The sequence below is a fragment of the Crocodylus siamensis genome, chromosome 1 (genome assembly GCF_052110815.1).
Source record: "Crocodylus siamensis isolate JL-2025a chromosome 1, ASM5211081v1, whole genome shotgun sequence".
Taxonomy (NCBI): domain Eukaryota; kingdom Metazoa; phylum Chordata; order Crocodylia; family Crocodylidae; genus Crocodylus; species Crocodylus siamensis.
In genome coordinates, this window is record NC_143395.1 from 90,075,775 (window position 1) to 90,197,585 (window position 121,811).

At 44.9% G+C, this 121,811-nt stretch overlaps 1 protein-coding gene across 3 annotated transcripts; it reads right to left on the reverse strand.

Annotated features, from left to right (window-relative positions):
* Window positions 1-3,099: 3,099 nt before the first annotated feature.
* Window positions 3,100-113,420, reverse strand: SLC22A16 (solute carrier family 22 member 16). Of its 3 annotated transcripts, XM_090037920.1 has the most exons (9): window positions 113,129-113,420; window positions 78,286-78,329; window positions 29,311-29,787; window positions 26,385-26,502; window positions 24,153-24,702; window positions 22,914-23,041; window positions 22,402-22,511; window positions 20,024-20,123; window positions 3,100-9,535 (listed from the first exon to the last, which is right to left on the reverse strand). In XM_090037920.1, the coding sequence occupies exons 3-9, from the start codon at window positions 29,709-29,711 to the stop codon at window positions 9,323-9,325; spliced, it is 1,620 nt and encodes a 539-aa protein (XP_089894046.1). In that variant the 5' UTR covers window positions 29,712-29,787; window positions 78,286-78,329; window positions 113,129-113,420; the 3' UTR covers window positions 3,100-9,322. The 3 variants fall into 3 exon arrangements, with proteins under 3 accessions (XP_089894046.1, XP_089894055.1, XP_089894037.1); XM_090037929.1 differs by lacking the exon at window positions 113,129-113,420 and having other exon boundaries at window positions 78,286-79,005; XM_090037911.1 differs by lacking the exons at window positions 78,286-78,329; window positions 113,129-113,420 and adding an exon at window positions 67,037-67,153.
* Window positions 113,421-121,811: the final 8,391 nt, after the last annotated feature.

Genomic DNA, 121,811 nt, shown 5'->3' on the forward strand with positions numbered 1-121,811 from the left:
GAGTGCTGAAGAAAGACTGCCTAGGCAAGGGCTGAGCAGCCACTCGGATGTCATGGCCACCCCCTGGGGCAAGGCCTTGCTACACTGTTAGAGCACTACAGTGACCATTAACACAGCTGGGTCACTGCTGTGGCTAATTTTAACCATTTTAACTATTAAGGACTCCTTGCTTTCTGTCTCTCTCTTTTGTTTATGTGTGTATTCATTTTTACTGGAGATTACTTAAGCATGTGGTTCCCAAATATTTGGGACCAATGGACCATTGCCAACCCTCCAAATTTCACCTGGGCCACTTTTTACGTTTAGCATCAAACTTTGATTGAAAAGGCAGAGAGTGTGGCTCTGGACCACTTACCATGGCTTTGAGGACCATTTGTGATTTGCAGAGCACAACTGAAAAACTACACTTACATGAATGGCAGCTCATTTCTAATCACTGAGGAGGAGGTGGAGTCCTTCTGTATAGTTTCTTTTTTTCATTTGGCTACAAGATCATAGAATGTAGAATCAGTGGCAAATTATTTGTTGGAGACTTGTTTCCACTTAAATTATTACTATGTTCATCTTGCTGTTCCACGTGGCATGAATAAATGCCTTCAGTACAGGATGAGATGTGTAATATTGCTTTACATATTAAAAAGACTTATGGTTTCACTTTGCACAGAGATTTTTTTCTTTATCCTTGGCTCTATTAGTATAATGGTCGATTTAATTAAAATGGCTTTCTTTCTAATCAGCAGCAGTGCTGTCCTGGATATACTCTTCATTTTTCCTTGAAAGCTCTGATAGTTTTGTCCTGTGAAAGTCAGTTCATCTGCCATGAGAACTATAAAAGGGTAACGTTAACAGCCAGAATCCCAGGAGTTTCCCTGCTAGCAACAAACATCTGAACACTTCCCAAGAGCTTATGGGAGATGGTCATGCAGATAGATAATATGTTAATTTGTGCCCAGATGAGATACTCCCTGTTACTTCTGACAAATCATAATAAATGCACTTCTTTAAAGGTAAATGCATTGATTTAAAAAAAAATTTTGAACAAGGTATATGTATGCAGACCCCTCATAATTACATAACATTTCTATATTAAGGAATGGATGTGTAATTTGTTCGCTTTAATATAAAGATTGTTTTAACAGCTGCTGTTCATAAAAGGCTTCAGCAATATTTTTCACAAAACAGCAATCCTAGTTTTGCAGATCCTGTGTGTTGCTTTGCTATACTTATGTCTTCTATATTCACTGCACAATGCACCTTTTGACAGCCATGTACCTGGTAAAGCTATCTGGGTTACCATGTTTACTCAAAACTAAGACTACCCTAAATTCAAGATGACCCCCGCCCCAATAACGTGATTCTATCATTGGGAAACGTATAAATTTGTTATAATCTTTCTAGGCATAGAATCTAATTATTGATTTCTATTCTATAAATTTACCTCTCCTTCACCCGTGCCTTCTCCCCGCAACAGTAGGAAAAGCAGTGGAGGGGTCTGGTGGCTGATGGGGCAGCCCCGTTGCCCTCTGCCTCCCCTTTTTCCCTCCTGCAGCCTTCCTGCCCCCCCCACCTGAACCTTTCACCCCCAGCTCCCCACAGGCTTTGCCCATTCTCCCCTTACTCCCCAGAGCCTTTGCCCTTTGTGTCACCCCCCGGCTTACTGCCAGATGCTGCTTGGCGCTGTTCCATCCCAGGTCACAGAACACAGTATCTAGAAACCCAGACCTTGCCAGACCATGCAGCAACATTGGCATTGTTGATTGGCTGGGCTGGGGATGGAGGTTCTGTGTGCTTCGTACCCAGGAGGCAATCCAGCCTGAGCTGAGCCAAGCTGCACCTAACAATAAGGGGGAGAGGGGGAAAAGAGGGCAGAAACTGGAGAGGGCAAGCAGAGAGGGGTTTAGGCAGCTGCTACGGGTCTAAGTCTCTGACCCTAAACCAGGGCCAGAGCCATAGTAGCTGCCTGCCACCAGCCCCGCCCTCCACTTTGTATGTGAATTTAAGACGAGGGGCTTTCCCCCATGTTGATTAGAGTGAAAACCCTCATCATAGATTCAAGTAAATATGGTACATTCTCTTATTCTGTATTTGTCAGGATCCTGGTGTCTTTCAGGTGGCATTTTTCTGATTGAGTCTTGATTCTCCTCTTTCTTAAAATGATGTAAATGATCAGTAATGTGGTTGAAGCTAGTGGAGTTACAGGTGTAAGATAAGCGTGACTGGAAAATCAAGTCTTATTTAGTAAATACGCCTGTGAATAGGCTATGGGATAGTTGCTTTACTTAACATATTTATATCTAGTAGACAATTTTTTTCTCTACCACTACAGTTTAGGTCAGAGTTGCAGTGAACTCCCACTAAATTATATTTTGAAGGCAGGGAAAACTGTTAACAACTAAATTTAGCTAACATCACTTAAAATATTAGCTACATGACTTTTGTGACATGATCAGAATATATGAATAATTAAAAGCATGTATCCCTGGAAAACAACATAATTTGTACCAATTTGACATACAGAAAGTGAAAAATAAGCATAACTTCCTGTGGGAGACTAACAAAGGATTCCATGAAAAACAGGTAAACCATTTGCGTTTTCTTATCCCATCCCATTAGGTACTATTCCTGATTCCTACCTCTCCATGGAGAAGTTACAGATGTTATCCATACCCTCTGAATGCCAAATTCATATAAATCACACACGTCTATAACCACTTACACTGTTTTCTGGCAAATTCACAGTCATCCTATAACACACAGAGGCATTTTTCTCACTGTTGCCTTTGGTCTACGATGTCAAATTCTTGGCAGGCAGAGGACAGTATAAAAAAAAAAAAGTCCCACAGCTGGAGTGCAAAAAAGTCACCACTTAATATTCAATTAGAAAAGCTTGTGTAGCCACCAGCTGACACTGTAATAACATCTTGACTTGTATCTGTAACCATAAATGGCAAAGAGAGATTTAAATGATAGCTTTCAACCCGAACTATGGCAAGTCACCCCAGGAAACCTGAAGGTGATAGTGAGCAAGTTTATAACACCCATGCATGTGAATACAATGAAGACAGCAGAAAAACAGAATCAAACAACTGCCTCAGAAGCTATTTAAAGATCAAATAATGGATTTTCCACTTTATTGGTGTACATACTTTGAGATGAGAAATACATAAGAGGTCAACAAAATTCCTTTACCTTTATAATACATTTCTGATTAAATCTATGTGTGCTCTGTGGGCAAAACTAGTTAGAATAGTATATGCCATATTTACTTACATAGCATATGCAACTTTCTGCAAAAATCAGCTCCCCAAAATTAGGATGCACATTAAACGTGGAAGTTGATTTTCTGCCCAGAGTAAAAGCACTGCACTTTGATTCCTCCTCAGGAGTGTAGCAGCAGTGGCATTACTATTTAGGCAGTTGAGGGGGTCACTTTACTTCAGTGGCTCATTGTTCTTCACAAGTATTAATGATCACTTCTCCTTGTTTAACAGTCTTGATGTTCCACAAATCAAGATAACCTTTCTCAGGCCAATTTTGCTGTCTGCTAGCTGCTCCTGATCTCTCTCCTATTTTGCAGGTCTGAAGCTCTTTTCAAAATTAGAGGTCTACGCAGGGAGACCAATCTCCAAGCAACATCTAAGGTTTTGGCTTTTGGAAAAATCTTTTTTTCTTCACTATGCCTTTCAAAAACGAAGCATCAGTTTTATTCTGGGGCATGCTGTATCCAAGAAAATATGGTATACCACTCAGATGTTACCAAAGCATGTGTATTTCCTGGTGTAGACATTGTTAGAACAAACCTACCAGTGCTTGGATTTACTCTAACCTCATCTTGTGAGAGATTCAACAATAGAGAGCTTGTGCAGACTCAACAGGAATTTACCTTGAAAGCAGAGAAAAACTTGCTAATGTTTGAATTCATAATTATTCTTCTGAGCTTTCATTTAGTTTCTGTCTTTACTGCTGGTTAGGGGATTCAGGCAACTATCACAGGGGTACATTTGGCACATTCATTTAGGCCAAATCTAGACCCCCTATCTCAGCAACCAGAGTAGTGGATCTTGTGCAAGGTGACTCCGAATTTGGAAGGCCATAAAAAAAAAAAGCTGTACAGCCCTGGTCTGTTGCAAAGCCAATCTCCATGAAGGGTCCCTGGCATGACAGTACGGCCTGAGCTGTTGAGGTGGAGAGGGGGAGGAGCAGAAAATCTTTCAGTCCTCTCACTGCAAGCCTACAAATATGGGGCCTTCTCCAGTTTCTAGGAAGCTGCCACACAGCACTTCTCTTGCCTTAGGGAGGATTCTTTTACTTGTTGGACTCAGCGCATTGACATTGAGCACACATAGTTTGCCCTGCTCGTCCCCCACAGAGTTAATTGAAACTGCAAGATCATAGACAAATAAATTAAAAACCTTCAATTAGAAAATACATCTTGAAGCTTAGTTTAAAAAATATTCAATTTAAAAGACCAGATATGTTCACTTGTATTAACAAGTCTTGTTAGAATTGAACAAATGTCAATTATTGCCGGCCATTCATCTGTTGAACCTTACAAGTACTACCCTGATAAACCACAGTGTTTATGATACAATATTATATCAATTTTAAGATATAATTATTTTATATTGCAGCTACTATGACCAACCATCAAAGAATTATCTTATGAAACCTCAGAGATATTCAGAACGATTAATTAGAACTATACATTTGCAATAAGATAATTGACTCAAATGCAGATACTAGTAAGTTTATGGAAAAAAAATAAGAGGGTTTTTTTAACAGAAAGCTTTCATGATTGCTAGGAGGAAAATATGTCACAAAGGAACAGAAACAATCATTCTCAAGACTAGAAGACTTATATTGCTTGAAAAAAAACCCTTAAAAATACTTTCTCTGCATTTCTTTTGTGTCATCTTTCTAATGTACTTTAAGTGTTAAACAAATTTTGGTCAGCAAATCATTTCACGCAAACACTTTTCCGAAATGCTGTAAAGAGATATGTAACACAGTTGTGGTTTCCCTACTTTAGTAAAATATTTCTTTACCTCTTCAGTTGAAAGAATGCAATGCTCAGAATTCAGATGTGCCCAAAGCAATACACATATGTATTCATAAGAAGCTAATTCTTTTCCGCCATTAAACAACTAATCCTCTGGTTTTCAGCTCAACACACTGCCTGAGCTAGATGACCATGTATTTCCAGTGAAAAATGTGATTACTTTACTGGGTGCATCTATACATGCAATTAATGTGCCTGAATTTTCTTCTCAGAAGATTAAGGCTCACTAAAGTGCTCTGGGGTGCATGCCTACATGTGTGCCCCCATCAAGAGCAAATTGTGTCTGACAGGAGCAGCCCTGCTATTGCTCCCTGCAGCCACCAGGGGGAGCTCCAGGCTCCCTTGGGTGGCAGCCTTGGGGCTGGCACAAGGCACAGGGGCCAATCCTGATCCCATGGCTGGGAGAGCTGTCCATGCTCCATGAGCAGAATGCTTTCCCGGTCACGTGGGGATCATGTCCTGACCTGATCTCCACGTGACTGGGACACAGCAGTCCCATCGTCCAAAACGACTGGCACAGCTCCCTCCCACATCAGGGCTTATCCAGGCAATAGTGAGCTCCCTGCTGCCTGGACTGACTTGGAGCAAATTGCTTCTGGTCAGTATCTACACATGCACTACTGTGCAGTAGCTAATGTGCCATTAATGTAGTACCTGTATTTCCTGATACTAGCAAATGGTGCATTAGCCTAATTTACAGTGCAGTGAGTCCCATGCACAGGGAGATGCTGATGCTCCATTGCACATTAATTTAATGTGCAGTAAGAAGTCTGTGTAGACATGCCCACTGTGGAGCAAATCCTGGTCCCATTAGAATCAAATATTAAATTCCCATTGACTTCAGTGGCACTAGGATTAGCTGTAAAGGCTATATGAAAAAGGAATACGGGTGTTACAATATACAGTGTTCAAGTGCCTAACATTTGGACACTGTACTACCTACTGAAATCCATAACCTTTCATTAGGCCGTGGCTCTCAAGATTCCCCCAGTATCACTGGGAGAGGTAGGCACTGAAGAATTTCATTCACAGAAGCCAGTGAACAATTTGTCTTTGTGTATGGGGATGTTTCTTAAGCACCAATATGAAGTGCTGAGGAAAGGGACAAAGACTAAGCCCCTCCTCTCTCAGGGAATTAGGTACCTTAACTAAATCTGCTCACAGAAAGAGAGAGGTAGAGACACCCACCCACCTGTACCCAACACCCAATAGCTCAGTTTTTAAAACACCCACCCGCCAGGTGGAAATTTGGGCTCAAATCTGTGATCCAAATTGTGAAGGAACTGGGTATCCCACTGTCCATAACTCTTGGATCTAAATCCGCCTCCTCTTTGCTTTTTGTGCACTGTCTGATCCAGTTGGATTGGATCACCAAGGTATGATAAATGGAGACATGCCTTAGGCTTAGGTGCTGAGCTGCTCAGGCCCTCAGGTGGTGTGCATGCCCACAGGCAGAAATATTGGTGCTTAAGGATTTCTATCAGTGGTGACTTGGGTGCCCTGGGACTTTGGGCACCTTGAAGGTTAAGGAGCAGCTACCTCAGGGTTTAGAGAATCCCAGTGGTACCTCCATTGTGGGACTTAATTATGTAAATCCCCATGAATATTTAACAACTTGTTACCAATACAGTAATTGCTTCGTTAAAATTCCCTAGCCTCCTTATGTAAAATGCATGTATGTCGATCCAGATTCAGCATCAAACTTTTGAAGCATTTTTAAGACAAAATTTAGCATCCAAGCATCACTTCAGTAAAAGTTATGCATGCTCAGTTTCTGGGGATCTTCCTATTTATATCCATAACATACTTACCTTTCTTACTTCAAAATACTTGGAGATACAACTTTCTGTTGCTTGTGCTCCTTCCTGCCTCGACACTTGCACCTACCACCACACTGCATGTTCTGTTAGAGTTAGCATTCGAGTGGCAGTCCCTAAGAATTACTGAAGCATTTCGAAGTTATAGCTTTTGTCTCTTTCCTTATTTTACATAATTTGATTAAGGGCTTGGTCCTGAAGTCATGGGAATTTATGCCTTGTTGTGACTTCAGTAAGAGCAGGATCAGCCCTAAGTGGTTTTTTCCTGTACTCACATATATGGCAGAATTGAAATTCATATTTGTTTGTTACAAATACACTGCAATGTCCCACAAATACTCAGTGTTTTTGGGTTAGTTTCTGTACTTTTAATCTTCAAGTTATTATTTTACAGTATCCTGTGGACTCCAAAGAAAGGGCACTGGTCCTGTAAAAGGACCCAGCCACGGTACTGGTTTCTATAAAATCAGAAAAAAATCAATTTATTTCCTCTTACTGCTGTCCCCCCTCCTGCACTGTAAAACAGCTTTGCATGGGGGAGAAAGAGATTAGAAGCAGCTATTCTGCCATGGAAAATGGAAGGGGACCAAGTATCAGTGCCAGAGCATTTGGTTCTCAATTCAGCAAATTGTGTTACCCCAAGCAGGCAAGTATCCCCACCTAGCAAAACATACCTTTATCTGCATAGAGGTGAGATTGCTCAAGGTTTTACTGTTAAGCATGTGCTCAAGTGCTTTGCAAATTAATATCAGACTTTGTCTGTAGATAGAAACACAGTTCATCATGCATGCCCTGAATACTGTGTTTTTTCCTGGGTGTAGCAAGGGAAGCAAAACCTCACTTTCTGCTTTATGCAAGATTATTCCATAGATACTGCCTATACTTTGATTTGCTGATTGTCTTGGCTATTAAACATGTGTTTTGTCCACCTAGGACTTGAGTTAGTCCTTAGCCTGGACCCAGAACATTACTCAGAAGTCCAGGACAGAACTTCAATTGAAATGAGATACTTTGTTTTCACTAGGATGGCATGGAGATATTGAGATGTTTTATGCTTTCAGATGTCATCAAGCCAATGAGATTGTGCAGACATAACTGAGGGCAAAATATCAGCCATGGCCTATGTAAAATATTTCTTCCCAATAACTTCAAATGCACAGAAGGGAGAAACAGTAAGCTCTAAAGGTAAACTAAAAAGAGGGACTAGAACAGAAAGCCATGAAAACAGCAGATAGACTGAACTGACATGTTCTATGGCCCCTCTACCTAAGAACCACTCAGCTGTACAGGTTCAACACTGAGAGCTGATATGCAAATGGTACAGTTACCGAGGGATGTTTACAGGCATCTGCAGAACGCTGTGACATTTCCATCCATTTCTAATGACTAATCATTTTTTCCCAAACGATGATTAAATGTTTTGCTACTCTGTTCAGAATAACAAAAAGAGGAGATTACAGATAGATGACTTATAAGAAAGATAATATTTTGCTATCAAGTCTAACAGGTATACATTAAATAAACCCTAAGGGCTAGATACATCTGTGTGTAAAAGGGCCTGTGTGTGACTTAAGTTCTACTATTTTGAAAACTTAAGGAATGAATAGTCCCTGTGCAGGCATTTTGCAAAAGTGTTGGTACTATCCTACAGGCTTTTAAAAAAACTTACAATAAATGTGGAGGTATCATATAATAAAATAGTCTGGAATGAATAAAATTGTTAAAGATGTCAGGTTTTAACTGTACTACATAGACCAAAAAAAACTACAATGGAGTCAGTAAGCAGCATTTCTCTAATGTACTAATAAAAATATCATTGCAATTCAACAGAACAAGCAGTTTGCTTATTATTTGCTTTTGGAAATGTAGACTTTTTTCAGTTGCAAACATCATAATTTCTTTATCGTCAATGGCATTTTTCTCAAAGCAAATGTGAAAAACATAATTGTATAGATATGTTTAACCTTTCATGTTATTGCCATGCTTTGATGCAACCATAAACTGAATTATGACACTGTGCTGGAGTTACCTTACAAAGTCACACAACTTCTTTCCCCCCCAGTTGTAATATGACAGAAACCAAAAGGGAATTCTATCATGAGATTAAAAACATGACTAAGGAAAATCTAAAGCACAGAATGAAAATGTTTTGGGAATCCATAAAAAAAACCTTCCACAATCAATGCTAGTCACTGCAAGCAGTTAAGATAAAATAACCCAATTTTTAAAGATTAAGTTTCATAGTAGCTCTGAAAAGTGCCCTAAAAAATTTCCTAGTTCCTTAAAGTCTCCTGTCATCATAAGGCATTTTTATTCTTATATTGAAAAGGCAAGTTTCCATACACATGAAAAGGCACATGTATTAGTAACATGGTCAGAGACTGTAATAAAATGGCCTTAAAAATTAATGGTAACTTAAACCACTGATATCAATTTTGATGTTGCTTTATTTCTCGATCCCTTGTGTCTCTTGGCCAAGAATCTCTATCTTTTGTAACATCACACCGCTCTCTGCTGGAGGGGACTTTTCTGAACTGATGTCCTGCTTTCTTCCCATTTCTGCAGCTTCCATCAAAGTATTAGTCAATGGTTTTCCAAGAGTTTCTGGAAGCATTAATGTTAACAATCCGCTCAGGAATGCCATGATACCAACAAGCAACTAGAAGAAATAAACAATTTAAGAAAGGATAAATAACATTTGGATTCATATAAAATTTTGAACTTGTTTAAAGAGATGTGTTTAAAAACAGCAGAGTAAGCTTTAATGAAAACAAAAGATCAATCATATTTAACATTTCTTGTTGTAATTAAATCAAAGTCCTGAAAAATTAACACAGGAAAAAATGTCTTACAGACACAATGATCTAAATACAGATCTGCTGTGATCAGGCAAAATAATTCTGGCGTGAATAGAATCATTACAATCTCATTAAATAGCTGCTCTCATTATTTAAAAAGTATCACTATATTTAAGAAGCTAATGAAGAATTACTTACATTAATTTTTACATTTATTTTTGGGGGTAGGTGCAATTTCCCTGCTGCCATATACTGGAGGGAAAGCAGAGTATAAACTCTGCTCTTTGTCTAGGTCACTGATTCTCAACCTTTTTAAACTCAACACACCGCTTGTTAGACTCAAGGCTGGCAAGGTTCTTTGGGTAGATGTGATATCTTTTATTAGACTAATTGAGTAGTTTGAAAAAAAAATTTTGCAAGCTTATGGGAGCAATCACCCATCTTCAGACATAGGAAGTCTCTGCTGTTCTGAGACTCCAAGGAATATAAGAAGCTATGTATGAGAATGTAAATAGGTGGAAATTAGGAAAATAAAGGGTGGAGCAGAGGAGGGAGGGGGGAAAAATGAGGGAAGAAAAAAAGCCAAAGGTGAGTAAGGGAGACTCTACAGAGTAGATTTTCAAGGTAGAAAAGAGGCTGTCTGTGAAAAAGTAAATAGCTGGAAATTAGAAATACAAAGGGCAGAAAAGCAGGGGAGAAAAGGGGAGGAAGGGGGAAAAGAGGAAAGGGGGGAAAGAAAAGTATAAGAGGTCAGGTCTGGCAGGTACCTGGCGTATCGGATACCAGGCAGGTTGTAATGTGTTATAAATCCAATGTTTATATTGAGTCCATGGTTTTTTGTATCCAGTAGATTTATGAATTGAAGTTTGTAGGCTCATTTACGAAAGGTGTTTTATAAGTTCCCTTTGAGGATCAGAACTCAAGATATCCCTTGGACAAAGCCATCTCTTAATATTCACTCATTTTTACTACAGAAAAATACTAGAGTAATTCTTCTGTTGCAAAGAACTCAAAAAGACCACAACAGGTCAGAATCTTTATAACACTATGAATTCCTACTTGAAAATTTTAAATTTATCGTGTAAATCATGTTTGCACACCTACAGTTCTAATCTTGTTTGGCACCCTTGAAAGGATCTCAAGGTACCCCAGGGTGCCACAGAACCATGGCTGAGAATTGCTGCTATAGGTACTGCACCTGTTTATGTAGTATGAGTGCCTCTTTCACTTAGGAAAGAGGGCATCCCTGCATAGTGGTCCGAAATCAAATAAGCATGTAAGCACATTTTAAGTCTATCCTTATACTCTTAAAACCAAATGCCAAGTAGGTTGGCATTTAAACAGAAACACAAATACTGCTCTGAGTAAGAATACTTTCCTGAATGAGAGCCAGGAAGCTGATAGGGGCCCAGCCTCCTACTTACCCATATACTATGTTAATGTTTTGAACTAGAACACTCTAGTGAACAGCAGATTTCAGCATGAAGATGATGATGTTTTTTATTATGACAGTAGTCAGAAATCACAAGCAAGATCAGGGATCTCAAGTAGGTATACAAGCACACAGAAAGTCTCTCTCCCACGGGACCACAGAAAATTTCCTTCGCTTTTATTGCTGTAGATAGTCAATAGTCATGTTTGTTATTCTTCCTCCTTTCCTCTTTTACTTACTTTTTTATGCCTTCTGAAGCACTTTATATCTGCAAAGCATTTTACAGGCATTAACAGCAATTATCTATTGTATCTGTTAGACTGTTTGTGATCCAAATCTAATTTGTCATATTTTTAATTCATCATTTCTGGGCAAATGTCTCTTTCTGTTTTACGACTGTTAATTCATGCTCTTGGACCCTGTAATATCCTTTTCTTGCCCCGTACTGATGCTCAGCTCTGATCCATTTTGTTTAATACTCTCTCTCCAGTTGTGAGACAGCACATTCAAAATCATTGTGCTTGTATTTTTCATAACACAGCACTTCAGAGAGAAATGGATATGAGGGCACTGGGCAACCACCACCTGCTTCTGACTGAAATAGCTCTTTCAAGTCAGGAAGACGTCTTCAAATGTTAACTCTCAGCAGTAACTTGAATGAGCTGTCTTCAGTTTGAGGCACTGAGCAGTCGGGATTCCCCTAGAGCAAGAATAACCACTTGTCAAGGAATCCCCTGTGAGAAGCAGATTTACCTCTGTGTCAGGTCTCTTTCCTCTTACAGTCAAACTGAGTGTAGAAGCTGAAAGAACAAAGTACTAAGCAAAATACTGTTGGATACTACAAAATACAATGAATATAAACTGGTGACTTTTCTCCCAGGAAGGAATACAGGAGAGGGCTTGTATTCGTACTCCTGTAGAAGTGGATGCCAAACTAGCAAAGGCCACCACAGGCAAATACACAGTAAGCAAGGGATATTAATTAAGGGGAACTGATGGTATTCACAACTCTCCATTAAGTGGCTCTGCTGTTTTCCAGTACTAAACAAATATATTTTTAAAGGGTTGTCAGTTCTCCCTTTTTCTGCCCTGATCATGTTCTCATCATGCCACAAATTAAGCCAAAAACTAACATGGAGGCCCAGATCCTCCTCTGTATCTCTCTTAACTTTATAAAAGATGTCACCAAAAAGCCTTGCTTCTCACATTTCCTGGACCATCACAGCTACAACCACATTCAAACCCAGTGGTACTCAACCATTTCAGGGTTAGGGCACAGCTCCACCACTTTTTTGAATGAGGCAGCCTCCCTGGTTGAGGACCACTGTTGCTGCTGTTTCACTTTACCGCAAAGCTTCTCACCTGGGTCATGCTGCCTTCAGATAAAATTGCCCCACAATTGCTGCACAGCCAGCCTGGGAAGGGCTTTGGCATGTGTGTATGCTTCTCCTGCATTAGAGCCCTGATCAGCCTAAAGCAGGCAGGAGCTGCCTCAGGCTATGCAGCCCTTCCCTGCCCCATGCACTTCTGTTCCCAGGAGGAGCATGAGAGGAGCTAGACCAATGCTTCCCAAACTTTTCCTCAGCATGACCCCATTTATGGCCCCATTTCCTCTGCATGATCCCATTTCCTCAGCATGGCCCCTCACTCCCAACCCACAGCTCCCCACCCGTGTGGCCCCATCTGCTGATATTGCAACCCCATTTGGGGTTGCAACCCAGAGTTTGGGAACTGCTGAGCTAGACCAAAAAAGCCCAACAGCTTGGCCAGCTCCTGCTTGATCAGGCTGATCAGAACCATAATGCAGAGGAGTGAGCAAGGCAGGGCTCATGGGAGGCTTGTGGCACCCTGTTTGAGAACCACTGCTCTAACTCTAACACCACCTAGGTGGCCTTTATTCAGCTTTTAGACATTTATGTCCCTAAGTTTGAACCTGTTCTATTCCACACAGCAGCCCTAAAATTACTAGGACATTCCTTATGTGGCTCTATTTTGATCTGAAAGAATCTCAAGGTAAATGGAGCTGGGATACTTCACATGCTCAGAAGTTATCCAGAACAGCCACCTAGGCATCCAACTTCACCTAAGCTCGGTGGCAGTCCATTTTCCAGTTAACTCAGAAGTGCATAAACTCTGCATAAGTCCCCAGTTCCTTCAGCAGAGAAAAACCATGGCAAGTGACCATCTGAAGCTGAGACCATGAATGCAGCTGAGCAGGAGAGCAGAGCCAACAGACCAGTGGTGAGGATACTTGTCCAGGAAGTTTGCAACCTGTTTTATAGGCCACACCTCCTTAGCCTGTATGGGTTTGAATCCACACCTGTCATTTCCCAGTACTTTATAGTAACGACCAGGCTATGGGCTAGGCAGGGCTGAGGGCATCTCTCCTGTTGAAGCTGTGCTGCTGCGCAGAAAGTAATGTAAGAGTCCTGATAAGACGGGCTGTGAGGTGGGCACTGGCCTGGGAGGGCACCCTGGATTCTGTTCTGTTTATTCATTTTGCATTTAATAGCCATTGGATTAAATGGCCCTTAATTTGTAAAGGCACTCAGGGACTGCTTTTCCACGTCTGTTCATCTTGTACTCAACTTATACAGTGAAGAGTTGTCATAACCCATGCTGCCACACTGACTGTCTGGAAATCACCCCACTGGGAACTGAATAAGCACTTCTTCTGTTTACATTTGCCTTTAAATTCTTAGATGGCATTTCTGAAAACCCCCAGCACTGGCCAGACCTCGGCCACTCTGAAGTCAACAGTAAAAATCCTAAACCAGGAAAAAGGAGGGCTTGGGATTTCACACTGGTGCAATGTCCAGGACATATTATATTCAGCGTACAACCTGAAGGTCAGCTTTGGCATCAAACAAGTGTTGTCACTACAAATTCATGCTTTCTGCTCACAAGAGAACAAGAAATTCTGTTTCTGATGATTCTCAATATATGTATATCTAGCTTGGCTAGCTCAGAATGAACCTAAAAATCCTGTTAATCTTTATTTATAGAAATCTTAATTTAGAAATGCTTTAATTCTTTCTTGAAAATTCAGTAGTCATCTTTTGATTTAAGTTATACAAGATCTACATTTCTGTAACTTCACTGACTTAACTGGAGTTATTCTGATGTGTGCTGTGTCAGAAAGACAACTGACTGCCTGTAACCAAGGCAACCCAATTTTATAAGCTGAGAGATACAAACAGAGTGTACCAAGGGAATTATTTATTTTAACATATACATTTTCTCAAATCTGTAGCCTAAGATGGCCGGAGGTATCATATTAAGGATGGTTTGCTTTATTCATGGCTGGAAAGGCCATAAATGAGTTATACAGTCATCCAAATGGTAATAGAAACTTTCAGAATATGTGCTAATGTGTGGTACATAGTCTATCAACATAATATATGCTAGTCTTTTTTTTTTAAACCAATCTATGCTGTCTGAATTTCACCCCAAAATGTGTCTGCTAACTGAGGTGTGCATGTTAAACTTCATCCCAAGAAAAAAAATATTTAGTAAACTTATAAATGCCTAAGAACAGGAGTTCATTATGAAAACATACATTTGCAGTCACTACTGTAGCAACAGTTACAGTCCTGAGTGTGTTTTTTTGTGCACTGGAGATAGTTCATATTTTAAGTATATCTTTTCAGTTGCAATACCACTTGCACTGCTCTCCAAAATGTTTCAACTTTCCCCTGCTGTGTTTTAATTGCAGGAGTTCAGAACAGATAAACCTTATCACTGCCAGTGAAAAGAAAACTTTAAGGGTGGAAAAAAAGAGAAGAATGTTCTCCCAGGATTACTATGTTCTGCACATCTTGTCTTTGCAACTTTTCTGTGTTCCTATCTTTGGTGTGTATGGAGTTGCTGTGATAAAAGTTATGAAGAAAGAAAACAGTTGTTAGAAACCTAGGAAGGCTTATGAAAACCTGTTTTGCTCCCTACCCTCAGACATCCTTCCAAAATAACTGGCTCAAATATCCAAAAAATGCAGAGTTTATAGTTGAAGAATCAAAAAGACATAACTCTACTTTTGCAGGAAAACTCAATTGTTTGTACAAAAATAGAAATATGGGAAAAGAAGCTGGTTGCAAACTTTTTAGGATTTATACTGTTTCCTTCTTGGCATTTGTAAATCATATACAGAATGTGATATTAAAGGCCATGGAAAGTGAGTTTTACTGACTTTTCAAAGATCTAAAAGTTAATATTGTTTTTTAAATAAAAAGGATAAAATTGGTTCACTCGTTTAAAATCTTCTGTTCAAAGTCTGAAACTGTTTATGTATTTGCACATGTCAACCTAAAGTTACCCTTTAGGAAAAAAAGCCATGACTAAACAGGTGTGGAATTCCTGAGCATAGATATCATATCTAATAAAGAAGACAAATGGCTAACCTGTAAACACACAGCAAAAATCTTTTGTACAAACTAGATGCAAATATAGGTGCTGAAGAAATGCCCATTTTTTACAAAGAAGATTAATCAGAGCTGTAAATTACTATGTTGGAACAAATAGTGGCATGAATTGGAAACACCCACAAGAACACCAAGCCACCAAATTCAAATTTCTTTGAAGTGCCACAGACTCAGTGGGTGTATTGACACATAGCCATATGGCATCTTTGTTACTGCACTGTCATTTAGCACTTCCTTTTGGAAGTGCTAAAAGATGGCACAGTAACAGCCCATGTTGTGCTGTGCTGGTTGTGCATGGTTATTTTTGGCTGCTACGCTGCTGTAGCAATATGCTATAATGAGGGAGTGTGTTGCTAAGGCAATGTAGTGGCAGTGTCACGGTTTTTGCCAATGGACACTATGGTGCCATAACACATCACTACAGCACCGTAGCATCTTGTGTAGACATGCCCGCTATGTGCCATTTGTTTCTTTTGCTACCTGCTTACTTGTTTTTCATCTGGTTATATTGTTAATATCTTTTCTCTCACCCTCTTTTCCCAACATTTTTACTGGCCCCTTATTTGGCTGCATTTTTTTTAACATATCAGAAGCTGCTGTGATCATGAGATCTTGGATATGATAGGCTTGTTCTCCATTCAAGGGCCTCTGAATCACCTCATTATGTGACCTAACACACACACACACACACACACACACTCACTCACTCACTCACTCACTCACTCTACATGAATAATGAAAATAGACCACCTTCAACAGCAGGATTTAATCTTTGCTTGCTTCTTCATTATCTCTATTAAGCCAGCCATATTGCTTCTTATCCCTAAAGGATAATGGCAGTAAGTGAAAAAATGTTCTCAGGATTCTAAGACTTAAGGTGCACATTACACTTAAACCATATTAAAAATCTGACATGTTAGGTGGTGTTATAGGCCGTGTATAGATGAACCGCTTTAATGGTGTCAGTGTTTGCATACCTCGGTGGTGTATTGTGTATTAATTCCAGCTGCTGTAAAAAATTCGGCAGCGTAATGCGCCTTAAATGACTTGGGGCAAACTCCTCAGAGGAGTTTTAGTTTGCTGCCCCTAGAGCCGCAGAGTGAAGCACCAGACTCCGTGCAACTCTGCAGCAAGCCCTGCAGACAGCTTGGCAGCAGCCTAGGAAGGCAGGCTCTGCCCAAGAAAAGTGGCGAGCCTGATTTTTTTCCGCCCCCGGAGCCTGCCTGCCTGCAGGAACTGGGCAGAGGCCCGATGCTTCCTTCCATGGCTGCAGTGCTCCCCGGGACCACCTGAGCCGGGTGCCTGTGGGCAGGTGCCACCTGGGGAAGGCTGCCACTGCCGCACAGTGAAGCACCAGCTCCCCCGCCCCCACAGCCCAGGGACCGCTTCACCCGCCGGCACTCACCCTCCCCACTACCAGAGAGGCAGGTAAGTGTAAGGCACAACATGGGTGTTTACTTCACCCTAAATTTAAGCGGCGGGTTTAAAAACCCACCACTTCAATTATGGCCCCCATTTTGTCTACACATTTCGTCTAACCCATAGTTAGAACTTGCTATGAGCAGTCGCATATTAAGGGTTAATACCATTTCTTGCCTGCACAGCTCTGACTTGCCACTAGAGGGCTGGTGAGCAGGGACATGGCTAGGAGTCCAGATGCCTGGGCTCTATCCCTGCTCTGGGTGGGAGTGGGGGCTGGAAATGGTGCATCCTGGGATGCTGGAGGGTTGCAAATTGCCCATTTTATCCCTGTGGAACAGCCTGAAGTTACCCTAACACAAGCTAGGTAGCAAGTCCCAGAGTTAATCCTCACCTGAAGTAACATAACTGAGATCTTCAGAGGACACTTAGTATGAATTAACAAGCTTTAACGTGTGGATACTCATGGTTTTTATGTGCCTTTGGTATAGTCTAAGAATAATGTATAACTTTAGCCTAATTAAGTAAAACATGCTCTTTTTAGGCATAAGACACCTAATGAGATTTTAAAAAAACATGTAATTGTATAGCACAAGAATGCCATTGGAACCAAATGAAAGAATCTGGAATACCTGATAAAAGTATTAAAAATGTAGTGTGTTTGCAATTCAAAAAGTATAATATTTGCCCCAAATGACATCCAGAGAGAATTAAGGCAGGGAGTGGTATTTTTGGTACTCTCAAGCATGGTTGTGGAAAAAATGTAAATTCATTGTAAATTTCTCAATATGAGGTGAATTTAACTGTTTTTTTGGATATGCCAATTTGGCTGCTGCAAGGAGAGAAGAAAAGGCTGGTGACATGAAGGATGAGACAAGAAAGAGAGACTTAAGATCAAAGCAGATAGAACCGAATACTTGATTGTAAGCCAATGTAAAGATTTTGAACAAAGTTGCCTAATGGCCTGTTGCCAGTACCAAGGGGTATTGATTGCTAGCAACAATTTGATGAGGTAAGAAATTATGTGACAGGAATACCTGTCACTTCTTTCCACAGAGAATTTTGAGTTCCAATCAACTGCTGAGAAAGACCACAATACAAACTCCTCATAAGGCCTAATTCGATATATGGAAGTAATATCTGGACAAGTGCCAAGAAGGAAGAAAGACAACTAAATATATTTGAAAATAAAGTATTTGCACAATTTTTTAACTAATAATTGTGAATGAAATGCAGAGAAGGAGATATAATAAGGAATTGTGGGAGATGTATCAAGAACCAAGTATAGTAAATGTAGAAAATGACAAGGTGTAGCAGGACATGCCCTGAGGTAGTCTTGGTTTCCCTCAGAGCCACCCTAATCCTGCACTCTCAGTTCTCTATATAACACCCGTGTTTATCTCACGTTGATGTTCCTTTATGTGAATAGGGAGGCAGCCCCTGAATCCCAGCGTGCCCTCACTGGTGCTTTGACTCATTTCTTGTGATCACTGGGCCCTTTGCCCACTAGCCAAAACCATACCGTTCTTCATGGATGTCTCTCACACCCTAGTGGACCTATTAGTTCCTGTCTGGCACTGTGAGCCAGTGGTCACTACCTATGGCCCAATTGCCCCTTAAGTTTTAGGGCTTTTAACTGTGGCCTCCTCTTCCCCTACAGCCATGTCCAGGCCTCGCACATGTTACTCTGTCCACAGTTCAGTTCTTGTCTAGAGGCCTCAGCCCTCTTGGCTTTGGCTGTCCTTTTCTCTGGCTGCAGGCTTCCAGCCCTGGCCCAGTGATTTGGGCCTCACCCTTCTTGGTGTCTGGGCCCTTTGGCCCTGTCTTATGCCTTGTCTCAGTCCCGCTGACATCCCTGACCCAGGGCAAGGCTGATCTTGGTTTGGTTCAATCCCCTGGCATCCCTGACGCAGGACGAGGCTGCTCCTGGTTCAGCTCAGCCCCACTGACAACCTGACCCAGGGCAAGGCTGCTCTTGGTTCAGAGCCCTGCAGCACCTCTGTGGCCTCCAATCTTCCCCTATTAGCCACACCCAGTCCTCTGGTTTAAAACTAGAATGAAAAAACACAAGCAGCCACTATACACTCAAAATCTCCTCCTCCAGGTTGTCATACTGCTGCCAGGCCACCTTCTCATTCTCTGGCTCCCTCTGCCCTGGGAGTAGCTGCCATGGCCTGCAGTGCCCTCTCTTCACCAGTCTGAGCTGGCAGGAGCTTCCCTCCCAGCAGGGCTCCAGGCTGCATAGCCCTCATGCTGCAGGAACCCAGGTTCATGTGCCCCAGGCTCCCCTTCCTGGTCAGGTGTTCTTTTGACCAGATGTAGGTGTGTCCCTTCACCTTAATCAGCATCTTACTGTGTCTTCCCTCCTGTGGCTAACCCCTGTTCAACTACCTGTGGCTCTTTCTGCTGCAATCTCTCCCTTAACATAACAGGAGCCCTTGGCTCCCTGCCACACAGGGTCTGTGCTTGTGATGTCAAAAGACAGATAGACACAGAAGACAGTATCTCTTGAAGAGTTATTCCAATAGTGTTAATCCCCATGGCTGAGCAAGGAGAAGGTGAAGGCTAAAAGGCTTAAGAGCTCTTAATGTGAATTTCTGGAAGTGGGAAAAGAGGTGGAGAAAGAGCTGTTTCTTTTGACAGAAAGAGGTGGAGCCAAAGAGAGAAAGTGACTAAGGACCTCAGTAGTCTGAGGAGCCATGGAGCATGTAGGTAAGCAATTAAAAAGTTCCTCGGAGTTACATGAATGATACAGTACTTATTTTTATCTAATAGTTCTTCCAATTTTATAGTGAGATCTATGCATACAAAACTTGCTTGTCTTATTTAAGGTTTCTGATACAGTTCAGGAACTGTTTGGAAGATTTCAGTACTTTAGTCACACTTTTGAGTTTAGATTAATATTCTTAACAAACATATAGCTACTAAACTCTGATATTCCGAATTAAGAATGTGAGCAATTGACTCACTTTCCTTTTTTTAAAAATAGCTATACTTCAACGTTAAATTCCTAGTACAATTAATAAATCTTCCCTCCCCACCCCCAAAAAATATTTGACTGCCAGAATAAAAACACTTGCCAGTGGCATGAAGATCCAGACACTTGTCAGGTAAACACAAAAAGGAGCAACCACACTCCCAACACGGCACATCATGCTCCCACTTCCAACTGCAAGTGACCTGTACATAAGACAAAAGGACATAGCTCTAATTAGAGTAATAAATATTTAGAGGACTAACAAATACATTAAATAACTAAAGGTAAAGAGATGCTTATCATTTCAACTGAGTGAAGCTGCATCTTACAATTAACTCTGCTTGCTTTTTTAAATACAATTGAAAGTATGCTAAGCATTCAATATTAATTATAAGATGAATAACTAGGAACTTTCAGGCAGGAGTTAGGGCAAGGTGACACCTTATTATAGGAATCATAGGAAGGTAGGACTGGAAGGGACCTCATGAGGTCATCCACTCCACCCACCCGCTCAAGCAGGACCTTAGAGCAGTGATTGTCAGCCAAAGTGCTGTGGACCCCAGAACACCACCAGATCCTCTGAAGAGTGCCCCAAGGTGTGAGGAGATAAGTAAGTAAGTGCAGGTATAGGCTTGTCCCTGCCTGGCTGATCCTTATGGACAGAGGGGTGCCTTGAGTCTAGTGAAGGGTACTGTGGTGGAGCACCGGCAGGGTGCTTGTCACTTAAGGACTCTTGCAGGCTCGGAGCGAGCCTGCCTTAGGAGCAGCAGGGAAAAGCCACAAGAACCAGTTTAAGGGGAAAGGTGGGTAGAAAAGCATCTCCGGTGTCTGCCACTTTAAGGAGGAGAGCAGGCAGCAGACAGGTGCAGGCCAGCCCTGATGAGGCGGCCATTTTAAGATCCTGGCTCTCAGGCTCGGGGCAACAGATTGCTGCAAACAACCAAAGGAATAACAACACCCAGCTGAGCTGCTGCTAAGGTAACATCTTGGAGTTATGGGGATGGCAGGAGGCTCCTGGTCCTGGGCATGGCCTGAAACTGCACCCTGCCAGGGAAGGGTGGCCTGGTGGGACTCTCTGTGGGAAGGGAGTCTCCAAGAAATGCCAAGCCAGTTACCTCCCTGGTAAAAGGCAAGTATGGGCACCTGAAAACCCCAGCCCCCACCATGAGGTGGGTTATATTAAGATTGGAGGGGAGTAGGGCCAGGCAAGCCCAATGAGGGGCACCTGAGCCTAGTGTGGACAGTGGGGCCAGGCTCACCCATGGGAGGCACCTGAGCCCATTGGGGGTATAAGACCTTGAGCTCCAAGATAGGGGGTGAGAGTTGAGGCCCTTGCTGGGGGGTGAGAGTTGAGGCTCTTGCTGAGGGGTGAGTGTTGAGGCGTTGGGAGAAAGGGACAGTGAGGTCCACGTAAGACTTCGGGTGCCTGAGGCGGCAAGTGTGCCAGAGGCCATGTGAGGCAGCATAGAGATAGAGCCACAAGTGAAAGGAGTGAGTCACCAGCTCCAAAATTGTGAACTAGTGGATGGTGTTGTTTGGTGAGGAGCCAGGGGCAGAGTTAGCCTAGTGTTTTGCTAATTGCCCAGCCACTGTTCAGATGAAGGTCGCAGGAGAGGCCCAAAAGGCTGTGCCAGGGCTGGCCGAGCAGTGCAGAGTCAAGCCTGATGGCCCACATGGTCACTCAAGAGAGCAGGGCAGGGTGAGTTGGCCCAGTAAGGGGCAGGAGTGAAAGAGGCCCAGTGAGAGAGGGCAGAGTGGTAGAGGCCACAGTGAGAGGGGGATGGTACGTGTGAGGCCCTTGAACAGAGCAGTATGAGAGAGGCCTAACATTGAGCTGAGTTGGGCCCAGCCTCAAGCCGGAGCATAGCACAACTCACAGAAACATCTGTGAGGCATGGGACATGATAAGGGAAGGTCGGACTCTTGTGTTTACCGCCCTTTGTCATCAGGGCACTCGAAGGGCAGCCTTCTGCCTAATTAACATCTTAATTACTTGAAAACAAGTCATGGCAGGATAGTAAGGCAGGCGGCTTGCCCAAAGACAGGCGAGCAGGCCAGTACTGTGACTGGGCCTAGGAAGATTGCCCTGTCACAGGCACCTTAAATTCAAAAAGGTTCAGAACCACTGCCTCAGAGACTAGCTGGTTGAGAGAGGCATGAGCTTTTGTTGCCAACAACTTACTTCATCAGATGCTAGGAAATGACTGGCTATCTCCATCAACCGTCAGAGAGTACTGAGCATTTTTCTATTACTTTAATTAAATCAGCATATATAAACAAGAATGGGAAACACTTTACTGCAGTGTCAAATATAAGAAATTCCATAAACAGAAAAGGAACTAATTCTGTCCAGCTGGAAGTTACTTGAAGCATTGCCATTGACTTCAGTGGGTGCTGGATCTGGCTTCTAGACCAGAACAAATTAAAGAAATGAAAAAAAAATATTTAGAATTGCATGACAAACTATTTTAAATTGCTTACCGTACAATCGTTGGATAGAGTTCTGCTGTGTACAGGTAAATAAGGCCAAATGCAACACCTATGGTGAACTTTCCAGCCATATTTGCTAAGATAATTAATACATTAAAATCCTGTTAAAAGAGAACATAGATATTTAAGGCACCTAAAATCTCAACTGTTCCAAACATGACTCTATTGTCTTCTTTTCCATCGTTAAGCACTGAGCAACATTCATTGTTTAATTTCCTTATAAGTTACCAGAAGTCAACATCTGTGATTTTGCTTACGAAGCAGCTTATTTTCACCCGTCTAATCAAGTGTTGAGAACACTTTGCACATAACTACAGAATGCTAGTATGATCCTTTAACAGAAACAAAGAATATAATAAGAACAAACAAGACTTCCTTAAAGACTGAAGTTTCATTTCTAAATTGTATTTAATTATCTACACACTTCAGATCCAGACATTGCATTAACAAGCCTGAGATTACATACAATAATACAGGAACATTTGAAATGACATATGACTAACCTGAGGAATCAACATAATCAAAACACAGATCAATGCGCTGGATATAAGGGATGGAATCAAGGTGTTTCTTCTTCCTAATTTGTCCATCCCAATACAGGCAATGACATATGAAGGAAGTTCCACAACACCTGTCAGAATAAAACGTATTTAATTTCAAGCCATGAAAGCATGACTACATATTATTTTACTAAACCTGTTTTGCTTGTTATGGGCATTCCTTTAATCTAAAGGTTGAACTCATTTTAAATATAGTTAAGCTGCACGTGCTAAGTCAGTGAAAGGGTTTATACTGACTTAAACCATGCTAATGAAAGGAAAGGAAGTGCACCAAGGAGTCGGGCTTCTGTAGTTCCACCTGCTTGTAAGTGGTCAGGAAAATTATAGGAAGCAGCCAGCTGAGGCTTCTGCTTTCATCAGAGAGATATTTGTGATTGAAAATCTATCACAACAGATATGTCAACCATATTAGTATTCTGCTTTCAACAGAATAGTCAAACTACTAATGTGCAACAATATTTGGCAATATAAAATTAATTCACTAGAGCAGCAACAGGCTTAAGCACACAAATTAACTTTGAGCCCATATTGACTTTACTAGGACTACAGAGGTGCATTAAATTTAGGCATGTGCTTAAATTATTTACTGGACTGGGGTATATGGACCAGATGCAAGGTACACTGAAGTCAATGGGAATCTTGTATTGCTTTTAATAGGGCCCTAAATGTACTGACCAATTTTTTCTCACATAATTGGCTTATCATAGTACACTGCAGATGCATGGACTAAGTTAAAAAAACACTGCCCATTACATTTCAAATGTGCACTTCTGATAAACTTACAAACTATGCATCTTTTCAGAAAATTATATACATAATAAAGTCACCAGTATGATTTAGTTTTACCATGACTGTGATTTTGGAAAAAGCAGTTTGTTCACTTTATAACTGATAGCATAACTGACAGCATGTCATGACTTGCATAGTTTTCCCTCTTTTGGACAGTCTTCCCTACTATTAGCATGGGTGTTTCACAAAATATAAGGGGAGAAATAAGCAATTAAAAATGGGAAAATACAGTTGTACAGTACAAATACTGGCAGAAGAGGTAAGGGATCTGAACATACTTTAATTTTTTTTTAAATAAATAGAGTCAGAAAAATGGCCCTCAGATTGCTAGACATTTAAAAATTATATGTTCTAATTCTGTCATAAGCAGGATAAAATACAGCAAATATTTACCTATGAGAAATAGATTTAAATATTCATTGCCTCCCAGATTGACGGAACTCAGGGAGAATACATAGTATCCTAAACTCCCAGTGAACCAAATCAGCCAGACTGTAATGGTCCTTCTTGCAATGTACCTATTACAAAACAGATCTAAGATGTTGTGCTTCTTCATTGTAGAAACGTCATTATCACCCGTCCTGATACTGACTAGAGCATCTTGTTGGATTGAACACAGTTCAGAAATTTTACAAGGAGTGCTTACTTTATTCCATCTCGCCATTATATTAATTACTTTTTGTGCTTCTTCGTATCTCCCCACTGATAGTAGCCAGAAGGGCGTCTCTGGAAGCATCCAGCAGCACAAGACAAAGGGAAGAGTTGTTATGGAAAGATATATCTGATAAACCCACCATGTCCGCACTAAAAATCCCACCAGTGCCACTACCATAACGCCCAAAGCAAAAAAAGCATGGACATGCATAGATGCCCATGTTCGAACTTTAATGCCAACATATTCTGTCACATAAACAAAAACCACGACCAGATAGCCGCTTGAAACCTGAAAGAAAAAAGAGAGAGAAAAAGCCTAAGTCTACTGTCTTTAACATCAGCAAAAACAGATGGTCAACAGTGCCACATGCATGTACTTTGGAAGTCTTGAGAGCCGTGCTAACCTGTGATGAAGTATGGCAAGTGTGGGCAATTACTTGAGCTGGAAGACCGCTTAAGGAGCTTTGGTGAGCTGTTGAGGGCTGGAGGCGGATGGTACATGACGGCCTCAGTCCCCCGTTAAAGCTGTTTATGCAGCTCGGTGTAGCAAGGAGCTGGGGTGGGGTAGCAAGGAGCTGTTCTGCACCCAGCACTGGAGGCATCAGATGGAGTGGGCAGGCAGGGTCTCCATGGAGACTGACCTGGGACCCCTGAGCGCAGGGTGTATTTGGCTAAGTGGATGGGATAAGGCCACAGGAGGGTGGAAAGCGGTATCCAGGAGCAAGACAGGCCAGCAAGACCAGAGCCAGGACCAGGATCAGAGGGCAGTCACAGTGTGGGGCTGGGGCCAGGGCAGAGCTGTGATCTGCAACCTATATGTCCCCAAACTGTTGCAGGCCACATAGAATCACTTGGCAGGCCAGATTTGGCCCACAGCCTGGATTTTGCCCACCATGCTTTGGGGTCTGATCCACTCACTAATTGATGAGGAAGCTCCTATTGATTTCAATAGGATGAGATTTGAACCTTAGGCCCTTTCCTACAAGTCAGCCCTTGCAGCTAGATAGATATTTTGGGCTCTGGGTATGTTTGTGTTTGTTTGATCAATGCTTTAACCTTCTGGCCCTTACACTTCTAAACCACCCATGCTCCCAAAAGCCTGATTCAGTTCCCAGAGAAGTCAGTGGAGGATTTTCATTGATTCAGTGGGTACTGCCTCAAATCCTACACATTATGCCCAACTATTAATAAATCTGGGCTCTGGCAGACTAAGGGAAGTAAGTGAATTTCAGTCAATGGCTACCGACTGTCTTTCAGTCTACTAGTGGCAAGTAAAGTGAATGATTTCTGATACTTTGTACTTAGGAAGTTTTTTTTTTTTCTTTTTCTCTTTTCTAAACATTTTTCTTGCAACGATTGTCTAACCAGTCAATGCATGAAATGAAGAGCCATAAGTAGTATAACTCTGAATTCAGGATCATCATTTGGCTTTGGTTAATAAGCCCTACCCCCCCCTAAATATAAAGAAATACATGTGTAGTATAGTATAAGCATTTAGGATCATTAGCCTATTCATCTGGTATTTCAAATGTAGTCTAAAACACTAAAAAGGATATACATAAAGTAAAAAGGGCTTGAACACAGTAGAGATAAAGTCATTATTATTATGGGAGTCCTTATTTTGAGAAAAATAAAAGTCAATATTGGTAATACACCATAAGCAGCAGTGCACAGACAGAATGTACTACTTCCCTCACTGCCAGTCTGGCAGGAGCTGGGAACAATGACCCTGAGGGAGGCAACACCAAATACTGCTTTATATGAGCCCTTTCTGGGTAACCCTAAAAAAGAAGAGGTTGTCTGGGTCAAGAGGAAATGGCCTTCAAACCCTCTTTGCTCTACTGGAGGAAGTGCTGGGCAACAGATGAAAAATGGAGAGAGGGAGGAATAAAGAGAAAATACAGAGGGCTTCCAATACTACAGCACTGGACATTTTCTGTTATATGAATTATGGAAAGCATCTATTCTTACCATTGCAAGGAGAAAACGTGCAACCACAAAGCTGTAGTAGTCAAATGTGAACGCCACCACAATGCCAAATAAAAACTGGCCAATGCTTGTGAACCACATTATATGCCGTCTTCCCATTCTGCAAGTCACAATAAAAACACAGTAAATATTGTTGTTAACAATAACAACCATCACAACAATAGTAATAATGTTTTGTAAGCACTGTATTGATATGTAACTGCAACTTGGGATATCTCATCATGAATAAGAATTAAAGTAAACCGAGAAAGTATTACCAGTGCTACATATAGTGCTCTGAACTGCCACAGTAGTCCCAGGGTTGATTCTCAACTTTGATTTATTATTTGCTGGATAATGGAAATCTTTTATCTTTCCATAGTTCCCTTTGATCAAATTAACAGTAACATTAATAGAAAGAAGACATGTTTAGAAGTTTCTGACTGGAAAATAGGTCTCCATAGGAGAGAGTATTGTGTACACTCTTACTGAGCATTCAGTTTAACTTCTGCATAGGTAAATTACCAAATTACTTTGTCCTCTTTATAAGGATAGTTAGTATGACCCCCTCTTTTTTGGACATTTTATACCCAGTCATATTTTGGTTTGGGATGAAATAACTTGGGTGATTTCTTGCCAGCTCAAAAAATCATAGAATGAAACGGCTGCAAGGACTTCAAGGTTCATCTACTACACCCCCATCTACAAGTGCAGGATTCACTATTCCTAATCCATCCCAGACAAAGTTATTTTCTAACCTTTTCTTGAAAACCACAATGAAGGTTTTTTCATCGTCCTAGTCCAAGGAAGTTTTTCTTGATATTTGATCTAATGTGCTCTGCTGTAATTTAGTTTAAACTGCTATCCTTCTTGTTCTCTGTGACACAGGAGAACAATTTTTCTTCTTCTTTGTGGCAATCTTTCAGATGTTTGAAAACTGTTATCAAGTCACTCCTCAGATTCCTTTCTCCAGACTAACATACCTCCCTCAGCTTTTTTCTCAGCTGACTTGCAGTCTGACTTCCTTTATCATCTTTCCTGCTCACGTGCATAACAAGAGCTACTAAACATTTTCTATACCACATTTCTTACCAGACAGTTCATTCATCACACATTCACATGTATATAGACAGAATACTACTTGGGAAATAAAATAATTGAAAGTTTCAGCTTCTTGTTAAAGATATAGTAAGACAGATCTTAGATAGTATGTTATTCCACCTTTTTAAAAGAAGATCTTTTGTACAATGAAATCTGAAGTTTGTTTATCTCCATGTTATCCCAGCAAAAAAATATGTAGACCAACCAGAAGATGCTGTGCATAAACAAGTGAGAACAGGCTAATACCAAGAAGGCTGACTAAAAAGAAATCAAAGAAAATCTGTAACAAAAAGATAACAATTTACTGTTGGATTCATTCTACTCTGTTTTGTCCAGCAATACAGAGTGGGCGCTTCTACACATCCATTAATGTGCAGTGGTTACTGAGCATTTAATTTAGTATTTGTATAATCAAGTACTAATAAATGCATAGAAACAGGAGTTACTGCACAGTAGTGCCAGAGATGCCTTTTAGTGATGCTACTATACAGTAGCCTAATAATACTGCACCGTAGCATATTAGCACTGTTTGTGCTGTGATGCACTACTGTGCAGTATTAGTAGGCTACTGCGCTGTTAGTGCTTGTGTAGACACACCCACAATGTCTATAATACAGAATATGTTGCAAGTACTGATTAGACAAGAGATGTCACCTACTTCACTTTATTCTCTGACTATATAGTCATGAAAATACATTATTTCCAGGTTTATCATGAACAGTTTTTGGAGATTTAGGCATTGTGGTCTGGTGTTGTGTTTTGTTTTAGGATATGGGTTTGGTTTGGTTAGGACTAGGTTGTTTTGTTCTACTTTATTTTTGGTTGGTTTTGGACATGAATTCAGTACCATATGAAAAGAAAATTAGAACACGATCCAGTACATAATTTGTATAAGCAGACAGCTGGGCTGCAAATTTCCCTATGAGGACCTGCAAATGTGTTTCAGCCCTGACCTATACAAACTAAAGAGACAACAGTCTTCATGCCCATTAAATTTCTGGAAGAATCTCTGCACCCAGCAGGGATTCTCATTAATGCCAGCTGTGGTGGTCCTTTTATTGGGAACATGTGTTCATTGAAAACTGGACTAAAACCACCAATTTAATTCCCACCAGCCAAAATGTGACAGACAGTACTAATGTTCTGCTGAAAAATTTTTGGATTGTATCTTAAAAAGATATGTATGGCTTGAGCTAATACAGCTGAGAATTGTGTGACTATAACCTCATAATCTGCATGGGAATATTAACTAATATTATAATGACTAATTCAAAATGGATTCAGTACCAATTTTAAACTCTAAATCCACAAAATACAGGGCTTAATACATACCCAAAGTCTTTCAGTTGGGCCCATTAAACTGTATTAATTACAGAAGTTAGGAAATTTGTCTTTAAAAAAATGTTGTTTAATCTGACAGTAACCCTTTAATTATTAATCATATCTGAAAATTTTCATTTCTCTGTCAAGAAAAATGAGGGGAAAACCCAATATGATTCTGATCCTGCAAAAAGGCTTCATCCATATAGAGTATCTTGGAGATCAGGGCCTAAATGGATATGTGATATAGAGCAGAATATATGTTCCAAATAATATTCCTATTAATTTATAACAACAACAATAACAACAACAATGCTTTAAATTGATATTTGTTATGGAAAAACAAAAATCCTCTGTACCGGATAAAATAAATAAAGGAATTGTTGAAGAATACATTTGTTAATAACACTATATTAAGTGAATAATGTCAATTTAAAATAGGATAAAAGCAGGTAGATACAGAGCTTTTGCACTCAGGGGGTACAATATAAAGAATATAGCACTGTACCTGTCAGCAATATCACCAAAAATCACTGCTCCAATTAGGACTCCAAGCATGAAGGTGGGTTGAGTTAATTTTGCAAGCCATTCTCGTTCACAGACCAAATCCCACTCTGTAACAATGGTGCTCTTCCATTTAGTGTGATCATATACATATCCATGAGAACAGGAAAACACAGACTTGTTGCCATTATATTCATATGCTAGATTCAAACTGCCCTCTCGTCTGGACCTGCTGCACTGATTAAGTTCCCAGATTTCTCCATTTTCCAGCTGGGCCACAATATAATTATCAGTTGATGTCCACAGTGTCCAAACATCCTCTATACTTGAAGCAGAGGAGTTGTAGTACAGAACACTACTCACATTTCCAGGGATACTGCATACAAATTTGGGAGTAACAGCCATGAATACAGAAGCCAAGTAATGGATGCCACATGATACAGCTTGAAAGACAGATGCAAAATAGACACATGCTTGGAATCTGTAAAGGGAAGAGAAAGTTTATGGGGAAAAATATCTAATCTAAGAGACCACTACAAACAAAAGACAAGGAACATCAAAATCATTCAGTCGCAAGTATCAGTTCTGTCTATTTGTTTGTTATGTAGTGGTTCATCTAAATTAATTAAACACTGTCAGAGACCAAAAGCAGATGATAGCCATAAAGGAAATGGTCTCAGTACCTAGGAAGTATCAGAGTACAATCTCTCCTATCAAAAACCAACTATATGCTGGTTACTGTTGTGCCAGAATGGATGCTCACGGGGTGATTTAAAAAGAAAACTGCTGCACTCCAGCAATTAATTAAATGAAAAATGCAGCCCTGTCTGGACCAAACCTTAAAAATAACCATCCCTTTGGTTACTAAAATAGCTAGAAAAAGAAGTCAAGGGGAAATCCACATTGTAATAGCAGGATCTGAAGCATGGAGATATGTACCTCAGATAAAATACATTGAGATAAATTTTATCTTCATTCGCTTCCACGTAACTTCCATGGAGTGGCATGCATGTAACTCAAGATAAGATTTAGGGCATGGACACAAATAACACTTACACTGGTTTAAATGTGGTTTAAACATGAAGTGGACAGACATACATGGTTTAAAACCTTCTGGAACAGTTTAAAAGTGTATCTGAAAATTAGTTATTCCTGAATCAGTTCACAGTGTACTAGTTCAGTGTTACAGGTTCCATGTGGACACCAACAAGTATCCCATGATACAGGTCTGGTCAGTTCTCCAGGCATTCAATGCTACATTGCTTTTTATCCACCTACTGCTGCAAATGGCTGCTCTGGTACCCAGCCACTTTACTGCCTCCCATTTTTTCCTTTTGTTGGCACTCTATCAATGAGCTCCCTTGCACTTGTTCAATAGAAGCTATCTTTCTAATAACCATCTGTGTCCTTGCTCCCTACTGCACCGTAGCCTCTCATCATGCCAACCCAGCACCTGGAAACCCAAAACTGTGAGTCCAAGCACACTCCTCCCCTGCCTTGCCACTCCTAGTCAGGCAAGCACACTTTGATCAACTGCAGATTATGGAACTTCATTGGACTCATGTTTAGGAGAGAAAAGAAAGCAAGAAAGCAAAACCATCCCAAGCCACAGGTTACCCACCCACTGGGACCATCAAAGCATGGGTGCAAACACTTCCCCACATTTGCTCAATGCACAGCATATTGGCTTGGGTGTTTACTGCTACCCTCTGGTGTCAGAGCCACAGCACTTCAACACCTAGAAGGTGACCATTCAACCTGGAATGCAAAGACAGTGTATGTCCGGACACCTCTGATCCATGACACCTGGGAACTGGTTCAATTGTTATATGTGTCCACTCAGAAACATACTGTTCTCTACACCAGACGACTGTAACTTTGAATTAGGTCTGGTTTTAAATAAAAAGAAAAAATATGTGATCATGTAATTAAAGACTGGGTTAAATCCATAGTGGCACTTTAGGCACTTAAAATGGTATTAGGCAGATGTTATGCTACTGAACTGTGACAACACTAAGTTCAGTACAAAGAGAAGCAATCACAATCACTTTCACTCAAAAACTCTGTCTGCCAAGGAGGAAGACAGCATGTCTCTCAGAAGCCACTCAGCCTTGAACCCATATCTAGATAGTCCTCTTGATCTTTCAGAGGAGGCCTAGAGGAAGCTGAAAGCTGGATGGCCGAGAGAAGGAAGCCAGCTAGCCCACTCTGTCCCCACCAACGGTGGATGGTGAGGGCCACATTGCCCAGAGGGCCACCACAGAAAAGTTGGATATAAGCCTAATCACCATTATGCCAAGATCTAGAAATGAGTTGGAGTCACAGACCAAGCAGAACTGAGTTGAAAATGGATGAAGACTCCAGTAAGCCAACCTCAGTAGCTGGTTCGGTGTTGGCCAAATCCATGGTCAAACCCAATGTCAGTGCTAGGAAAGAAATCAGACTGCTGCCAGAAGTTGACCAAAAGGGATATCAGTATGGGTTCAGAAGCTACTCCATGCTGCAGTCAAATATGGGCCGGCTGAGCAAACTTTAGCACTGAATGTTGCATTGGGGACAGCGTCCAATACTGTGCCTCACTTTGCCTGGAGGAAGGTAGCAGTGTCATGTGGTACAGATAAAAAAAATACTTGGAGGACTGGGAGGAGGGGGCAAAGCCCCAAACAATGGAAGAAAGCAAATCAAAAGATTTGGGGCTAAAAGAAAAAAGGTGTTTTGAAATAATAAAAAAGAACAATAATCAGTAGTGAATTAGGCTTAATAAGGCTGCAACTTCAAATAGGCTGTAATTAAAAAGAGGGCACTGTGCCTCCAGCCAATGGCTGTTAAGAACTGAAGAGCATGAAGCGCATGCCACCTTGTACCCAGTCAATGTGGAACATGTGAAGAAGCAGGCTGTGGTCCACATTATGGCGTCTTCTAAGTCAGAGATGTCAAACTTAGCTTGATCCCCTGAGTAGGATCCTATATTAAACAGAACACTTGCAATACCCCTTTCATAAACTCATATAACATTTCTTTCATTTTCTGTAATAAAGATAATCATTAACTTGTTGATAGAGTATCTACTTTAGGCTTCTGAAGGAACCTATCACTGTAATACCTAACATATTCCTAAAGTATCCATAATCAGAGCATTTAAATCCTCAACAAATTACTTCATTGTCCAATTATTCTTTTAGGAAAAAAAGTATTTTCATCATAATCAACTGATATTTCATACTTTTCATAGACATTAGGGCTGGAAGGGACCTTGGAAGATCTTTGAGTCCAGCCCGCTGCCCCAGGGGCAGGAAGTCAGCAGGGGTCATAGGATCCCAGCAAGATAAACTTCCAAATTTCTCTTCAACGTGTTCAAAGTAGATGCTTGAACCATCTCCGGCAGCAGTCTATTCCAGACCTTGGGGGCAGTAAAGAAGTTCTTCCTTATGTCCAACCTGAAATGGTCCTGGAGGAGTTTGTAACTGTTTGACCTTGTCATCCCTTGGGGTGCTCTGGTGAACAAATGTTCCCTCAGATCCTGGTGAGCACCCCTTATAAACTTATAGGCAGCCATCAAATCACCCCTGAGCTGAGCTCTCAGCCTATCATCATAAGGTCTGTTTTCCTGACCTCTGATCATGTGCGTGGCTCTCCTCTGCACCCACTCAAGCTTCTCCACATCCTTTTTGAATTGTGGAGCCCAAAACTGGACACAGTACTCCAGCTGCGGCCTCACCAAGGCCGAGTGAGAACAATGTGAGAATGACGTCCTGGGATTTGCTTGAGTAGCATCTATGGATGCAAGCCAGCATTTTGCTCGCTTTACTAGCTGCAGCATCACACTGATGGCTCATGTTCATCTTGTGGTCAATCATGACCCCCAAGTCCCTTTCATCTGTAGTGCTAGCCAGCATAGCACTGCCAAGCCTTTAAGCAAGCTGCTTGTTTTTCTTCCCAAGGTGGGGAACCTTGTATTTTTTTGGTGTTAAACACCATCAGGTTCTTGTCCACCCATTTCATGAGCTTTTCAAGCTCAGCCTGGATCTCTCTCCTGCCCTCAGGTGTGGATGCTTTACCCCAAAGTTTGGTGTCATTGGCAAACTTGGCCAGTCTGTTTCTGACTTCAAAGTCCATATCATTAATGAAGATGTTGAATAATATAGGCCTGAGGACAGAGCCTTGAGGGACCCCACTGGTCACAGTGCACCACGACGATTGACTTCCATCAACCACCACCCTCTGGGTCCGACCATGGAGCCAGTTCTCCAGCTACCGGATCGTGGTGAAGCTGAGGCTGCAGTAGGCCAGTTTTGTTAAGAGGTGATCATGGGATACCAGATCGAAGACTTTTTTAAAGTCAAGATATATGACATCAAACTCCCCTCCCTCATCCAGGTGATAGGTCACCTGGTCATAAAAGGAAATAAGATTGGTCAAGCAAGACCTACCCACAACAAACCTGTCCTGGCTATCCCTCAGGATGTTGCCATTGGCCGGTCTGTTAAGAATGGTCTCTTTGATAATCTTTTCTAAGACCTTCCTCGGGATAGAAGTCAGGCTGATGGGCCTGTAGTTTGCCGGATCCACCTTCCTCCCTTTCCTGAAGATAGGTACCACATTGGCCTTCTTCCAATCTTTGGACACTTCACCAGACTGCCAGGAGTTCTCGAAGATCCGTGCCAGGGGCTGGGCTGTGATGCTCGCCAGCTCTTGGGGTGTAAACTGTCAGGGCCGGCTGACAGTTTACACCAAACTGGGGAGTACCCTTGGGTATAAACTGTCAGGGCCGGCTGACTTGAAAGTATCCAGCCTCTCAAGGTGTTCCTTCAAAAGGTGAGCCTTGATGGAGGGTAAGGAATCTCCCTCACCCAGACCTTCCCATCCCATAATGGGCAGGGGCGTCCCTTGGGACTGGTGAAAGACTGATGCAAAGTACCCATTTAGCCAGTTGGCTTTTTCCTGGGCATCAGTTGTCAGTTGTCCCATCTGATTTAGCAGGGGTCCAATGTTACCCTTGCTTTTCCTATGGCTCCCCACATATCTAAAAAAAGAGTTTTTATTGTCCTTGATACTTGTAGCTAGATGGAGTTCTGTTGCAGCCTTGGCTTTCCTGGTTTGCTCCTTGTAGGTCCAGACCACTGCAGAATATTCCTCCTCGAAGGTGGATCCTCCATCCTTTGTAGGCCTTTGTTTTTAGATGCAGGAGGTCCACTAGTTCCCTGCAGAGCCCTTTTGCTTCCTTTCCTCCAAGATGGAATAGACTTAGCTTGTGCATCTAGGATTGCTCCCTTGAGGAGCAACCACTCATCCTGAACTCCCCTCCCCTTTGGGTTGTGGTCCCTTAGGGCCTCATTGAGCTTGTCAAAGTCAGCTTTCCTGAAGTCAAGGACTTCTGTACTGCTGACTGACTTGCCAGTTTTATGGAGGATGGTGAAAGTGATAATTTGTCATTTATCTTGCCACTCCATTTTTTCATTATTTTAAATGTGAGTATTATTGCCTCCTACTATTATCTGCCATTTATATTGCTGGCATTCAGATCATTACACAATGGTTTGGTTTCATCCCCTTAACAAAACTTTTCTAAGTTGTACAAACAAGTCAGTTTAACTTCTACACATCATCGGTCATGGGGCTGGTTTCCATAAGCCATTCTGGCAACACAGATGACTTCAAAAAGTGGCTCAAGAGGCCATTTGAGAACTTTTTTTCTGCAGAAGTATCCCCATGTGCCTACCATAGCAGCAACTATACCAAACGTCTCCTGGATTACATGGCTGAGGAAAATGGGGTATGATTAAGACATCCCTAAACCAAGAATGTCCACCTGATGTAATGGCCCCTTGTGGACATAGGCAGATAGTCATAAATTAGACAGACTTTAATCTTCCCTGGTTTATGCTAGAAGTCACATTCGCCTTTGGCCTTATGCAGCTCAGTGGTGAGCAAAAGCATGTTAAAGCCACCTTTGCACCTCAGCTCCTGAATTCTGTCCTTTTTTAAAGCCTCCCTATCCCCACAAGGCATTTCAAAGAGCTAAAGACAAAGATGGATGACATGATATTCTGGAATTCAGTAAAACATGGTTAGTCACTGGGATAACTAGGGTTAGTCTGCTTGGTCTGTGACTTTCTATTAGTTTGTGCACTGAATCCATCTGGTACAAAACTCCAATTAATTTGTATATTTAAAAAAATCATTAAAGAATTTGGCTAATTCATTATCCATTGAAGTGTAATTCATCTTTTTCAAATGTGCAGACACACTAAATCACAACAGAAAATATACTGACACATGTGCTCCATAGCACCTGTCAAGTTAACTGATGCTCACAAAGTATTGGATACTCTACAGCTTTTCTTGACTCAACAAGACACAGACAATAAGCCATTCCATTCTGCACAAAAATATTCTATTTTAGTGATGAGTGCATGTAAACAAAGCAAAAAACATTATTACTTCACCATAATTATATGATTCTTGTATAGAAAGCACTCTGATTTTCTATAGAAAGAAACAGTACATTAAGCATTTACAGTATTGGTATAATCCTGTCATTCTCACATACAGAACCAAAGTATATACAATGTAAGTTTTATATATATATATATAAATTATTAATTAATATTTATTAATATGTTTGATAAAATTATATACATAATTCCAATTAAAATTATATATATGCTCTTCATTATACATGTCAAAATTATGCTTTGCTGTGTCTTGATATAGCACACACAATATATCTCGTGAAAACTTCAAAATGGCTGACTACTGATAAGTTACTCATGGATAATTATCTGTCATTACCAAGTCACTCAGAACGATGACTTGACCAGATTTCACTGCATTTCATTTTATGATTGTTGCCATCTAGACATGGCAACTCAAATTATAAAAACTCTTGGACTATTATTTAAGTGTTATTGTAGCCAGAATGATCCAGTAAATATGAGAGAGACAAAAGGTGCTCCAGGTGTTCTTCCTAGGCTCAAAAAGTAAGAGTCAATGACAGAAGCACCCCAACTGGGATTCAGCTACATGGATCTGCTAGTGAAGGACATACCAGGTCCAAAGTTATTTTCTCCCTACTGAGAATAATCAAGAAACTGTAGCAAAGCTGAGGTGGGGACAACTGGGTCAGCAGCCCTGAGCACCACTTTTATGGGGGGTGCAAAACCAGCTGCCACTGCAGTGACAACTGACCGCATTGCCACAAGAGTATGAAAGAAGCTGGCACTGGCCTGTGCCTTGGTGGCTGGCCCGAGAACAGATCTGCTCTGCTATACCTTTGCCAAGAAAATAGGTTCCTACTCTTTTTTTATATATATAAATAGGGTGATAGATTTAAAAAAACCAGATTTTGGGGATTTTGTAAAATCTGCTTTCCCAGACCACCCCTGCGTACTAAAGAACTTCTCTTAAGAGCATTACCTAATCCCTTTCTCAGGGTACCTATACAGGTGATGGACCTCTGCTCCGACGTGTGCCAATTAGCATGCATCGGAGCAGACTCAGTTAGTCAAGTCTGCTATGAATCTGCTGGAGCACGCTAAGTAGCACACCAGCAACCTCTGCAATATGAGTATTCAGTGTCCTCACATTTCAAAATGGTAGTGGGGGTCTTTAACTAAAATTCATTGAATGAACTTTAGTTAAAATGCCCCTGCTGCCATTTTGAATCATGGGACGCTGAATACACATGGTCTTGTAGGCACTTTAATTAAAAGAGCCACTCTAATTGAAACAGCTCCCCCTCCAGCCTGGAGCATGTGTATACATGTCCTGAATACTTCCAGTTATGATGTTTCAATGACCTTTCTTAACAGAACATTCCAATGTCAACTTGCTTTGCTGGAAAGGTTTCTATTATATCCAATAAATGTCCCCTTAACTTGAGGCTATTAATTTCTCATAATATAGCTCTGGGCAACACATTGAATACATTTTCCTTCTCTTATCATTTCTTTGTATGAAATTATCAAATCATCTCCTCTGATTATTCTTTTAAACTGTATAAATGACAGTCCTTTACTTTTTCCTATACATTTCCCTTTTTACCTTGTAGAACAATAGCTGTCTCTGTAATAAGCAATAAAGGATTTATTTTAAAGAGAAATCTGTGTTGTTACTTCCCCTCAATCTTTCAAGAGTCTAAAATAGAACTGATTACCACAGATTCATGTAAAAATCTTTTCACTTACATTGTATTATCCAAGCCTTATCAGTATCAATAAAGAAAATTCTACTATTGCATCATTATTTTGTTACTATTTTGCAGCATCAAAAAGTGGAGTCTGCATCATGAGAGAACAGGACGGCTCAATAAGATTGGTAAGGTTGGGATAAAGAAACATTTTCACTGGTTAGCCTAAATTGACAATTACCAATATTTAAGAGGTTTCTACAATAAAAAATGTGATGGTGCAGTCGGTTGTCCCAGGGAACCTGGTTTTCTGTGATTAAAAAAAAAATCCCCAATTTTGGGTTTAAAAAAGTAACCCAAAATTCACATTTTAATGTGGTTAAAATGAAACACTACTAAAACAGAGATATATATTTAGTGGTGTTTCATTTTAATCATGGGAAAATGTGGATTTAGGGTTACGTTTTTAAAGCAAAAATTGGAGATTTTTTTAAATCAGAGAAAACCAGGATTCCTGGTTGTCACTTAGTTCTCTTCCTGGGGCAAACTCACTCCCACACAAAAACAAATGTACATAACAAAGCCAGAACTTAATAAACAACCATATGCTCAACAAAGGGTTAACACACAGCTACAGTCCTGCCTTGGACCTGGAGAGAGGATACCATGGTTGGGCTTAGTGCTCCCTGCTTGGCACCCTCTCTCCCCTAGCTCCGCCCCCTGGGAGCTTTCAACTTCCTTCAGGCCAGACACTCATTGCTTTCAGCTGTCCCCTCACCCCACCCCTCTTCTGAGCAGGAAGGTTATCACTTTTCACTGTCTGCAGCTGTGTTCCTGATGCTGAGCCATGCACCCCATTACACATTTCCCCTCCCAAGAAGTCATCCTCATTTGCATGTGCCTACCAAGGGTAGTGCTGTATCATAAAATCAAAAGGTTGTAGAGAGAGATAGTATCTTGTCAACTGGAGGTTGGTTTCCTGCATGGAATTAAGCCATGTTAAAGGGGCATGGTCTGTGACCAAACAGAACTGGGTTCCTATGAGGCAGTATTAGAGGGCCCCAACTGCTCACTTAGCTGCTAAGCACTTCTTCTCTTTAATGGTGTATTTCTGCTTCTGGGGAAGGAGTTTCCTACTAAAGTACAGAATGGGGTGTTCTCCATCTTCAAATTCCTGGGAAAGCACAAGCGTTCTGAGACACTTGTCTGTAATATAAATTCTTTTGTCAAGTCCAGGCTGCACAGGACCAGCACATTGCATAGCAGCTGTTTTATCTCCCCAAACACCGTCTCACATTTGAATAACCACTGAATCCTTTGTGGTGCTCTCTTCCTCAGCAGGTCAGTCAGTGGGGCTGTGATGGCTGCAAATTGTGAGGTGAGGTGTTGGTAGTAGCTGGCCAGGCCCAGAAATGATTTCAGCTGTTTTTCAGTTGTTGGCACTGGTACTTGCATTAGGGCCCTTCTCTTGTCGACTAGGGGGCTGATCTTCCTGTTGCCTAGTATATACCCCAAGTATTTGTTTTTTGTATACCTTGGGTGACACTTAGCCAGGTTTGCCATTAGACCAGCTGCTCATATTGATGGCAACACTTCTTTTACCCACTAGAGGTGGTCTGTCCATGTATTGGTAAATCTTACTACATCATCTAAATAGGTTCTCACATATACCTGGTGTGGGCAGAGTATTTTGTCTATTAACCTTTGAAAGGTTGCTGGGGCTCTGTGTAGCCTGAGCCTGAAAGACAATGCCTTGAAGTGGTAAAGCTTCCAGGGTGTCACAAAGGCTGTAATTTCCTGAGGCACTGGATCCAAAGGTATTTGCCAGTATCTCTTGGTCAAGTCCAAGGTGGTTTTATATTTGGCATTGCCTATTTACTCTACCATCTCATCTATTTGGGGCATAAGATATGTGTTACATTTGGAAATTATGCCGACTTTGTGGAAGTCAATGCAAGACTGGATGGTGTGGTTGGGATTTGGCACCAGCACAATCAGGATACTCCACCTGCTTTCCAATTCTTTGATCACCCCTAGGTTGAACATCTTCTTAACTTCCTGTCTTACCATTTTCCTCAGTTGGGTGGGGATTCTTGAGAGTCTCTTGAATTGTACAGCCCATCTTGAGGATAATCTAGGGTTCCATTAATATAGTTCAGTCCAGACTCCCAGTAAACATCTCTTTAAACTCCTCCAGGAGGCTCTTTATTTCTGCCAATTGATTCAGGGTCAACATCTCCCCTAGCTTGAGGCCTGCTTTCAAATCTAGGGGGGGATCTGGAACCTTTAAATCTATCTCTAGTAGACATGTAGAGATCAGACAGGCCTTTTGTGCCTTCCAAGTGATGGTATATCTGTGACCCTTTCCTTTTCCCCACCAGGCTAACTTCATAATTTACCTGGCCTACCCACCACAGGACCTCAGAATGTCCTTGCCACTTCACCAGTAACTTACTCTCAAAGGAAGGGAGCAACAGTAGGACTCTATCTCCTGGCTGGTAGACATAGAGCCAAGCAGTTCAATTATTGTTCCTGCTTCTGTTGGGCCACTTCGAGATTTTTCCTGGCAAGGGCCCCCACCAGATCTAACTTCTACCACAGATTCAAAACATACTGAACATTTTGTGGCACAGTTCCCTGGTCTTGCCAGGACTCTTGCAGGAGATCTAACACACCCCAAGGCTGCCTCCCATATAATAATTCTAAAGTTGAAAAGCCCATGGAAGACTGTGGAACCTCTCATATGTCATACAAGAGATAGGGCACCAACTGACCCGTTTTGTGGCTCCTCTATTACAAACTTGCTCACCATTTCCTTCAGTGTTCCTTTAAATCTTTCAACTAGGCCCTCCATTTGGGGACAGTATGCTGAAGTTCTTACTGAATAGATCTTCAGTAAGTGCCAGACCTCCCATAGTAACTGGGACAAGAAAGCTGTATCCTGGTCCATTAAAACCTCTTTAGGAATGCCCACCTGGGACAAAATCTGTGGTAGCTCCATGGCCACTATCTGAACTGACAGGGAGCAGATTGTCACCGCTTCAGGGTAGCAGATGGCGTAGGCCACCAGGACCAAAATGAACCTGGATTCTTTTGAACTGGGCTCCAATTGTCCACCAAGTCCACCCTGGCCTGCTCAAATGGCATGACGACCAGTACGATGGGCATCAGTGGGGCCTTATTAGCAGGCTGGGGGGCAACCAGCTGGCACTTGGGGCAAGATGCACAATAGTCTTTGACTTCCTGGTATACCCCAGGCCAAAAAACTTTGCCAGAACTCTATCCAGGGTCTTTTCCACACTCAAATCCCCCCCACCCCCCCAGTGCACATTATGTGCCAGTTTCAGCACTTGGCAATGGTATTGCTTTGGGAATGACAGTTGGAACTGCTAGGCCCCAGTGACCTTTCCTTTGGTCACCCTCATCAGGAAGTCCCCCTGCAGCTCAAAATGGGGGTCCTGGGTCACTAAACATGCATCTACTGTGGCCCCATTCAGAGATGACCTGAGCAGGGTGTGGGGCCCAGGGAAAATCAGCCTGTGAGGGGCCCTGCCCCTGGATGTAAGGAAGCCAGCGGCGGATTCAGCAGCAGGGGGAGTGGTGAGTAGCTGGATGTGCCAGATTTGACAGCGAAGTCGGCGGTGGGGGGGGCAGTGCCGAGCGGACAGACTTGAAGCCAGCAGCAGCACGGACTCACCACACCACTCCTCCTGGTTCCACAGGGCCCCCCAAAGCGTGAGGCCTGGGGCAGTCGCCCCAATTCACGCCCCCAGGGATGACCCTGGCCCCACTGCCCTATCACAACTGGCCATACAGAGGAGCACATACCCAATCTTCCCTTTGATCCCTGATGAAATCTCGGTCTTCCCCTACCTTATCCAATCTGCCTTCCTGATTTGCACCAGAGGTCTCTTGACCCTCTGCTTCCTTGTGGGGGGAGGGATTCAAATCACACTGCCCCCTGCCCCCTTTTCTGGATCATGTCCTCTGGCTGGTAAAGGCCTCCCACCTGATCTGTTGCTGCTCTAGGCATGACTGGGGTTGCGGTCCAAAAAGGAAATTATTTCCCCTAGGTCTGGTTCTGTGAGATTCAGGTCCACTGTGGTTTTATTCATTCACCAGGCCAACCAAATCAGCTTAGCCATCAAGCCCCAACTAGTCCCACTACCATGGGGTAGGCTGGATGACAGGCCACTGCTGCTCTCACTTACCCCTCCTGTTCTCCAATGGTCATATTCAGGTATGCTATGGGGTATGACCAGATATGCCCATGAATGCACATGATGTACATATATTTGCCTACCCAGACATCTCTTAGACTCACAAACTGCTCATGTACAAATGTTTTCCCAGAGCCTTAGTCTATGAGTCTGATCAGATGGATATCGCTGAGCCTTACAGGGACCACATATCCTCTCAGGTCTGAGCTCCCCTATCTTGCCTCTGAGACCAAGGCATGGGAGTATCCACAGTCCATCTGGGTGTACTCTCAATATCTATATCCTTTCTCTCCACATTGGAAGCACATCAGCTGCACCTCCCTTCCTCCACTTGGGCTGCAGGATGTCCCAAGTGGCCTTCTTCTCCTGATGCCCCATTCAAAGGCTCCTGTCTGAGGCCTTGGGGGAGATGGAGGTAATGCCTCCCTAGACCCTCGGCTGGTTTGCTATAGAGCTCTGGCTTTCTTGGCCCCATAGGCTGCTGGCTTCTCCAGTGTTCCTGGCAGTCTAACTCTGTCCCTATGAAGGCTTCTACCCTCCATGTGGCTTCTTCCAGGTTGGCCACCCAGTGGCAATATGGCCACCTCCAGGCTTTTACTGGGAAGATGGTGCAGAATTGTTCCAATGCCACTAATTCCACAACCTCTGAAGCTAAGCAAGAGCCTGGCGTGAGCCTTTAAACTTCTGAACCATAGCCTGGGGCTGCACTTTTAGACCCCAAGCCTCAGAACTGAACCATTGGTGATAAGCCTCCTCCATAAGTCCCAATCAATACCTCTAACCTTGGGGAATCTGGTGACTCACCCACAAGGGTAGGGGCCCATCTAGTTTCAGGAACTCCGGCTGCTGGTCTTACTGAAACTGCTGCAATTGTTGCTACTGTCTTCTCTGGACCTGCTGTTGCTGGGTTTGGACCTGTTGAAACAGCTGCTGTTGTTGTTCCTGCAGCCTCTCTTGCCTTGTAACAGGGTTATGGCCTCCATGGCTGGCACTGGGGTTAAGAATGCCTGCATTCTCCACCATGTGTAGTGGATTGTTGCTCGGTTCTTTATTTTTCCTGCAACAAAGTTGTCTCCACCAGGAAAACAACTTCCATAACAAAACAATCACTTAAATAACCATGCAATCAACAAAGGGTTAACTCACAGCTATGGTTCTTCCTCAGACCCAGAGAGAGGGCACCATGGCTTGGCTCCATGCTTCCTGCTTGGCACTACCCTCTTCCCTCTCTCCCCCAGCTCTGTTCCCTGGGAGCTTTTAACTTCCTTCAGGCCAGATGCTCATTGCTCTCAGCTGGTCCCCCCTGAGCAGGCAGGTTATCACTTTTACAAAATGTTAGCAGAAATCAAATACAATGTGGAATATATGGAAGTATGTGTAGAATGTATTGGATAGGTATTCACTGCAAAACAATATACTTTTACAATAAGATCGTTTTTTCGATGTAGGAAGATAGTGGAGGTACTACAGTTTCTAACCTTGATCCAGTTCAGTGGCTCTCAGTGGTGGTGCTGCAAAACCACCTCAGGGGTGTTGTGATGCAAGTGCTGCTACTGTCATGGCAGTAAACAGATAAATCTGTCCTGCACACAGGGCTGTGGTATGCATGTGCCCTTCTCCTGCCTTAGGGTTCTCTGATCAGTCTAAAGCAGGAAGAAGAGCTAACTTGTGCTGCAGCCCTTCCTGGTGCCTTGCTCCCTCCCCTCCACATTCCTCCTAGAAACAAAGGTGCGTGGGACAGTTCCACCTGCCCCAGGTTTGACCAGAAAGGTTCTCCTGCCTGCTTTAGGCTGATCAGAGGAGACTAATGAGGCAAAAAAGCAAGCATGTGCCACAACCTTTCTTGTTCTGGCTATGCTACAGGCACGCAGGAAAGCTTTACCCGTTGACAGCAATATCTGGTTGAGAATCATTGAGGTACCCTGAGCATAACACTGGTTCTTACCCATGGGTATCACCACATTTAAAAGAGTTGTGGAGGGGTGCCTGAAAAGTTTGAGAACCACTGGTCTAACTAGTTGAGATAAGCACCTCCTGAATAAGTTTGTAAGGAGCTGAGGAAAGTCAGCAAGCTTGCAGGATTATTCCCAATAAAAGTCAAGGTAAAGAAGAAGGGTTTTTTCAAGTGATTTCATTTACCGGACTAATTGTATAGTTGGGGAAAATGTTAGACAAGCTTTCCAGCACAAAGTAAAAGCTTATCTAACATCTGCTCCAACTATAGAGTTGGTCCAATAAAAGGTATCACCAAGAAACCTCACTTCTTGCATATTTCTTGGACCATCGTGGCTACTACACGTCAACACTACTCCCTAAAAATATGTTATTTGGGTATGCAAATAGAATAGTATGGAAGAAGAGAGTAAGAAAGATGTATTGAATTTCTTCTGGCTGGAAGTGCTATTCTAAAGACTGGGTGAATTCAGACACGGAACTACCCTATCACTTCTAGATCAAGGGGAAGGCACTCCACTGGGTCTAGACAAGGAAGACTGCACAAGTAATTAGGGAATTAAGTCAATGCACTGTCAGTGCCTAGGAAATACTTGTTCTGTACTACTTTGGCTTCTGGCCAAGGGATCTGCTTAGACTTAGGCCTATTGATTTGGTCATCATTCCCTCCTAAAATCCTAAAACTCCCTTGTGCTTCTGCAGCTAGAGCTACCACAAATGTAATGGAGCTTCTTTCCTCTCTGTTGCCTCCTCTCAAGCCATGGTAGCTCCACTGGCAGAAGGTCTATTATTTATGTATTTAGCACATTCTGAACTCACAAGAGAAGAAGTGGGATTTATCTTTAAAAATATAAGTCAATGAAGAACCAACCTGGTGGCCTTCTATGACCAGGTCACAAAACCCTTAGACGCAGGTGTAGCAGGGATGTAATCTTTCTGGACTTTAGGAAGGCCTTCAACACTGTCTCTCACCCCATTCTCATTAAAAATCTAGGAGACTGTGGCGTCAACACCTACACAGTCAAATGGGTCACTAGTTGGCTGGAGGGCCGCACCCAGGGAGTGGTGGTGGACGGGTCTTATTCGACCTGGAGGAATGTGGGCAGTGGGGTTCTGCAGGGCTTGGTCCTTGGGCCCGCACTGTTCAACATCTTCATCAGCCACTTGGACAGGGATGTAAAAAACACGCTGTTCAAATTCGCAGATAACACTAAGATGTGTGGGGAAGTGGGTGCGCTAGAAAGGAGGAATAGGCTGCAATCAGACCTAGACAGTTTACACGGGTGGGTGGATGAGAACAGGATGGGTTTCAACTGACAAGGTACTGCACTTGGGGAGGAAGAACCACCAGCATACCTACAGGCTGGGGAACTCCTTTCTCTTCAGTGCAGAGGCAGAAAAGGATCCTGGAGTCATTATTGATTCCAAAATAAACATGGGCTGACAGTGTGAGGACGCGGTCAGGAAGGCTAACTGCACCTTGTCATGCATCCACAGATGCATCTCAAACAGGTCCAAGGAGGTGATCTTCCCCCTCTATGTGACACTGGTCAGGCCGCAGTTGGAGTACTGCGTCCAGTTCTGGGCGCTGCACTTCAGGAGGGATGTAGACAACATAGAGAGGGTCCAGATGAGGGCCACCCACATGATCAGGGGTCAGCAGGGCAGGCCCTACGAGGAGAGGCTACAGGACCTGAACCTGTTCAGCCTCCACAAGACAAAGCTGAGGAGGGAGCTAGTGGCCATTTACAAACTGGTCAGGGGGAACCAGCAAGCATTGGGAGAGTCCCTGTTCCCCCAAGCACTACCAGAAATGACAAGACATAATGGTCACAAGCTGGCAGATGGTAGATTCAGGCTAGATATCAGGAGGTGCTACTTCACTGTCAGGGCGGCTAGGATCTGGAAGCAACTTCCAAGAGAAGTGGTGCTGTCTCCTACCCTGGGGGTCTTTAAGGGGAGGCTGGCTGAACACCTTGCCATAAAAAGTCTGAGACATAGGCAGAGGTAAGAGTCTATGCTGTGCTTGCCATGATTTGTAAATAATTGATTTAATTCTCTAACTCTACCAATCTTTCCCTGAGGTACACCAAGTACGTGCACTTTACTGAAGAGCTGACTAAGCTCCTCAGTAAAGCGTCACTGTCTACACATGCGCTGATATTGGGTTACAGTAAAGTAATTAACTCTGTTGTAAGCACTGTCGGGGACAGTGCTATCTTACAGCACAGTTACTCTGCCAAAATGCACATGTAGATGGTGGCAGAAGCTGGCTGGGGCACAAGCGTGCTAAAATACAGGGGCTGCCTGCCGCACGGCTCCACACTTTAGCACTCTCATGCCCCAACCAACCCCAACACCACCTGACACCACTACCCAGAGCTTGGGGCTGATCCCCCCAAGCCTGTTGCCAGCCCACGGCTACTCCACCCTAGCTCAAACTGCTGCTGTACAAACACTGTACCCAGGAACAGTTGACTCCAGCACAAACTTGTCCAGAGTTTATCATGTCACACTAATTGCACAGGTAGATTCACCCAGTTAGTTTAGAAACATAGGACAGGAAAGTATCTCCTAGGTCAAGCCTAGCCTCCAATTATTGCAAGCAACCATGTTATATAATGTCTTTCACAAAATAATCAAGTTCCATCCCAAAAGAAGCTGAGTTTTGTTGTGAGCTAAGAAAGATTATTATTCACAATAACTAAGGAAAACGATACTATAGTAGCAGATTATTTACTACAGTAAATAATGTGTTTCGCAAAAAATGGCCAAAGTCTGCCATTTAGTTATTAATAGCTGATTGCACAAACCTCAAAACAAAGTTTAATGTTTGGTTGGGTATTATATGAAAAAAGGATGAGTTGATTCATTGTTCGCTGCACAGGCATACATGTTGCTTCAATTATTAACTTTCAAATATTTCAAATAGTAAACTTAACAGTAAATTCTCACACTTCTTTCTAAATTGTTTTGGGATTGTTTAACTTATTAAAACCATATTTTTCTGGCTGTTTTATAACTGTTTTATAACTTACCAAACTATTAGACAAATACATGGACAATGTATTATCTAGTATTCCGCATTTTCAGTTTTTACTGATCTTCACCAATAAATTACCTGATTTTTTAAATTGAAGTTATTTGGTTTTTACACCCATTTTTCAGTTCACTCAGTTTTACTAGGTACAGTAAAATCCCTGTTAACCAGCATGAGTGGGGAATGGCAGTGGCTATCAGTAAGCTAAAAGTGCCAGTTACCTGAGGCATAGGTTCCGGCTGGACGTGGGGGGGTGGCAGCTGCCACATGTGGGGTGAGGGGAGGGTAGTAGTGGCCACACACAGGCCATGGAAGGATGGCTGGAGCCACTGCCTGGGGCACGGGGCTCCTGGCTCTTACACCACAGGAATCACACCCAGGGCGGGCAGGTCCCAGCTGCACCCCGGTGGCTCCGGCTGCAGCCCTGCCCTGGGCACTGGGAGCTGTGAGCCCCACTAGGGGAGAAGGCAGGAGAACCTGGCCCCACTCCCTGCGGCGGGCACTGCACCTGGCCACTCGGCACAGGCCTGCAGGACTGGAGCCGCTGCCTGGGGGTGCAGGGCTCCCAGCTCAGGCAGGGTGGGAGGTGCCGGTGTTGGTGCCAGGGTCAGGTTCCCCCCTCCCCTGTGTCTGGCCATGCACCACTCTCCCCTCTCCCCAAACACCAGGGCAGCCTGGCAGCAGGCTGCTGCAGCAGAGGGGGAGAGGCGCAGCACAGCCCATTGGCCACTCCTGGGGTTACAGCAGGGAGCAAAGCGGGGGGAACTGTCCGTGGATGTGGGGTGGGGGGCCACTGCTCTTGCTGCTATGTGTACCCCAGGATTGCCGCGAGCTTGGGGGGGGTGCTGCGTTGGGCTCTTCCCGGGGGGCGTGTGCCTCCAGATCTGCGTGCGGGATGAGAGCAGGCTGTGCCCCCAAGCACTGGAAAGAGCCAGCAGCAGCTTGATCTCAGCCCACATGCAAATCAGGGGCATGTGCCCCCTGGGAAGAGTCTCACACAGGCCCCCAGCCCACAGCCCTCCCGGGGTGCACACAGCAGCAAAATCCATGTCCCCACACTCCACACCCACAGACTGTTCCCCCTGCTTTGCTCCCTGCTGCAGCCCCTGGAGTGGCTGATGGGCTGCCCCACACCCCTCCCTCCTGCTCCTTTCCTAGTCACAGCCTTACTCCCTCCCTCCCCCTCGCAGGAACATATTCTTTTCCCCAATTAAAACTAATTTTTTTCTTTTCTTCCTTTTATCTTGATTTCAACCCAGTTCTGTTTGGAAGATAAATCCTAAAAAATTCCCAGAATTTTTTTTATTTCTTTTAAATAGAGATTTTTTAGAATACATATTAACTGCAAAGACGAGAAGAGAAAAAAATATGGTCCATTATAGATTTCATAGACACTAGGGCTGGAAGGGACCCTGGATGATCATCGAGTCCAGCCCCCTGTCCCAGAGACAGGAAGTCAGCAGGGATCATAGGATCCCAGGAAGATAAAATTTTCTCTGAGTTTATTGATGCATATTTTTAGAAGCTTTTAATATTTTCACAGGGCTTTTGCATAATATGTTGTGGACTGGCAAGCAAGCCTAATCTATTACATAGCAAAATATTGTTTTCAGCATGTAGTGCTATTTACAATTTTTTTCATAATATGTATTTTGTAGTAATATTTATTTTTGAAAACAAATTTTTTTTGCAGCTCATAATGTAGGCTGTAGTTCTGAAGCAGTCCCAAATCACTATAATTTCTGTCTTTTCAGTACTTTTCTACCTCAGGGATCTGCAGTAGGGGATAATTACTTGGGAAGTAGGTTTTATTGCTGCTCTCAAAGTGTCAAATGTAAAAGGCAGGGGCTGAGTTTTTAGGACATGTTCCAGAATGTAGATCTTTAATGAATGCCAGAAGTGAAATGAGCACAAAACGTCATCGTGAAAGCTTAAGCAAGATATAGCATGAAAATATTATTGTCCATCTTTTCTAAAAGTATTCTGTTACATTTCTCCCAAACCAGCTTTCTTTAGCATTAAATGGACTTTTGGTTCTTGTAGTATTTCTGACTTTCTAACGTGACTATATTGTATGAAATCCTTTTTAAGAAAAACAAATAAACCTTGTAATTTCTGCAGCTGGAAGGAAGAAATACGTCCAGTATAAAGACAAAAGATCAGATTCTAAACTGTTGTGCTTTCCTGTATTTCCAGTGAAGTCAAAGTCAGATATGTTTTACGTTAAATCTGGGGTGTGTTATTAATTTTAAAATGATCTTCCACCAGAAAACACCTCTGCTGCTCACATCTGAATGTCTAAAAATACATTTTAAAAACCTTTCAGCTCCATAGCAGAAAGTTGCAAGGCTGTCCCTTTAATTAGCAAGAGACTCATGCTGTTTTACAGGTCTGAGAACTAAAATTACTTTTCCTGTTTTTCTTTCCATTGACCTTACTAGCAAACAAAACTGTTGATCTTTACTCAGAAGACTGTCAGGTTTGGGGTTTTTTTGCTGGGTACTGTCAACTGGGTGACACCACAGTAGGGAAAAAGCTATCTTTACTACGTTCCTTATAAATGGTTTCTAGTGACTGCTTTTGGAGGATGTGCATCATCCTCCAAACCAATAAAGTTGCAATTGTCTGAGATTTGTGAGGTGAGACAATTTCTTGTATTGCAGGTGTGGTCAGCTCACTGTATACCTGCCACAAGTGGCATAGGCAGCCTGTGTGTTTGGCAAATGGAAGATCAGGGAGGGAACACATTGACATGTAGGACAGGAAGCAAAGAGCAGATCAATAGATCAGGTAAGGAGCATACGGCAGGGAGCAGAAAGCAGAGCAACAGATTGGGCAGGGGAACAGGATCAGCATGGCACTCAGGAAGGGTGTGGAGCTTATTTTGTCACATGGCTGCCAAAAAGATTGGCTCCCACTGTTTTACTGGATCAACGTTAGAGTTGAGAGAGATGCTAAACAAGCTTTTGGTTTTATGGCTCATTATAGCCCACCTGCTCCCTCTGCTAACTCTTCTTTGTGCCACAGGTGATAGCAGTCCCCTTTCCTTTTGCATGGTTTTATTCATTTGCATAGTTAGGTTTACCTAGAGCAACTGTTCTGTACTTTGTAGCTATTTCTGACAACTTCTCTTTGCTTTACAGGTTTACTACTCACTTTGCATTGTAAGTGACCACATCCATTAACATAATGATGTTAAAGTAGTTCTAACTAGTATTTTGCTTAAGTTGTATCTATTTCTTTCCAAGACCTGAGGAAGGTAATTTTGTGCCCAAAAGCTGGTCTAACATTTCTCCCAATTATATACTTCATCCAACAGTAGATATTACCTCACCTCACAAATCTTGCTTCTTGCATACTCCTTGAACCACAAGCTACAACCCTGCCGTAGCTTCTTTTTTCATGAAGGAAAGAATCAGTCTAATGAACAACATATTTGTTGTGGTACAGAAAAACAGATTTGGGAGTAGACTCAAGCCCACAGTAGACAATGCTTTGTTTAATGCAGTGTCACAAATAGCAGGCTTCTCTCCCTCCTAAGTGTGGTTTTAAACTGTGCAAAACCCCATGTGTAAACTTGGCTGGCACTATCCATGTCAGTGGGGCAATTCTGTTCAACATTTGTTTGCAGAGGAAAAGTTCAGGTATGTTTAATGGCCAATCTAAACATACTAGTGCCTGTAGAGCAGATGCAGCCTGAGGCTTATAGAAAGGTTATGGACATCAAGAAGGCATGCAGTGAAGGAAAGTGACAATATGTACAGAGTTGCATTTTCCCAAAAGCAGAATGCTAATTTATACAATATGTATAACCTCATCCTCCAGGTGGAAGAGAACTGTAATCCAACTTCTTCTTCATGATCTATACCTGGGATTACTCAAGCTCTGGCCTGCAGGCCAAATTCAGCTCATGATGCCTTGGAATCCAGGCCACAGGGCTCCCCATAGGTTGAGAAAATGGCAGCAGGGGACCAGTGGCATTTAATACCATAACTCACCCCACTGCCAAAATCCCAAGCCCCACGTGGTGGGTTGGAGCCAGGGCACACCCTCTCCTGCCCCTGCATAGAACCAAATCTGGGCTAGGCCACACTCTCTCCCCCTGTGCAGCTGGTTCAGGGTTGGCCTATACCTCCTCCCTTTCCCCTGCCCCCATAATGGCCACGCCCACTTCCCTCCACCTGGGCAAGTTGGAGTGAGTTGGGGCCAGCTCACACCCCCTTCCTCCTGCAGGGTTGGCCATGCCCCCTCCCCTGAGCAGCTGGTCTGGAGCTAGGCCACACCCCCATCCCCCATCAGGGCTGGGACACACCTCCATTCCTCCCACCCAGCCAGGTTAGGACTAGGCTACACCCCTTTTTCTCCATGGGCTTGGTTGAGGCTGGATCATGAACTCAGCCCATGCAACCAGGCCAAGCTCCCTTCCTTGCGCATCTGGTCCACTGAAATAAAAGACTGTGCACCAATGACCTACAGTGCCCACCCCACTAGGCACCCCACTGACCACACATGCTGAGATCAGTGTGGGCAACAGAATTTGGCCTTTAATTCCCAGCAATCAGGAACAGTAATAAAAAATGAAAACACCATCAACAGAACTGTGTACTTCGTGTTCTGCCAAATAAAACTTGCAACGTTCTTTCATGTCCTAAAAATAAGACAATGCTAAACAGAATGACACAATATAGCAAATAGCTCCTTTAACTGTTCGAATGAAATCTTCACAGAAGATAGGGAAATAAACTCAGTACTTTTACCATATCCATATTTGTTTAGTGTTTTGACAAAGTTAACTGTTTTCTGAGACTGAGTTTTTCACCTTTCTTGGAACCTAAAGCTGATTTTACTTTCAGGGCACTTGTGTACATGGTAATGGTGTCACATTTACGTGATGAAAATGTCACTTTGTGTGGCTTAATGCCATCACACTGTACATGTGCAGGAGTTTGGGGTTTTTTTAATGAGTTTGCATCATTGCAAACTAAACTACATCCTGATGTAATTTAGTTTGCCACAATATGTTGCAGCTATTAGTCAGCTCACCCCTCATCTGTGGGAGAGCAGGAGTTGCATTCTATGCCCCCTAAATTAAAATGGTGGGTTTTTAATTGAAACCCACCATTTCAGTTTTGGGGTTTCTATCACTGTTATGGCAAGGGGTAGCACCTGGCCCGCTACCAGCCTACCCAGGTGGCTCTGTGGGGTACTACCACCAGGAGTTACTCAGCCTGCCAGCAGCTCACCTCTGGCTGCAGACAGGCTCCTCCAACAGAAGGCAGACAGCAGTTTCCACCATGCCAGAAGGACAGCAGTGTCAGCTGTGGATGCTAGTGGCAGGTTCTGCATCCAGGCTTCTGAGCCTGCCAGCGGCATCCACAGCTGGTGGTGCCACGCAGCTGCTATGGCAGAAGCCCCACCTGGGTCCACAGCTGATGATGCTGGGTCCACATCAAGAGCTGATGATGCTGGGTGGAAGCAATCCCACCGACTGCCCAGTACCTCATGATGCCAGCTGCCAGTCGCCCACAGGCCAGATCCAATGAGTTGGTGGCCATCCACCTGCAGGCCAGATCAAATCTGTTGGTGGGCTGGATCCGACACGTGGGCCATATTTTGCCCATCCCTGCTGTAATGGCTTTGCACAAATGAACATCCTGTAAACAGAAGCTACATTCCTAAGAAACTGGGCAAAAATGAAGGACTCAAACACACTGCTTTTTACATTGCTTCAATGAAAACTACACAACACAAGCACCAACACAGCATGTTTTCCAATACCTAGCCACCTACAAGGACATTTAAACAGGAATTCCAGTCCCTACCAAATGTACTGGAGTTAGTCAGAACTGAGTAAGGCCTGCCAGATTTGATCCTCAGTGCCTTTCTCTTTCTCAGACTGCTAATATTATTCTTTGTATTTTATCTAATAATTTATTTTTAGTATTGTCCGATTATTGGCTGATCATTTTATTGTTTGTTTATATCTTTAAACCATGTTTTTTTATGGTAGCTTTTTATCTTAAAACTGCTTGCTTCTTCAGTCCATGCACTGCTTTTGTACTGCTCTTCCAGTAAAAATGGGAATATTTTACTGCAAAATTCCCAACTTGAGAATATTCCAATGGAACAGGTCTATATTGTCCTTTACTGATGCCCCTGGTTTAAGGAAGTGGTCACTGATAAAAAGGTGCAGTCTCACCAGAACTCAACTGTTCTTTAGCCATACCTCATTGCCTGAATGCCTCTTGGGGCCAGGGAGTAAATTTCAGTATTTCTAATTATGCCAAGGACTGATCTTGCTCTTACCCAAAACCAAGCTGCTGCAGAGGATAGGCTCCTCCTTCTCCTATTTTGGGATCAGGCCTAGCTAGGCTAGGGCAGGGGTTCCCAACCTATTTAGATCGCAGAGCAGCAAACCACAGATGGGAAGTGACTGTGGACCACCAAACTGAGAACCGGAAATGACCAGCATACTGTGAAGGTCAACCAACCCTTTTTATACTTGGTAAAAAAAAGTTTGACTGCTGGACTGCAGTATGCTGGTCACCATGAGTGACTGGTGCCTCCTGAACCTGGGTGGGGCACCCGCAGAAGCCACCAACCCTGTCGGGGGTGGCACCAGCCCTACCAACAGCATCAGTGTTGGCCATCAGCGGGGTACCAGTCCCATTGGAGGGGGGCAAGTGCACACCCATGCACCCCCTGCCAGTCACCTATCCTGGTCACTTCTGGACTTCCAATCTAGCAGCCAACCCTCCTGTGGACTGGCAGCCAACCCTTCGCAGTCAGGTACTGTGCTGTGGCCCAGGGGTTGGGAACCTCTGGGTTAGGGAACCAGAATATTTTCTTATCATGTTCACCCATATATTCCCTCATCACCTCCTCTGCCTGTTTATAAAGCACTTCTGACACCAATAAAGATACTGCTCTAAAAGGAACTATATAGATTAGCCTCTCATGCTACCTTATGTTCCTGAATGATCAATCCTGCTTCCATTGTAAGGCCACTTCATAGCTTCTTTCCTCATGAATTTTGGGGCTGCTTCATAATTTCTTTCCTCGTGAATATAGGCAATGTTTTTCTCTTGAATTTTCAGGCAGCTGACATACTACCTTCCTCTTTAGTATTATTAATGCATTATTGTAAGTTGTTGCATGATGTTTTAAGTCTTAAATTCAAACTGTCCTCCCAAAGACTTCCTGCCTTGCAAGGGAAGTCCACTGGAAAATGATGAATTCCTATTTTTAAAAAGCCCTTTCCCTACAGGCTGAAAACTGTGGCATTTTGATGAGATGTGATACAGAACTTTGACCATAAACTTGCCATGACTGTATAAAGAGTCAGATATTGAAGTTGCATTCATAACTCATGAAACTTCTTGCCTCAATACTGCTATAACTAGTACTGCCAGAAATCAGTCAGTCTTTGATCATCAGTTCACTATCAGAATTCACAGGAAATGGCTGAAGTTTCCATGGATAAGGCTCCATCATACTGTTGATATTGAAACAAGATGACATCTTTGGTGCAGACAGACCAGTCTTCATTAAAAAATGGTTAAGTCAGTGGGAGTTTTGCCTGAGTAAGGATTTCAGGATTTGACCCATGTGATGGGCTGCATTAAGAAATGGTTGGTATTTATGAGACAGCTCTAAATTGGTTCTGCTCTTTCTGAGCAGGGAGCTCTCAGAAAGTGGTGATGGACAAGTGCTCATCATTCCCTCAGGACCTTTCCTGTGGAGCCCCCAGTGGCTCCGCCTAGTTGCTTCTACTGTTCAATGTGTATATGAGGCCAATAAGCAAGACTGTGCAGAGATTTAGAGCACGGCGCCATCAGTATACTGATGACATCCAGCTCCATCTCTCCTCTTCTGACCCTTGCCTCCCTCCCTCGCCCAGTTCCAGTCTTTTCCCAGTGCCTGGCTAGAATTCAGAACTAGATGTGGGTGGATCCATCATTTGAAACTGAATCCAGACAAGAGAGCACTGAGGGTGATGGGCAGACACCTTGAATTGGGAGGTGGGGCATTGGGACACCTGTCATTGATAGAGTTCGGCATCCCCTTATCACTCAGGTTCACAGCCTTGCTGGGGGGGGGGGGCGAGGGAGGGGGTCATGGATCTTTTGCTGCACTTGGCTCTCTAGGTGACAGTGGTAGGTAAGAACTAAATGCATCTGATAAGAAGGCTGTCACCCTTATTTTCAGATTCAGATCTGGCCATCATCATCCATGCCTCTGTAATCTCAAGGCTAAACTATTGCAATGCATTCTACACAGGATTGCCCTTGAAAACTGCCTGGAACTTGCAGCTGATGCAGTCTTCTGACAGGCATGGGTTGACAAGAGCACATAACTCCAGTGTCCTAGAGTCCGCACTGGCTTACAATAGATTTTTCAAGTGCAGTTCAAAGGTCTGGTTCTGACCTATAAGACCCTGCAGAATCTGAACCCTACACACCTAAGGGGCACAGTGCCTTCTCTCATGCGTTCTGTTGTGATCCTTACGGACAGCCGAGAGCAACCTCTTGCCAGTACCATCATTATGCCAACGCCATTTGGCAAAATGGCATGGAAGGTTGTTCTCAGAAATTAATCCTCAGCTCTAGAACTCACCCCTCCCCTCTTAAACATCTACCAGAACCTGAGCCTGGAAATCTTTTGGAGGCACTAGAAGACCTTTCTATCTGTGCATGCATTTAGCAAGAAAAGCTAGGCTGCAAAAATGTTTGGGGGGTAAGTTTTATGTGGATATTCTAGTTCCCTTTTAAGTTGTTTTGTTCTATTGTTGCATTCCTGTTTTTAAGTAACCAATCTTGTAGTCTAGCATCTCCCCATTTTTTTATATAAAGGAGGAAATTGTAGAATGAGTCTATTGAATTGACTATTTATAAATATTTTATTTTTGTAGTCCTCTGACAGCTGTCATGAAATTTTGGGGCTACTTCATAGTGTCTTTCCTCATGAATATAGGCAATGTTTTTCTCTTGAATTTTCATCTTATAACCTAATATGAAACTAAAATGATCTAATTCCTATATACATATAGCTATCAAAGATATGAACTATAAAAGGTACTAAGATGCATCACCTGCATAGGGGACATTTTATCCTTTCTAGTTTCATCCTTCTTTTAAGGAGTGTTTCTTTAAACAATAAGTCTTGTAACAAAGTATTACATTTTGGTGGGTTGGCATACAATATTAATTTGTTCTGTAAATCTACTATCAAAGCAATATGTAATTCATAACAGCCCATCAGGAAAGGCAACTCAAGCTGACCAAAGACCTTCTCCACAGAAAAAAGAACCCAGTGTCGGAGCAAGGCCTGTTTGTTCACATAGGAGATGATGCAATTTTGTATGTCGTGCAGATGTTCTGAGTACTATCATCTATTAAAGCTACGTGGCACTTACGTAACAATTGTTTAAGTACAAACTCTAATCTTGCTGCCAACATATAGGCAAAAATTGTTAATGTGTACTTATGGAACAGAAATCAGCCCCTAGCCTGTTTTCGTTCATTACGTACAAATATAGTGATTGCAGGCTGCACAGTCTCTATCTTTCCCTTGTATTTCTCTGCAAACCATTCATGATTAATTCCTCCTGCAAAGTGTTTGTTTGTTCTTTCTTCTCTGGTCCTGAACTTTTGCCCAATTTAGCCTGTTTTTAGTATCAGCATCTCAGAATGCTTCACCTAACCCTATCTTTTTCTGACAAAATAAGTATTTTTGTTTTCTTGCTTGCTAAGGAATTTACACACACTGCACACATGTACACGAGACATTTGCTGTGCAGTAGACTAATTAGCTGCACAGTAAATGTCTTGGCATCCACATCTGCATCCCTATTAGGCTGAAGTAAACAAATTTACTCTGCAGCAGTGCATGTGTAGATGCTGGAGGGGTTGGCTGGGGCATGAGGGTGCCTCAGTGTGGGGATCTCCTGCTGTCTAGCCCTACACTGAAGCTTCCCTCCTTTGGTTTAATTGGGCAAATAACTTAACTATGAGTTCTCCTAACAAGATAAACCCCAAATGTTCTCAGTTTCATTTACCTTTCCACAGAAAGATCTTTTGATTAGGCTTACTGAAACGTTGTCTCTTGAATTAGAAACAAATCAAGTTATCGTATTTCATTTATAATTATTTTGTATTGATTTTCACTTTTTGTAGCCTCTTCTTGACCTACAATTATTTAATGTTTTAACTATTAGAAATACAAAGCATTCTCTATAAACTGCTGTCTTCCAAGTTAAGACTGCACTGCAACTTTTAATTTTACCAATAATGTCATGTTACTCAATGACACAACCTTTGTGTTCTACAGTAGGATACTGTTTAATATTAAGTTCTTTGCATTTTCTCTTGTGTGGTAGTTTGTAGAGTAAGGCCCTATAAAGACAGATCTTATCTGTCCCAATATATGTCTCTTAACTATTCACAAATATGTCAGATCAGATTCTCAAGCAGGTGGTACAACGGAACTGGGTACTGGTCATCTCTGAAAAATGAGCATCCTGGGCTGATCCAGCGTCTACATCAAGTATCCCTCAGAATTCCACCACGGAGTGTAAAGATGGAAATGGTGTGTGTCAGCTGAAGACACAAGACAGTTCTTCTGTGCTAATATTCCATGATGTGTGGTCCTTCAGGGAGACTATGTTACTGGTGTAAATCATAGGACTGCTTCTTACACTGGATTCAGTGGGCATATCCAGATGAGCCTGCACATGCCTCTTGCAGCATCTCATACTACTTTGGGATTCTGCAAAAGGCACATGCAGGAACAAGAAAATGTTCCCCGCACTGCAAATTTGCAGCATGGGGGCAAAATTAGCCCCCTGGATATCCAGAGGTCAAAAAAACTCACAGAGAAAAAAAGCAGGGCAGGCATGGTCCTGGACCATATCCTGAGGCAGCCAGAGATTGGGTCCTCCACAGAGACGCTCTGGTAGGAGCCAGAGTGTCTCTATGGTTGGCCCTTGTCCTGGTGCTGAAGCACACTGCTTGCCTGTGCAGGGCAGCTTGTCAGCTGCAGGGAGCTGGACCCAGGCTCTAGTACTGTTAAGTAGGATGTGGGTGGCTAGGGGAGGGGGGAGGGGACCAGGGGGGACCCCAACACCCCTGCCCACTTCCCAAGCCCCCCGAACCCTGCCTCACCTGGCCCCACCCCCCACTTTCTCTCAAGTCCCCCCCCAATCCCTGTCCCACCTAGCCCCACCCCCTGCCTGGCCCCTGAGCCCCCTCATCACTGCCCCACCTGGCTCCAGCCCCCCACCACTACCCCCCCACCCCAGCATCCCAGCAATTTAAAAACAAAAACCCCAGCACTCACTGGCAGTTCCAGCTGCAGTCAGGGTCACTGGGGCCCCTCTGCACAGCGTGGGGCCAGGTGACAGCCTGAGTAGTCCCAGCCTGGGCCCCGCTGCCCCCTGCTTCCCTGTGCTGCCCAGGGTGGGGTCTGCCAGGAGGCCCTGGAGCCCCTACAACCCCTGTTCCTGATGTGAGTAGAGGCTTTTTTTTCTTTTTCTTTTTTTTAAGTGCCAGAGGCTGGGGGGGGGCAGCCATCAGGGGGCCAGGATGCAAGCAGGTGCTGGGCAGGGTAGCCATGGGGGGGGCTGCAGGAGCTGGTGGGAGATGGGGCCAGGCAAGGCAGCAATCCAGGGGGCTGGAGGAGCAAGCAGGGGTGAGGCATGTGTGCCCTGCAGGGGGGTGGCCCCTGCGGGGGCCATTTACCCCTGTTGGGGGCAGCAAAACAGGTATTTAGAATTCACTTTATTATGATGATAGAGACACTGGTAGGCTTCCAAATTGCTTCAACACTGTAGATATATCAATAAAACATTGCCCAACTGATTACTGTCTCTCACTCTTTCTCTCTCTATATATATAGTGGTCTTTTGTTTTAATTGTGGTGGAACATGGATTTCAGGGTATTTTACAGAGTTACTTTGGGATTTTTTATCAGGAATTTTTCAGTTTTCAAATAGGGAACACCAGAATTCCTGCTAGGGAGGCCAGTGGGAGGACCAATTGGGACCAGGAGGACAAGCTTTGACAGTTCAAAGCAGGTCACCACACATGTTCCAGGCAATAGCTTCCCAGATGGCTGGGCAGGGTGCGCACGTGGCAACAGTGCCACACAAAAACCAACTTTGCAGCCACAGTCCACTGGCAGCTGACCCAGAGGGGCAGATACCTCTACTGGCTGTGCAGTCTGCATCCGGGTCTGGCAGGTGTACAGCAGGTCACAGCCAGGCAGAAGCCTCCACTGCCAGACTGCTGCAGTGGGTAGAGTGTGCAGGGAACTCTCAGGGCTGCTCCAGCAGTCTAGCTGGCACAAGGGGTAGTGTCCCCAGGTACCAACTGGCTGGGCCCCAAAAGCTCCTAAGAGTGAGTAGTGGTGTAAATCATAGGACTGCTTGACAGGGCATATTTTTGTCTTGACAGGGCCAGGACAGGGCAGCTTTTTGGACCTGTGCTCCAGTTCCCCCTGGCTACAGATCTAAAAGGAGCCAGGCAGGGTTATTTTGCCCCAAGTGGCACAATTTGTCCCACACCAAAGAGCATGTCTGGGCACATGCGCTGAGGCAAAAAGCCCTGGCTCAAATTTGCACCGCTTCTATTTGAGCTACTGCAAGTGCTTGCATGTGTGGACATGCCCAGTGATGGCATATATGAGCCATCAGAATGAGGGGGTTACCACTGGTCTTTGACAACTCCCAATTGTGCTGCCCCAAACAGAATACACCTTCCAGGTTTTTGCAAAAATCTTGTTGGTCTAATAAAAGATATAACCTCTGCCACTGTAAACATTTGCCCAGTGAACTATTCTGAAATATGAGGCACCCACACCAGCTATTTCAATAACATTTGGACTCTCTCATGAATGTAATTTGCTTCAGAGATCCAGTGGCTGCCTTTCAGGGCTTATACAAACAACCCGTTTACAGCTCTGTAATCAACCTTTGCACCAGTGTAAAAAAGGAGTAGACACTCAACATACAGCCCTACACCATTGTAACATACTTGAATCCAGTGTAAAATTACCCTGAGAAAAATCAGAGGCAAGTGTTGTGGTGTTTAAAGCTACCCAATACAACTATTCCATTTGGTGTGAAGGCTATGATCTTTGTTTTCATATTTGGATCTGGCCACAGTCATCCATGCTTTTGTAACCCCAATACTAGACTACCACAATGCACTCAACATGGGGCTGCCTTTGATGACTTCCTGGAATTGGCAGCTGGTGGAAGATGTAGTGGCTTGCCTTCTGACAGGGATGGGTTGCCAGAAGTACATAATTCCAGTGCTCCAGATTCCGCACTGGCTCTCAATAGCTTCTGGGCACAATTCAAGGTGCAGGTTTTGACCTATAAGGCCCTAAATAATCTAGGCCCTATATACCTAAGGGACTGACTTATACCTTATGCCCCATCATGATCCCACAACTTGCTTATATCTTTCATCATAAGTGCACATATTCTAGCTCATCATGTATATAACTTAATGCTATTTATTTATTCATTTTTAACAAATAACTAACTCTGAATTTGTTCACAATGAAGATATTTTCCTCTAATTTTGGTAGGGTTGTTTACATACCTGAGTATTATACAAAATCTTATGTACACTTTGCATGCTTTTAAATGTTGGAGGAAGTGCAAGTCATTCTTCTGACAACAGGGAACTCTTTTCCACTTGATTCTTCTCGCTGCATTTTGGGATTCTGTTAAGATATCTATCAGTCACTTGTCATCCTGTGTTTCTTCCATGCTCTGCTGATCAAACCTCTGTGGAGTGCATATCTCACCAGCCTCCAAATCTATGTTCACGCCTTATGCCAACAGTTGGTAAATGTGCTTGAAGTTTCAGTGAAATATATGTCCATCCACTAGCACATGATATAAATAAGAATTTCTCTCTTAAAAAATGCTTCTTGTTTCCATAATTTGTCCTGAGAAACTAATCTTATCTTGGAAAGGTCTCTGGACTGTAGCTCTAGAAAATCTTCAGCTTCTAAGTCATAGTACACTTTAGCCTTTTTGTGCCTCTTTCTTTTTTGCGTATTCCTTTCACAACTCTCAGCAGTAGTAATAATGGGACTATAGAAAACAAGGTACACACTCATCCTGACATCTAGTATCGCACCATGCTGCATGCTTTTGCTGGAGTGTTTCTCTAGGTAAAAATGTGTTAGCATAAATTTACTTTTTCTAACTTTCTTTTGACTGGCTCTGGTATAATGCTATGACTAAAGTCCCATTCCAAGAGAAACTGCATAAATTCACTGCAAGTCAGCTGGGATTTGTTACCTAAAACTACAGAGTTTAGGACACTCTATCCTGTGCAAATGCTCCATAGCTTTGTGGTGGTTCATCTAGTTTCCAGATGTCTAAATAGTAGCCTACAATAATGAGATAGTAAGGGTCATTTTCATTGAGAAGGTTTGTTCCTACTTTGCTCCAAAGTCTGAAGCCAATAGGTATTTTATTGTATCCTTTGTTTCTGCTTGGCCCACATTTCCTCACATGCATTACATCTGCTCACCAGGTCCCTGCTATTTTAGGTCATGTTTGCCCAGCATTCAGCACCTGTGGTTTTCCTAGAACGTGTATTCCAGAACAGGTGTTTTATTATTGAGAGAATTCCTGTTCTCAATGACCTAAACATTCTGGTATGACTGCCCTTAGACACAGAAGCAGATTAAGATTTACTGAGACCCTGGGCAAACACAAAATTGGAGGCTCCCTACCCCACCACCCCCACAGGAGCTGGACCAGTGTGGGGAGGGGACCCTTCCCCTCCTGCTGCTGCCACTGCCAAGGGTGAGGTGGGCTTCTGTGCCCAGTGGGGGAGGCGTGGTGGACCCAGCTGGGCTGGGAATGTGGTAGCACAGGCCCACCTCTCCTTCCTCCACCATGGCCAAAGCAGAGCCCAGCGAGACAAGGGCGGATGCAGGCTGCCCACTGTGGGCTTGGGGCTCACCCTCCCCTGTCCCACCACACCCCCTGGATGAGCTGTCTGTAACTCCATCCCACTCCCCACCCCAGCCCCAGGTCCCATGCACCACTCCAAGCCCCTGTCCCTGCCCCATTCCCTCCCTCACCATGGGGGCCTTGATCTGTCCCCCCCATACCCCTTCCCTCCCCCATGCCCCTTCTCCCCGCATTAGAGTTACCTGCAAGGAGCTGTGTTCCTGGCCACGTGCAGCTGTGCACGTGTACACAGGCAGTGCTGGGGAAGTTTGCAGGAGTTATAACCATCCCAAAATTCACCTCAGCCCCACCCCCACAGCTAACTCTCCCAGCACCACCACACACCTGCCCTGCTCCTGCCCCTGCCTGCAGCCTACAGAGGCACAGTACTCCCAGCCCAGCCCCATCCCAGCCCACCCACCAGGAAGAGGCTGGCACCACCTCTGTGTCTGCCAGCAGCCTCAAGCAGGACCTTTTGCAGGCTGGAATACTGCACGCCTGCAAGGCATCCCCCAAATTGGGCCCTGATTCATGGTGGTCCCTGGTCCCAGGCCCACTGGTCCATGCACTATTCTGCCTATGCTTAGACAGGATGCTAGTTTTTACATTTAGCTCATCTTTCTTGAGAGGCATGGGAAGAGTCTCCTTTAGTGTCTAGCCAACCTGCAAGAATGACAGACATGAGCACCTGTGAAACCTCCACCTGGTATAGTTAGCTTTCAGATTCTTTCCAGCCTTTGCCTTGAAACTGGCTTGTTTGATGCTTTCTATGTATCTTCCTGTGTTTTCTGTATTTCTGTCCTGGAGGGTTCTCATAATTAGGGACCTGCCTAACTCACGGTAAAAGAAAGCAATTTTCACAGCTTGATCACAACCCAAAGAGCTGATTTAGCAGTCATTTTGTGGTAGCCCCACCCCTTGGCACTGTTTGGAGGAGAGTCCCTGTCCCTTGGGGCTGACTGTTAGAGAGGTCCCGGGGGGGGGAGGAGGGACAAGGGGGAGGCTGCCATCTTGACTGCTGGCTGCCCTTCATGTGATCCCACCCAACAGTTCCGATTGGCAGAGAGGCACAAGGGGGCAGCTACTATCTTGGCTGCTGCCCTTTGTGATGCCCAGCTAGCCTGTGCCTTCCCCTCCCAGGCAGGCTGCAAGGCCAGGCAGCAGCAAGGACTGCTGGTTCCCCCTGAGGAGTCAGCATTTTATTTTTATTACGGCTTTTTTTAGTTGATTTCCTGGGAAACTGCAGCCGATGCCATTTTTTGTGGTGATCACGGAGCTCACCATTTTTCATGATTTCCACAAGAATCGCAAAACTGCCATTTGAATAGGTCCCTACTCATAATCAGTTCAGTTACCATATTTTTATGCTGCGTGCCTGTCCTACATATATACTGACTTTCAAGACCTCAGTTTCTTTCTTGGTATGTAGTTCTTAAGTTATAGCATAAAAGTTTCAAACATGTACAGAAGGTATGCTGAGCCAGGAACAGTGGGTTTTTTTCCCCCCCAAAAGTGCTCTTAAAGTGTTTATAATCACTTTCTAGTTGAATGGTTTCCCATCCATGAATAAATGGGTCAAACTTTTCATAAACAAGATACTATTCCTTTGCAAGAATTGTAAGATATTTCTTTCCAGCTAGGGTATACTTTTGTTTGAGTGGCTATTGTAATTATAATGTGAAAGGCTGTCTTTTTTTATAGAACTGATGTCCCATGTCACTTGGCAGCACACTGTAAGGTTTCCACTTCATTCATGTTGTAATACTTCAGAACACAAGAGCTGATCAACAGCTCTTTGATACATGTGATGATTGCATCATGCCAAGATAAGCTCCTCCATGTGCATCTTTGTACAACAGTAACCTTAGGAGTTTTGCACATACTTTAGAGGCTAGGAAGAAATATTGGCAGCTATTTTACAAATCATAAGAGTCATTACATTGATTTAATATCTCTAGGTGTAGCTATAAGCTCTAGTGCTTTTACTTTACTTTTCTTCTTAATGCAATAGCTACTCTGTAACGCAGGTGCTATACTTGTTGAACTGCTTTATCTGTTTCCAAATTGAATACACCTGGAAAATATCTAATATTTTAAACAGTATCTAATATTTTAAACAGAATTTTTTTCTATTGAAGCTTTGACATTATGATTTCTCTTGCCACAATTATAGCATACAAACCTGTAAGCATGGTACTTTCCATTACCACATTTTTTTACCAAAGCATCTACAGGTTTTCTTTTGTATTCGATCCTCTCCTTTTCTTTGCACTTGCACATTCATTTTTCATGAATTGTTGTGTATTGTTCCCTTTAGTTTTAAGCTTTTCCTGTGCAACTACTCTGCTGGTGAAACAGTATTGTTCTCAACCTAAAATGCAGTACCAAACATAATCCACAATGTTAATAAAATATCTGCCCCATGCTCCTTGTTGCAGTGCAGCTCTTTATGATAGTCAGGTAAGGTGGATTATTTCTAATAACCGCTGGACGTAACCAAATATCTGCCAACTCTGACTGACTTTTGAATTTACTATAAAACAACACATTCTTAATAAGCTACAAAAAATATTCCAGAGCCAAAACATCAGGCAAAGACAAACAAAAGTTCTTCCAGATTTCCTTGCTTTTGCAGGAGATGACAGCATTTCAGGATTTGCTGAGAGCTGCAAAAAGTTTTATTGGGGAAGCATGGATTGTTTACAATGAGGTCACAGAAAAGCAGGAGTGGATCCAGAGTGGGTGCAGTGATACGACCGAACCCCACTTTCTCATGACACTGCAGGAGCAGCAGCCGGGGACTTTTTTAAGTCCTGCAAGCAGGTAAGAATTCTCCTCTCCCTTCCCCTGCATGTCCTCTCCCTTCCCCTCCCCTGCCTGCTGCTGCTACTCTCCCTGCTGACCCCTGGGTGGCAGAGGCTCCAGAGTTCCTCCTACCTACTCCAGCTGGGCTGCACAAGGGCCCAGGACAACGGTGGCTGCAGACACCCTTGCCTGGTCCCCCTGGTGTTCACTGCCAGTCTGGTAGGAGGCAAGGGGTGGGGGAAACCCATTACACCACCATGCTGTCCCAGGCTGAGCCCAGCCCTTGCACAGCTCAGAAACAGTGGCAAAAGCAGATCTAGAGCTCCCCTTGCTCCTGGTCGCCACACATTCCCTCAAACGCACTCCAAAAAACACAAGCAGCTTTCCACCAATATAATTTGAAAAGAGAGTGGCAGATTTAATGTTATGAACTTGCCCAAGTATTATTGAGTTTGGGATGTGTTTAATGACCATTAGAATACTGTAGAACAGTTGTAGTCTCTTCATTGCTACAAGTTAGGTCTAGAAGCAGGCTATGATCACCTGATTCTCCACCTGATCTTGGACAAAGCAAAACCAATCTCCCTTAAATGTTTCACTCATGTATTTCCCGATGGAAAAATATGAAGTTTGTGGATAGTTGTGGGATAGGGCAACTAGAAGAGGTATGCTTTATAAAGTATCCTTCTTTTCTCTTAGCCAAGGAACAGCGTTCAACAACTTTTGAAATGTTTTCGGTTTGTTACTTGATGCCACTTTTGTGGATCTCAGGGAGTGTTTGAGATTTTATGTATGCAACAATTTACTAGGTGAAGTATAACATGACCCCAACAAAAGGGAAGAGGATGCAGGAGTTTTGACAAGTGAAGAGAGACAGACTGGCATAGACCAGAGCTGGTGGATACAGATAGGAACCCAAAAAGGAGAAACTGGCAGAGTCTTCAAATATTGACACTAAATCACTATGCAGAGTATAAAAGCTTAGACAAAACAGTATAGAATGTTATAGGAGATCTGAATGTAACATAATCTCCACCATGTAAAGTGCAATCCACACTCACCAGAGAGTCAATTCTTGACCCTCACCTACATGCAGGATGTGAGGTATCTCATACATTGCTCTCTATATTTACTCCAGGCAACTAATACAGGTTAGAATAGGGAACGGACATTATTTGGACTGCTGTACTTTCCAGAAAGCCCCAATTGAGATCACAGCCCCTGTGCGGTGGACAGTATTCAAACACCCCTGAGGACACAGTCTTTTCCCAGACAACATTTAGCAACACTCTACATTGAGCTAACTGATGTAGGTGATGAACACAGCACTGTTTAGCATTAGCACCACATTTCCTTTCAGGCATTTATTTCTGAAGACTTTATCGAAACAGCTGGGAAGTGTTTTTAATGGGGAGCTGCCACATCCAAGAGGGCACTCTGACAGTTGGCACCTGAGCTGGATGTCAAGCCCAGGGATTTCAACAGCAACCAAGCCCAAAACAGAGCAGCCACGGCAACAACAAAATTAGCAGATGGCTTCTTAATTTAAGCCAACGGTTCTCAGCCTTTCTAGACTCAAGACACTCCACGTGAGGCTAGAGGCACCCCTTGGAAAATGCCAGCTCATATTTTCTTGACCAGGGAAATATAGAGCTGTCCTTCTGAGGCAAAGAGCTCAGCCAGCCCACGGCAGGGCAAAACACTTTTAACACAGTGACTCCAATGGGAAATCTCTATGTTTCTCTTGTGAAATGCATTTGCGCACCTGACAGCACTGACGCTGCCTGGTGGTTCCCCTGCAAGGATCTCACAACACCCAGCTGAGAAGCACGGTTTCAACATAACAAGAGCAGAAAACATCATTGCTGCCCCGTAACTGATACTGGATGATATAGTCCCATTCTGCACACACAGACATACCAGTAATGCCGAGCGATCTGCAGCTGTAGCCACACACACATGCTGATGCATGCACTCTCACACACCGTCACACACAGATGTGCACAGACACATGCACATAAACTCACACACACACAGATGCACTCTCACACACGCCCACAGGTTCATATGCATGCACTCACACACCTATAGGCGATTGGTAAAGGGGACGGGGGTGCCCCTCCTGACAGGGCCATCCCCACCGCTGGCGGCTTCTGTGGGTGCCTCTCCAGACTCAGGAGGCACCAGTCACCCCTGCACACACCCACGCCTGCACAAGCACGCACTCACACATTGATGCATGCACTCTCACACACTGTCACACACAGACACACAGATGCCCTCTCACACACACGCCCGCATGCTGACATGCACACGCTCACGCCCGTGCCCGCACACGCACGCACCCTCACAGATGCACATGCACACGGATGTGCACTTGCATGCCCCACATGCAGATGCCCCCAGAGGCACAACACGCAGGCACCCGGAGGCACATGCAGACACATGCACACACTCTCCCGCATGCACACACAGCCACGGGCAGGCACACGCGTGCACTCCCACACAGCCCCTCTCCCTCCCGCACACGCACCCCCCGCGCGGCTCTGCCTCCTCCGGCCGCTGCCCGGGCAGGACCCCGCGAGCGCCCGGCGCCGCCGGTACCTGCCGAAGTGACCCAGGGTGTCGAAGAGGCGCTCGGAGCCGGAAGCCATGGCGGCGGCGGCGGCGGCACCGGGCAGCGCCGTGTCCCGGCCGCCGCGGAGCCCCCGCCCCGCCCCGGCCCGCCCCGCCCCGCCCCGGCCGAGGTGTCAACCCGCGTTGCTGCCGCCCTGCCCGCGCCGGCCGCCGGGGGCGCCCTGGCGTGGGGCCGGCCGTGCCCGCGCTGTGAGGGGCTCCGGCGGCGCCGCCTGCCCCTGCCCTACTCAAAGCATTGCATGCTGCACTGGGGGGCCGGAGTCTAGCAAGGGGCGCCGTGAGCCTACTGAGGGGTGCCTCGAGTCTGCTATGGGGTGCTTCAGTCTAACAAGGGGTCCCTTGAGTCTACTGAGGGTGCTTGAGCCTTGACCCCAGGGAGATGCCTGGAGTCTCAAAGGGTTGAGTACTACGGCTGTATCCGACACAGGGGCAGTTGTTAAAGAAGGCACTGCCTTTATAATGCTCTAATGGGGGAGAAGAAAAGAGATTTTTTTCCGTTTGTTTTATGCCCCTCACAATCATCCTACACCAAAGATTCAAGGTTCAAGGCAAGCTCCTCTTCCTGCCAAAATCCCTTAGTGTCCATGTAAACAGATAAGACTTTGGTGTTCAAGGTCTGAAGTCAAAGGCTTACAAATAAGACAGCTCAAAACCAGAAAAGACAGCTTCAGAAATTAAAAAGTAGCCAACTTTGCCCTGATGTGGTTATGATTGACAGGGTTGCTTTACTATCCTGTGATTTATTTACATACTTAAATATATTTTAATCAAGTCTGGTGCACTGGTTCTTTCATTTTCAATGATTAAAAAGACCTATTTCAAGAATAATGTGTTTACTGAAAACAATAATCATATAATCATTATAAATTTCCACATTCTGAAAACCAAAAGTTCTTTTTTTTATTTTTTCATTTTGTTTTGCTCTCTTTCTTTCCCCCTTTTTCCCTCGGTTGCCGGAAGGGGGAAAAGAGAAAGAAATCAAGTTTTTAGTTGGAAAAAAAATAACATAGTATTTTATCTAAAACAAGTTTTAAGGCAGTTTATTCGAAGAATGGCTGGGCTGCCAGGAGATAGCATAATGGTAAAAAATTGCTGAAGGACAAAGAGAAAAGGTATTATCCTATCATGTTCTCTACCAAGTAAAACACAAAACCAGCATTTTGTGGAGAGAGCTTTAAAAGACCTTGAGGTAATTAGCAAGTATAAAAAATCCATTTAGCCTTTAACGCAACAGCATCGTAGGCTGTAATGCACAAACTTTGCAGTAAAAAGAGAAATAAACAGGCTAAATATAGCCAAAATCAAAGGGTGGGGAAATCTCTCTCCTGTCAGTTACACAGCAGAAAACTATTTACATTACTTTAAGAGGACAGTGATATCTCTTCCTGAACATGAAGAACTTTCCACAAAACAGTCTCTGTCAATTTACCATACCGGTAATTGAGCTGTCAAGAACTGCATAATGTCACCGTAGTCAAAACAGATAAACCCTTGCCATTAAAAAAAAAGCCACAGTCTAGAAGAACATAAAGTTGTTGTATCTATGTTACACTTATAGAATTTTCTTTTAGGAGTGGAGATATTCATCTCCAAGCATGATTCCCCTGTGCAATGCATGGGACATAAAGATCTGTTTTCTCTGAAAGAATACTGGCTTCTTTTTTAGCTTGCAAGTATAACGCATTCTTTTCTTACCATCTGAACTAAAGAGAACAATGCAATGCTTAAAAAACCCTTCTGGTATTAATCAATAACTTAAATGTTCTGTCATTAATATATTTAATAAGGATACCAACCAACGTGTTCCCATTTAAAGGACCAACAATGTATTGCACTGGATATTTTCCATTATTAAAAGGATTATATTTTTAGTAGCTTTCTCACCATCTGCTCTATTGTTTAGTACTCTGAAATTCTTACCTCAGCATCGTTTTGTTTTGCAAAGTTTCAACTTTGCAGCATGCTAAAGCATTATCTTTAAACTAATAGTTTCCATATATGCACAAGAATTTTTAGGACTTTAATTTATAGTGCTGCTTCAATTGCCTTTGAACCTATGCTCTGCATTTTCAAGCAACATAGGCCAAAACAGTCCATTTTGAATGCTCTAAAAGTCTGAAGAGCTCCTTTTAGGGAGATTTCTAAAATTAACTTCTGATCCAGGGTTTGCTAATCATATCTGTAAGTTGAGCAGCCTAGTTGATCAAGCATATGTGGGATAATACAGACACAAAAAGTAATTCTCCTGCCAGACTCAAGCAAACCTTCCAGGTCCAGTGTTTCTCTTCCCTTTATCTGCATTGAATTATACTTGCTTCTGAGCAAGATAGGAACTTTTCCAGCAGACACAATGGCTGCGTCCAGATGAGCGCAGATGTTTGGTTCCTTGGGGACAAGTAGCAGTGCTGCACCTTGTGCTGCAGCTGCATGTCCCCAGGGAACGCCCATGCCATGGACTTCGGCGTGCGGCAAGTTACCCCGGGCTGCGTAGGGAAGGATGGGGCCAGCACTGTGCAGCCTTACCTTACCCCAGCAGCCTTACCTGGGGTTCTGGAGGCCTGGTGGGTAGGGCCTGCTGGGCAGAGCTTGACCTCACTTTTCAGGGGTCAAAAAAACCCCACGGGGAAAAAAACTGGAGCAGCACACACATGGGCAGTGCACCCTTGTGACAAGGAGGACACAGGTGACTGCAGTATGTGGCACTGCAGATGTGTTTGTGGGGGCACATACCACACAGCCACGCTTGTCTGGATGCACCCAGTGAGTTTTCTTTAATTTACCTTTTGGAAGCCGTAAGACACAGAGAGGAAACCTAGTGAAAGGTAACTTGATACTTTTAAAATGTTTCCATTCAACTATTGGACTCCCAGGCTCCCTCTGCATCCACAAGTAGAAAGTTTGGCTCCCTCCACACCCCCCCCCCCCCACTCCAAGGCTGGATCTCACTGCTGAGGGAAGCTCCCAGCTGATGGGGGCTCCCAGCTGAGGAAGCATGCCATGGTCTCCTGGGGCTGGGAGCCTGGGTTAGCTGGGTGGGGTTCCCAGCCACAGGAGCACAGGGGAGCTTTTGACTCTGATGCGCTCCCCTGGCTGCCAGGATCCCAGTGTGCTCCAGAGGGTGGGAGACTGAATGTATGGCCAGGTCACTACTAAAACAACTTAATCACATCTTAAGTGTAGTAACCAGAAAGAACTTCTTCACAGTAAAATTTGCCAGAATCTGGAATGGGCTTCCAAGGGCAGTGGTGCTGTCCCCTACTTTGGGGGTCTTCAAGAGGAGACTGGACAAGCATCTAGCTGGGGTCATCTGACCCCTGCACTCTTTCCTGCCCAGGGCAGGGGGTCAGACTCAATGACCTACTGAGGTCCTGTCTAACCCTAACATCTATGAATCTATGAACCTGTGTCAGGGGCCACAGCCATCACTGCTATCACACAGCAGCTTCTTTAAGAAGCTCTGGCCCAGGCCAGCTAGAACCAGTTATGTTGTACAGAGGCTGGTATTACACAACGCTGGTTAGTTAGAATTCAGGTAATGAATGAAGCAAGCAGATGCCTCAGCTCTGAGCGAATTCTTAATAACACAGCCACTAACAAACATGACATTAAACAGCAGGGAGTATAACAACATAAGCTCACTAGCAGGTTTCATCTCTTGACTACCACAGTAAGCTGCCTCTTCCCCCTGCCCCCTTCACCTTTACTGTCATTTCATCCTCAAGTGGCACTTTTAAAGGTGGAGTTAACCTTGCCAAAGCCTGCTATCTTTTAAGCATCATTTTGTTAGGTCATTGCATTACCAGAAGTCTTAGCAGTCAATTTACTCCTTTCCTTGGACTCTAGCTAGGATCTGCAAAAAATCACTTTGGCTTGCCGCTCATGTCTAAGTGTAAGCTATTTTGCCAAATTCAGTTGTCTGGGATCAGGCTTACAAGACTCTTGCTGCTAAGGATTGGGCAAGTGTAAGAAATCACAACAACCCCCTTTTCCTCCATCTTCATTTTGTTGTTTCTGAGACATTTCACAGTGGAGGGCAGCAGGGATCCCCACCCAGCAGCACCCAGTGAGTCAGGGCTTTTTTTTAAAGGGCTGAGAGCTGGGGTGGGCAGGGCAGCCATGTGGGAGCTGGGGGTGCGGGTGGGCGTTGGGGGGGCTGGGGAAGCAGGCTGGGGCTGGGGGCTGCCCCATGGCCCCCCCATGATCCCCCAGCCCCCCCTTCCCTGCCCCATGCTGCATGGGGGGGGCTCCACTAGGAGCCCCCTCCCCCTCCCCCTTGCTCCCCCAGCCCCCTCACTAGCAGCTCTGGCCCTTTAAGAAAAAAAAAAAACTGAGAAAATCCTCGGGACACCAGTCCTGCAGAGCCCCCCATGCAGCATGGGGCAGCGACAGGCAGCAGGGATCACCCACCCACCCACCCAGCAGCACCCAGTGGGAGGCAGCAGCTGAATGCCCAAATCAGATTTGGCCGAATCGATTCGGGACAGTTATTCAAATTACCGAATTGAATCACTGTCCCACAAATCAGCCAAGCAAATATTACCCGCTGCACACAGGCCTATTTGATACCTTGATAGCTATGTCTATGGGCAAAGCCAGAGGTTCCTGGCTCTAGAGTATTGTCCCTTCTCTTATGGTCAGACCAGTCACCATATTTGGGTTCAGAAAATAATTTTAGCCCTGGTCACATTAGTACAGACCATAGTGGGGTTTGCCTTCCTATGTAGCAGGGGGCATGGCCCTCTCTCTGGGATCTCTTGAGCATGTATTGACAACATTTCATAGAAACAGCACATTCGCTGCCATGGTTCCCTTGCTTCACCTGCAACAAGTTAAGGTGTTAAGTCTCTGTTGTGTCAGGGTTGATGGTAGTCTTATGTAGAGTTTAGATTATGCATTGTATAGAATGGTTTAGATAGGGATGATCCTGCCTCAGGCAGGAGGTTGGACTAGATGACCTCTGGACATCCCCTCCAGCCCTACTTTTCTATGATTCTAAAACCTCTGGGTTTATCTTGTGAATCATGTGGAGGTTGATAGGCCAGGGTATGACCATTGACTGTATCTGACTGGAGGGTCCTGCAGCAACACGGTGGGACTATTGATGGTGGGACAGCTCCTATAAAATATCACAATGGTGCAACCTCCAGAGTAAGGTGAATATAAGACACCTCAATACCCTAGCTTCCACTGTCTTGTGGGTACTTCTTAGTGGGAGAAAAGTTAAAGGACATCACCCTAACAGAAACACGCCCTTGCTGAGGTATTAGGCAGTCAGCAGTTCTATGTGTTGCTGTTTAGCAGAAACTAAAACCCCTGAGGCACTGAATATCTGGACTTGGTCTGGTCTTTGGACGCTGCCTCAATGGTCTAAAGAGAAGATGTTATGTCTTGGGCAGCCTCCATACTCTTGCCTAGGCATTTGTATCAAAAGTCTTGGTGTGATGTTGATAGGACGCTGTACAAGCAGATTTGTCAGGCACCAGACCGGACCTTTTACACATACACCATGATACAGAGGATCAATGGCTGCCTACACATGTGCAGGTGTTTGCACAGCAGGTTGAGAATCGCTGAGCTAGAGGGTAATGTGGAGGAGAAACTTGAGTAGAAACCATAGAGCACAAAGAATAGGCTTTGTTGTGTAAAAGCATGAATCAATTATCTGCAAATTCTTCATAAGGGAAGAGGAGTAGCCAGGGGTCATAATGATAGTTCAAAGGAAAAAAAAAAGGCTGAAGGGACCCTTATTTACTGAAGAGGGAGAGAGACAGTTGAACCCCAAATTTTCTTGCAATTATTCAGTTTTGGTTTGAAAAGAAGCAGACTTGCATATCCAAAAATAATTTTGTCTTTTGGCTCTAGGTTGATAGGCCAGTCACAACAATAGTAGAGCAGCACTGCATCAGTTTTCTTTTCTTTTGGCAATTTCAGTAAGGGCAGAGCAATAGGCTTGGGGAGAACTGCTGGAGGTAGCACTGTAGGGATGAAAGCGTGTGCCTACAAGATCTCTACTTGATTTTGTAGACTCCATAGTGCATCCATCAAGAACATTACAGGAGAGCTTATTCCACAACACTTCATGCCTAAGCAGTTAAAACAGCCCCCCATACCTCCCTTCTTTGTTTAGAGGTTGCTTAAGCTATAATGTGAATTAGACATAGGTGTTTCAGCCCAGTGACTAGGGTTGTGGCCAGAACTGTGATTCCAAGACAAGAGCCTGAAGTCTGTAACAAACAAGGGTCTGAAGCCAGGAATCAGGTGTCAGGAACCAGAGGAACAAGGCAGCAGCTACGCCAAGGCATGAGAGAGGCAGGTAAGTGGTCAGGTCCTCCCGCCGCTGACAGCTGTGTCCAACAGCAGACTTCACCTTCAAATTCCCTAGTCTGCCAGGAGCCATATTAGCCTGATGGCATTGCTTCACAGGCCAGATCCAGACTGCCAGTTGTAAGTTTTACACCCCTTTTCTAATGTATCCATAATAATATCTTGAACCACCCCTGCTAGAATGAGAAAACTTCTACAAGAATCTCCGCTTCGTTTAAACAGACAAGCAAGCTACTAGCCTTCCTACCTATGGAAAAATGCCTGAAAACAGGAAGTGAACTCTGAAGGCTGAGAAACCAGAATGTCTACACATTGCCCTATGGTGATTTAGCAGTGCACTATGTCACAGTGTGCTATGGCAATGTAGCAATCACGTGGGTCTACACATGATCACTAGCTATGTCGCCACAGCGGCATACTCCCCATTTATAGTGTGCCACTACAGCAAATCTAAGTGTGCATCACCCATAAGGTGAAGTACGGACAGTTACTGCCCTACGGCAATATATAGATGCACCCAACATGTATTAATCTTTTAAATTGCAAAAATATTAAAACAATTATTTCTTTTTATTTTTGTGACCAGACTTGTTTTTTAATCCTTGAGGTTGGCAGTACCAAGAGATTCAGAAAACACATGAGAGATCGAGAGCTACAGATGAATAGCAGAAGAGAGAGAAGCAAAATATAATGAGATATTAATAGTGTGATATAGGAAGAGGCAAACTGCAACTTCTTACTCCTTTTAGTTGCTTGTGTTGCTGAACAGTCTACTCTGAGAAGCTTCAAACATCCTATAAACCACACACAGTTAATTTAGTCTACCAGATGCCCTGGTATTTATGTCGGCATTCAACATGCCTTGCCCAGCTCATATTTCTTTGCAACGCGATCTTCAAGAGTGTCAGTTCATTAGAAGATCTTATCAGTCTGAGCAGCCAATACACCCTCACACCTTACTGCTCGTACTCTCTTCCCTGTCAGAGGAGAATGCTGTATGATTTGCACTGTGCTGGCAGCACTGACTTACAACAAATGAGAAACTGGACCAGGCAGGCAGCATGATCACAGTGTCTTTAAAATAAGTCAATAGGAAAATTCACTTCTAATATATGCGCTGGCTTGAATTCAGGTATTTGTCTTAGGGCATGCAGTACACTGGTTGTAAAACTGTATAAAACATCTCCCCACCCAGCCTACACACAGGAATTACATTACAGCTGAGGGTTCATGAGTGCCATATACATACAGCTCCACAGGCGTGACAATATAAAGCTAGCCCTTTCCCTAAGGAAGCTGAAAGAAGCACTCTGCTTCAGGCAGTGTAACAGAGCTCCCTGTAAATATGGAAAGAAGTCTTCTGATAAATCTTTATCTGCCCAGCCTTGCCTCATGTAGAGACAGCTATGGCCCACCTGCTTCTCACCCTTTTTGGGATGCCTTGTTACCCACAGGAGAGGAGCACAGAGGAATTCACCCCTGCAGTACAGGGGAGTACAAAGATTGCAGTTTATCCAGCGTGAAACATAGAAGACCGAGGCTCTCCATACTGTCCCCTACGACTTAGGGGCAAGGGACCAGCTAAGCAAAACCTAGCCCACAGTTTTTTAATAATTTGACTTTCAAGTTCACTAATGCAAAATTGGTGAAGTATCAGCCAAGAGGAAATTGGAGCCTAACATTCCTTCCTCCTGATTCAAACTGACCCTGTTTTTCTTCACCTTTGGATTTCTATAAGTGAGTAAGTACTTTACAAGATCCTCCCACTTATTAAAATCTTCAGTGAAGTAAAAACCACTGGTTAAGAACAAAATTCTTACACGGGTATAGTTGAATTAGTAGGACTGGAACATAGCAAATGTAGCACCTATTTATAAAGAGGAAGAAGAAGGACTCCAGAAATTACCTGACTTCAATAGTATGTAACATCCTAAAATCAACACTGAAGGTAAGAATACCCAAAGATATGGACCTGAGCAGAAAATGGGACAAAACACAACACAGGTTCATCTGAGGAAGAGTGTCAGACCAGTTTAATATCCTTCTGTGACAGGATAACTGACTTCTTGGATAGTTGCAATGCAGTAGACTTAATCTATATAGACTTAACCAGATTTTTTAGTACTGTTCCTCATCGCAAATTATTGGCCAAACTGGAGAGGGTGGGGATCAATACTACATTCAGAGGTGGATAAGGAGTTGGCTAAACGGGGTAACATATTGAAAGGTGAAGTTTAACCAGGGCTGCAGCACAAGCCACCTCTTTTGTCTGCTTGAGAGTTATCAGAGAACCCTGAAGAGGCAAGAGTGTATCCACATGCTACAGCCCTTCCTTCGGAGTCTGACTGTGAATGAGACACACAGGACACTTATACCCAGAGGCAGCAGCACTCCTTTGAGAAGCACTGAGGTAAACTGAGCACAAAATTGTCGCTTTTAATCAGGGGTACCACCACATTCAAAAACATTATGGAGGGTGCTTGACTCTGAAAGGGTCAAGAACCACTGCTCTAGGTGGTGCAGGTCATGGATACACACACAGCTGGTGCTCTCTTATGGAGGCTTTATGGACTGTTTTGTTCTGCTTTGATTTCTTGTCCTAAAAGCAAACTCATCCCCATCCCTCAGCTGTAAAATATGTGTGCACAGGGAAGATCTGTTTTGACTCCACAGGCTTTGGAGTAAGGGAGACCTTGTAGTCCCATTAACATAGAATTGTGTATAATGTAGAGATGCCTGGAAGAATAGTATTGTTTTGGTTTTTGTCTTCAGAAAGTCCAGAGTCTGCATTAGGGAAAGTATTATCTGCAGCAAAGAGTGGAAACTTTAATCCCTAACTTAGAGGTCTCCAGGACTGCCTTATATTAATAATGAGTTATTTTTGTCCTCCTCAGAAATTGAAGAGAAATATGATAGACTTCTTAGAAAGATCACAGTAAGTTGACATTTAATCCCAATAGAAATCAACAGGTGCCCTAAATATTTTTAAAGACACAGAAACAAGCAAACATACTACGGTACATTAAAAAAATAAAATCAGCATTTAATATTCTATTGCTACAACGGCTCTTTTAATATATTTATTACCTGCCTCTGGCTGTTGTTCTCTGCATGTAATGCAAGCACTCATGTATCACCCAGTACCCTCTGGAGACAGAGTATCATAAACCTTTTCAGGGGATGTTGAAATATGTGGAAGTATTTATATTCTTCTTGGTCTTCTGGCTGAGATCAAGGGTAGTCTTGTACCCTTTCTACCCAGGGAGTTTTAGCATAAATTTCTTCCCACTATTATATTTAGCCTGGTGAGAAGGCTAGTGCAGAACATTTATATCAAACAGGAGTGCCCCATGTCAATACATATTTAAACTGTAGTTCAAGAGGTGCTGAAAAATGCACAACATATTCCCTGAGTCTTGTTGGACTGACAAATCCTTCTGTACACTCTGGGTGTATCTACATGAGGTGCCTTAATGTGCAGTGGACTGTTCTACCATGTATTAGCACATCATGGCAAAAACCATGCTAATGCGCAGTACAATTAGTCTATTGCACATTAAGCATCACAAAAAAAGTTTGTCTTTGCTACTGTGCATTAGTGCAGCTACTGTGCCTTTATCTAGTACCTCATATTAGAGGTAGTAAACTTAGTGTAGAGTAGCAAAGGTGTATTAATGAACATGTAGACATGCCACCCTCTGTGCAGCCCTTATATCCACTCTTAAGATGGTGCCAAAGTAAAAATGATTTGGGAAAAATGCTTTAGAGTGAGAGACTTTAAAAGACCAATACAATAAACTCCTAAAAGAAAATGGAGGTGGAAAGATAAGGCACAGAAGTTAACAGTAAGTGTGATTAACCATTAAAACAAGCTACTAAGGGAAATTTTCTAATGTAGACTGTGTGTTTTTATAGAAGCTTTGCAATAGTCAAAATCAAGCTATTAGTCTTAGTATTAGAGTAAGCAGTTGAAATTCTATAGCCCGTTTTATACCTGGGTCAGAAGATCTAATGGTGCCTTCCAGGCTTAAAGTCCATTCATCTATAATAGTAATTTTTCTCTTTTAGGTCTTTGGAGTAGCTGATCAGAGACAAGTCACTTTGGCAATGATTGTGTCCAAGAAGCCACTCCCTGTTATGATGCAAATCCATGCAGAGGTTTCTTAAAACCAAAGATTCTTCCGGGCATCATGGGCCAACTTTGAGTGTGTTTATAATGCAAAATGAGGATTCAAAGTCGTGTTCATCCAAACCAGCATGGGCACAAGCTATACCTTATGCTAGTAGCAACCACTTGAGAAGCCCTCCAGGAATCTGAGTACACACTCTGACTGCTAGCTAGCATGTACCAACAAACATGAAATGGCATGAAATAACTGACAGAGTGTAAGCAAAGAAAGGGGTTGAAGTGCTTCAAAGGAAGTATTGGAGTGAAACACCTGAATTCAGCAACAGGAGAGGAATGTTTCCTTATTTAGCAATATGTATGCATGGGAGAAGAAGAAATGCAAAATATAAATAGTCTGAGTTTAGAAAAATACCTTGTGCCCACAAGAAAAGTAAAACATGAGAGGTATGTCTTCATTACATTTGATTGAAATAAAATAGAAGCTGCAGGCTAATATGCAGTCAGGCCATGCCTGACATCTTTGTCAGACGGGTGCAGCACACTTTTGGGCAAATTTACTAAATTACAGATTTACTGCTTAAGGCATCAAAATTGAAGCCAGAGTGAGCATGTTTCACCAGAACTGGAGTGTAATTGTGATGCCCATGTTTGTCACAGCAGCAAATTAGTGAAGAACAGTTACAGAAATTGAAAGCATTAGAAGGAATAGACCACAAAACAAAGGGAAACGCATAAAAAAATAGAGGGGGATGAAAAATTATACCTCCTGAAATGAGTTTGCCTTCATCTTCACTCGCTGCATTTGGGCTGTAAAGAAAAAAGAAAAGAAGGGAATGTTTTACATAACTAATGATTCAAATACTACAAAGACACGCTGAAGTGTCAACAGCATGGACTTTCAAATGACAGTAGATCTACCCAGAATATCTGGAGCTTTAGGAAATACTGTAAATTGTATTGCTGCAAAGAAAATCCAGGTTGAAATTCTACAATGGCACACGTATGAGCCCCGTCAACATTGCCTCTTGACAAACCCATAAAGAACAATTCTGTTGCATCTATCCTTTCCTAAGAGCAATCAAGAAACAGCTCTCCTCAGAGAATGACTCAGGCAAGCTCTTTCCACATGGATGCAGCGGGCAGGGCAAAGTGGAACCGACTGTAAAAGGAGATCATCCATTGAAGACTCTTAAGAGTTGGCAGAGGTGATACCAGAAAGCCCAGCAACACAGAAATATCCTGAGGGCAAAAAGCAACGTAAGGATACAATTCAGAATAAAATCAATAGTTTTTTTTTTAAGTCATATCAATGATTGTTCAGTTTCCTTTATAGTTAAAGGGATTAATCTAGCTGCATATATGAATAGATGGCTATTGAAAAGTAAATAAAGCTCAAAAATATATAAAACAGTCCTGAAAAAAATCACTGTCCATGGCCTATTTTTTCCAAGGTCTTTGTATCATCTTATAACACCTGCCAGCAATGTTTTAACACAACATCACGAAGTCTGCATCCTCACAGTGCTTTTGCCGCCTTCATGGTAGTACAAGTTTACTTTGCAGTCCACCTCACACACTTGGCTCTGTGCTGCTGTAATGAAAATGACTTTGCTTACAAAGGTATTTTGCTGTTTGGGGTTTCATTTGACCTTGTTTAACTGTTACTAGATGTGCTAATGCCTGCCTGTGCTTAAAGACCGCAGTAAATTAGGTATGTTCAGGATGTTCTTGCCAAATTTTTAGGATTAACAGATTATTAAATGTTCCTTCTATGCTCTGTTACACTTCTACCTGAGTGGAAATTGGTAATGAGTTGGGATGCTGTGCTCCTCATTTTGAATTTGTTTGGCTGACTTTGCAGAGACCAAAGATAAATGTGGTCATGCTCACACATCGCCACCCATCTCAAGATGAGTTTAAGCAATAAACATTGTTTCAATTTGTAATATCATGAAGGATACTGATCAGAAAGCTAAATTCTAAGGACACCTTTAAAACCTCAGAAATAAAGGAAAATTAGGCAAAAATAAATAACACTGGGGGGAAGGTGATATTAACACAAACTGCAAAAGGAAGAAGTGATTCTGTACACGCACCACTGAGATTCCCCAACTTAACTGCACTTCAGTGGTGTTGCTGCTGCTTCTGAAATAATGCCTGTGAGAGAAATGAGGTCTAAAGTAACCAAGCAACTGAACTTTGTAATAGCAAGCACAGGGTAGGGGGAGTGTTGTATAATGGAGGCAGCAAAACTATTGGGTAGTTATGGACTTTCTTCCACCTCTTTGATAAATATCAGAGAATGTTATAGTTGATTGGTTCTGACATGCAGCATAGAGCTGCCATCCACCCAGGTATCCCCCATTTTGTATTTGTTTTTGATTATTCCTCCTGAGGTGTAGCACCTTTCATTTGTCTGCATTGAATTTCATTCTGTTAGCTGTAGTCCAGCTTTCCAATTCTCAAGATCCTACTGAATTGTGCTTGCATCCTCCAATGTGTTTACAACCTTCCTAGTTTTGGGTCATCTGCAAACTTGCTCAAGAAACTTTCTATGCCAGCATCTAAATCATTAATAAACATGTTGAACAGCATCAGGCCAAGGACAGAGATCCTGTGGGACTCCACTCAAAACCTGCTGCCATTCTGACATGGACCCATTAATAATTACCCTTTGCTTGCAGCTATTGATCCACTTATCTATCCAATTTGTAGTAGTTTTATCTAGCTTACAATTCTCCAATTTGTTTACAAGAAGTTCATGTGGGACCTTGTCAAAAGCCTTGCTGAAGTCCAGATATGCTATATTCACAGCATTCCCTTCATCCACTAAAGTAGTTACTTTGTCAAAGAGAGAGATCAGATTTGTTTGACCATTTATTTTTTATAAATCCATGCTGGCTGCTTGCAAACAGCCTTTCCTCCTCCAGAAGCTTGCAAATGGCCTTCCTTATGATATGCTCCAGTAACTTCCCAAGTATTGAGGTGTGGCTAACTGATCTATACTGTCCCAGGTCTTCCTTCTTGCCTTTTATGAGGGCACTATATTGGCCCTTTTCCAGTCCTTTGGTACCTGGCCCATCTCCCACAACTACATGAAGATCATTGCCAAGGGCTCTGAGATCTCCTCTGTCAGTTCCTTCAGGATCCTGGGATGAAGCTCACCCAGTGCCTCTGACTTGGATTCATTCAGATCCAACAAAACCTCTCTGATCATCTCGTTCGTTATCTTTTCCCTCAGCTTGCCCTTTTCCTTACCCAGATAATCCCTATGAGGTGCTTGGCTGCAGCTTAATTTTTTTGTGTGAAAACTGAGGCAAAGGAGCTCTGCCTTCTTTCTGTCTTTGGTTAGGAGTTCCCTCTGGCTTGTTAACAGAGGACTCACAACTTACTTGGTCCTTCTTTTCTGGCCAACATACTTATAGAACCTCTTCTTGTTGTCCTTAACCTCCTTTGCTCATTCTTTATCTTTGTCTTCCTTATTTTGTCCCTGGAAGTCCTTCCCATTTCCTGGTACACTTCCTTGGTGACCTGCCCATTCTTCCATTGCCTAGATACTTTCCTTTTGTATTTGAAGCATTTTAGAAGTTCCTTGTGCAGCCATATTGGCCTCTTGTCATTCTCCTTGTTCTTCCATTGTGTTTGGACAATTTTTTCTTGGGTTTCCAATACTGTGCCTCTTGGAAGCTCCCAGCCCTCCTGGGTGCCTTCAATCTATCCTCCCATGACAGCATGCCTGTTAGCTCCTCGAGTCAGATGAAATCTACCTTCATGAAATCTAGCATCCTGATTTTGCTGACCACATTCTTTCCCCATCTCAGAATCTGGAATTCTATCATATTGTGATCAAGTTACCCATCACCTTCACATCCTCCACCAGTTTTTTCCTGACCAGCATGGAAGGATCCAAGAAAAATGATCCTCTAGTTGTAATCTAGTTCTTTCATGGAGCTCCAGATCCTCTCAAATTGATTAGAAGAGAGTAGGTTTCTGGTAAGTATTGGATAAGGTTGAGCTTAACAGGTTAATGCAAAGTTGTCATTCCTGTGCTGCACTACCATCTTCACAGTTACGCTTCCTATGCTACTAGGTGGTGTTGAACAATTTCCCCTCTGTTCCTTCCAAACACATTTACATTGAACCAGCTTGATCAATCAACCTCCACAAAGTTCAGCACCCAGGTCTAAAAGAAGGGGAAACATGTTGAAGTGTAACTCTGGCTCCTCTGTCAGAAGAGGCATCTGTGGCAGTTGTGCCAAAAGGGGTGGCTGTGATGCCCTCTGGTGTCTCTGTGAACATAACTGCTGTGCCCCTAGGGTGCCTCCCTGTCTCACTTGCCAGGCCCTGATGGTACAATAATAAATAGGGAGGCTGCCCACGGGCCTTTGCCATCCCCAATTCTGCTGACCCCTTGTTAGGGTTCCCTAGCATCCCCCTAGTCCTCACTAGTCTTCAGGCCCCTTGCTGAGCCTCGCTAATCCTCAGGCCCCCTTGCTGGGCCTCACTTCATACCCGTACTGCTCAGTGCAACTCAAGCCTTAGAGCTAATTGTGTGGCAAATCCTTCCCTACACCATGCCTCATGCCTTATGGGTGTTACATTAATGTTATTCCCTCTGTTCAGGCCTCATCCTCCTTGGCCTCTGCCATGGGTGACTGGTGCCTCCTGAGTCTGGGGGGGCACCCAAAGGAGCCAGCATTGGCATCAGTGGTGGGGACGGAGCTGGTGAGCACCTGCAGATGCAACCGGCAGCATCGGTGGTGGGGATGGCTCTGTCAGAGGGGGGGCACATGCCCCTCCCCTATGCCTCCCCTATCAGTTGCCTATGGTTTGCCCCTTTAATCTCGCTAGGCCTTCTAGCCTGAGCTCACTGTGTTGGACCTGGCTTTGAAGCACTAGTTTTGATCTATCAGCTTCAGACACCAGGCCCCTGGCCCTTGTCTGCTGGGCCCCTTGGCCCCCGTGGGGCTGCGCCCTCTAGCACCAGGTCTCTTGGCCCCATCTTGTTGTGTTCCTGCACTCCACCTCTGTCTGGGCCCAATAACAACTCAGGCCCTGAGCCTGCCCCTAGCACAGCTCAAGTCAGTCATGTGCTTCCCAGGCACTAATGGGACCTCTGTAACTGCCCCTTATAGTCCCAACCCAAACCACCAGTTTAAACAGTAACATACACTTAAGCCCCTGGGCTATAACACATATAGCAGATGCAGCCTTCTGTCCCTTTGAGAAACTAAACTTTACTTATCTCCCAGCTGGTATATCTTCCAGTCCAGGGCTATACCCTAGCCCAGTGGTTCCTAAACTCTGACAGATTGTACACCACCAATTTAAAATGATACAACCTTTTTTAAATACATAGGGGGTAAAAAGAAGGTCCCGGGTAATGTGGGGCCCTTGCAGGACGTGATGGGAAACTTGGTCGTCACACCAGATGGCAAAGCTAACATGTTTAACAATTTCTTTGCCTCCGTCTTCCTAAGTAGGGACCAGAACAGCCACCTCCCTGCTGGGCCCCCCTCGGACCCTGGGGGAGGCACACCTGGGCCACGGGTTAACGAGGATTTAGTTAGGGAGCTTCTGGAGGGGTTGGACATATTCAAGTCAGCCGGTCCAGATGATCTCCACCCTGGAGTTCTAAAGGAACTGGCCGAGGTCATTGCAAGTCCCCTGGCATGACTTTACAAGCACTCGTGGTGCTCTGGAGAGGTACCGGAGGAGGGCCAACGTGGTCCCCATCTTCAAAAAAGGCAGGAAGGAGGACCTGGGAAACTACAGGCCAGTTAGTCTTACCTCGATCCGAGGCAAGCTGTTTGAGAAAATTATGCTGGCACACATCCAGGAGGGGCCAGCAGGAGACTGCATGCTTAGGGGCAACTAACATGGGTTCATCAGTGCCAGGTCCTGTCAGACCAACCTGGTGGCCTTTTACGATCAGATCACCAGATCATTAGATGCAGGGGTAGCAGTGGATACAGTCTTCCTGGACTTCCAGAAGGCTTTTGACACAGTCCCTCACCCCGTTCTCATTAAGAAACTGGGGGGCTGTGGTGTAGACACCCACACAGTCAAATGGGTAGCCAACTGGCTGGTGGCCCGCACCCAGAGGCTGGTAGTGGATGGGTCCTTCTCAACCTGGAAGGACATGGGCAGTGGGGTTCCGCAGGGCTCGGTCCTCGGGCCCACACTGTTCAACATCTTCATCAGTGATTTGGACAAGGGGGTAAAAAGCACCCTGTTCAAATTTGCTGATGACACTAAGATATGGGGGGATGTGGGCACACTGGAAGGACGCAACAGGCTACAATCAGACCTAGACAGGTTACAAGGGTGGGCGGACGAGAATAGGATGGGTTTCAACACAGACAAGTGCAAGGTGATGCACCTGGGAAGGAACAACCGGCACCATACATACAGGTTAGGGAACTCCCTTCTTGTCAGCACATAGGCGGAAAAGGATCTGGGGGTCATCATTGACTCCAAGATGAACATGGGCCGGCAGTGTGGAGAGGCAGTCAGGAAAGCCAACCGCACCTTGTCATGCATCCACAGATGCATCTCCAGCACGTCCAAAGAGGTGATCCTCCCCCTCTATGTGGCACTGGTCAGGCCGCAGCTGGAGTATTGCATCCAGTTCTGGGCACCACACTTCAAGAGGGATGTCAACAGCATGGAGAGGGTCCAGAGGAGGGCCACTCGCATGATTAGGGGACAACAGGGCAGGCCCTATGAGGACAGGCTGCGGGACCTGAACCTGTTCAGCCTCCAAAAGAGAAGGCTGAGGGGGGATCATGTGGCCTGTTATAAACTAGTCAGGGGGGACCAGCAGGCACTGGGGGAGTCACTGTTCCCCCAAGCACCGCCAGGAGTGACCAGGAATAACGGTCACAAGCTGGCAGAGGGTAGGTTTAGGTTAGATATCAGGAGGCACTACTTCATGGTCAGGGCAGCTAGGGTCTGGAACCAACTTCCAAGAGAAGTGGTGGAGGCTTCTACCCTGGGGGTTTTTAAGAGGAGGTTAGATGAACATCTTGCTGGGGTCGTTTGACCCCAGTACTCTTTGCTGCCATGGCAGGGGGTCAGACTTGATCTGCTCAGGTCTCTTCCGACCCTATAAACTATGAAACTATGAAACCTTAAGTACCACCAGCAAATTTTTGTCATATAAAGTAATTATAATGAATCTGTTAATGCATACCACTGACAGGTTGTCTGCATACCACTGGTGGTACACATACCAGAGATTGGGAACTGCTGCCCTAGCCCATACATTCAGTCCCTTGGGCTCTCAGCCCCTCTGGTCCTGCACACAGCCCCTCCTCTGGGCTCTTAGCCCCACTGGTCCCAGCTCAGCCCTTCCCTAGGCACACGGACCCACTGGAGGGCACCTCAAACCCTTTGGGGGCTAACTAACATAAAACAAAGGCAACTAGCCTGAAAACCAGTCTTTTTCTGCCCAGGGAACTTGGCTCTGTTCCCAGGCCTGCAGAGCTGTTTTGCTCAATTCAGATTCCTTCAGGACCCCTGCAGCCAGGAGCTCTTCAGTTGTAGTTACCTGACCAGTACAGTCTCTGGGCATATAAAGCTCAAGCCTGAGCCTTCTTCCAGTCAGGTGAGTCCCTCATTAGCTCCTCCTGACACCTGAAAGTCTGCTTGCTCTCTTATAGGAGCAGGCACTTCCCAGTGACCTGTAACAGCATCCCTTGCAGCAACTTCTCTTCATCTGGTATAGTGAAAACTCCCCTCAATTTTTTTTTTCAACTTTTCCATTTGAATAAAAAATTGGGGGACAAAAAAATCATTTTGTATTGACCTACAATGAAAATGAAATGAAAAAGAAAGGGAATGAAAAAATATTCTTTTTCAGTTTTTGTACTGCAAACAAGCTAACAATGTATTTATTTATTTACTTATGTATGACACACTCCTGCTCCTAGGCATCTTGCCTTACTCCTCAGCTGTGAGTTAGGCACCCAGGCTCCTCTTATGCAAGGATATTTAAGCATCTAAAGAAAGGATTCTCAGAAAACAGCTTAGTGGGAAGCTGTCTAGAGCACTGGTTATCCATCTTTTTTAGACTCAAGGCACCTCTCAATACTTCTGTTGCAGAGAGCTCAGAAAGACCACCCTCAGGTGCCTTGAGATCCTTTCAAGGGTGCCATGCAAGTAGTGCTGCTAGGTGTACAATCATGATACACAAGTTAAAGCCAGAAATTTCAAACAATTCAACAGTGTCAAAAATCTTATAACCTTCTGTTGTCTTTTTGAGTTCTTTGCAACAGAGAAATGGCTCTATTAGTTTTCTGTAATGAAAAATATGTAAACTAACAGATGTGATTTTCTGAGTTGTGCCTTGAGTTCAATGAGGGGTACTGTGAGTCTAATAAGGAGTAACCTGTGCTCCCACACGCATGTGAAAATGTGCCTGTCAGAAGCAAATTTGCTCCTGATGGGTACAGCAGCCAGGCTCCCCCAGGTGTCAGCCCAGCCTGGAGCTGGCAGGTGCCAAAGGAGCTGGTCCTGATCTCCACAGGGCAGGGGGAAATTGTTTTGGCAGCCAGAACTGCTACGTTCCAGCCATGTAGAGACTGGGTCAGGACCTGATCTCCACGTGGCTGGGATACAGCAATCCTGGTGGCCAGGACAACTCTCCTGGCCACATGGGGATTGGGATGGGTCCCAGTCCCCAAGTGGTGGGGAGACAGCTGCCTCTGCAGCCGACACAACTCCCCCTTACACTGGGACTTAGCCAGGCTCACAAATTGCTCCTGGTCACTGTCTACATGTACACTACTGCACAGCAGCTAATGTGCCATTAATCTAATACCTGGTACTAGCAAATGTCACATTAGATTAATTTACTGCACAGTACGGCCTGTGGACATGTAGCCAGTGATGCTTTACTGCACATTAGACTAATCTAATGCACAATAAAGCATCTCATGTAGACAGACCCAGAGTCACTTAAGTGTTGTACTTAAGTGCCTACCTGCCTCTCCCTAGGTTCCTAAATACCTTTGGGGACCTGGGCCTCTGTGCTCAGGTAACTGTCTTCTTGCTTATGTAAGAAATACTTAGCCTTTTATACATAGCTTAGAAAGGATATCATGCTATTTCTGTTTTCATCCTCTATAAGGACTCCATTTTTTATATACAAGAATATAAGTGAATGATGTAATTTAACTGGCACATTGACTGAAGCTGTCTCCAGACTTAAAATAGGTCGAGAGAATCCAGGGCATATGCTTCACTCCCAATGGAAGGGAGTCGTCAGTGAAACTACTTAGAAGTGCCCTTTCAGCGTTGGAGGAAGTCATCTAAGCAATGTGTTAACTGGCCTTGCTACAAACTAGCCAGGAGCGCTTCTGAGTCTGACTTTCTCTTATCAGGTCAAGGGAAATGATTACAGTAAAAGACAGACTTCTCTCATTCATTTCTCTTTATATAATGCAACACAGGAGATTTATTTTGTAGCAGGGTTGAAAGAGAAAATGAAAGAAATTGAGCTCATGAGAAATATTTGAATCAATGGTAAGTAAGTAAAACAAGGTGCCATCAATATTATTGTTGCTATGCATTATTTGTGTGGTGCCATAAATGAGCACAGTGATATTTAGTCAAATAAGAGACGACAATCCTGAAAATTATTTGAATGAAAAATGTTGTTCCGCATTTGAAGATCCCGTGTAAAAAGACCAGAGGCTATATTTGATTTTAGTAATGAGACTGACACACCTAGTAAATGCCTTATGAGGAAAGGGTTAATGCACAAAAATATGAGCATCTTTTTGTCACCTACACCCACTTCTTAGGAAGTTTTCAGAATGAAGTCTTTTCAAAGGAAGCTCTGGAAACATCTGATATGAACAATATTAGGCTGGTTACAGTGAAGATAATAAAAAAGTAACAACAAAGACTTTTGGCACTAAGTTTTGGCAAGCTCATCATGTATTCCAGTTTCTTACTAAATGTGTACAGCATCCATTTTATTCTCTCCAAATGAAAGATGGATGACTCCTTTTTCCCCTCTGACTTCTTGAGTTAACGACAGTAGGAAAATTAAAATGAACTCTATTTTTAATAAAGAGCAAGAGCATCTTACCCTTACCCTTCTAAATTACAATATCTGGATATTGACCAGAACTTCAGAACCATGGTGTGATGCTCAGATGTTCAATGCCATTAAAGCAAAAATGATGCTGGCATTTTAGGATATGCAGACTTGTAAAAAAAAAATCAATGACATTATGATATATTAAGAATTAAGTATTAAGGAGTGGATTTTAATGCCAGTTACCCAATGTAACAATACCTATCAAAGGTACTTAAATGGCTGCCTGTGTCCATTCCATAGTATTTGAGATCCTCAGAAACATTTATTTTTAATTTCATTAAATCAGCAGAATTACTTGGATTTACAGCAATGCAGCTGAGAACAAAATCTAACCTTCATGTTTCCCGAGTTTATTCATGCTTAACTCTGGCCCATATTACCTGGGTTAGTCACTTAGGGCATTTTTAGACATGCTTTGGGATGCAGCACTCGGTGATTTAATTAACAAGCCATGCTAATTAAAAGTACCCGTGTGTCATGTGTATCAGCATCCCCGTACTGAAAAAATGGCAGTGGGGTGCTTTGAACTAAAGCTCATTGAACGTGTTTTATTTCAAAAGGCCCTGCCACCATTTTTTCAGTGCAGAAACGCTGATACACATGACATGGAAGGCTGCCTGAGTACATAAATTCCCATGCTCTAGTAGACTCGATTAATTGAGTCTGCTCCGACACACTGGATTTCCAGAGCGTTGGAACAGGCTCCACGCACATCTATAGGAGCCGTTGCTCTTTTACCTTTACTTTTCATATTAACTAGTTGGACTACTGCTGAGGAAGCTCTCAAATGTAAGTCATGATGTTTCTATTCAGAGTGCAACAACTGTTTTAGCTTTCGTGTCAAAATTAGATAGATTGTGTTTAGCAGGTAAATCTAATCACAATTAGATTTTAATTGTGATGAGCAGGTAAAATGTCCAGAGGCTTTTTTTGATATGGCACCAATGGGTACCATTTTTACACATCAGAGCAAATTTGTATATTCTGAAATTCTTTTTCCCCATAAGATCACTTGTTATCAGTCTTGACTTTAGTGACCCTGGGTGTATCTACATGTATGCTTTACTTTTTGAGTATGGGACTGAAGAGTTTTTGAAAATTCTTCCCCTCCTCTTAGTCTTGTCTACCATATCTCTAAGAGTCTGATTTCATATCTCAACAACACAAAAGGTTTGGAAGCCCTTTTGAGGTTTGCAAAATATCCTTACCTTCAAAACACTACACTGTAAATGATGATAATTTAGCATTTCTGTCAGGGTCAACTGTGAAATTTTGTTAATAGGGTAGACTATTAAACATAGAGTAAGCAAGACTAAGAGTAGGGTAAGAAGTTTAAAAAACTCTCAAGTCCCATACTCAAAAGTGACTTCGACGCTTGGGAGCTTAAGTCTCATTAAAAATTAATGGAACTTTTTCCTAAATCATTCTTGTGCTTTTGAAAAATCTACCATTGGTCTAATTTGTGTAAATATATATGTTTGAGTGCATGCATAAGTGTGTGTAGTTTATACATATGTGTATGTATTGTGTATTTTTATAATGTGTGTGTATTCATGCACATTATATACACACACATGCACATATGTATAAACTATACGACCCTAACCTACAGTATCATCTTCTTTTCAAGATGTTTCTTAATTTTCCTTAAGCTTCTTTTCTCTCTCTCTGTTTGTATACTCTGAGATCTGTAGAGACTTATAGAAATAAGTCAGGACTACACACACACACATATCTATATCTAAAAATAGTGAGAGAGAGAAGAAACCCTAAGCAAAGTCTTGAAAGGAAGATGGTACTGTAGGTTGTGGTAGCTAATATGTTAAGCCTTGGATAAAAACAGTGGACCTAATTTTCAACAGATGTTGATGACGAGTCATTGAGCACAACTACTATATCCTTTGGGTACACAAACCATGAAATTCTAATTCTAGCCTGATGGTAGTAGTGCTATTCTACAAATTGTACTTTAAAGTTATTTAAAACTTTAGATACAAATAGCCCTTATTAAATCTGTCCTATTTCTCTTCCCTCCTGAAAAGTGAGCTTTTCAAAAAAGTTTTATAAAATAACAAGTCATCATTTCTGAACTCTCCACAAGTGACACAATGACACTGTTCCTGAATCACAAAATGTTACATGCTTTTCCTTCATTCAAAGAGTCCAAAAATAATTATTTCTAAAATGTCATATTTCCTGGACCTTCAACTTGCTCAGAGCTGGGAGTTTGAAAACTGTGTACTGCGCATACAGGTGAAATGCAGCCCCTTGCAGAGGACCTATACAATTATGCACCCCCTAGATCCCATTAAAGTCTATCTGGAAAAAGCAAATGGTGCATAGGTTTTGTGCTGGCAAGAAATGAGTTTCACTCCAGGTGATTTGCTACTAGTGCTTTAATAGAACACCAAGGGGTGGAGCTCTGAGTCTAAACTTGTGGATGAGCTCTGTAAACCTGACAGAGAAGTCACTGGGTCTATGTGATCATGCATTGGAATAAATGCATCTTTAACTGACTTTTTAAAAACATAATCAGAAATAAAGATGCTCAGGTCTTTACCACACAACCAAGATTCAGCTGACGTGCTCCTGGGCAGTAAGTCTTGCCCTTCAAACAGTATAATAATATGCTTGTCTGTGCTTCATCCCTTCTGCAATCATCATATAGTACAGACACAGGCAATATTTAGAGAGAAAAAAAGAACTTTCAGTATAATATTCACTGGATGCATCTACATGTTCATTAATATGCACTAGTTACTGCACATTTAGTTTAGGACTTGCTTAGTAAAGTACTAACTAATATAAATGCGCAGTAACTATAGTTACTGCGCAGTAGTGCCAGTGCATGTTTTTTTGTGATGCTTACTGTGCAGTAGCCTAATAACACTGCACAGTAATATATTAGCAAGCTTTTGGACCAGCACGCTACTGTGTAGTATTATATTAGGCTACTGCACAGTAAGCATCTCATGTAGACATGCCTACTGTGTTTATGAAATACATACAACAGAATGATAAACCATCATAGAAAACTAGAGTTGGAAGGGACCTCAGGAGGTCATCAAGTCCAACCCCCTGCTCAAAGCAGGACCACCCTCAACTAGATCATCCCAGATCATCATCTTACCTTGCATTGGTAAGTCTGGCATAACTACCAAACAAAGCCCAAGTAGGCTGTGGCCTGTGAAAATTCACCCCCAGAGGCCTAGTGAGCTCCTTTAGCAACCTGGGCAAAATCTTACCTGCCATGGCTGGGCTCCCTGCACTCCAGTACTGGTATCGGCTTGGGCTGCTGTAGCGGGGCATGGGCTCCCCATACACCGGCTGTGGCAGCCCCATAGCATGGGCTCTCCAAGGGCCACCAGGCTAGTGGTGCCTCTAAACTGGCACTTGAGGCTGGTGTCAGACACCCCCCCTCTATGTTCAGGCCTCTCTAAACCAGTTAGTCTCCAAGGTGCCACCCTACCCTAACTTCTACCAAGCAAATCCCAATATTCCTATCCAGAATCAAACACTGAGAGGCACGAGTGACTGGTGCCTCCAGAACCCAGGGGAGCACCCGCAGAAGCTGCCGACTATCAGGGAGATGTGAACAAGTCGATCGTTCGTCTTTCTTGACCGGATCAAATGTCCAAGTTTTTTTATTACCAGTCTCCTTCTCAGTCCGCACGCACTGAGCTCACCTGCCACGACTTTGATGTTTCAACGGTTCAGTTGGAATTTTGTCCGGCGTGTGCCACAGTCCATAAGTGAGACCGGGGGGTCCGTGAGCTATTGAGGGCTCCTCCACCCCTACACCCTTGCCTGTGCCTCCAAGTGGAAACGGCCCTACAGCTCTTTCAACCAATCTCTGTCCAAACCTCACCAGAAGTGTTGGGGAATAATGTTCCAGACGCTTCTGGCGTCCATAGGGGAAGTCCCGCCTGTCTCCTGCGCCAGGTCTGCTCCTATCGCTGGAGTCTTCTTTGGTGAAGGGTCCTGCACCCCTCCTCCGCTCCCGCCTAGCAGGGCCGTCGCCAGCAGTCCCTGTGCCTCTGTAGACACTAAGGCTCTCCTCTGCCCATCTCCCGCCGGAGTCTGCTGCTCCAGTGCGCCACAGTCCCTCGAGTCACCGCTGGATCCCAGCCTCCTTGTCGTGCATCCCGGTGGCGTCCTACTGCTGTTCCAAAACGTGTGAACTCCACGCCGGGCGGCGTGCATCCTCCCCTCCGCTTCCTTGCAGTCAACTGGTGTTCACCCCGGCACTTCTGGTCCCACAGCTCTTGTGCCCGGGTCTGATTCCGGTCCGTTTTTTACAGGCCGTGCCGTCCGGGCACCTGTAACGGGTAAATGTTTGCCCCACCCCCTGGGTCTGTGGCAAAGGGGCTTCCCGGAGCCTCTTAGTCGGGGAACCTCCCGGACACTTCCCTCCCCTCAAGATGCTACTAAGCACTCTTATAGCTTGGTGCTCCACCCCTGTCCTGTTGTGCCCTTCCTCTCCGCACCTGGACAGGAAGTCAGCCACAACATTTAGCTTCCCTGGTTTATAGGCCAGCTGGAAGCGAAAAGGTTGGAGTGCTAATGCCTGTCGCATTATCTGGGCATTGTCGGTTTTGGCCGTATGAAGCCATTTCAGAGGGGCATGGTCTGTAATCAGTTTGAACTCTCTCCCTAGTAAATAATATCTGAAGTAGCCGACCCCCCACTGAATCGCCAGACATTCCCTCTCAATAGTGGAGTACCTTGTCTCTTGTTGATTCAGCTTCCGGCTGGCATACGCCACTGGCCATTCTAGCCCATCCACCTCCTGGGACAGTACCGCCCCCAGGGCATACGTGGAGGCATCCGACTGTAAGATGAATGGGGCAGCAAAATTGGGGGTGTGCAGTACTACCTCTTGAGACAGGGCCTCCTTTAGCTCTTCAAATGCCTTCTGTCATTCTCCATTCCACTCGACCTTCCCTTTCTGTTGACCCTTAGTGGCCTGCACCAGCGGCCTGGACAATTCTGTGAACTTGGGAATAAATCGCCTATAATAGCCCGTTAAACCCAAGAATGCCTGCACGTGTCTCTTGGTAAGTGGGGGTTTATAGTTTTTAATAGCTGCGATTTTGTCCACCAGGGGTCGTACCTGGCCCTGCCCGACCGGGAACCCTAAATATTTCGTTTCGCGTCGGGCCAGGGCACACTTGCCGGGGTTGGCTGTCAGGCCCACTTGCCTTAGTTCCTGCAAGATGGCCCAGAGAGCCTGTAAATGACGCTCCCATGTTTCAGTGTAGATGACAATATCATCCAGGTATGCAGCCACATACCCCTGATGTGGTGCAAGAACCCAGTCCATTAGTCTCTGAAATGTGGTCGCCGCCCCATTAAGTCCAAAGGGCATTCTCTTAAACTTGAATAGACCCCAAGGGGTACCAAAGGCTGTTTTCTGTTGGTCTTGCTGGCGCAGTGGAATTTGCCAGTAACCTTTGGACAGATCCAAAGTCGAAATGAACTGTGCCTGGCCGATGCGCTCCACTAAGTCATTCACTTGCGGCATTGGGAATGCGTCAAAGCGGGTAAATGCATTGAGTTTTCTAAAGTCCACGCAGAGTCTCAGAGTGCCATCGATTTTTCTACTGGCACCAGAGGGCTGCGCCACGGACTACGAGAGGGTGTTATAACACCTTGCTTTAACATCTGTTCCAGCTCCCTTTTAATCAGTTGGCATTTATAATAGGGGATGCACTGCCATCTTTCGCACACTACCTGACCTTCTCTAGTGACAATTTTATGTTCCACCCTGCGTGCCTTCCCTGGCTGGTCTGAAAAAACATCTTGAAATTCTTTCACTAAACCCTCCAGTTGTTGGCGCTGGGCTGTTTTCAGTTGTTCCCCCAACTGTCCCTCCCCCCTTTTGTTGTTTTGGCCTCCCAGTTGATCCTCTAGATTGCTCTCCCATCCCTCCTTCTCAGGGTCTGGAGACATCAGGAGGCCTTCCGGCTCATGCCACTCTTTCAGTAGATTAACATGGTAGATTTGTCTCTCCCGCTTAGCTCCTGGACGTATCACTTCATAATCTACTGGTCCCATCCACCTGGTGATCACAAACGGCCCTTGCCACTGAGTTAGGAACTAGTGGCGCCAGGTAGCAGCATGAGTACCTTCTGCCTGACTGCAAGTTCCCTGTCCTGCGTGGATTCGTCATACCTCTCTTTCTGTTTAACCTGCGCCTGTCCCAACCTGTCCTAGGCTATCACCCGCACTGCCTGCAGTCGTTCCCTCAGATCCCATACTAACTCATGGGCCCTCCGGCCTGGGCTTGGTTCAGCCTCCCACCCTTCACGCGTCAGATCTAATAGGCTCCGGGGTCGATGTCCAAAGATTAATTCGAAGGGCGAGTAGCCCATTGAGGCCTGTGGGGCATCTCTCACAGCGAACAAGAGAGGAGGGGATCATTGAACTCCATTTTTTTGGCTCTTTCTGAGCACACTTCCTCAGCATGCCCTTTAAAGTGCCATTAAACCGCTCAACTAGACCATTAGTCTGGGGATGGTATACCGCCGTCCTTTAGTGGCGTATTCAAAGTACCCTGCACAGCGCTCCCAATACGGCCGACATAAAATTGGACCCCTGATCTGTAATGATCTCTCGGGGAATCCCAAACCTAGATACCCACTGCATTAGCACTTCTGCAATTTTTGGGGCTGTAACAGTTCTCAAGGGGACAGCGTTGGGAAACCTGGTTGCGTAATCTATTAGGACCAATATGTACTGATGGCCTGCCACTCCCCGGGGTAGCGGTCCCACCACATCTAACGCTATTCTTGCAAATGGCTCCCTTACCAAGGGCATGGGTACCAATGGCACCCTCAGGGGTTTATGGGTGTTTACCTTTTGACATTCCTGACAGGTTTGACAGTATTTTTCCACATCCTTGTATAAATGTGGCCAAAAACACCACCAGTCAAACGTGCCTCAGTCTTATTTTTACTTAAGTGCCCTGCCAGGGGGTTCTTATGGGCTAACCATAACAGCTGCTCACGCTAGACCCGGGGAATGATCAACTGTGTTATTTCCTTCCCTTCAGGCTTACCCCGTCAGATCCTATACAACAGGCCGTTACGGAGTTCTATCCTAAGAAATGTCTCACCGTGTTGGGGGTGCCTTACCTGAACCCTGGTGTCTGCCGCTTCTGTTTCCCAAAATGACTGAAGCTCCAGAGCTGCCTCTTGTGCTGCCCAGAATTGGCTGGCTGGGGCCACGTCTTCCAGCGCCAAATGCCCCGGCCCATTGTCCTCAGCGCCTACTAACCCATCTCTCCTCTTTCCAATCTCACATTGCGTCACCAGTAGGTCAAATATCTCTGGCCAGTCCCTGCTTAAGATCATTGGGTACAGAATCTCTTCTTTGAGGCCTATGGGTAGGTTCCTCTGAATGTCCTGCACCCGTACTGTCAACAATCTCCACTCTACATAGCTCTTTTGTCTATGCAGACAAATCATGTTTACCCCGGAACATCGGGGTGCATGTTCCCATGGACCAGACAGGGCTGAATCAAGGACTGCGCACAGCCTGTATCCACTGCTGCCTGGACCGAAACCCCCTCCACCCATGCCTGAACCTGAGGTAACAGTTGTACAAGGTCTTGCCCTTGGCCACCTACTCCACATTCCATGGACTCAACCCCTGAGGGAAATCCCTGTCCCGGTCGCCCATCTGCCATACCTGGCTCATTAGCTAAGCCAGTTTGACTCCCTCGAGAGCAATTTCTCGCTATGTGTCCCTTCTGCCTGCACGTGAAACAAGCTAGGTTAAGCGGGCTCCTCCTCCGACCCATTTTAAACTCTGTGCTCCTGTTCACCGGGGCCTCTGCCCCTTTCGCAGCTCTAATATGTCGACGGTCACCTTGAGCTACATCGAATTGTTCTGCTAGCTGCAGAGCCTCTCTCGATGACATGGGACAGTGGCATTTTACCCACCTTTGCGTCTCTTCCTCTAGATCATTGATGAATTGCTCAAGGAGGATTTGATTGTACATTTGCTCCTTAGACAACAATTCCGGCTTAAGCCATTTGTTCAGGAGGTCCGCCAAGTATTGCCACAATGCGCGTGGGGATTTCCTCTCCCCCGCCTTCTTTGCTCGGAAGGCTTGGCGATGCTTTTCCGGCATGATTTCAAGCCAGTGCAATATCTCCACCTTTACTCTATCATAGTCTAGTGCATCCGTCCGTGACATTTCTCAATAGGCCGCTTGTGCCTGGCCAATCAACAACGTTCCCAATTGACCCGCCCATTTAGTTTTCTCAATACCTGCCGCTAACGCTGCTCGCTCGAATATTTCCAAAAAGGCCTCCGGGTCAACCTCCTTCGTCATCTTGGGCATCCGACATTTGCCGAACCCCTTGTGTGCCCATATCTGTTGTTGGAACATATGTTCCTGTAGCGTAGTCTGGCGCATGGCCTGCTGCTGCTGTTGCTGTAATACCTGTACCAGCAGGCTCATGACCTGCTGCAAAGTCTCTGTCCCTGCTAAACTGGCCTGGTGCTCCATTGGCCCCAGCTAATGCCATCAGGAAGGCCACTGCCGGAAGAAAAATAGAGTTTCCTGGCCAATGCACCACTGTGAATGAGTCAATCGTTCGACTTTCTTGACCAGTTCAAATGTCCAAGTTTTTTTATAACCAGGCTTCCTCTCAGTCCGCACGTGCCAAGCTCGCCTGCCACGACTTTGATGTTTCGACGGTTCAGTTGGAATTTTGTCCAGCGCGTGCCACAGTCCATAAGTGAGACTGGGGGTCCATGAGCTATTGAGGGCTCCTCCACCCCTATACCCTCGCCCGTGCCTCCGAGTGGAAACGTCCCTACAGCTCTTTCAACCAATCTCCGTCCAAACCTCACCAGAAGTGTTGGGGAATAATGTTCCGGACACTTCTGGCATCCGTAGGGGAAGTCCCGCTCGTCTCCTGAGCCGGGTCTGCTCCTATCACTGGAGTCTTCTTTGGTGAAGGGTCCTGCACCCCTCCTCCACTCCCGCCTAGCAGGGCTGTCGCCAGCAGTCCCTGTGCCTCCGTAGACACTAAGGCTCTCCTCTGCCCATCTCCCGCCGGAGTCTGCTGCTCCAGTGCGCCACAGTCCCTCGAGTCACCGCTGGATCCCAGCCTCCTCGTCGTGCATCCCGGTGGCGTCCTACTGCTGCTCCAAAACGTGCAAACTCCATGCCGGGTGGCATGCATCCACCCCTCCACTTCTTTGCAGTCAATCGGTGTTCGCCCTGGCACTTCCGGGCCCACAGCTCCCGTGCCCGGGTCTGATTCCGGTCTGTCTTTTAAGCGGGCCGTGCCATCCGGGCACCTGTAACAGGTAAATATTTGCCCTGCCCCCTGGGTCTGTGGCAAAGGGGCTTCCCGGAGCCTCTTAGTCCGGGAACCTCCCGGACAGGGGACACCAGCCCTACTGACAGCATCAGTGTCAGCCATCAAGGGGGGTGTCAGCTCCGTCAGGGGGACATCTGCACCCCCGTGCACTCCCTACCAGTTGCCTGAGCCAAGAGGTTCACATGGCAGAAAGATATAAAAACTACAGTGCCAAAGAAAAAAATGACCTGGACCCCAGAACCCCCTGCATTAAATGAGCCTGGCAACCCTTTAAAATATTAAAAAGAAAAGAAACTGTCAGTATGGAAGCAGCAGGTGAACTAAGCAAGCAAGAGGGTTTCCTAAAGGGTGCACATGGCATAGTTTTGTGGCACAAACTTCCTTAAATTATTCTCTGTACAAAAAAGTGTGTGTGTTGCCTGTACAAATACACAGGATAAAGTTATTAAAATGGCCTACTGAATCCAGAACTGTTCTTGTAAAATAAGTTTTGGAACATGTTCGTCCTCTGATTCAATCTTAGCAGCTGCCAGCCAAATGGCAAAGAATGGCATAAACATGTTTTTTATATTAATACATGTCTTATTAAATTGTGAGCCATTCTTGAAAGAATTTTTTCCTATTTTAGAGTATCCTTTAAAGGAGCCTAAAAATGCCAATTCAGAGCTTATCGGTTGTTACTCTTCAAAGACTCATTTTTAGTGATGGCTGAAGTGAAAAATGAAAATGCTGTTGCTGGGAAAAAATAACATTAAAAAATGCTTTATGACCCTATCCTGTGACTCACACTGAGACAGTATTTCCCTTGAAGTTACAAATATGTTAAAGGAGTTCAATGAAGGACATCTTAGAAGACTAAAGGTTGTAGAGCTGTGCCCCTAGCATCCTTTATTTAGAAAAGGAGAAAGAACAATAAAGATATTCAGACTGTAAGATCACACTCATGGATTTACTTATGGACAGCGCTGAACATCTGCTAGTTTACTCTCCTACAGATGAACAGATGCAAATTAATCCAGGAAGTTTCAATACCTCTTCCTTTTTTCAGTCAGATGTAATAAAGATGTTCCTGGTCACAGCAGTAAACACAGATGGAAAATAAAATCCTTTATTTCACAGACAGGCTGATAAAGGCAACTAAGTTTGAAGTGGGATAGCAAATGCTTTGCACACTTCCTTAAGAAAAACTTCATATCCTGACTGCTGCTATTGCTTCAATTATTAGGACTGCTGTCTTCTATCTTTGGCTTCATTCCATGGGCTGCACTCTATGCCTTTTGTTACATACCTAGACAACCCATCAAATAGTACTCAAAGGGGTATTATTTGCCCACAAAGCTGAGCACTCCTAGCTAAAGGAGTTCTAGATTTACAATGACCTCTTCTAAAGGCTGTGCAGCATTCATCATCCCTCTGAAGATCCCTGCATAGCACTGAAAAGGAGAAGGGGTTCTGAGGAAAAAGCAGTAGATGATTTCTAAATTACAAACTGTGTCATAACAAATAGCAATTTTAAAATGTTATTTCCAAGGTCTTTTTTTTTAAACCAAGACGTTAGAAGGCAATTTTATTCTTCCTGATCCCAACTTCCCTCCTCCCCTGACTGATCATGCATCCAGATCTTGAGGTGGACAGAAAGATTCAGCTGAAATATTTTTTTGGTTAGAATTCGTCATTTTTTTTCAAATTGAAACATTTTTGCAGAGAAGTTACATTTTCAACACTGGCAAACCTGGAGAGCTTGGGCTGTTTTCCTCACCACTCCCCCTTCAGACTTCTAAGCTTGCTGACCTAAGGGAAACCAGAGCTTGGGAGACCTGGTTCCCATGTCAGCAGCCCAGGCTCCTGTGTCTTAGTCTCCAGAGCAACCTACCATGAGCCCTACCCGGCAGCTAGAGACCCCAGAGTCTGCAGCTCAGGAACAACACACTGGATGCTGAGAGAAGTGACATTTGTCATGTGATCAGCCCCTTGAAAGTACTCTACAGCCATGCTTTGACAGAAGTGCTATAAAAGTGCTTAATCACACAACAAATTAACCCTTATTACATGCGGGTTCAGATACGGTGGTGCTCTTCCCTACCTTGGGGGTCTTAAAGGGGAGGTTGGATGAGCATCTGGCTGGGGTCATCTGAACCCAGCACTCTTTCCTGCCTATGCAGGGGGTCAGACTCGATGATCTAGTGGGTCTCTTCTGAACCTAACATCTATGAATCTATGGTGAGAAGACAGTGTACTCTAATGCAACAGTCTTCCCTCCCCTTCCACTCCTCTTGAACTATGCTACAATGGGTAGCAAAGTCCAAGAGTGGCTTTGAACAAACCTCTAGCTCCTAAGTCAGTGGTTCTCAACCATTTTAGACTCGAGGCAAATGCCAGCTCTTATTTTTCACTCATTGTTTTTACTGTGGAAATACAATACAGAAATTCTTCCATTGCAAAGAATTCACAGCCAATCAGAAAGTTTTTGACTCACAAATTCCTCTAGGAAATCTCTCAGTTTATCCTGTGACTCATGTGTAGGTGTCTGCACACCTAGCAGTGCTAATACTGCATGGCATTTGACAAGGCCCTGGCTGATAATCACTGTCCTAAGAGAAGTCGTGCCTGGTGAGGTACTGAGGTTCCACCATCTGACCTGTAGTGACACACGTTGTAATTTGGAGATGCTCCCTTATTTGGAAGACTACTGAGGTTGGGGATGGTCCCTCTGGTTAGTCAGACAGAAAGACTAAAGGGCTGAAGTAGCTTGCTTACTACTGCTCAGTTAAAGTATGTTGGCTAATTCTTCTCATTCATGTATGCCTGTATTTAATGAATAACAATAAACTCACTACACAACCCAGTTGCAGATGTTATTGGTGCCACGTAGGAAACATTCACCAGAGCTCACTCAGTTCTGCTGCTGCCCTCTGTAGCTTCAGCAAAGAGATGTCTCAGCATTACCCCTCCTTACAAAGCTAACTCAGCATAAAGAAGACAACTCAGTGCAGGGGGAACAGTGGCATAGGGCTTGAGTCTCCAGCTGCACAAAGCATAGCTGGGGCAAGATGCTGCTGCATGAAGAAGTGCCATGGCCAAGAGTCAAGTTAGCCCTTCCCTCATCCTGAAACCACCAGTTTTATTTGATGCGTGAGGATCCAAAGCGTTTAACTCAGTGGCGGCTATAGAGCCAGGGAAGGGTTAACCTGGCTCTTGGTGGTGACACCTGACACCTCCTGTTGCAGCCGTGTCCTGCCCCCACCTCTTCTCCAGGCAGTTGGAGGCTTGAGCCCTGTGCCAGGGGGGCCTTTCCTGCCACGCACAACACCTGCCCATGCCACTTAGGATATGTATGCCATGGGTTGGCTGGCCACCCCTACTATACAGCTTCTGTCCCCTCTTTCCTCTCTAACAGACAGGAAGAACATGCTCCCTTAAACTCTGTTGCTTCAGCAGTATGCTGGAATTAGCAGCAGAATTGAATAGCGGTTCAGTTTCCAGTGATCAGTGCACATTCAGTTCTATGTGTGGCATGTATCAGCACGAAGTGAGATGTCAATGTAAGATGCCTTTGAAAATTCTCCTTGAATGTATCATGCTCCAAATACACACGGATGGGTTGCCAAGCTTACTGCTGCAAAAATGCTAACCATTCAGCAGGTTTTCATCAGAAGGTGTATATTAGTATAAGGCTTTCCCTCTTCTCAAGAAACACAGGCAATTCACTTTGGCTCAGGGCAAGAGGACAAGTTTGAAATAGCATACATTTGATTGACTCTAACACAGGAAACAACTGCAGTTTACACTGACATTAGGGAAGGGCAAATCAGAAAGCATCCGAAGTCCAGCTGCTCAGTTTTAGGCTAGAGTAGACCTCAGATATTGTCTCATTCTTAGCCTGTTGCAAGAACTAGGGAATGACTGATAGTAGAGGAAGAAGGAGGTGCTACTTGTGATGCAGCGGTGTCCTGCAGGCCTGGACATCACCTGATTGAATGATGCTCTTAGGAGGAGGTTCCAGACAGGAAGGTGACAAAATGGACATTTTTGTCTGTTGTCCAATTATTATTAGCATTCTCTCTGGCGAAGGGAGGCTGATACTAAAAGTTCACCCAAGGACACCAGGAGTCTAAATATGGCGCTGCCCTAAAGTCCAGTCTGCACTTGGAGCAGACCCATATGAGTGTTCAATACAGTTCTTGCTGGAAGGGTGGCATGCATTTAGCTTTTAAGGTGCTTGTATGGCTCCTATCATTATGGCATTCAAACATCTCACTTTCTCAACAGCTGAGTGAGGTAAGAAGTAGTACTACTTCCATGTACAAAAAGCAAACTGAGACACAACGGCTGAAAGTATGCCCGTGCTGCAGACTTCAGTGTCATGCAGACACCTAAACGAGCTCAGATACCAGCAGTCCATCTGCAGCCACCCAGAGATCAGCATGGGCTGGGGAAGATGCAGGGGGGTGCAGTGGTGTGATTGCGCTACCCTTGATTCTTGTCATAGGGGTGGGAGGGACACGGTGCTTTATTGGGTTGTGGGGGAGCAGCTGTGAAGAAGCAGGCATGCCTTCCCCAGACTCCAGCTGACTCTGTGCCAGCTAGAGCTGTTGGAGCAGCTGTGGGATCAAGGCAGAGGCATAGTGTACCAGGGCAGAGTGGGGTGTGGGTGAGGGGGAAAGTATGCCAGCTGCCAGGGAGGGGCAGCAGTGTTTCCTGACATGGCTGAGGCTCCCCCTACCCTGGTTGTGTCAGCCCCTGCAATGCAGCCTTGCCAGGGCCTGCTAGTCTGATGCCTGGTCCTTGTGCCTCACTCATCACCATTCCCCACCCAGAATCTGTACTTGCATTGGTACCACAACAGCAACAACTGGAGCAGGAGAGTCCAAGCTGTAGCAGGTGGCACCATTGCCACTGCTGCTATGCTCCAGCATATTCTTTTCATTCCCACTCAGCTCTGTCCAGGTACAGAAGCCCACAAGATCCAGGTGAGGGAGAAGGGGGCACTTGCATTACAGAGGCTCTCAGAGCTGCTCTAATTAAAGCACCTGCAGCGGTCAGCATCCCATGTTTCAAAATGGCAGTGGGGGTGCTTTAATTAAAATACAGTCTTTAGTTAAATCACCCTCGCCACCATTGTGAAGTGCAGAGATGCTGAACACATAAGATGCCAAGGCTGCTGAAGCTTTCATGCACCAGCAAACTCAATCAAGTCTGTTCCTATGCGTGTTAATTAGCACGCTTTGGAGCAGGCAACGGGCATGTGTATAGGTGCCCATTCTGACTAACAGGGTGGTTAACCATTGATACAAGCTACCTAGAAAAGTTATGCAGTCTCCATCCCTAGAATTTTCAAGAGCAGGTTGGGCAGACACTTGGCTGGCCTGATTTAGTCAGGGACAATCCTGCCCTGAGCAGGGGGTTGGACTAGATGACCTTGTGAGGTCACGTTCCTGTCCCAGCTCTAGTCCTGTTACTCTAATCCCCCAGTCATCATTCACATTTTCCAGGACTGCACCTGTTCCACAAAAGGGCATTTTTATTTGTCCTAAGACTTTTACTGTTGTTATCTACCTGGGGAACAGTGCATATCACTGTTGGCCTGGCATGCTTCTCAGACAACACTCCCTTCTCCACATCAATTGGAAAACAAAGCAACAACTCCTCTAACTACACCAGGGTTTACACAGGGCTGTTTCTGTTGGCATGGATCTGATGTCCTTGGAGCTTTTAGTCCACTGCGTGTGGCTTTTGTGCTCAATACAAATATTTCCACAGCTGACCTAAATTAAAGCATGCTTAGATCAATTTTCAGCACAGCAAAGTCTTGTGGATCTCACCTTGTGCCAAAGGAAATGCTTGCTCTTTGGCAGGAGGCACAACCTCCAAAGTCAATTTGTACAAAGTCCTCTTGTAACAACAGTGACATTGTGCAAGTTCCTCCTGCCTATATGTGTAACCATGTTTCCCACAAGTCCTGACAGGAAGCATGGCATTATGGTTCAAGTACAAAACTGGGTTTTGTGAAATTTCATTTACTAATTTTATAAGGCATCAATGAGCAGTTCCCAATTAACCTTCTAGGCACATCCACTTAGGTGTTGCAATGCCTGCCCTACAGGTGCCTGGCCTCAGGAGGCACACAGAGCTCAGGCAGGTAGGATCCCTAGACAGTCGATGGGAACAGTCAGTCTTCTCCCACAAGCAGCCCCCAGCATGTTGAGCAGGGAAGCTGTGTCTGAACTCTTACCCTGAGAAGCTAAGGCACCAGACCCAATGCTGTGCATTAGGTGCTTCCATCATCTTGGGATCTAGACTCCCCTTCGTAGGCAGTGTCATAGTCAAGCTGAGTACCACAGATTGCATAACAGTATTATGGCTCAAGCACCTACCTAGAATTGGGAGACCTGGGGAGAGTCAAGCAGAGATTAAGAAGAAACCAGGCACATCCCTGGGTGAGGGTGAAGTTTGAGTTCAGTTTCCTACCTGTTAACCAGTGACTGTCTAATGCAAAATTCATAAATAGGCCTACCATCAGGAACTTTGACCCATGATTTCTCTCTCCCAGAGGAGAGCAGCATCCCTGGAGCACAGAATCAGATTCCTTGTTATCTGCTGTACTTCTGGCCTTAGCAATCTTGATTTCTTGGCTGTGAAACAGTCCAGTTTCAATACATGATAGAAAGTAGTTGTGGCACTCTTCTGGGAGTTAGGACATGTGGGTCTGAATTCCCTCAGACTGAGGAGGGCGTACAACCCAGGTCTCACATTCCTGGGCAAGTGCTCTAATCCCTCACAGGCAACTGCTGATCCTTCTTGAGCATAGTGTATGTGAGAGGTCACTAGGACTGTCAACACATATGCCTAGGCAGGAGTATGGAAGAAGGGAGGCTGCCCAGACCTTCCACCCTCTCTTTAGGCCACAGAGGCCAAATTTAAAGGACAGACTGAGTTCATACATTTGGTGCCGTGATAGCTGTAGTTACATGCACATCCGGGAATCAAGCCCAGGTCTATTGCATAGCAGACAAGGATTCTACCACTGAACTGCAACAGTGGGTTTCTAATTATTAGAATAGCCAACAACCTTCTCAACTGGAAAGGGCAATGGCTGCTGTATTTTGCACTGAACTCAAAGCTATCAGCCTGAGTTAGGAATCCTTGGATGGCAGGTGACAGATTGGAGATATAGGTATATTTTAGCCATCTCCCAGCTCCTAGATAGTTCTTGGGATAATGATAAAAATGATTTCAAGCAAAAGGTGAATTTGGATGAAAAATGCATCTAAGGCATTCTCAGGTGAAATGTCTGCAGTGAGACATCTGCCTCCAAGCTAACATAGTTTGTAATGGTATTAACTGCTAATTAAGAACATGGCACCCAGATATCACTGGAAATGTCTAAAATATATTAGATTATTTCTGGGAGATGATGAGAAGAGATAATTAATTACGGGATATCTTGCACATGTGGAAAACCAGTTCTGTGTGTGCAGTTTGTGTAGGTGCATGCACATTTGAAAGAGAAAGAGTGTGAGCAAGCGAGTGAGTGTGTAAGTGAAAGAGTGAGCTTGTAAACAGATTGCCATGCTGTGGAAAGTTGCCCGATGAGGTAGCAGTCCATCTCCACCCTGATATTGTAGATCTGGGGCCACATTCCAACAGGCATTGCACCACCAATCTTTTCCCACCAGTGGCGTATGTAGATCTTTATCTTATCTTTAAGTGGTTGATTTCAGCCTCCACACAGAATTGTTCCCCCAGATGAGAGTTAGACCACCCCCAGCAAGGCATTGGAACTGAGCTAAGAAATTATCAGGTGCTGGTGGAAACACAGTTATTTCCCTATGTCATTCATCTTTTCTTTAGGGGTCCTACAATTCCAGTGCAGCAGCAAACCACTTCATTTCAGTAGACATGAGTCTATGGAACATCTCAATCCAGTTACTGGGCTTGAAGGATTGGCTTTTGGCCTACATCAAGTCAGTGGGGGTTTGTTCTTCTGCTTGGCTCCCACAGTGCACTTTGTCGGCATCCATTCCATCACACCCAATGGATGGCATTCTTTTCTGATGACAGAATTATTATTTTTCTTTTTTAGTTGAAGTGGAAACAAGTGTTGACTGAAGAGTAAAAGCTAAATAGAACTGGTGACTGACCAGCTGTAGGGATGAGAGAAAGGGGTTCTGAGGACTAAGCTGGCCAAGGGCCCAGTTCTTTTCTCACATGATAACATTGGTCGTGCTGCTCTTTTTCGTATCACATTCACAAAGGCAAATTTCCCTAATGTGACAGTTGGTAAGACAAAATCCTATCAAAATTGGGTTACCAATATTTTAGAAAAAATCTGGATCTTTAATCCCTTCTCTATTGTGCAGATATACCCTGAATTCCACTTTTGCTGCCTACCTAGTGTTGACACTTTTCAGTAAGTCTTAAAGTATTATATTTAGTAGACCCCTATCTGCAACAGCATTATAGACTACAAGAAAGGATCAACAAAATTTATTATTTGAGAGTAAAATCTATAATTGTTGTACTGTTATTATATATAAATTACTATACCTTATGGTTTCTGGTGGTACAGAACTTAGAAGGAAACAGCCATTACCAAGGGCCTGGAAACAATGCTGTCCACATAGTTTCATAGTTAGTAGGGTCGGAAGGGACCTGAGCAGATCATCAAGTCCGACCCCATGCCCAGGGCAGGAAAGGATGCTGGGGTCTAACGACCCCAGTTAGGTAATTATCTAGCCTCCTTTTGAAGACCCACAGGGTAGGAGCGAGCACCACTTCTCTTGGAAGTTGGGTCCAGATCCTAGCCGCCCTGACTGTGAAGTAGCGCCTCCTGATAGCTAACCTGAATCTACTCTCTGTCAACTTACAGCCATTATTCTTTGTTACTCCTGGTAGGGCTCAGGGGAACAGAGACTCTCTCATTGCCTGCTGGTCCCTGTTGGCCAGTTTATAGATGGCCTGCAGATCCCCTCTCAGCCTTCTCTTGTGGAGGCTGACCAGGTTCAGGTTCTGTAGCCTTTCCTCGTAAGGCCTGCCCTGATGCCCCCGATCATGTGAGTGGCCTTCCTCTGGACCTTCTCGATGCTGTCCACATCCCTCCTGAAGTGCAGCACCCAGAACTGGACACAGTACTCCAATGTCGCATAGAGGGGGAGGATCACCTCCCTGGACTTGCTCGTGATGCATCTGTGGACGCGTGACAAGGTGTGGTTGGCCTTCCTGACCACATCCTCACATTCGTGGCCCATGTTCATATTGGAATCAATAGTGACTCCAAGATCCTTTTCTGCCTCTGTACTGATGAGAAGGGAGTTCCTCAGCCTGTAGGTATGCTACTGGTTCTTTCTCCCCAGGTGCAGTACCCATTGAAACCCATCCTTTTCTCATCCGCCCACCTGTCCAGATCTAGTTGTAGCCTGTCCCTCTCTTCTAGTGTGCCCACTTCTCTCCACATCATAGTGTCATCCATGGATTTGAACAAGGTGCATTTCACACCCTTGTCCAAGTCGCTGAAGATGTTGAGATGCTTTACTGCGCATGAGATGTTTTACTGCACAGTAGCATAGTTTACTGTGCAGTAATCATGCGAGTCTACACATGTGCATGCTTACTGCACAGTAAATGATGCTACTCATGAGTAAATTTGCTACCTGCAAATGCAAGTAGCAAATTTACTCATGAGGAGTTACTGTGCAGTAACACGTGCAAATGCCAACTGGGAGCAAAGTTGCTCCTGGTCAGCCCTGCCACTAGGGTGTCAGCCTGAGGCTAGCCCCAGGGAGCCAAGCTGAGAGCCTCTCCTACCCTAGGGCTGGGCCGGCTCTATGCCTATCCCAGCCTTAGACTCTTAAAAGCCTGCAGGCATTTTGAGCCCAGGGGCACATGCAAGCATCCTGAGGCCACTCCTGATCCCTATGTCCCCCTGCACAGGCTACAGGCTAGTTGTACCAGTGTGCCTGCACCCCAGCGCTGCTGCTTGGCACCAAAGTGCTGTGTGGCTGCCAAGCCTGCACTGTCCAGGCCTGCAGGCTGCTCCAGGCTCCTGCCAGGTCTGTCAACACCCAGGCCTCTGGGGCCAGCTCCAGCTGTCCACAGCCCACCCCCAGCAGCTTGCCTGGAGCCTGCAGGTGTTGTGGGGCGTTGCCTCACCACACACCTGCCAGTCCCATGCCACACCCCTGCACTGGTTACTTCAGGCAGCACAGGCCTGGCAGCACAGAGATAGCCACAGGAAGGCCCAGTGGCCCCAACACCATGGAGGAGACTGGTGGTCTCATGCCACTGTGCCTGCCATGGAAGTACAGTGGCAGTTCACATGGGGCAGGAACTCCGATTCCCATGTGTATTAGGGGCTCTCAGGCCGGATGTGGGAGTGTTGGTATGACTGGTTGGTGGGGTAGTGCTGCATAAAGGTCAAGGCTTTGCTGGCACAGTGGGTTTCCATCTCTGACCACTATCATTAGTCAGAGAGTGCCCGCAAGGCCTTACCCTTTATGTGGCAGCTGACAGAGATCTTCATGCCCCAGGACCCATGCAGCCTGCCCAAGCCTCCATTCTAGCCTGACACCCATGGTGATGTGTCACCAAGGGAGGGCCCCTTGGGGAGCCTGCAACCCATCCCACTGAGCTCCTCAGCCGCAGCCTCTGCCAGCAGCTTAGAGAACCCGGGCCAGCATCTCTCCCAACAGCTCCACAGCCTCAGCCCCAGCCCCAGCCATGAGGCATGGCCTGCCATGTCACTGCTGGCCACCAACAGTGCTAGCTCCTCTGCCTGGGTGCCTGCACACTGCACTTTCCCATCTGAAGAGTTCAGAACCAGCTGGGATTGACCAGAGCTGCCGGTCATGCCAGCCATGTGGTAAGCCCCACACTGGGAGGAGGGTCCTGCCCACCCCAGCCCCTGCCCCTGTCCCCATCCCTGGCCTTTGCCCCTAGCCTCTGCTCTTGGCCCTCTCCCTGCCCAGCCCAGCTGCAATCCCTTGGCTCCTGGGTCCCCACCAACTCCACAGCACACATGAATGCAGGAGACAGTGCAAAACTTTTTTGAGCAGCTCATGCCCTCACAGCTAGGCAGGCATGGGCACCTCACATGTAGAGGAATACATTGATGCTGCTGGCAATGTCCTTCTTGGCTGCAGGGGGCAGAGTTGTATAGTGCAGCCATAGGTAGCCCTCCAGATGGTGGTGGAGGTTGTGGGCTTGCTCCCCATGAGTACTGTCAAAGCTCAGGGTCCTGTGCCAGGTGCACAGGTTTGCCCAGGGCACCATGATGATCAACAACAGCAGGGCGTAGTGGGTCAGGAATCTTTCAGTCTGTGTAAACAGTTTCTTAGGCAGAGCCCACAACACATGCAACAGGAACACACCTGGGGTGAAATGCCAGTGTGTGTGGGGGGGGGGGGGGCAGCCCTCGGGCACCTCCCTGGAGATGCCCCTTGTAGGGAGGGCTGGGGGGTGTGGGCAGATCCTCATTCCAGTCCTCCAGGGGCCCCACGCCACTCGAGCCCAGGCACAGTGGGCTTGGGGGCAGCACAAGAGAGTGGCTGGCCTGCAGCAGAAGCAGAGGGGTTGCGGGGCAGGCAGCAGTGTCACAGCAACAGGTGCTACAAGGAGCCTGGCCTGTCCTGCCCTGGGAATGGGGTGTGGGAGACAGGCTGCTTGCAGCCAGCACCCAGTGGCCCACCTGCCCCGGTGGAGCAAGCGCAGATGGGGGGGCATAGCTGATGGCCAGCAGCTGCCTGGGCCCAGGCCTGCCCAGCCAATTTACCAAGGTTTCTGGACACCTGTGAGTGCCTGACCCACGATCTGATGCTGGACACCACACAGCCCCTGAGATCATCTTATCTCAGAAATATTGCAGACTTTCACAGTTTCTTTCTTATGGTTTTGCAGGCTCTGCAGCTGCACATGGGGGAGAGGCCACATTTGGCAGCCAGGATACAGGCTCAGAGTCTCCACCACCACAGCTAGGGCCCTGCAGAGGACCCAGGACAGGTCCCTCCTCCTGGACCAGCTGGTGATGGCATTGGAGGACCATCTGGTGGACAGACAGGCTTGGCACACAGAGAATGTGGACCACCAGGACAGGTGGTGGGTGGAGGACATGGCCTGTGAGGATGCATGGGACTGACACAAGGAAGCATGGGACCAGGCAGACCAGGAGTTCTGGGTGCAGCTCCTGGCCCTGGTGCAAGCAGGTAGAGGCATTATGCAAGCAGAGCATGGTCCTGGGCAGGGTAGTGCAGGCCACAGAGGATGCCTGCTGGCACTGTCCTGTCCCTGGACACTGACACTGTCCCTGACACTGTCCTGACCCTGGAGGTTGTCTTTGTGCTGCCTGCTGCCCAGGCCCTGACCCTAGCTCCACCTGGAGGCCACCCATCACCGAGCAGCAGCATCCCCCCACATGGGCTTCGGCAGAGGTCCAGCACCACTTCCACCATCTAGGAGCCCCTGCCCCAGCCCCCATCTTGGTTCCCCGCCATCTAGTCCCCCCGCCTGGGGCTGTGCCCACTGCTTGCTCCAGCTCCATGCAGACACAGAGCCAGAGCTGCCTGCAGAGAGGCCAGTACCACACGCTGTCCCTGCTGGCCCTGCACACTGGCTGCCAGAAGGGAGATGCCCATGCTGGGGGACCACTGGCTGCCGTCACCCCTGGCCAAGCCTCCCATTCACCAGGCTCACCACAGCATACTCATCCATAGCAGAATGGCCAGAGGCAGGGGTGCTGGCTGCCTGTCCCCAGGCTCTGCCCCCTGGATGCCTCCAACCCACAGCCCCCCACCCTGGAACAGCACATACAAAACCTTGTAAATTGTTTGCAAAAAGAAGAGGGTGTTTTATTGTTTGTGGAGGGGCTCTGTTGTTGGGTGGGAAGGGGAATAAAGTTTGATATGAGGGGAATAAAAACTGCTGTTCTGAGACATGTCTGCAGTGAGCATGGTGCTGGGGGTGGGTGGGCTATAGTGGGGAGTGCAGGAGGAGGTTGTCAGCCAGCACCTCTCGCACCAAGTGCCCTGGCCACCACTGGTGGGTGTGAGGCTTGCCTGGGGCCTCAGGGACTTGGGGGGCACTGCTGTTACTGCCCCTACAGCTGGTGCTCCCACTGCCAGGTGCCCTCTGACCCCCCCCCCCCCCATCCTCCACCTAGCCTCGCAAAAAAGCTCCCACCAGGCTTCACAGGTATCATGCAGCATGCAGGCTTCAGTGGATAATCCAGGAGATGTTGTCTTCGGCAAACAGGCAGACAGTGAGGGTGTGCTAACATCCTTTGAGGCAGCCAAAGGTGCACTCCACCAGGGTGTGGGTCTGGCCCAGGCATCAGCTCAGTGGACCTTGCAGGGGTCCAGCTGGCTGGTATAGGGCCACATAACCCAGGGCAGGACCGGGGTCCCTGATGAGGAGAGGTGGCAGGGAGTGGTGCATGTCCAGCACTCCCAGCATGAAGTGGCTGCTCCACACCAGGGCTGAGAGGGCAGAGTTACGACATGCAGGCATTGTGGGCATGGCCCATCCAGCCAGCATTCACATTTGTGAAGGCACTGTGGTGGTCAACAATGGCCTGGAGCACAACAGAGTGAAAGCCCCTCCAGCTGTAGTAGGGGTGGTCATCGTGGGGCAGAGAGGTGACGGGGTTGGGGGTCCTGTCCAGGGCTCCAGCGTACTGGGGGAATCTCAGGTCACAGAACCCAGCCACCACTGCCAGGGGGTTGTTCACCCAGAGCACCATGTGCCCCAGCACCTCCTGGAGGGCACTGCAGACCTACAGGGTGGCCTCCCTGGCAGTGGCCTTGTCCACCCCAAAGTGATGGCCCACATAGCGGAGGCTGGTGAGCATGGCTAGCTTCAGCAGGGTGAGGGCCAGCTGGTTGTCTGTGGTGAGAGGCAGCTGCATGTTGGTGTCCTGCTCCAGGTGTGGCTGGAGCTACTCCAGAAGGTCCTGGAAGGTGGTCTTGGCCACCCAGAATGCCTCCAGCCACTGCTTGTTGTCCCAGGTCTGGTAGACAACATGCAGCTATCGGTCCTGGCTGGCCCCAGATGTAGTGGGGTTGGAGGCCCAGGAAGGTGAGGGTGACTCCAGCAGTGGTGTCTAGCAGCCTGTTGTTGGCATCCCTGCTGGGGTCGGGCCAGCTGAATGGGGACTAGGCAGCAGTTGCGCGGTGGCAGTAGCCCTGGGATGGCATTCTACAGTCTGGCAGGTAGTTGCTGCACATGGGGGAGCCAGGGGGGCCCAGACAGCCATGGGCTAGCTGGCAGTGGTGGTCAGCAGGAGCCCAGGGTGCTGACTGTCACTGCCAGGGCAGGGGCTGGAGCAACGATGGCACAGGGAGGCATAGACGGCAAGGAGAGAGCTAATGTATACTGCTCCTGCATTGTGCACACTGCTCCTGGCCAGGGAAGTGGCTGGCCAGGGAGCAGAGAATAGGGCGGTTTTTCAAGATGACTACCAGCTGCTAGCAGCTGCAGCCGGAGCCTCGAGCTCCCCACCAGTGGCAGCAGCAGCCCATTGCAGGGCTGCAGGAAGTTGGAGCAATTTGCCGCTTGGATCAAATCTTCTCCCATGTCCCTGCATAAGTAGACGCCTGCCTTACTCATGGGTAGTTTACTCACAAGTAAACTGATCTCAGATCAAATGCATGTGTAGATGTGCCCACTTTGTACTCACCTTGACAGTAATGGTAACCCAGCCTCTAATTCTTAGAAATCTTTTCTAGATGCCAAATAGAGAGTCAGACAGAAGAATATCAAAAAAGCTCACAACCTTGAAAAAATACGATAGTACTGCAGGGTAGAATTGCTCCAGCAAGTTGTATCCGGGTACAGCTAGTCCCAGGTAATCTATTCCTAATCAGAGGTACCCAGTTTGGTACCCTGATTTAATAGAGTCAAATGGTCTACTGTAATGAAGGCTGAAACAGACCTTTGATCACTTACAATGATTAGCCTCCTATGGGACCTCTTGTTGGTAATTTATTATTCCCTTTGGCACTGGCAGTTCGATCTTCACATCTGCATCCATACTGGAAAGAGCACTGCTCCCTGTGTGCTCCCATAAATTCATTCAGGACACTGGCCAAACAGCAAGACTGATCCCTGACTACCAAGCACAGCCACATCATGTGAAATGTATTCAACTTGGGATTCTTTGCTTCAAGAATACCATTTTTGTAACACCTGAACTATGGTGTACTTACGGCTGGCATTAACATCTTCTGACAGGGAGAAAAAAAGAGAAAGAAAGAAAGAAACGTAGTAGGGAAAGGTTCCAAACTACAAGTAACATGAAACTGTAAAGCTGGTGTGAAATCTCCCTAGGGCTATCAAAGGAATTCCTGACACTTAATTCTGATAATAGCTGTCTGAGTTGTAAAGGAAAATTCAGATTATTTTGGAAATAATAAGTTTGAAAAAAATCAAGCTTTCTTCCATTAGTGCTACCTCTTCTGCTAGTTAGCAGTTCAGACCACAGTCTAAAGTAGGACTACTGGATGAATTAAAAAAAAGATGGCAAATTTTACAGAACTGACAGGACAGAGACACTGGGAATAGCAGTTTTGCAGGACAAGTCTGCTGTGTTTTTTCTGTATCAATCTAAAACAGATGTAAACCATAATGTTTTCTGTGCCCCTAGGACAAATGACACTGGACTGATGCCAGGGGGTCAGGTGGAACCTATCAGACAGATCTTAACTAACTCTCACTGTCCTATTAATCTCCCAGATGAAGAAGAGGTACAAATCTGAGGACTTTGGCATCTCCCCCAGATATCCAAGCATTAATTGGAGATAGTGGGGGTGAATGTTGTGTACATTTTCATTATGGAAGTGGTGAGCTTGCTAACCCTGTACTGAAATGCACATGCTGATGATTTGATCTGCTAAGACATTTGGTGCCCATCCTAGGGATTGCCAGTTCTGTCAGCCTCATTGCTTGAACTTCAGACACATTGCCCTGCTAATTCATTGAGGGCAGTAACGCAAATCTACCAGGTAGCGGTTTTATAGCAAACGATCCATGTCCTTCTCTCACCACTCACGGGAATCCCAGGAAACAAAGCTTCACAAACATTGCAAGATCACACTCCAGAATGGCGCCTTCAGGAAAGTGCCCGATAAAGCGTAAGAGCCTAAGGTTGACGTACGTGATGTACTCACTTGTTTCTTGGCTGGCCCAGATTCTTCAGTCAGTGCTGGATCTAAAACCAGAGAGCTGCTGGATCTGTGGCTGGATATTCTGTTACAGGAGGATACTATTACATAGTGGACTGAGATACAGAGAACAAGTCAGCCAAAATTGGCTGAATCATCTTCCAATTATATATACTTCCGTAGTTCAGGCCAGACCCACGAGGTCATACAAGTTTAAATCAGAAAGAGCAGGCGTCGCACTTACAATACATTTGGCATTGTCCTGCAGCATGTTTAGCAGTGCCTTTTTGAGCCTCAACCACTAATCCTCAATATTAAAAAGACTGTTGGGTAGGGCATCAGCTCTAGGGAAGTCAGACAGTCAGATGTCTCTGCCTCATGCAAACAGACCTTCTAAATGTTAATTATTTGCAAACCTCCCATCTCCCTTTTCATTTTCCCAGGAAACCGAGAGGACTTCCTGATCCCTTTGTCCTAGAAACAAGAGAGATAAGAAAGCAGCCTTTAGGCAGGGTGAAAACTATGGAGCTCCCAAAGGAATGCAAAAGTTATTGGACTTCAGCACAGGACATACACATGTGTTTTCCCTCAACACTCGTATTAAAAAATACCAACCAAACAAAAAAAGCCATGCTGGACACCAGCCATCAGCAAGCACAGCTGCTCTCACTGTGGCTGACAGATCCTCACAGCTGGTCCAAAACAAGCATTATTAGTGTGTCACCTGTCACCTGATTCTTCAGGACAACTGTAAGGGTCAAAACTTGTACATCACCAGGCCCAGACCCACAAAGGAATGCAGGCACCTAACTTCCAGTGAACATATGCCTCAGTGCCCAGGCCCCCAAACCCCTTGGGGAACTTGGTCTTTAGTGATCATATACATTGGCCACCAGACCCAAGTCCAAAAGCCTGAATTAAAAGCAAGATCCAGACTCTGACTACTAACACCACAGCACCACAAATCCCCTCACTCTCAGCTGCTGAATCAGCCTGTACCTTTGCCTTCCACACAACATGTGTCAGCGGCTGCCAAAACATCCTGTTTTTAGCCAATGTTAAACATTAAGCCCGCTCCTCCATTTTTTTAAAGCACTCTTGTGGAATAGCTGTGGTGGGAGGAATTGTAACGAAGTTGCTGTCCTGGTCACTAGCATTCTCCAGGGCACATCAACACTTTACAACATTTCAGCAATTAGATTGCTAGTATTGTTAGGAGAGGTATTACCTAGCCACTAGGAACCTAGTCAGAATATTAACATTATATATTATATATATGTAGATCAGAAGTTGCTGGTTTCTTCTTGTTGGTCCTTAGTTTGCAAATCTGGTTTTCTGACCAAAATACAATCCCAGTATACCCCATACAGAAATAATTATATAAATGTACTTCATTTAAGAAATGCTGTACCTCAAATGTACATATATTAAGATTAAGATGATCACTGGAGTTATTGTGATGAACTAAAATCACTTAAGACATATTCTTAAGGATTTATAATGTTATTGGGAAGCCTTAAGAGAGACTTCTCAGTTTCTCTTTACTGTAAGTAATAAGCTATATTAAGGTGCAATTCATTTTTACATGTCTATATTTCAGAATGGCCCAGTGAAGTGTAACTGCTGCAGCTGTTCCAGATTTTGTCCTGGTATTAGGTTCTGACTGGGAGAATATTTTTATGTCAAGGATTTTGGCAGTAACTGCAGTCAATAGGAGTTTTTCCTTTGATTTCAGTGGAATCAAGATTTGTCTGCCTAGTGAAGAGAAATCCTTTATTGTATCTGGAAATAAAGCCCTTTAACAAGGAAGATTTAAAAAATGCATAAGAAGATTTTGATGTAGTACATCATGTGACACAGAAATATGAGAAAAAGGGATGGGCAGTCATGAAGCTGGAGGCCTTTTTGTGTCTCCCAGAATGCACAGTAAATCTGAGAGCAATTCTACAGTCAAAAGTGCCTGTAACAACTGACACTGTCTCACTGATTTCACTGGATGAAACAGTGCTAGAAGTAAGGACGATTTTACTATATTTGTATCGCTCCTGACCACAGACAGACCCAGGATTTTGGGGGTGCGGGAGCAGTAAGCAGTGCTGTAGGGTGACTGTACCCCACTGCCAGCTTCCTTCCCCTAGACCAGGATGGACAGACCATGGTGAAGGAGCAGCAGCCGAGGACTTTAAGTCCCTATATCAAGTAAGAACCTCCCCATCCCCCCTTGTTGGCTCTCTTTCTCTCCTTGCTCAGCAGCATCTCCCCTTCCAGTCCCCCCCCCTCCCCCCATCACTGCTACTGTTTCTGCTGTCTCTGGCTACCCTGGGCAGGGAGATCTCCACAGCCATGCCTGCCCTGCCCCAGCAGGACCGCAGAGGGGGCCAGGCTCAGCAGTGGCAGCAGTGGTGAGCTGGTTTCCCCTCCCTGCACCTGCTCTCAGGCTGGTGGGGAACACCTGGTGGGACCAGGCAAGGAGGGAGATCCCACCCACTGGTGCTGCCACCACTGTTCTTGACTGAGCCTGGCTTTCCATGTAGCTCAGCTAGAGATGAGCAAGAACAGCTCTGGGCCTCCCCCTGCCCTTTGGACATCCAGAGATACCAGGGGACAGTGGTATTGATGGGTGGAGAAGAGGACAAATGAAGGGGAGGGGAGGGGAGGGGAGGGGAGGGACCCGTCTCTGAGCACGAGGGGAAAAGGAGGTGGAGCAAAGAGGGGAAGGCTCTTACCTGAGTTGGGTAGAAGTCCCCCGCTGCTCATCTCACAGTGGCATCTGGAGGGGTGAGGTGGGGTGGGGTGATACGACAGCACTACTGCACTCCCCTCAGGATCCGCCCCTCCTCCTAGCTTGTTCATGCATAAGAATTGGAAAGTAAAAGCTGCTGCCCTTTTGAAACAGCTCCAAATACGTGTGTGTCCACATTGCTAACCATTTACCTCTGCAAGACTAAGGGTATTAAAGAACAACACAGTAAAAGAAGTCAACTTTAAGCAGAGAGAGCAGACTGTTTGTTATGAAGTTGCCATTTTATTTTTTCCCAGCTGTGTGTTTCAGGGGAGCTGAGCCTGAACTTCCATGTCACTCAGCACACCACCTACAGTTACATTGTAAAAAATGGTAGAATCATAAAGAAGTATGGCTGGAATAGAAGTCATCTAGTCCAACCCCTGCCTGAAGCAGGATCATCCCTATCCAAACCATCCTATAAAATCCATTGCAAACAACCCTGACACAACATGAAACAACACTCTAACCTACCACAGGGAAAGCAGGTCAAGAAATGCAAATAGAGCCAATAAACTAAAAACAAATAAGTAAATATTTATTTTTAAAAACTTCTCTTTGATTCTATTTCTAGCATATATCAGATGATGTTATCCTAAATAAAATTTATTGTTAGAAAATATCTTAACTCTGCTTTGAATTATTAGAAATCCAGTGAAAAGCCAAACCAACAGACAAGGAAAAGCGGCTAGGTTTTTTTTTATTAAATGGTAAATGTATGGATCTGGTGTGTGGTTAGTACAAGCTGTCTCTTAAAATAATCATCACTTCCTACTTACAGTGACTGCACTAACCCCAATTACAAACACCTTCAGAAGGAAATGGTCATTTTTCTCCCTTCAAATGGTGATACGATGTATTTGGAGTATATTTTTCTTGCTGCTTTGTTGTGATGGGGAACAAATTAAAGTGTGGTAAGTAATAACCCTTTCTTCCAATTTGGGATATAGGAATGTTTGTGTAAAGCTTATTATAAAACAAGTCTACAAAACACAGAGGGGAAAAAATCAAATAGCTTAGCATATTCAGGGTGTAGATGCACAAAGGTCAAACATTTAGAGCTGTAAAAAGTCAGTAAAAAGCAGCTTAGGCATAATGTGCTCTTCTATCCTCCAGACTGAAGCCAAATTACACCATTAGGTTGGATCCAGGTGTGCAGGCACATGTGGTTTGTGGCATTGCAAACCTCTTTGCAGTGCCACAAACCACACATGTAGTGTGTTAAACTGTGCAGGATGCTGCTAATAATTAGTCGAGCTGGGGCAAAATTTGCTATTGGGATTTCCTGGTAGCCAATAAAAGCCCTGATGACAATGGGCATAAAGCACACCAAAGTGCCATGTGCTGAGACAAACATGGAGACAGGGGAGCAGGCAGCCCTAGGCTACCTGCTCCCCATCTCAAGGCACACTGCGCCTCAGCCAGCCAGGGAGCAGCTGGCTGGTGCGCAGGCTGCCTCACCGTGGAGGCTTTGCAGCACACAGAGAGGGGGCAGCAGGCAGCCCACTGCTCCTGCATCTCCACATGTGACTCCCTGGCTGGCTGGTGTACAGGGTGCCTCAGTGTTGGGGCTGCCTACCAGTTAGCCCTGCACCAAGACACCTTGTGCCCCAGCCCCTCTTGGAGCAGTGAGGCAATACGTCCCACTGCAAACTGCATGAGCAAGGGTGTGCAGTGCAGCATAAAGTAGCGGCACAAATTTGTGCTGCTATTATTTGTGCTGCTGCAAACACATGACCCTGCTTCTGTGGACGTGGCCTTAGTAACCAAAGGTGTATGTAGAGTCCTAGCTCTCTCCTCTATTGAACATAACTCCTTTACAACAAGGGATCATTTTACAACACTAGTGCAGGATTAAATCATTTAAACATAGTGCAGACAACAGCCAGAAGCAATTATGTTTAATAAGCTCAAACGAAACAAGACAGGAACTGAGAAGTCAAAAGCAGACAAGCAAGCAAGGCAGGAGGTATTCAGTCTGGCTTTTCACAAATACTGATGAAAAATTTGGGGAGGAATCAGAAACGAAACTTTTACTTTGTCTTCTCTGAAGCAGGGGCATCTCTGGCCTCACTGGTCCAGTAATCCGTGTTTCTCTCTGAAGGGTGCCTGGGCATTACCCACTGCTTGCCTTGTTGTGTTAGAATCATCTGTAGCAGTCAAGGCAAATGCTCTGCCCATAGACGGGATGTGCTGGGCCCTGGCAGGACCTATAAAACATCTTACCTCTGTGTCAGTAGAGATCAGAACGTGTGCTGCACGACGAGGTCCTGACCTGCTTGTCTTTTAATAGCTGAAGAGCTGGCTCTGAAACCCCGCCAGGCTGCTGGTGGGCCTCTTGGATTGCTTTCTTCTGCTGATTAACTTTGCTTGCTGTTTTAACTGACTCTACAGATACAAAGGAGACAAAATAAATTCCCTGTTATCTCCAGAATAGACTCCTTTTTTTGCAAGCAAGAAGAATCAAGCAGAATGCAGACTGCAGCCCCTAGGATCTGTGAGGGAAAGGGCAAGTGGAGGAGATAAGGGGAAAGGTCGGGGAGAGGGGGATTCTCAATACGCACAGCTGGGGGACACTATCCAACCTAGGTCTTTCTTCCTCTGGAAATACACGGAATAGTTCACTCACCTTATATGAGCCAAGAGCCACAAAAAAGGATTTAAGTGTCTAAAGTAGACTTCTGCTGGAATTGAGGTATCTAAGTCCAAAAGTCTGATTGCCCACCTCCTACACAACCCCACAGGCTAGAGGAGGGAATTGAACTTTCAGGATAGGTCTGACCACTGGGCCTGAAAGTAGAAGGGCAGCACCACTGCCTTTCTCAGCCATCTCCTGAAAGAAATAAGTGACCTAAGAAGGACTTTGACGTCTAAATCCAGAGAGGGGTCAGGCTGAGAACTCTGAATGGAGGGAGACATCTCCTATAAACCCAGACCTGAATGCCATGTGCCTGTGAGACGGGCAATACCTAAGGGACACCTTTGAAATCAGTATTTCCCATGGCCAGCTCTCATGACGCCCCACATAGTACATGAGCTGTTGTGAATCCCATTTTGAGAGGCCTACCACTCAGCATGCACAGCATAGGCAGAGTCAGTGCCAAGCACAGGGCTGTGGGTACCATTATGAGGGGCAGGTGTCTAAAAGTTTGGTATTGCAGTACTCTGTTTTGCAGTGCTCAAGTCCCTTTGAGCATTAAGTTTGAGAATATTAGGATGATGGGACACCCTCCCCCCCCCCCCCGTGAACCCTGTTTTTAACCTTCCACAGATGGAAGTCCAGATTTGATGGGGGGGCATACTAGGAATACTAACGGGGAGAATGCAGACATTGTCACTGGCAAGAAGATCATAAGAGCTAAAGGTCTGGGGTTTTAGAGTTAATATTGTAGTCTGGGGAACCACTGCTGCTGTCATTTTTGTCCACAGCAAGAAATAATTTCTGTTCACAAAATCATACATGAAAGGCAAGAATACATGTTGTATTGGCACGTTCTCTCTCATTTTTACTGTAAGCTTTAATTTATGAATATCTGCATTTCATCCCCCTGGGATTCACCAGCAGATGGCAGCCAAACCTTTACATTGTAATTTGCCAGCCACGCCTTACTCAGCAAGTGTACCCAAAAAAGATAAAAGCTATTTCCAAATCTCCAGTCCCCTCACTTCCCAAATTTGAAATCATAGGTGTCCTCAAAACAGATCCAGGACAAGGAAAGGGCATTTTCAAGGAACCTGATTTGGCTCATGTAACATTATGCATAGCTGTGATTGACAAGCTAAGCAGAGCATCGCCCTCCCTTGTATTACGACTTCTGGCAAAGAGTAGACACACACATCACATGCACACACACACATATACACACATATACACACATGTACACATACACACAGTCAGCAATGTTGCTAGGAAGAGAGTCTGCTCCCTTATTTAACAAGCTTTTTGTTCAGAAAATAGCTTTAAAAAATGCCAATAAAGGAGTGAGGGAGGAAGCGGATTACTTGCCAGATAATGCCTCAATTTTCCTCAGAACTAGCTGAAAAGCTGTTCTAGCATTGCATAAGACAGCCCCTTGTGAACTTATTTGGTACGCAGCAAATATAGCTGAACAGAAATAGAACAAACTTCTTGTATTTCTGCCATTGTGGGGGATCAAATTCTGGTCTGGGGCCACCTGGCTCCACCAAACTGACATATTTTAATGCTGCCAAAGCAGAATTGCAGGAGAATTTGCCCCTGTCTGAGGCCCTTTTGCACCCACTGAACTGATGCAATGCAGGTGTAAGACCCTGGCAGGAGAATGGCCAGAGAGGACATGTAAGTGAGTTGCTGAGTGAGCTCAGCAAGCTTTTCACCTCACAGGAGGCCAGAATGTAGGCGGCATGCCAGGATAGGGACCAGTTAGCATCAGGCAGATCAGGGGTTGGGGAGAGTGGCCAGGACAGTCTTGCAGCCAACAAATTTTAAATAGCTCTTATGGTCCACAGGGAGCTCCTAGACAAAAAAGGTGCAAGTCACCTCCTGTCAGTGCTGATCCTAAGCCTGGGTCAAAGGAATCTGGCCCTCAGAGAGCACCTGTATTGTAGCTGGTAAAGCAGACACACATCCTCCACAGGGCAGATTCTTCTGCTGGAAGTAACTTGTATGGGGAGTGTGAGGAACAGCCCATTGCTGGACTGAGGGTGTCTGTACAAGGAGCTGCGGGGGGGGCGGGGGTCAGGTCTTCTGATTCTGGTATTTTATGCAAGCTTTGTGCATACAATATCACTAAAACGATAAGTGCTGGAGAGTAAGTGTGCATTATATTTGGCTGGACTGGTAACTAGTAGCAGACATTCTGATATTTTATTTAAGCTATATGACTTTGTTGTACAGGTACCAGCTACATCTGGGATGGTCCTCTAGCTGTTAAAAACTGCATGCCTGTCAGTTCCTAATGTGTGCAAGTGGCTGGACTGGAAACCAATAAAGTACCTACACCAGGATGTACTACATCTTTCCCCAAGACATCACATAGCACTAGTCATGAATCACTTCTGCTCCCCCAGGTTATCAACTGCTGCATTACTTGAGACAACTGAAATAAGGCCCTATGAGCACCTGTGGCACTGTATGAGTCTAGCATGGAATCAATCCCAGACCAAATTCTTATTTAGTCCTCTAAATGAAGCAGCTTGATTTTCAGAGATGTGAGGCATCATACAGGTTTCATATGGGCAAGCAGGTGTCTACAACTTCTCATAGTGGACTTCTTTTATTAAAGCGCCTAAGGATAGAGGTAAGTACTTAACATTAAGCACCTACATTTGAAATTCCTGCCAAAACATATACAACTATAAAACCGGCCTTTATGTTCTGTGAGCAAAGTTGGGTGGAAGAGTGCCACCCAAACAGAAATCACCAGTCTCTGGGGAAAGGCAATATATTGTTTGACTTCAAGAAGCTGCTTCCAATAAGGGAGTGTGAAATAAATGTTAGGAACATTTTAGGATCTGACTCTATAGCAGCTTCTTTCCTATTGCTGTCATTGAAATCAAGGGAAAGTCTATTACAGATAGGTCTGGAAAAACCCTCTGTGGTTTCCTTGAAATTAAACAAAGGAGGGATTTGAACCAGCTCACGCCTCAATGACAGATGCACAGTATTCTGTCCAACTCCTCTTGAGAAACTTGAAATTCAACATCCTGGAAAGAAAGAAAGGAAAAGAGCACTAATTAACACCGACTTTCTGAAGGTGAACTACCTTTGTTGAAAGAGTCATGTGATTCTGAACAACATGTATGGTGGTGCCTGCGTAACGTGTTTATAGTGCTTTGTTAGCAACAGGATGGGCAGACTTGCTGTCTGTTGTTTTATGGTCTATTGGACAGTATCTTCACTGCTGGCTGCCAAGGAAGAGCAACAAG

Coding starts and splice junctions, on each gene's coding strand:
- SLC22A16 (XM_090037911.1), bottom strand. CDS start 67,086: ATGGCTTCCGGCTCCGAGCGCCTCTTCGACACCCTGGGTCACTTCGGC. Junction 29,788..67,036: donor ACCCTGGGTCACTTCGGCAG/GTACCGGCGGCG, acceptor TTCCCTTTACAG/ATTCCAAGCATGTGTCTATT. Junction 9,536..20,023: donor TCTGGATCTTCATGCCACTG/GCAAGTGTTTTT, acceptor TATTTCTTCTAG/TTGCTTGTTGGTATCATGGC.